General features: G+C 45.0%; 2 protein-coding genes across 5 annotated transcripts; both read right to left on the bottom strand.

Annotated features, from left to right (window-relative positions):
- Positions 1-53,698: 53,698 nt before the first annotated feature.
- LOC109909102 (periostin) lies at positions 53,699-88,351 on the bottom strand. 4 transcript variants are annotated; one of them, XM_020508017.2, is made up of 23 exons: positions 88,016-88,215; positions 87,081-87,179; positions 72,634-72,698; positions 72,028-72,185; positions 71,637-71,801; positions 71,187-71,345; positions 70,831-70,972; positions 67,769-67,981; positions 67,308-67,442; positions 63,725-63,873; positions 63,007-63,143; positions 62,197-62,327; positions 61,806-61,936; positions 58,791-58,893; positions 57,527-57,594; positions 57,245-57,290; positions 57,093-57,125; positions 55,920-56,014; positions 55,706-55,802; positions 55,320-55,382; positions 54,939-55,025; positions 54,662-54,700; positions 53,699-54,466 (listed from the first exon to the last, which is right to left on the bottom strand). In XM_020508017.2, the coding sequence occupies exons 1-23, from the start codon at positions 88,132-88,134 to the stop codon at positions 54,423-54,425; spliced, it is 2,478 nt and encodes an 825-aa protein (XP_020363606.2). In that variant the 5' UTR covers positions 88,135-88,215; the 3' UTR covers positions 53,699-54,422. The 4 variants fall into 4 exon arrangements, with proteins under 4 accessions (XP_020363606.2, XP_020363607.2, XP_020363609.2 ...); XM_020508018.2 differs by having other exon boundaries at positions 53,979-54,466; positions 71,187-71,333; positions 88,016-88,351; XM_020508020.2 differs by having other exon boundaries at positions 53,979-54,466; positions 55,959-56,014; positions 88,016-88,219.
- A 4,352-nt stretch (positions 88,352-92,703) lies between these two features.
- On the bottom strand, positions 92,704-143,634 carry LOC109909415 (short transient receptor potential channel 4-like). The gene is made up of 16 exons (XM_031795229.1): positions 143,175-143,634; positions 140,040-140,227; positions 138,643-138,861; positions 106,290-106,430; positions 105,893-106,069; positions 105,413-105,613; positions 102,249-102,434; positions 101,947-102,097; positions 99,841-99,980; positions 98,929-99,072; positions 98,436-98,608; positions 97,757-97,952; positions 97,344-97,538; positions 96,495-96,536; positions 94,650-94,739; positions 92,704-94,459 (listed from the first exon to the last, which is right to left on the bottom strand). Exons 2-16 carry the CDS (start codon positions 140,196-140,198, stop codon positions 93,875-93,877), a joined length of 2,799 nt encoding a protein of 932 aa, XP_031651089.1. The 5' UTR covers positions 140,199-140,227; positions 143,175-143,634; the 3' UTR covers positions 92,704-93,874.
- Between the last annotated feature and the right edge of the window lie 545 nt (positions 143,635-144,179).

Genomic DNA, 144,179 nt, shown 5'->3' with positions numbered 1-144,179 from the left:
AATCCTGCTATGCCCTGCAACGAACCATCAAACAGGCAAAGCATCAATACAGGGCTAAGATTGAATCATTCTACACCGGCTCCGACGCTCGTCTTATGTGGCAGGGCTTGCAAACTATTACAGACTACAAAGGGAAGCACAGTCGCGAGATGCCCAATGACACGAGCCTACCAGACGAGCTAAATTACTTCTATGCTCGCTTCCAGGCAAGCAACACTGAGGCATCAGCTGTTCCGGACGACTGTGGGATCACACTCTCCATAGCAGATGTGAGTAAGACATTTAAAAAGATCAACATACATAAGGCCGCAGGGCCAGACGGATTACCAGAACGTGTACTCCGAACATGCGCTGACCAACTGGCAGGTGTCTTCACTGACATTTTCAACATTGTCCCTGTTTAAGTCTGTAATACCAACATGTTTCAAGCAGACCACCATAGTCCCTGTGCCCAAGAACACAAAGGCAACCTGCCTAAATGACTACAGACCCGTAGCACTCACGTCCGTATCCATGAAGTGCTTTGAAAGGTTTGTAATGGCTCACATCAACACCATTATCCCAGAAACCCTAGACCCACTCCAATTTGCATACCGCCCAAACAGATCCACAGATGATGCAATCTCTATTGCACTCCACACTGCCCTTTCCCACCTGGATAAAAGGAACACTTATGTGAGAATGCTATTCATTTACTACAGCTCAGCGTTCAACACCATAGTACCCTCAAAGCTCATCACTAAGCTAAGGATCCTGGGACTAAACACCTCCCTCTGCAACTGGATCCTGAACTTCCTGACGGGCCGCCCCCAGGTGGTGAGGGTAGATAGCAACACATCTGCCACGCTGATCCGCAACACTGGAGCTCCCCAGGGGTGCGTGCTCATTCCCCTCCTGTACTCCCTGTTCACCCATGACTGCATGGCCAGATGACTCCAACACCATCATTAAGTTTGCAGACAACACAACAGTGGTAGGCCTGATCACCGACAACGACAAGACAGCCTATAGGGAGGAAGTCAAAGACCTGGCCAGGTGATGCCAGAATAACTACCTATCCCTCAACTTAACTCTCTGTTTATCATATATGCATAGTCATAGTTATCATATATGCATAGTCACTTTAACTATACATTCATGTACATACTACCTCAATTGGACCGACCAACCAGTGCTCCCGCACATTGGCTAACTGGGCTATCTGCATTGTGTCCCACCCACCACCCGCCAATCCCTCTTTTACGCTACTGCTACTCTCTGTTCATCATTTATGCATAGTCACTTTAACCATATTTACATGTACATACTACCTCAATCAGCCTGACTAACCGGTGTATGTATGTAGCCTCACTACTGTATATAGCCTGTCTTTTTACTGTTGTTTTATTTATTTACCTACCTATTGTTCACCTAATACCTTTTTTTGCACTATTGGTTAGAGCCTGTAAGTAAGCATTTCACTGTAAGGTCTACACCTGTTGTATTCAGCGCATGTGACAAATGAACTTTGATTTGATTTGAAGACTGTTGGAAAAATATTCCAGGTGACTACCTCATGAAGCTGAATACATAGCTGTCGTCAACTTGTTTAACACTTTTTTGGTTATTTCATGATTCTATGTGTGTTATTTCATAGTTTTGATGTCTTCATTATTATTCTACAATGTAGAAAATGGTAAAAATAAAGACAAACCTTTGAATGAGTAGGTGTGTCCAAGTTTTCGACTGGTACTGTACAATTGGTGTACTAGAAGCTATTTTTGGTACCATGATTGTCTTGGATAATTTTTCTATTTTCCACTGAAGGGCTTGTTTTATTGAAGTAGACACTCTCAAACACTTACACTTGCAACAGTTTCAAAGATTTTACTGAGTTACAGTTCATATAAGGAAATTAGTCATTAGGCCCTAATCTATGGATTTCACATAAGTGGGAATACAGATATACATCTGTTGGTCACAGATACCTGTAGGGGCGTGGAAAAGCAGAAAACCAGTCTGTATCTGGTGTGACCACCATTTGCCTCATGCAGGGTGTTAGAGTTGAGAGTTGATCAAGCTGTTGATTGTGGCCTATGCGATGTTGTCCCACTCCTCTTCAATTGTTGTGCGAAGTTTCTGGATATTGGTGGGAACTGGAACATGCGGTCGTACACTTCGATTGTGAGCACTCCAAACATGCTCAATGGATGACATTTCTGGTGAGTATGCAGGCCGAGGAAGAACTGGGACATTTTCAGCTTCCAGGAATTGTGTACAGATCCTTGTGAAATGGGGCCATGCATTATCATGCTGAAACATGAGGTGATGGCGGTGGATGAATGATACAACAATGGGCCTCAGGATCTCGTCACGGTATCTCTGTGCATTGAAATTGCCATCGATAAAATGCAATTGTGTCCATAGCATATGTCTGCCTATACCATAACCCCACCATGACCATGGGGCACTCTGTTCACAACGTTGACATCAGCAGACTGCTCACCCACGCGACGTGTCATACATGCTTTCTGCCATTTGCCATCTGCCCGGTACAGTTGAAACCAGGATTCATCAGTGAAAAGTATACTCCCCAGCTTGCCAGTGGCCATCGAAGGTGAGCATTTTCCCACTGAAGTCAGTTACGACACCAAACTGCAGTCAGCTCAAGACCTGGTGAGGACGACGAGCACACAGATGAGCTTCGCTGAGACGGTTTCTGACAGTTTGTGCAGAAATCCTTCGGTTGTGCAATCCCACTGTTTCATCAGCTGTCTGGGTGGCTAGTCTCAGACGATCCCATAGGTGAAGAAGCCAGATGTGGAGGTTCTGGGCTGGCTGAGTTACAAGTGGTCTGCAGTTGTGAGGCCGGTTGGACGTACTGCCAAATTCTCTAAAACGACATTGGAGGAGGGTTATGGTAGAGAAATTAATATTCAATTCTCTGGCAACAGCTCTGGTGGACATTCCGGCAGTCAGCATGCACCTGTGTAATGATCATGCTGTTAAATCAGCTGCTTGATATGCCACACCTGTCAGGAGGATGGATTATATTGGCAAAGGAGAAATGCTCACCAACAGGGATGTAAACACATTTGTATACAAAATGTTAGTGAAATGAGTTTTTTGTGCATTTTGAACATTTCTGGAATCTTTTATTTCAGCTCTTGAAACATGCGACCAACACCTTACATGTTCCATTTATATTGTTCAGTATATATCTGAAATGCACACATTTAGGCTACAGTACAAAGTGATACAAATATTGTCCAGATCGTATGGCTTTTCAACTTACGTCTAAGTATGACAGTCATCGAAATAAACTTTATTGGGGATGACCTTTTAAACTGTGGCAGGGTTGGATGCCTGTAACATCCCCCAGATGTTATGGCAGTATTGAAGCTAAGTGCAGCCCAGTTTCAATATGCTGGCTGCAAGATACTGTAAACCAATATCATTGGGCTGTAATGGGCTTGAGCATCAATCAAACTTTATGAGAAATTGCTCTGTTCAAAAGATGTCAGAGATGGTTCAGCTCTTATCTTAGTAGTAGTAGTAGTAGTAGTATATAGACCTCTGACCTCTGTCATTCTACTTGACCTTACTTGACCCTTTTTTCATGTGATGTTTCCATTCTCCTTTTCACCTCAATTATCACCTGATTTCTTGAACAAAGGGCAGTAGGTGGTCCTGACATTACATGGCACATTCAACCATGACATAGCACTCACCAACAGATAATAATCTACTTCTAACACTTACAGCATGTTGCGAGTTCACAAAGTAGACCTAAGCAGATACTTGACGCTATGTGTTGTTGATCAGTTTCTAATAACACTTCTAACACTTACAGTGCCTTCGGAATGTATTCAGACCCCTTGACTTTTTCAAAATTGTGTTACGTTACAGCCTTATTCTAAAATATATATATTTTTTAAATCCTCAGCAGTCTACACACATTACCCCATAATTGCAACCATCTCTGCAGTACTCCACCAATCAGGCCTTTATGGTAGAGTGGCCAGACGGAATCCACTCCTCATTAAAAAGCACATGACAGCCTGCTTGGAGTTTGCCAAAAGGCACCTAAAGACTCTCAGACCATGAGAAACAAGATTCTCTGGTCTGATGAAACCAAGATTGAAATCTTTGGCCTGAATGCCAAGCGTCACTTCTGGAGGAAACCTGGCACCATCCCTACGGTGAAGCATGGTGGTGGCAGCGTCATGCTGTGGGGATGTTTTTCAGCGGCAGGGACTGGGAGACTAGTCAGGATCGAGGCAAAGATGAATGGAGCAAAGGACAGAGATATCCTTGATGAAAACCTGCTCCAGAGCACTCAGGACCTCAGACTGGGAAGAAGGTTCACCTTCCAACAGAGTGTACAGGTGTGGCAAGCTTGTAGCGTCATATCCAATAAGTCTGGCTGTAGTCGCTGCCAAAGGTGCTTCAACAAAGTACTGAGTATAGGGTCTGAATACTTATGTAAAGTTGATATTTCCAGATTTAAAAAAATATAAATTAGCAACAATTTCTAAAAACCTGTTTTTGCTTTGTCATTATGGGGTATTGCTTGAGTAGATTGATGAGGGGAAAAAACTATTGAATCTATTTTAGAATAAGGCTCTAACATAACAAAATGTGGAAAAAGTCAATGTGTCCCAATTTTCCCAATGCACTGTATATAGAACCAAAACAGGCTGCGGAGGCCACTTGCTCAAGCATGACAGTTGCAAGTAGGCCTATAAGCAAAGACTGAATCAAGGGCTCTTGAGTGGCGTAGCGGTCTAAAGCACTGCTTCGCAGTGCTAGAGGTGTCACTACAGATCCTTAGTTCGATCACGGGCTGTATCACAACATCCCGTGATCACGAGTCCCATAGGGCTGCGCACGATTGGTCCAGCGTCATCCGGGTTAGTGGAGGGTTCGGGCGGGGTAGGCCATCAATGTAAACAAGAATTTGTCTTTTACTGACTTGCCTCGTTAATTTTCAATCTATCCTTGTCCCAATATGTAATTCCAACATGTCTTAAGATGACCAACATTGTCCCAGTTCCCAAGAACTCCAAGTTAAATAAAGGTTAAAAAAAATGTGTGGTCATAATTATATTAAGCATTCTATCAGCCAGGGAACAAGAGGCTTGGCTATTTATGTGTTCAGTCCTGTATTTCTAACTACTTTACCTGTCTTTAGGTTTCGAGAGGAAGACATGATCAAAGCCATTTGAAGACTAGTTCATCTATACCGTACAACTTTTCCATATGTTCATTACACATATGAATCCATGAATTCCTGACAGAACAATGGCTACCATGGCTAGAAGAAGAGATCTCAGGGATTTGGAAAGAGGGGGTCTCAAAGGAGCATAGGGTGTGTGTGTGTATGAATGTGTGAGTTCGTGTGTGTGTCTCAGTCACCAGATCTCAACCCAATTGAACCCTTATAGTGTTTTCCACCACCATCAACAATGGAATTTCTCATGGAATAATGGTGTTGCATCCCTCCAATAGAGTTCCAGACTCTTAGAACAAGTAGATCTATGCCAAGGAGAAATTGAAGCTGTTCTGACTCGTGGTGGCCCAACACGCTATTAAGACACTATGTTGGTGTTTCCTTTATTTTGGCAGTTACCTGTATGCGTGTGAGTACAGTATGTGTGTGTGTGCATGTCAAATTTTATTTGTCACATACACATGGTTAGCAGATGTTAATGCGAGTGTGCGTGTGTGTGTGTGTGTGTGTGTGTGTGTGTGTGTGTGTGTGTGTGAGAACTGAGCAGCAGCAGCAGCAGTCTTGTAAAGCTATCTCTCTGTGAGAGATGATTAATAGTCTGTTCTGTTGTTTTCTCTTCTTCCTCCAGGAAACTGACACAGTGTAAAGGATCAGAACAGAGCAGCAGAGTGGAGGTGAAACCAGGCCCCTGTCGAAAGTATTGCACTACGTAAAGGAATAGGGTGCCATTTGGGACGCAGCCCATGATCTGCTGCTCTCTTATTAACAACTGAGGCTGGGTAGAAATATGTGGTAAATATGTACAAGGGAACAGCTAATGGGGAACAGGGCGCTCAACGATAGGGACTGGAATCCAATGATAGAGTGTACCCAGGACACACTTCAAAATAGTCTACTTTTGTGTTGTTGGAACACTCAAAACAGAGAGAGATGTCTATAATAAAGCTCAGGATTTATACCATGATGAGCAAGAGATTGAGCGTGAGAAGATATTTATCTGCTGGGGTTTTTTGTGTTCCAACACCTGTTAACCATCAGTTGGTCCTTATGGGAGTTTTCCTGCATAAGCCCTATCATTGGATTCTAGTTTAAGTTAGTCCACTGACCACAGTTACACCTAACAGTGCATATGAAGTTCCTCCTTCTTTGTTGTCACTGCCCTGACCCTTTTCATTTGGGGTGGATGTCAACATGTTGAACTGATGTTTCTGTGTGAACTGACATTTTTCTCTCTCTCCATCTCTCTGACGTTTCTGTGAACATCTGGAGTGAAGAATATGGCACAGTCCTCCATTCTTCCCCTTCTTCTCCCCAGTCTTCAAGAACACGTATTTCTCCTTCAGAGGGCACAAGTGGGCCATAAAAAGCCAGTCATTACATTTGCAACACTTTTGCCATAAATCAAACACATGCATTTATGGAGAAATGGAGAAAGGTCATGGCCAGAGTCAGACAACTTCACTGTCTGGAGAAAAAATCACTTGATGGATTTGAATGTAATGCATAAGGTACAACATCATCATCAGTGAGAAGAAAATATCTGCGTCCCAAATGGCACCCTAGTCACTATTAAAGTACACTACTTTTGACAAGAGCACATAGGGGCATGGCCCCCTCTTCCCTGTAAACTACACTACGTATGACCAGAGTCCAAGGGTCCTGGTCAAAATAAGTGCCCTATATAGGAAAAACGTCAAGGGTCAAATCAGAGGTTATGCTCTGTTATTGGTCCAGCGCTGCCATAACAAACTCTGAGTTTGTTAAACCTCTCTTCATAAGGACAATTGTGTCTGTGGTAAAAGCAGTTGGACACTGAGGAATTAACATTAATCATGCCTCTACTGTCCTTATCACGACTCAGGCTAAGACCCCGATGCAGACACAGGAGGCGGATAGTACGAGACTCAGAGTTTATTACAGTACAAGGGGCAGACAAAAGGTAAGTCAAGGCAGGCAAAATGTCATAATCCAAATAAGAGTCAGGCAGGTACAGAACGGCAGGCAGGATCAGGGTCAGGACAGGCAGAAAGGTCAGAACTAGGAAGACTAGGAAAAACAAAAACAGAAGACAAAGGGCTGTGAGACAGGGGTTTAACTCTAGATGCATGGAAAGTGGGATGTATACCGGAGAGTGCAGGGCAACAGAAGGCGAACAGAAGAGGGGCTCAGGACCATAGAGATGGGAAAGGGTTGATAAAATGGGGGGGGAAGTTTGCGGGACTCCAGCTGGAGGGGCAGATCCCGAGTTGAAAGCCCTTTGCCCAAGACTGTAGCGTGGAGCAGGGTCCGGTGGCTGTCTGCCTGTCGTCGATACCTGGAGGTGGTCTTGAGAAGAGCGGCCCGGGCTCTCTTCCAGGTACGGTGACAGCGACAGAGGAAGGTATGCTGACCTCTTCCTCTTGCTCTGAGAAGAGTGGGGGCTGATTTCCCAGGGAACACTTGAAAGGCGAGAGACCCGTAGCAGACCAGGGAAGGGTGTTGCGGGAATATTCTACCCACATGAGTTGCTGGCGCCAGGTGGTGGGATTGGTGGAGACGAGGCAACAAAGTGTCATCTCCAAGTCCTGACTGGCTCGCTCCGACTGGCCGTTAGACTGGGGATGAAAACCAGAGGACAGGCCGGTTGACGATCCAATGAGGGTGCAGAACGCCTTCCAGAACCGGGATGAGAACTTAGGACCACGATCAGAGACCATGTCGACTGGAAGTCCATGGATCTGGAAGACGTGCTGCACCAGCTGGGCCGTCTCTTTAGCTGAGGGCAACTTAGGAAGGGGGATAAAATGGGCGGCTTTGGAAAACCTCTCCACCGCCGTAAGGATGGTTTTGCCATCTAATGGAGGGAGACCCGTGACGAAGTCTAAGGATATATGGGACCAGGGCGGTGAGGAACAGAGAGTGGTTGAAGGAAGGGTGGAAATCAAGTACGAGCGAGGGAGACAGGGAACAGACTCCCTCTCCCTCCTATGTTACCGTTACTGCCCATCGACACAGGAGATCATGGGGACAAATGGGAGACATCTGGTGGGGGGTGGAGACAAGCACAAGACAGGTGAAACAGATCAGGGTGTGAGAGTACTAGTCACAGATGACTGCCATTTGTCAACACCATGGTGGAAATAGCTGGAGAAGCCTGCCCAGAACAGAGAGTGATGGAGTTAAGTAAGTTTTTCAACACTGTATCACATCCTACAGGCTCAAATTAGGCGATCCTTCAAGAACTTACAACCTACATCTACAGTGGGTATCATAAGTATCCACACCTTTGGATTTCTTCACATTTTATTATGTTTCAAAGTGGGATTTAAAGGGATTTAATTGACATTTAAACAAATAAATTGAACATTTCTTAAAAAATTCTTAAAAATTACACATCAATATACTTTGATTAGATAAGTATTCCCCCCCTGATCCAATACATGTTAGAAACACCTTTGGCTGCGATTACGTCTGTGAGGCTTCTTGGGTGAGTCTCTAAGAGCTTTGCACACCTGGATTGCGCAATATTTTCCAATGATTCTTTTCAAAATTCTACAAGCTCTGCCAAGGTGTTGGGGTGATTGCTAGACAGCAATTTCCATGTCTTGCCATAGATGTTCAATCATATTTAGATCCATCTGTAACTTGGCCTCTCAGGAACATTGAATGTCTTCTTTGTAAGCAACTCCAGTGTAGATATGGCCTGCGCGCGCGCGCGCGCGCATGTGTGTGTGTGTGTGTGTGTGTGTGTGTGTGTGTGTGTGTGTGTGTGTGTGTGTGTGTGTGTGTGTGTGTGTGTGTGTGTGTGTGTGTGTGTGTGTGTGTGTGTGTGTGTGTGTGAGAACCTGCCTGAGAGCAGCACGTGTATGGGGCCCCTGCCAGACAGAGTGGGAAATGCACAAAACAAATGGTAGGAATCCACAGTGGCCAAATATCTGTCCCTCCTCCTCTTCCTCCATCTCCTGCCACCCTCCTCCTGCTCCTGCTCCTCCTCCACCCTAACCAGAGGCTTAAACCACATCATAAACCCTGTTTCCTCTTGGGAAATCTAAATAGTGTTGTGATAATAGTGGGGATTGTTTTGTTACATTATTAATCACATCCCTCCTGTGATGTTGTGTAGCAGCCATTTCCACCCGATAAAGCAGGCTAGTGACTGAGACAGTGCCCCAAATGGCACCCTATTACCTACATAGTGCACTACTTTTCCCCCGAGCTATATGGGCCCTGGTAAAAAGTGGTGCATTCTTTAGGGAATAGTTTGCCATTTAGGACGGAAGTTGATTCAGAACACTGGATTGACAAGCTCTGAGCTTTTCAATGTTGTGTGAGTGTTCTTATTCATCAAACAGTGCGGCTCTAGTTCCTGTCCGGGGTGATGGTCGTAGCTGGACAATACATCACAGAACTAGAATAGAACAGAGAAGACGGGCCACATGTGGTTGTGTAACCCGCAGGATATGCACCTGGGTCTCCCACAGGAGCAACACACATCTTTGACCATGAGGAAAATCCCCTTTTGGGCCAAGAGCAGATGGGCCGAGGGCAGACACTAGTTTTGAAGTTTGCAGGCGGGGAAACCTCATCACATGACCATGACCGACTCATGTCCGCTACATTCAGCCCCCTTTGACCCACAGGGCTCTGGTTTCAAAGAAGTTCACTATATATGGAATAGGGTGCCATTTAGGATGCAGACAAAGACTGTTTGAAAGTACACCAATATGCAGGTGTCATTATCAAGGGCCCCAAGGTATCCTAATATCAGGGTACATTGGTTGGAATGGAGGCTAGAAACATGAACACAGGGTTGGGTATCTCATTCTCATAGTTTAGTGGTAGTTATACAGTGCATAAGGAAAGTATTCAGACCCCTTTCCTTTTTCCACATTGTGTTACATTACAGCCTTATTCTTTTTTTGCAAAAAAACAGAAATACCTCATTTACATAAGTATTCAGACCCTTTGATTTGGAAAGGCACATACCTGTCTATACAAGAACCCGATGGTCGCTCTGACAGAGCTCCAGAGTTCCTCTGTGGAGATGGGAGAACCTTCCAGAAGGACAACCATCTCTGCAGCACCACCAATCAGGCCTTTATGGTAGAGTGGCCAGACGGAAGCCACTCCTCAGTAAAAGGCACATGACAGCCTACTTGAGGTTTGCCAAAAGGCACCTAAAGGACTCTCAAGATTCTCTGGTCTGATGAAACCAAGAATGAACTCTTTGGCCTGTATGCCAAGCGTTACGTTTGGAGGAAACCTGGAATCATCCTTACGGTGAAGCATGGTGGTGGCAGCATCATGCTGTGGGGATGTTTTTCAGCGGCAGGGACTGAGACTAGTCAGGATCGAGGGAAAAATGAACGGAGCAAAGTACAGAGAGATCCTTGATGAAAATATGCTCCAGAGTGCCCAGGACCTCAGACTGTTCACTTTCCAACAGGACAACGACCCTAAGCACACAACCAATGTAGTGTGTTCTTTTTAAGAACATCCTCAGGCAAACAGATGGTTTGGAAATCATAACAGTCCTATCAAATCTAACCCAGGCTATCTTCAGACCTGACAAATCTAACCCAGGCTCTCTTCAGACCTGACAAATCTAACCCAGACTCTCTTCAGACCTGACAAATCTAACCCAGGCTCTCTTCAGACCTGACAAATCTAACCCAGGCTCTCTTCAGACCTGACAAATCTAACCCAGACTCTCTTCAGACCTGACAAATCTAACCCAGGCTCTCTTCAGACCTGACAAATCTAACCCAGGCTCTCTTCAGACCTGACGAATCTAACCCAGGCTCTCTTCAGACCTGACAAATCTAACCCAGGCTCTCTTCAGACCTGACAAATCTAACCCAGACTCTCTTCAGACCTGACAAATCTAACCCAGACTCTCTCCAGACCTGACAAATCTAACCCTCCTAAAACACTTCACAACCAGGAAGCATATCACCTTACATGTACAATAAAATTGACCGACCAGGTAAATCCAGCTGAAAGCTATGATCCTTTATTGATGTCACTTGTTAAATTCACTTCAATCAGTGTAGATGAAGGGGAGGAGACAGGTTAAAGAAGTATTTTTAAGCCTTGAGACAATTCAGACATGGATTGTGTATGTATGCCATTCAGAGGGTGAATGGGTAAGACAAAATATTTAAGTGCCTTTGAACAGGGTATGACAATAGTTGCCAGGTGCACCGGTTTGTGTCAAGAAATGCAACGCTGCTGGGTTTTTCACGCTCAACAGTTTCCCATGTGTATCAAGAATGGTCCGCACCCAAGAGACATCCAGCCAACTTGACCGAACTGTGGGAAGCATTGGAGTCAACATAATCCAGCATCCTTGTGCAACGCTATCAGCGGAGCCTTGTCTGGCAGCGCAACAGTTAATTCAGCCTCATTTACTGCCTTTTAAAAACATAGCTGATATGGCTGACTGTGGTTTCTACTGACAATTGATATGCACAAGCTATGGCATAAGGGGACGATGAGTGGATAAGCGGCAATCCGTAATTACGATTAAGACATTAATGAGCGAGCTAGGAAGGACATAGTCAATGTAACCATTTGTTCAGCACTTTTGAAATGTACAGTGACAGAATTCAGAACATGGGCCGTTCTAACATTATTCTCCCTGTACACCAACTCAGAACCGTAGGATAAATAAAGGGGGCATATAAGCAAACAATGGAAGCTCTTACAATATTCGATGATGACATTTCTCTAAAACAGGCTATAGGCTACATGTGCACCACCAAGTCAGAACAGTAGGCTAAGTTATGAGTGGAAAAGAGACCAAATAATTAAGGTGAGGCACATGGGCTACTAACAGTTTACTACAAAACATACACTTAGAATTGCTTTCTTAGCTACAGTGTACATATTTCCCTGGCATATGACATCATTTATGCAGCATCATACAATACATTTTTGGCCTCACCTTGTTGTGCTGTGCTCCCTTGAACAGGAAGGTGGCGTGGCGATCCTTCTTGGGCAAATTTTGTCATCATACTTTGTCATCAAAGTCTGGCATTCTCTGGATTTATTGTGCTTTTAAGACAACTGGGAACTCTGAAAACACCTGCCCTCCCGTCCAGCATCACTACTCTGGACGGTTCTGACTTAGAATATGTGGACAACTATAAATACCTAGGTGTCTGGTTAGACTGTAAACTCTCCTTCCAGACTCACATTAAGCATATTCAATCCAAAATGAAATCTAGAATTGGCTTCCTATTTTGCAACAAAGCATCCTTCACTCATGCTGCCAAACATACACTCGTAAAACTGACTATCCTACCGATCCTCGACTTCGGCAATGTCATTTACAAAATAGCCTCCAACACTCTACTCAGCAAATTGGATGCAGTCTATTACAGTGTCATCCATTTTGTCACCAAAGCCCCATATACTACCCACCACTGCGACCTGTATGCCCTCGTTGGCTGGCTCTCGCTTTATATTCGTCGCCAAATCCACTGGCTCCAGGTCATCTATAAGTCTTTGCTAGATAAAGCCCCGCCTTATCTCAGCTCACTGGTCACCATAGCAGCACCCACCCGTAGCACGCGCTCCAGCAGGTATATTTCACTGGTCACCCTCAAAGCCAATTCCTTCTTTGGCCGCCTTTCCTTCCAGTTCTCTGCTGCCAATGACTGGAACGAACTGCAAAATTCACTGAAGCTGGAGACTCATATCTCCCTCACTAACTTTAAGCACCAGCTGTCAGAGCACCTCACAGATCACTGCACCTGTATATAGCCCATCTGTAAATTGCCCATCCAACTACCTCATCCCTGTACTGTTATTTTTATTTTTTATTTTGCTCCTTTGCACCCCAGTATCTCTACTTGCACACTCATCTTCTGCACCTCTATCACTCCAGTGTTTAATTGCTATATTGTAATTATTTCACCACTACGGCCTATTTATTGCCTAACCTCCCTTATCCTACCTCATTTGCACACATTGAATATAAACGTTTTCTATTGTATTATTGACTGTATGTTTGTTTATTCCATGTGTAACTCTGTGTTGTTGTTTATGTTGCACTGCTTTGCTTAATCTTGGCCAGGTCGCAGTTGTAAATGAGAACTTGTTCTCAACTAGCCTACCTGGTTACATAAAAGTGAAATAAAAAAATTAATAAAAATATACCACGGCAGTCAGCCAATCAGCATTCAGGGTTCGAACCACCCAGTTTATAATGTGCTAACCTAAACCAGGTGGAAACTGCATTCCTCCCTAAAGTTCATATAATATTTTATTATTTGAGGAAATCTTAATCCATTAAATAAGTGATTGGCAACTTATCTACAATCACCTTAGGGCCTACCTCTCTCTTATCCTGTTGCTTATGCTAAGGTGTGTCTACGTGTCCACTAAATAAGTCAAGTAAGCCTTGTCCAAGCAAGAATGTTCCATAGGGTAGGAGCCTATCTCCTGTTTCTGTAGCATGAGGCAGATTGAAGAACACCCCCTGGAAAGAACACTAGTCAGTCGCAAAACCAGGGACTGAACCCCTATCTATCTCCTTGAATAACTAAATAAATATTTTCATCAAATTCACTACAGAGTAATGTTGTCTCTTGTGAAATGTCAAGTGTGAGTTGAGGAGCTCAGATATGCCATGTCTATCTCTGTCTACGTTCCCTTTCAACCTTTCAACGCAGTAGAACCGTAGGATAAATAAAGGGGGCATATAAGCAGACAATGGAAGCTCTTACAATATTCGATGATGACATTTCTCTAAAACAGGCTATAGGCTACATGTGCACCACCAAGTCAGAACAGTAGGCTAAGTTATGAGTGGAAAAGAGACCAAATAATTAAGGTGACAGTTTACTACAAAACATACTACAAACATACTACAAAAAAGCTACTAACAGTTTACTACAAAACATACACTTAGAATTGCTTTCTTAGCTACAGTGTAAAAACGAATTAGAAAACGAATTAGCCACCACTCTGTGATGCAGCTAATCTCGGGGACTGTCCCATATGGCACCCTATTACCTATACAGTGCAGTACTTTTGACCAGAACCCTATGGGCCCTGGTCAAAGTACTGCACTACAGGGATAGAGCAACATTTGGGATGCAGCCTCATTGTCAAAGCTCATTTATCCACGTATAAACACTTACTGAGAGCTAAGCGTTCATTGTTTACAGCACAGTTTTCATGAGAAAGGTCGAGGGAAAGACATACCAGCAATTATTACTAACTTTAAAAGCAGTGTTTTAGTTGTCATATACAGTATTGGGACTGAAGAGTTACATGTCAACATAAGCAGACACTCATTAGCCCTGGACCTCACAGGTAATTTACTTCCAGGTGCTGAGTGTTGTTACACACACACACACACACACACACACACACACACACACACACACACACACACACACACACACACACACACACACACACACACACACACACACACTATGATTAAAATACATTTTCAAAGTGAATAATAAATTTTTCAGTCATATGTCTCCATCCCTTGTGTTCTGAATGAAACATGTTTAAGCCTGGCTATAACATTCATATGTGGAGAGGAGAAAGAAAAAGCTTTTTTTTGTGGCGGTTTTATCCTGTACAGACAACAACCGCCAGTAGTTGAGTATACTGTGTGGCTTGGAGGCTTCCACATACTTTAACAAAGACACTCCTATCCACACTTGATCTGGATAGTAAACCTGATTTATTATATTATTGCACTACACTTAAAACACCTAGAATGTCAAGCACACTCCCATATATCTATCCATTTTTATCTATCATACATCTATAATGTTATTTTATCTGTTATGTTGCTGGCTTGTCACAAAGGCAGCAACAGTACGTGGTGGTGGAGGAGTAGTTTGAACTAAGGTAGGATGATTCATTTGTCCTCCGTTGTTTAAAAACCGTTCACTCATATTGACACAAAGTATCAAATAACCTCTCAAGGCCTGGTATCAAGACACTGTGGTTGTGTTCCAAATATAAATATATAGTGCACTACTTTTGACCAGGGCCCAGTGCACTAGTCAGGGAATAGGGTGCCATTTGGGACACAGATATGCCATAATACACTCTTAGAATAAAGTGTTCCAAAAGAGGTCTTTGGGTGTCCCCATAGAATAACACTTTTTGGTTCCATGTTGAACCCTGTGGGGAAAGAGTTCTAAATAGAACCCAATAGGGTTCTACCTGGAACCAAAAGGGTTCTACCTCCAACAAAAAAGGGTTCTTCAATGGGTTCTCAGATGGGGACAGCCAGAGAACCCTTTTAGGATCTAGATAGCACCTTTTTTTCTAAGAGTGTAAAGTACAAGTACTAAATCCACACTGTACTGAACCTGTCGAGGAAGAGGGACAGAAAAAGCCCTCTTGCTTGTACCAGAACCAACAATTACCTCAACACATCACTATGTTACAGCATCTCCGCTGGACCCTGGCCCCTACACACAGACAGGCAGTGGGAGAAAACTTGGCATCTGAGGAGGTAAAAATGTACTGTATATGCAGCTACAGACAGAACATGTGCCCAAATGGTATCCTATTCCCTATATAGTGCCCTACTTTTTACCAAGGCTAATAGGGCTCTGGTTAAAAGTAGTGCACTATATAAGGAATAGGGCGTCAATTGGGACGCAGCCGGAGGACTTGGCACCTAAAGATAGAGATTTACTGTATCTACAATGTGCCTGCCTGTCTGCGCACATGGTGTAATTCCTTCTCCCAAGTTAGGTGTGGCTGTGTTAGTGTGAGGGACTTCTCAGTGTTGTAGGTAGGTTAGTGTCAGCGTTGCAGGTAAGTAGACAACCCAGGGTACAAAGTATTGAGTCAGTAAGGACAAACATCCATGTGAGATGACAATAGGTGAGGTGGAACAGAGCCACACTCAAACACAACATCCCCCTCACACCACACACACACCTCTCTATCTTTACGATGAGAGAGGAGAAAGCATAGACACGTCCACGGATGCACCAGACGTTCTAGCCTACTACATGGATTGGATTTTTAGAAACTTTGTAAATGGGGATTGAAGCAATATTTTACTCAATAGTTGAATTTTGATAACTTATCTCTGCAATTGTCGTTGTGGTACAGAAAGTCATTATTTCCATGTCATGAGTTGTATTTTATAGACATAAAACATTACATTATAATTGTTAGTCATTTATTTTAAAGGTGGCCACAGGGAATGGAAACAGAGGGACAATAGAACTCTTATCCACAACTCTGTTTCTCCTATTATGTTTCTTTCCTATGTAGAGGCCAACTATGTGTAGACTAAACCACTGCTGGCTGTTTAAACAAAATGCCTATGAGTGCTCTTGCCACTAGAAATACTCTGGATTTACTATTATAGTTGTACAGCAGTAGTCCAACGCACCAATTAAGTCCCTCACTACTACTACTTAAACATATCTGCTCAGAGCAATTCACAACTAAACACAACTCCACTGTAGGGGTTCGTATGTATATTGAGATGAGGGTTGCATCCTAAATAGCACCCTATTTACCTTAAAAAGTTAAACTTTTCACCAGGGCCATAGCCACCATTGAGCTCTGGACAAATGTAGTGCACTATATAGGGAATAAAGTGCCATTTGTGACACAGGTGGGAATTACTTCAGAGAACACTGAACAGTTGCACATGGTCTTCTGTGACTTGGCATACTGAGATATTATACGGTGTCTTTCTATGTTGGTGTGAGTCACGTATCTTCATTAAGTTAAAATCAGATGCAGTTTTCAGTATTTGTGTCTACAGCTGTAAGAATCTGTTTTCAAGAAAGAAAAACAATGAGACCCTCTTGTCTATCTATGTTTATGACATAGGTTGCGTTTTTGCGTCCCAAATATGTGACAAAGCCACAGTCTAATGCAGACTCTGGGAAGCTAATTCAACCAGTTGGCTACTATAGAGTCTTTTGTCAAGGTTCTCTCAGACAGAGACAGACAGTATCTTCCACCACAAAGTGTATGTATGGTTCTGGACCACACCAGAGTTGAAATGGTATTCAGAATAATAAAATAAAAAAAGTCATACTTTATCTGTGCTTGATTGAGTTGGCCTGGTTTAACGGACCAATAGAATAATCCCCAAACTGTAAAACTCACCATCTGGCGCAAAGTATTTGAAAGACTTAAAAATATATATATTTTAACCCAGATATGTTCTGGTCCTAGCTGTAGCCATAGCCTGGGTCTGTTAACACGGAAATGTCAGGGGCCAGAAGAAACAGAAGGGCCTTGGAACAACACTGGAGAGAGATGGAAGGAGGGAGGGAGGGAGGGAGAGAGACAGAGAGAGTGGAAGAGAGAGACAGTGGGGGTTAGAAATAGAGAGTGGGAGAGAGAAAGAGAAGGGGGAGGGTCCAGGCCTTCAAACAATACTCCACTGGAAAGAGAGTGAGACATTGAGAGAGAAAAAGAGAGAGACAGATATGTATCTTAAGCCCCACCTTAAACATATATATCAACGAACTGGCAAGGGCAAAAGAACAGTCTGCAGCCCCCGGCCTCACCCTACAGAAGTCAAATGTCTACTGTTTGCTGATGATCTGGTGCTTCTGTACCCCACCAAGGAGGACCTACAGCAGCACCTAAACTTTCTGCACAGATTATGTCAGACATGGGCACTGACAGTAAATCTCAGTAAGACGAATATAATGGTGTTCCAAAAAAGGTTCAGTTTCCAGGATCACAATTACAAATTCCATTTCGACAGTTGCCCTAGAGCACACAAAAAAACATACATACAGGAAATTGTTCAGACCCCTTCCCTTATTCCACATTTTGTTATGTTACAGCCTTATTCTAAAATGGATTAAATACATTTCCTCATCAATCTACACACAATACCCCAGCATACCCCAAACATGTTTTTAGAAATACCTTATTTACATAAGTATTCAGACCCTTTGCTATGAGATTCGAAATCGATCATCCTTGAGATGTTTCTAACACTTGATCGGAGTCCACCTGTTGTAAATTCAATTGATTGGGCATGTTTATAAAAGCACACACCTACCTATATAAGGTCTCAGAGTTGTCAGAGGAAAAACCAAGCCATGAGGTTGAAGGAATTGTCCGTAGAGCTCCAAGAAAGGATTGTGTCGAGGCACATATCTGGGGAAGGGTAACAACACATTTCTGAAGAATTGAAGGTTCCCAAGAATACAGTGGCCTCCATCAGTCTTAAATGGAAGAAGTTTGGAACCACCAAGACACTTCCTAGAGATGGTAGAACCTTCCAGAAGGACAACCATCTCTGCAGCACTCTACCAATCAGGCCTTTATGGTAGAGTGGCCAGACGGAAGCCACTCCTCAGTTAAAGGCACGACAGCCCGCTTGGAGCCAAAAGGCACCTAAAGAACTCTCAGACCATGAGAAACAAGATTCTCTTGCGTAATGAAACCAAGATCTAACTCTTTGGCCTGAATGCCAAGCGGAGGAAACCCGGAGGAAACCTGGCACCATCCCTATGGTGAAGAGGCGGAGACAGGAGGGGTCAGGAGACACTTTGGCCCCATCCGATGACACCCCCGGACAGGGCCAAACAGGAAGGATATCACCCCACCCACTTTGCCAAAGCACAGCCCCCACACCACTAGAGGGATATCTTCAACCACCAACTTACCATCCTGAGACAAGGCCGAGTATAGCCCACAAAGATCTCCGCCACGGCACAACCCAAGGGGGGGCGCCAACCCAGACAGGAAGATCACATCAGTGACTCAACCCACTCAAGTGACGCACCCCTCCTAGGGACGGTATGAAAGAGCCCCAGTAAGCCAGTGACTCAGCACCTGTAATAGGGTTAGAGGCAGAGAATCCCAGTGGAAAGAGGGGAACCGGCCAGGCAGAGACAGCAAGGGCGGTTAGTTTCTCCAGAGCCTTTCCGTTCACCTTCCCACTCCTGGGCCAGACTACACTCAATCATATGACCCACTGAAGAGATGAGTCTTCAGTAAAGACTTAAAGGTTGAGTTTGCGTCTCTTACATGGGTAGGCAGACCATTCCATAACAATGGAGCTCTATAGGAGAAAGCCCTGCCTCCAGCTGTTTGCTTAGAAATTCTAGGGACAATTAGGAGGCCTGCGTCTTGTGACCGTAGCGTACGTGTAGGTATGTACGGCAGGACCAAATCAGAGAGATAGGTAGGAGCAAGCCCATGTAATGCTTTGTAGGTTAGCAGTAAAACCTTGAAATCAGCCCTTGCCTTGACAGTGTAGGGAGGCTAGCACTGGAGTAATATGATCAAATTGTTTTGTTCTAGTCAGGATTCTAGCAGCCGTATTTAGCACTAACTGAAGTGTATTTAGTGCTTTATCCGGGTAGCCGGAAAGTAGAGCATTGCAGTAGTCTAACCTAGAAGTGACAAAAGCATGGATTAATTTTTCTGGCAATGTTTTTCAGTAGCAGGGACTGCTGTAGAGCGCTCAGGACCGCAGACTGGGGCGATGGTTCACTTTCCAACTGGATAACGACCCTAAGAACACAGCCAAGACAACACAGGAGTGGCTTCGGGACAAGTCTCTGAATGTCCTTGAGTGGCCCAGCCAGAGGCCGGACTTGAACCGGATCGAACATCTCTGGAAAGACCTGAAAATAGCTGTGCAGCGACACTCCCCATCCAAACTGACAGAGCTTGAAAAGATCTGCAGAGAAGAATGGGAGAAACTCCCCAAATACAGGTGTGCCAGGCTGTAATTGCTGGCAAAGGTGCTTTAACAAAGTACTGATTCAAGTCTGAATACTTATGTAAATGTGCTATTTCAGTTAGAATTTTTTATTACATTTGCAAAAAAAATCTAAAAACCATTTTTTGCTTTGTCATTATGGGGTATTGTGTGTAGATTGATGAGGGGGACAAACTATTCGATCAATTTTAGAATAAAGCTGTAGTGTTACAAAATGTGGAAAAGTCAAGGGGTCTGCATCACGTTTCAAGGTGAGACCCAGTGACAACGTCGAATTAATAACAGTTTATTAATCCAACAGGGGCAGGCAAAAGACAGATCCAGAGCAGGCAGGGGTCAGTAATCCAGGTAGGTGGGGTAAAGGCACAGGACGGCAGGCAGGCTTAAGTTCAGGGTAGGCCGAGATTAGTAATCCAGATAGGTGGGCCAAAGGTACAGGACGGCAGGAAGGCTCAGGGTCAGAGCAGGCAGAAAAGGTCAAAACCGGAAAAACTAGAAAACAGGAACAATCGAGAGACAGGAACAGAGGGAAAAACGCTGGCAACAGAAGATGAACAGCAGAGGGGCTAATCATTTTAGAGATGTGAAACGGGCCGATAAACCGGGGGGAGAGTTTGCGGGATTCCACCCGGAGGGGCAGATCCCGGGTGGATAGCCATACCTTCTGCCCGAAACGATACCAGGGTTCCGGGGTTCGATGGCGATCCGCTTGTCATCGATACCTGGAGGTGGCCTTGAGGAGGGCCGACCGGGCTCTCCTCCAGGTACGCTGACATCTGGGCAGAAGGTATGCCGACCTCTTCTTCCTGCTCAGGGAAGAGTGGGGGCTGATACCCAAGGGAACACTCAAATGGCGATAGGCCCGTGGCAGAGCAGGCAAGGGTGTTGCGGGTGTTTTCCACCCACAAAAATGCTGGCTCCAGTTGGTGGGGTTGGTGGAGACCAGGCAGCGTAGAGGAGTCTCAAGGTCCTAGTTGGCTTGCTCCGACTGGCCATTGGACTGGGGGTGGAACCCAGAGGACAGGCTGGCCGACGACCCAATGAGGGTAAAAAATGCCTTCCAGAACCGGAATTAGAACTGAGGCCCCCAGGCGGAGACCATGTCCACAGGCAGTCCATGGATCCAGAAGATGTGCTGCACCATGAGCTGGGCCGTCTCCTTGGCCGAGGGTAGCTTGGGGAGAGAAATGAAGTGAGCGGCTTTGGAAAACCGGTCGACCACAGTCAGGATGGCAGTGTTGCCCTCAGACGGGGGAGACCCGTTACGAAATCCAGAGATATGTGGGACCAGGGATGGTGAGGGACAGGTCGGCTGGTATTCTGGTTGCAGAAGACCAGCCGGAGGTTGTAGAGGAGTCTTGTTCTGAGCACAGACCGTGCAGGCGGCGACAAACACGGCGGTTTCCGGAACCATAGTAGGCCACTAAAAGCGTTGTCGCATGAAGGCCAGGGTCCGACGGGAGCCCGGGGGCAGGCAAGCCTGGAGGAATGGGTCCACTCCAGGACCGCAGACCGGACAGTGTCAGGCACAAACATCTGATTATTAGGGCCCCCCCAGGGTTCGGCTAGGACCATTGCACCTCCCGGACCTGTTTCCCTATACCCCAGCTGAGTGCCATCACCAGGCATGAGGTGGGAAGGATGGTCTCGGGCTCCAGGGTGGTAACCATGGGGTTATAGCGGCAAGACAGGGCATCCAGCTTGACGTTCTTGGAACCTGGCCAGTAAGAGAGGGAAAAGCTGAACCGGGTAAACAACAGGGTCCATCTCGCTTGCCTGGAGTTGAGGAGCTTGGCGGTGCGGAGATACTCCAGATTTTTGTGGTCGATCCACACAGTGAAAGGATGTTCCGTCCCTTCCAGCCAGTGCCTTCGTTCCTCCAACACCATCTTACGGCGAGAAGCTATTGATTCCCCACATAGTAGTTCCTCTCCGTGGCTTTGAGGCAGTGGGAGAAGAAGGCGCAGGGATGCAGATGAAGGTCCAGTGAAAAACATTGGGAGAGGATAGCCCCCACACCGACATCCGAAGCATCGGCCTCCACCACGAACTGACGGGAAGGGTCAGGATGAACCAAGATGTTTGAGGTCCCGGAATGCCCGGTCAGTGGCAGAGGACCACGTGAACAGAAAATGGGTAGAGGTGAGTGCAGACAGAGGGGAAGCCAGGGTGCTGTAATCCCGGATAAAGTGGGGATAAAAGTTGAAATACCCCAGAAAACGTTGCAGCTGCACCCTGGACATAGGCTGAGGCCAATCCATCATCGCTCTCACCTTTCCGGGATCCATCTGGACACTCCCAGCAGAGATGATGTAACCCAGAAAGGGGATGGTGGAGCGATGGAACTCGCACTTTTCCGCCTTCACAAACAGCTGATTCTCAGCAGAATGCGTTGAAGAACAGGCCGGACGTGGAACACGTGTTCCTGGGGGGAGCGGGAGAAGACGAGGATGTCATCAATGTAGATGAAGACGAACCAGTTCAACATGTTGCGGAGAACATCATTTACCAGAGCCTGGAACATCGCAGGGGAGTTGGTGAGGCCAAAAGGCATGACCAGATACTCGTAGTGGCCGCTGGTCGTGTTGAAGGTGGTCTTCCACTCGTCCCCCTCTCGTATCTGCACAAGGTGGTACGCGTTCCGTAGATCCAGCTTGGAAAACACAGTGGCCCCCTGGAGCGTCTCGAAGGCAGAGGAAATGAGTGGTAGCGTGTAACGATTCTTAACAGTAAATGTCATTGAATCCCCGATAGTCAATGCACGGGCACAGGGTCTTGTCCTTTTTCTCCATGAAGAAGAACCCTGTACCGGTGGGAGAGGAAGAGGGATGGGTAAATCCTGCAGGTAGGGAGTCCCCAATGTAGGTCTTCATAGCCTTGGTCTCCGGTCCTGACAGAGAGTACAGACGTCCCCGGGGTGGCATGGTGCTAGAGAGAAGGTCAATTCCGCAGTCATAGGGTCGGTGCGGCAGAAGCGATGTGGCCCGGACCTTGCTGAACACCTCCCGGAATTCCTGGTACTCCGCGGGGATGGCGGAGAGGTCCGGGGTACCTTCCGAGCCCCCAGGAAGACGCCCCGGGGAAGGTTGCACTGACTTCAAACAATGGGTGTGGCACAACGGACTCCAGCCCAGGATGGCACCCGTAGAACAGTTGATGAGGGGATTGTGTTGCTGGAGACAGGAGAATCCCAAAACCACGGGAATCTGAGGAGACTTGATGAGCAGAAATTGAATAGTCTCGTTGTAATTCCCTGACACCCGTAGGTTGATGGGAGTGGTATTATAAGTGACCTGGCCTGTAGAGCGCCCGTCCAGCACTCTAACATCTATGGGAATGGAGAAGGGCTGAGTGGGGATGTTCAGCTCGGAAGCCAGAGTAGCGTCCAAAAAGCTCCCATTGGCCCCAGAGTCAATGAGGACCCAGAGAGATTTAGACTTAGGTTTAGGTTTCCCCACAGCAGAATGGCATGAAAAGGGGTGCGAGCAAGGGAAGCAGAAAAGTTCTCCATATGGCCCACCAGAGTACTCGCTCCTACCGGTGAGCCTGGTCTTTTTAAAGGACAAGAGGACACAAAATGACCAAGAGTCTCACAATACAGACAACTCTTTGTGTTGATTCTGTATTGCCATTCCGCTGGCGACAGCCCAGCTCTGCCTAGTTGCATAGGCTCGGGAAGCGGTGATTCGGCCGTCTTCGGCGAATCTTGGGGGAGGTCAACGGGACCATGGAGGACTTCCGGGATAACTCGGAGGACAGGTGGAATCCTTGGAGGTGTGAGTGAAATTGAACTTCCTCTCCTTCCGTCATTCCCGTAATCGCCCATCGATGCGGATGGTCAACGTGATGAGGAAGTCAAGATCCGTAGGTAACCCCTGAGCAGCTAGCTCGTCCTTGACCTCCTCCGAGACACCGTGAGAGACAAGGCAAGAGACAAGGCAAGAAGCGCCTTCTTCTTTGTGAGGGCTGGGGTCCGCTCACCAACCAAGAATTCACAAAAAGGGACAAACACCAAATTGAGACTCTGCATGCAGAAGTCTGCATGTATACAATGTAAAACACCAAATAATGCATGTAGAACAGAATTAGGCCGATACCTGCTAATTATCATAATCCAGAAAAGAGACATTAAATTCTTCATCCACCTTAAAGGAAGGGATTCCCAAATCTTCCATAACAAAGCCATCACCTACAGAGAGATGGAGAAGAGTCCCCTAAGCAAGCTGGTCTTGGGGCTCTGTTCACAAACACAAACAGACCCCACAGGGTCGGCAACAAAATTAGACCCAACCAAATCATGAGAAAACAAAAAGCTAATTACTTGACACATTGGAAAGAATGAACAAAACAACAGAGCATACTAGAATGCTATTTGGTCCTAAACAGAGAGTATACAGTGGCAGAATACTTGACAACTGTGACTGACCCAAAATTAAAGAAAGCTTTGACTATGTACAGACTCAGTGAGCATAGCAAAGGCCGCCGTAGGCAGACCTGGCTCTCAAGAGAAGGCGGGCTATGTGCACACTGCCCACAAAATTAGGTGGAAACTGAGCTGCACTTCCTAACCTCCTGCCAAATTTATGACCATATTAGAGACACACATTTCCCTCAGATTACAAAGACTCTAAAATAATTTGAAAACAAATACAATTTTGATAAACTCCCATATCTATTGGGTGAAATGCCTCAGTGTGCAATCACAGCAGCAAGATTTGTGACCTGTTGCAACAAGAAAAGAGAAACAAGTGAACAAACAAGATTGTAAATACAATCAAAATGTATGTTTATTTATTTTCCCTTTTGTACTATTTGCACATCGTTACAAAACTGTATATAGACATAATGACATTTGAAATTTCTTTATTCTTTTATAACTTATGTGAGTGTAATGTTTACTGTTCATATTTTATTGTTAGTTTCACTTTTGTTTATTATCTACTTCACTTGCTATGGCATGTGTTTCCCATTCCAATAAACTGAGAGAGAGCGAGAGAGAGAGCGAGAGATAGAGAGAGAGAGAGAGAGAGAGAGAGAGAGAGAGAGAGAGAGAGGGAGGGAGGGAGGGAGGACCAGGTCTTGGAACAACACTCCACTAGAGCAGATGGGATGTCATCCTCATTATCCTCCTACCCAGTGGAAACCTGGCATCAGGAAGCACAGGGAACCCCATCTACGTGGCACAGGAGCCACTTGTCCGCTTCCCAGAACCCAAGGAACAGCCAGTAGGGAGTGGACTTGGAACCCTCGGCAGGTAGTGGCGGATGAGAAAGAGGCCAAGGAGAGTCTGCTCTGATGTGGCCCTGCAATACTGTACTCTTTTGTTAGACTTCTGTGCAGCTTTTGACATTATCGATCATAGTCTGCTTCTGGAAAAACATATGTATTATGGCTTTACACCCCATGCTATATTATGGAAAAAGAGTTGCCTGTCTAAAAGGACAGAGAGGGTGTTCTTTAATGCAAGCCTCTCCAACATAATCCAGGTAGAATCTGGAAATCCCCAGGGCAGCTGTTTAGTTCCCTTAGTCTTTTCAATCTTTACTAACAACATGCCACTGGTTTTGAGTAAGGCCAGTGTGTCTATGTCTACAGATGACTCAACACGATACATGTGAGCTACTACAGCGACTGAAATGACTGCATCACTCAACAAAGAGCTGGAGTTAGTTTCAGAATGGTTGGAATACGTTAGTCCTAAATATTTCCAAAACTAAAAGCATTGTATTTGGGACAAATCATTCACTAAACCCTAAACCTCAACTAAATATTTTTATGAATAATGTGGAAATGAATAATGCAGTAACCCTGGATTGTAAATTGTCATGGTCAAAACATATTGATACAACAGTAGCTAAAATGGGGATAAGTCTGTCCATAATAAAGCGCTGCTCTGCCTTCTAACAACACTGTCAACAAAGCAGGTCCTACAGGCCCTAGTTTTGTCGCACCTGGACTACTGTTCAGTAGTGTGATCAGGTGCCATAAAGAGGGACTTAGGAAAATTAAAATTGGCTCTGAACAGGGCAGCACTGCTGGCCCTTAAACGTACACAGGGTGCTAACATTAATGATACGCACAGAAGCGCTAGCACACGCACTCTACACACACGTACATTGTAATATTGTTGTATGATGGTATTGTACATTTTGTATTGTAGATATGTAGTGGTGTAAAAATGTTATGATGTACTGCTTTATCTTTTGTTTTATATGTAATGTAATGTGTTTGGACCCCATGAAGAATAGTTGCTGCCTTGGCAGAATCTAATAGGTGTCACATCTGCTCTTGCAACGCTCTCTACTGCTCATCCTGTGACTCCTTGACCTGCTACCACTCCCCCAGTACTCTCTCCCTCTCCCTCTCTCTCTGTGTGTGTGTGATTGTGTGGGCAGAGACAGGTGTGCTGGAGTCAGAGCAGATCCCCACCAGCTGCAACCTGTTCCATAATCAAGAACTCTACAAATACTCAGCCCTGCCACTTCTACGCTGCCAGATCGTAATCTCTGCTCAGTCAGTCTCCGTTTCTGGCCGTTTGTTACTATTCAGATCCTGTCATCCTGTTGTGCCTGTTTTCCTTGCCTGATGCTGTTTTCTTCTCCGCTACAGTTCTGCCTGCTCTGACTCTGGTCCCTGTCTCCAGTCCCACGTCTCATCATCCTGCTACTCTGTCCTGGATTCCCCACTCCACTACTCCCTTGGATTCCCCTCCAGACCTACTTACCCTGTCTCCAACCCCTCTCGCTTCAGCCTCTGCACCTGGTTTCCAGCAACCCGCCCGAGTGTCCCCTGATCTGCACTCCATCTTCCCCCTGTGTCAATAAATACCTTGGTTACCTCATCCCAGTCTCCTCGTCGGAGCCTGCTCCCCTGTTCCACTCCGCATAACAATAAGGATCCCTAATAAATACAAAAAATAAAGACACAACTCAACCAACTCATCTTTTACTTGGCTGGCTCATCCTTGGTCTGGCTCATCCTTGGTCTATCTGGCAGAGCTAAGGCATCAACATCATGAAGCAATGGGGTTTGTTTTGTTTGTGGCTAAGCTGATTTAAGTGTTAACTCTGAGGAAATTAGCTGTTTGGATTTTCAATCCCTATTAGATTCCCATCACAATCATAACTCAGTATGTTGAGACATAGAAGACATGGGCTCTGTAGGAATCTCTTAAGCCTGAGGTTACATCCCAAATGGCACCCTATTCCCTAGGGCCCTGGTCAAAAGTAGTGCACTATAATGGGAATAGTGCCATTTGGGACGCATTCTAAGTGGTATGCTGTCCACTAGAGTATTTATTTGGGTCAGTGTTTTTCTTATGCTCTGGGAGAGTTCAGTGCTCTGTAGGACAGGGGGACGTCTCTTTGTAATCAGAACGATGATGTTGTAAAACAGGACTCACTTGACTTGTAATAAAAGTCAGTGACCCTCTTCTTGAAGAGGTACGATGTTGCAAATATCAAGTGTTCCTTACAGCTGGGTGCTAAATGCAAATCTCAAGCACAGTCATGAAAAAGCACAGTTGGGTTAACACTGGACATGCAACCTTCATAGTGTGTGGGGTTTAATTTTCCGCATACAAATGTGTGTTACCAGTGCAGTAAAGTACTTAAGTAAAAATACTTTAAAGAATTATTTAAGTTGTATCTGTACCTTACTTTACTATTTATTTTTTTGACAACTTTTACTTCACCACATTATTAGATAAAATAATGTATTTTTACTCCATACATTTTCTCTGACACCCAAAAGTTACATTCTAAATGCTTAGCAGGACAGGAAAATGGTCTAATTCACACACTTATCAAGAGAACATCCTGGGTCATCTCTACTGCCTCTGTTCTGGTGCTCACTAAACACAAGTGCTTTTAAAAAAAATCTGTCTGTGTTGGAGTGTGATCCTTACTATCCATTAATACAAAAAACTAGAACATTTTGTTGTCTGGTTTGCTTAGTATAAGCAATTAGAAAGTATTTATATTTTTACTTTTGATACTTAAGTTTCTTTTAGCAATTACATTTACTTTTGATATTTAAAACTTATCTGGGATATGTGGGACGGTAGCGTCCCACCTCGCCAACAGCCAGTGAAATTGCATGACGCCAAATTCAAAACAACAGAAATGCCATAATTAAAATTCCTCAAACAAACAAGTATTTTACACCATTTTAAAGATAACCTTCTTGTAAATCCAGCCACAGTGTCCGATTTCAAATAGGCTTTACGGCGAAAGCACACCAAGTGATTATGTTAGGTCAGCACCCAGTCACAGAAAACCATACAGCCATTTTCCAGCCAAGGAGAGGGCTCACAAAAAAAAAAAAAAAAAAATTAATCACTAACCTTCGATGATCTTCATCAGGTGGCACTCACAGGACTTCATGTTACACAATAAATGTGTGTTTTGTTCGATAAAGTTAATCTTTATGTCCAAAAACCTCATTTGAAATTGGTGTGTTATGATCAGAAATGCATTGTCTCAAACGAACATCCGGTGAAAGTGCAGAGAGCCACATCAAATTACAGAAATACTCATAATAAACATTGATAAAAGATACAAGTGTTATGCATGGAAATATACATGATGACTCCTTGCTGTCCCCAGTCTACCTGGCCATGCTGCTACTCCAGTTTCAACTTCCACCTGACTGTGCTGCTGCTCTAGTTTCAACTGTTCTGCCTTATTATTATTCGACCATGCTGGTCATTTATGAACATTGAACATCTTGACCATGTTCTGTTATAATCTCCACCCGGCACAGCCAGAAGAGGACTGGCCACCCCACATAGCCTGGTTCCTCTCTAGGTTTCTTCCTAGGTATTGGCCTTTCTAGGGAGTTTTTCCTAGCCACCGTGCTTCTCCACCTGCATTGCTTGCTGTTTGGGGTTTTAGGCTGGGTTTCTGTACAGCACTTTGAGATATCAGCTGATGTACGAAGGGCTATATAAATAAATTTGATTTGATTTGATTTGATTTGAAATATAGATAAACTTCTCCTTAATGCAACCGCTGTGTCAGATTTCAAAAATAATGCTACCGCTGTGTCAGATTTCAAAAATACTTTACGGTGAAAGCACACCTTGCGATTAGTATTTTGTTCAGTAGGTTTCCACTAGGAGAAAGCCCCCACTGCTATGTAAAAGATAATAGAACGGAAACACCATAGCAAATATTACAGTAATGTCTGCAAAAACACTACAGTAATACTACTGTTTTTTTAATACAGTATTTATACAATAGTAAACTGTAAATACTACAGTATACTACAGTCATGTCCACAACACAACAGTGAATACTACAGTCATGTCAGCAAAAACACTACAGCTAATACGAAACATCCTCTCACTGTCAACTGCGTTTATTTTCAGCAAACTTAATATGTGTAAATATTTGTATGAACATGACAAGATTCAACAACTGAGACATAAACTGAACAAGTTCCACAGACATGTGACTAACAGAAATTGAATATAGTGTCCCTGAACAAAGGGGGGGTCAAAATCAAAGTAACAGTCAGTATCTGGTGTGGCCACCAGCTGCATTAAGTACTGCAGTGCATCTCCTCCTCATGGACTGCACCAGATTTGCCAGTTCTTGCTGTGAGATCTTACCCCACTCTTTCACCAAGGCACCTGCAAGTTCCCGGACATTTCTGGGAGGAATGGCCCTAGCCCTCACCCTCTGATCCTACAGGTCCCAAACATGCTCAATGGGATTGAGATCCGGGCTCTTTGCTGGCCATGGGAGAACACTGACATTCCTGTCTTGCAGGAAATCACGCACAGAACAAGCAATATGGCTGGTGGCATTGTCATGCTGGAGGGTCATGTCAGGATGGGCCTGCAGGAAGGGTACCACATGAGGGAGGAGGATGTCTTCCCTGTAACACACAGCGTTGAGATTGCCAGCAATGACAACAAGCATAGTCCGATGATGCTGTGACACACCGCCCCAGACCATGACGGACCCTCCATCTCCAAATCGATCCCACTCCAGAGTACAAGCCTCGGTGTAATGCTCATTCCTTCAACGATAAACGCGAATCCGACCATCACCCCTGGTGAGACAAAACCGCTACTCCTCAGTGAAGAGCACTTTTTGCCAGTCCTGTCTGGTCCAGTGATGGTGGGTTTGTGCCCATAGGCAACGTTGTTGCCGATGATGTCTGGTGAGGACCTGCCTTACAACAGGCCTACAAGCCCTCAGTCCAGCCTGTCTCAGCCTACTGCAGACAGTCTGAGCACTGATGGAGGGATTGTGCATTCCTGGTGTAACTCGGGCAGTTGTTGTTGCCATCCTGTACCTGTCACGCAGGTGTGATGTTTGGATGTACCGATCCTGTGCAGGTGTTGTTACACGTGGTTTGCCACTGTGAAGATGATCAGCTGTCCGTCCTGTCTCCCTGTAGCGCTGTCTTAGACGTCTCACAGTACGGACATAGCAATTTATTGCCCTGGCCACATCTGCAGTCCTCATACCTCCTTGCAGCATGCCTAAGGCATGTTCACGCAGATGAGCAGGGACCCTGGGCATCTTTTTTTGGTTTTTCAGAGTCAGTAGAAAGGCCTCTTTAGTGTTCTAAGTTTTCATAACTGTGACCTTAATTGCCTACCGTCTGTAAGCTGTTAGTGTCTTAACTACCGTTCCATAGGTGGATGTTCATTAATTGTTTATGGTTCATTGGACAAGCATGGGAAACAGTGTTTAAACCTTTTACAATGAAGATCTGTGAAGTTATTTGGATTTTTACGAATTATCTTTGAAAAACAGTGTCCTGAAAAAGGGACGTTTCATTTTTTGCTGAGTTTATAGTGTTTTTGCCATAGTATACTATAGTATTTTTCATGTCAGAATCCCCTCAAGCCTGTATACAACAGACACAGACAGAACTGGGCCTCTTGGTCTGATATGAGGTCTTACTGCACAGGGGATGATATCTTTGAAACCTGCTCTGTCTACATCAGACACTCAGGTTCTCAGAGAATACATTTATCTCAGCTCTACACAGGCCAGGAAATCCTTACCGTCTCCAGAGGCACTCAAGGAAGAGGAGGAATCCCAGAGTTCCTCTGAGAGGAGAGGCAGGAGTAGAGGGGAAGGAGGAGGAGAGGAGATACTCTGGAGAAGCTCTAAGAGGACAGGGGGAGTAGGAGATGGAAAAAAATTATGTAACAGGATAAAGGGGAAACAGCACTAATGATTTGTGCAATCTGTTGGATCCACTTCAGGGAAGACATATCTTTGAAAAAGTTGGTTTCCTCTCTAAGGTGCAAAATAGTACAATTCTCAGTGGGTGGTTACTGAACATATGTCATATACAGTATGAATATCACTTGCTGTAGGTGCAGACTTTCCGAACAGCACATTTCAAAATATTGCTGGCCCTTAGGCTATATAGTGTATATATGGGCCCTATTCAGTCACAATCTATTATCAGGTTTCCAGGGTAAGATAAAAGCCACATTTTAGTAATGCAAGAGAACATATTTAAATTCTAAATATTTGTCTTCCCAGAGACAAACCGAAGTACAGTGTTTCACCTGTGAGAAGTTGTGGTTGAATATGCCCTGTGTTGTCTCTACTGTTACTGCAGCCAGACCTCCTTTCATCGTCTAATATTCTACTGTCTTTCTTCTAAATTCTCTGTATACGCCCCAGATGGTCTAAATACACTGGAATACTGAATGAACCCCTTTAAACGAAAGGCCATATAATAAATATAACTATTGTCTTTCCTTTGTTTAGGTCTCTGGTCAAAAGTAATGCATTATACAGTATAAGGAATACATACCATATCTGTGTCAAGATGACAAAGTGTGTTTTAGCCTAAACATGACAGAGGGATACTTTTATGACCTGACCTGGGAAACAAGAGATGATGACCTACATAGAACCATCCCTATTCAAAGGACAGTGCAATAAACAACACATTTGACTTTCTTATTCTCACACTCCTCCACGTGCCTCGATTGGGCTCGATTTTGTATCAACATGTTTCCCTTTCTTAGTGCTTAACAGAAGAATGTATGTCCGCATCACAGTGCGGCTCCATAGTACGCAAAGTTTAGATTTACTACAGCTTCAATGAGTCTATTTTTGGAGAAGGTATGATATACATTACAACTCCACCAACTCCAGCCAGCTATATGGCACAGCCACAAGTATCATGACACAAGGTGAGACCCAGATGCAGACACAGGAGGTAAGTGTTTGGAGTCCTACAATGTTTATTAATCCAAAAGGAATAGGCAAGAGAATGGTCATGGACAGGCAAAAGGTAAAAACCAGATCAGAGTCCAGGAGGTACAGAGTGGCAGACAGGCTCTTGGTCAAGGCAGGCAGAGTGGTCAGGCAGGCGGGTACAAAGTCCAGAAACAGGCAAGGGTCAAAACCGGGAGAAAGCAGGAGAACGGGAAAAACGCTGGTTGACTTGGAAACAGACAAGACGAACTGGCACAGAGAGACAGGAAACACAGGGATAAGAACACTGGGAAAAATCAGCGACACCTGGAGGGGATGGAGACAATCACAGGGACAGGTGAAACATATCAGGGCGTGACAACAGGCAGCCATGGACTCCATGTTAGCTTCCTGGGGACTTGCCTGCTGAGCTGAAGCCTATATATAATATACATTACAACGCTACCAGGAGGAATCACTTCCCCTCAGACTCATTGTCGTTCCTACTATAGCAAGCTATATGACACAGCGAGAGCTAGTCACGGAGTCTACAAGTGCGTCCCAAATGGCACTGCTTTTCACCCGAGCCCTATCAGCCCTGGCCAAAAGTAGTGCACTAAATAGGGGAATAGGGTGCCATTTGGGACAAACCCATCACTAACGTCTTGGGGGCTCGTCCTGCTGAGCCGAGATCTGGTTTGAGGTATGTGAGGAAGGCTTGGGTCAGAGCTGAGGGCCCTGGTCTCCTCTACTCATCTAGGCTGAATATCAAATGACACCATATTCACTGCATAGTGCACTACATTTGACTAGAGCCCTGGTCAAAAATAGTACACAATATAGGGAATAGGGTGCCATTTGGGATGCAGACCTACAGTCTTAATTACATTACTATCCTCTTCATCACCACCTGTCATCGCCTGGATCGCCATGGAAACATTTCACTCAGAGCCCCCTGACATCATGCTGTTATTATAATATAATGTCATAACTTTACATTTACCAAATCTTTAAGGGAACACTTGTTTCTATTGAGTCACTTCATCAGCATTACCCCAAATGAGAAACAATAATACAACATGTAAAATCCTCCCTCCCACCCCCTATTAGCCTGGTCCCAGATCTGTTTGTGCTTTTTCTTACTCCATTGTCATTCACAAGCCAAACATGTTTGGCACAACACTTTCATAATAAGAATTTGGTAAGGAAGCTAACACCCCACTTTGATTGACCTGAAGTTGAATTCTAGTTTAAGTTTGGTTTACACTGTAATGTGTTATGTAGGCTGCAAGTATGTACAGGTAAGGGTTTGGACAGGATGGATGAGAGCCTGGTGAGATTCTCCTGATAAAGCATAATTTTCTTGACTGATCTATTGTCAAGTCCTATCAACAATATTTTATTGCAAAAGGATTAAGCCATACCATTGTTGAAATAGTTTCTGTTAAAGACTAAATGCCACACACACAATCAAAGAAGTTTGTTTGACACTTGTCAATACATAACAATATTTATGGTGCAGTCTTCAGGGAGTAAAATTACCAGACCGATTCAACCCAGATAATTGGATCACTGCATGGGCTTCAAACATAAGATCATGATGAAAATGAATGTAATGTTCCTTGTATGACTTATCAAAACAATTTCCATGTATTGCTAATCATCCACATACTGCTATAAAGCACAATAATACATGATTTATTTCATAGCACATTACAGACTCCTTTGAAACACAACAGCTGGATCGAGATTGGATCGAGATTTTGGATTGAGGCTAATATCCAACACAATGTAAAGGGAAATCAGAAAACCCATTGTGAACAGAGATGTGTACAAGAAGCCAACTAGTTTCTAAAAAAGGAACAATAATTTTTTTACACCACTGTTTTTAAGAATCTAAGTTTTATAGAAATTGATATCATCTGTTATTTACATAAAAACATCCATGTACGATTGCAAAACTACAAGTAATTTACCAAAGTTCCCGGAATCTTCAGTAATTTTGGTAATTAACAGGTAATCTATGGCAATCTATGGTAACTTTGGTCATTTATACTTGAATTACTTACAAAAATAATGGATTCATATAGTCTTATTTTTATATCATATTGTCCATGAGTTTCTAGTGGATAGACCATATGGTTAAGGAGAAAATTGCCTAATTAATGAAAAAAGCATCTAATCAACAATGGCATTATTTCAATTAAATCTGAAACTATTTACTTTTTCACAACTTCGTGCCAAAACATTTACAACAAAGACATATTGACATAGTAAAATAAATAATATTGTAAAAAAAAAAAAGTCGATTTCATTCTGAAACCCTCATATTAAACACCAATGGTATTCACTAAGTTGATGGTTTATATTTAGGATAATGTTTTACTGCTTTGTCATTCTAATTTTATTTAATAATCAACCTATTTGATTATGTTCTATGCAGTATTTAACGTGTTATAAGGCCACACAGAGGGCCAGAGATGATTACAGACACCTGTGATAATCTGAAGTCCCCAAAAAAGGCCATATAACATTTTGAAAGTAATTAGTAATATACCCTCCTTTTGCAATCCTACATCCATGATAACTTAAGAAATATTCCAACATGATCTACAATAGTGTTTTATGAAATACAGCATGGATAGGAATATTGCATCTTCAGTAAGAACAATGATGCGTGTTGGACACATGGGATGGATCAATTCATTCAACTACCCAAGAGGATGAACATCACTCCAATAAGGTTTCAAAATAACAAATTCACAAGCTTTGTTAGAGTTTTGTAGAATTATGATATTATGTTAAACAACCAAAAAGTACTTTGACTCAAATCATTGATTTATACAAACAGTTATGCCATTTTTGGGGGAAATAAATAACATTAGAAAAGACATTATGATTATTCAGTGCCAGTCTACAGTACATCTCTGGAGGCACCTCATGCATACAGTGGTAGGCATACAGGTCTACAGCAGGGAGCTGATGATTGAACCCCAGTGAGTCTAGTCCCTATAGGCTATAGTCGTTGGAACCTCCACTGAGCTCTTTTCTTCTGAGAGGAAATCTGAGTTGGATCTGTCTTCAACTCTACATCCATCAAAGCATTTGAACAGCCGTAAAAAAAATAAAAAAAACATTGCAACACACACTTTCCAGAGTTAAAAACTATTTCCAGACCAACGTTACATAACTCTTTGGTCTCCATTATTATTGGAGCGTCACCTGGATTTAAATCAATCATGTGTCCATGCACGCTGGCTGACATTGAAATAAGATGAATGTGTCTGTGATATCATACTGTAGGATTATTGCATCTCTGAACTTCACTTTCAACCACTGCCGGTTGCTTTGGACAAGATACTGACAACAGTACTGTCTCCATGTGGATACAAGTTACATACTGTTAACAGATTCCCATAGGGGCAGTATTGCAAATCAACGACAGTACAACTAAAAAGTGGCGCTTTCAAATATTTTGTTTGATCCAATAATTTTCGTGTGACTTTAATTAAGACTTAACAATGTTTAAAGTTAAAAACATATGAATCAGTAACCTATCCAGAAGCCGAAACGTATCTTGATAAGTAAACAGAAAGAGATATGTCTCAAATACTTTGAGAAACATGAACATTGGTCTAACAGGAAAAAATGAAGAAAAACACACGGCCTATAGTAAACCACATTTTAAGCCACGTAGCATAAGTCAAATTTTAAAAAACATTTCTGGCACCGGCTTACCTATTAAAGGGCCGCAGCTGAGCTGAGGAGGATTATTTATTGGGTTCCATTTATGTTGCACTTGCGATGCCTTTTGGCTTCCTGTCAGTGCACGAAAGATTGTGCAACTGTTGAATCAGTTCCTCTGTGTGACACCATGCACCAATGGAATGGTAATGGAAAACTCTCTCTGTCTTAACAGATGATAAGTTGGGGCTGGGAGAGTACTATAGCAGCTGGGAGAGACTAGGAGAGTACTGACTCTGAGGGAGTCCATTCAGTTATGTCAGGCTTGAGAACAACTGTTATTCCAATTACCTAATGATACACATGCTCTGTGCCATGTCTCTTATAGGAAGATACTCTCTGAACAAATACAATGCTATTTCTCTGTAAAAAAAATATCAACATACGTTGTGCAACTGTTGAATCAGTTCCTCTGTGTGACACCATGCACCATGGTTATAGAGAAGGGCACTCAACATGTACTGCCCTGACACAAATGACTGATGATTGGTTTAAAGAAATTGATAAGACGATTGTGGGAGCTGTACTGTTAGATTTCAGTATATCCTTTGATATTCATTTCAAATTTTTTACCCCTTTTCTTGGTATCCAATTGGTAGTTACAGTCTTGTCCCATCGCTGCAACTCCCGTATGGACTTGGGAGAGGCGAAGGTCGAGAGCTGTGTGTCCTACGAAACACAACCCAGCCAGGCTGCACTGCTTCTTGACACACTGCTCGCATAATCCGGAAACCAGCCACACCAATGTGTTGGAGGAAACACCGTACACCTGGCGACCATGTCAGTGTGCATTGCGCCCGGCATGCTTCAGGAGTCGCTAGTACACGATGGGACAAGAACATCCCTGCCAACCAAACCCTCCACTAAACCGGACGACGCTGGGCCAATTATGTGCCGCCCCATGGATCTCCTGGTCGTGGCCGGCTGCACCAGAGCCTGGACTCGAACCAGGATCTCTAGTGGCACAGCTAGCACTGTGATGCACTGCCTTAGACTACTGTGCCACTCGGGGGGCCGCCTTTGATATTTTTGACCATAACCTGTTGTTGAGAAAACGTATGTGTTGTGGCTACCTATCTAATAGAACTCAAATGGTTTTCTTTCATGGAAGCTCCTCTAATGTCAAATATGTCAAGTGTGGTGTACCGCAGGGCAGCTCTCTAGGCCCTCTACTCTTTTCTATTTTTACCAATGACCTGCCACTGGAATTAAACAAAGCATGTGTGTTCATGTATGCTGATGATCCAACCATATACGCATCAGTGTCCACAGCTAATGAAGTCACTGAAACCCTTAACAAAGAGTTGCAGTCTGTTTTGGAATGGGTGGCCAGTAATAAATTGGTCCTGAACATCTCTAAAACTAAGAGCATGGTACAAATTATTCCCTAAGTTCTAGACCTCAGCTGAATCTGGTACTTGAATAATGTGGCTGTTGAAAAGTTGAGGAGACTAAATTACTTGGTGTTAACTTAGAGAGTAAACTGTCATGGTCAAAACATATACATTACGAGTCAAAAGTTTGGACACACCTACTCATTCCAGGGTTTTTCTTAATTTTTTATTAATTTACACATTTCTACATTGCAGATTAAAAATATGAAATAACACATGGAATCAAGTAGTAACCAAAAAAGTTTTCAACAAATCAAAATATATGTTATATCTAGTAAAAACCATAGAATTCACAAGAGTACAAAATCAAAAACAGCAAATTAAAAACATTGACAGGTCAGGGAATCAGTCTCAAGATCATTCATCAGTGATTTAAAAATACCAATCGGGACAAGTTCTTCCAGTTTAAAAGTATTTTGTAAGGCGTTCCAAGACAATGGCGCAGAGTACATAAAAGCTATTTTACCAAATGCAGTTCGGACATTTTAGAGATGTTTTAGAGATGCACAATGCAGAAAGTAGTAAAAATCACGAAAAACTCTTGAATGAGTAGGTGTGTCCAAACGTTTGACTGGTACTGTAGATTTAATGGTTGTAAAGATGGGGAGAGGGCTGTCCGTAATAAAGATACAGTATGCTCTGCTTTTTTGACACCACATTCCCAAAAACAAGTCCTGTAGGTTCTAGTTTTGTCTTATCTTGATTATTGTCCAGTCTTGTGGTCGAGTGCTGCAAAGAAAGACCTAGTTAAGCTGCAGATGGACTAGAACAGAGCGGCACATCTTGCTCTTCATTGTAATCAGAGGGCTGATATAAATACTATGCATGCCAGTCTCTCTTGGCTAAGAGTTGAGGAGAGACTGACTGCATTACTTCTTATTTTTATAAGAAATATTAATGTGTTGAAAATCCAAAAATGTTTGCATAATCAATTTACACACAGCTCTGACACACACACTTACCCCACCAGACACGTCACTAGGGGTCTTTTCACAGTCCCCAAATCCAGAACAAATTCAAGAAAGCGTACAGTATTATATAGAGCCATTACATCTCATATTGCTCAAATGAACAGCAAACCTGGTTTAAAAAAACAGATAAAGTAACACCTGTATGTACTTCTGTCCTTGACCTGTTCTTGTCTATTTGTGGAACCCAGGAATCCTAATAAAATGCCAAACATGACTACATGGGTTCTCTCTGCATCTAACAGGCATGTTACACTGGATGTGTAACTTTTGCAGAGCCTTACACTTGAGAACACCTGACGAAGTGGCTCGAGCTCTGCTCACGGCAGAAAAAGCTATACGTGTCCAGTGAAAGCACCCAAAAACCTACGGTGTTTGGGACACCCCAGTGTAGTTCCTCTGTAGTACTACTACATGGGTTGAGTCGTTGTGCTATAGGTAAGACTCATAAATGGCCGTACCTACCTCAGCAAAAGCCCACAGTCAGTAAAACCCTGCTCAGATTCCAGAACTGTAATGTTGCAACCAGCTGTCTAATCACATTCACACTGAGGATGCAAAGCCAAGGCATCCAACGAGGCAGGCAGCGCACCCGTAACATCTTTATAAACTGATACACACTCTGGGTCGTAAAACAGCAAAGCTGGTATTTGGGAAGCTGCACGAGCCTTTCTCTGTGATGAGCTGACACAGGGGATGTGGGAGTAGGAAAAAGCAGGCTCAGTGGACAGCAGGTTACAATGCAACATATTGATTTCTTATATATATATATATATATATATATATATATATCATATATTTGTTGCACTAAGAATTTCTGCCAGCATTTTTTCTCTTACAGACATTACTCTGGATTTATGTGAAGGCAGGAACAGCTGTGGTGACACAAACTATTCCTTGTTGAAGGAATACCATCCAAACTAGGAACTCTGACTGAGGTGATGGTTTAGATAAGGAACAAAAACTGTATAGATTACATTGTATCGTGAACGCATATGATAGAGAGGTTTAGGAGGAAAACTGAGTCCCAGGATGATTGTTGCTTACTCAGAGTCACCCATTCTTGTTTTCTGTTGTTCCTTCGAACTGGATGTGAGGGTTTGGCACAATCTTGTCTAAGAGCTCAAACATCACTGAATCTGGACCGCAGATGCCCCATTGAGGAAGACCCTGATGAGAAAGTGTGTGCTTGTTGATAAGAACAAAACATGCCGGCTGCCCTACTCAAAGACAGACCATAAACCTCACCGAATTGTGACAGAGCTATAGACTCGCAGCAGGAATCATTCCAAGTCTAGAAAGGCAGCAAACACTGCAGACTTCAGGTCCAAAATACAGACACTTCATAGTGAAAAACTGGCATTGAGTTGCGACACAATGGAGGTTTTATGAGTTACAGTCTCTTTACAAAGACCTATACGTATAAAAGTCAGTTCAGTCCTGAAAACATCTTTCTGTATGACAACTAATATCCCATACAGTACTAAACACACATTTTCCCTTCCCATATCTCCAAGGCTTTATTCAACCACGCCTATAAAAGCCTTTTTAGATGGTAATAATGAGACATTCCCCACTAACTGCTCATAAAGAGAATATAATGCCGGAGGGTATGTGTGTTATTGAACTCAATGAAGGGTTGCATCCCAAATGTTACTCTATTCCCTATTTAGAGCACTACTTTTGACCCAGACCCACTGTGTAGGGAATAGGGTGTAATTCGGGACACAGCTTTACTTTGCCGAAAGAGCATTTAAGGTGTATCATTGCAGTGTGGTAAGAAGGTGCATGCCTTTACAACAAGGAAAAGGTCAGGACGAAGGTTGGCATAAATGCTACATCAGACTGGCAGCATAGAACAGCATTGAGCTAGGATGCGTCACAAAGAAGTGGCACCCTATATAGTGCTGATCTTTGACCTGAGCCCTATAGCCCCCGTCAAAAGTAGTGCACTGGGAATAGGGTGCCATTCTGGATGCACTTTGAATGTAGGTAATTTCCCCCTTGAAAACCTCTGTTTGTCAGAGTTTGGTATTGTCTGTGGGTGATCTCCCCCATCTCTTCCACAGTCTCATAAAATATAAACTGAATGATAGAAAGATCAGGGCTAAGCATATTTCTGTACTTCCAAAACCACATGGAAAAGCAATAGGAATCACTTTTACATGGTTTCTAAGTACATGCACTTTATTACAATACAGAGAATGCTGTAAACACTTCTGAATAGGCTTCTGACTGGAAATGACATTTAATTGTCAGTATTGTGAAGCATGGAATTCTTTGCCAGGCTCTTTGTGGTCAGATCTCCCCAATTCCCTGATTCCCATCAGGAAAAATACAAATAATAATGTCCTTAACTTCTAGAAATCTTAATACCATAATATAGAATGATGAACAGAACACAGCAGACACAAACAGGCCGACGGCAGCCTATTGAATTGATGTTTCAAAATACTGGTCTTTCTCGGAAAGCAGTGGCTGAATTTTAGTCAAAGGGATTTCACCACGTGAAGCAGGGGTGCTGGCAGTCTATGGAGTACATGTGTGTATGTGCTAATAAATTGCTAACGGGGTGCTAGGCTTATTCTTGAGAGGGCTTCAGCACTGGCAAACCCCTCACTGGAGCTGCCAATGTAAGCTATCCATTAAGACAGTTATGGTGTCAGAGGAAGCGTCGCCCAGAGGATTCCAGCCACTTCTAGTCCCATACTTCAAACTCACTCTGGTCTGAACAAGTTATTCTAGCTATCTGCAACATGATTGGTTAAACAAACATTTATTTGCATTTATCGTGTGCAGGTTTATTTTGATTGACAAGAGCTACAATTATTTGATACAAAGCTTTCCTTTGCCACAGCATGCAGTTACCCCTTTTGATAGTGATGCCCTCTAGCCTTGAGTAGATTTGCATAAACCAGGCTCAGTTCAGAATTCTGTTCACAAACATGTCTGTAATTTCATAGGACACATTCAACATCAGTCCTTCAGACCTTCAGGATATTTACAGTGCATTCATAATGTATTCTTACCTCTTCAAATGTTTTCGTGTTACAGCCTGAACTCAAAATGGATTAAAAAAATCTTATTTTAGCAAATGTATTGAAAATTAAATACAGAAATACAGAAACCCCTGTGTCAATACTTTGTGGGTGCACCTTTGGTGGCAATTACAGCTTTGAGTCGTCTTAGGCATGTCTGTATCAGCTTTTCACATCTGGAATTGGGTTTTTTCTCCCATTCTTCCTTGCAGATTTTCTCAAAATCTGTTAAATTAGCTGGGGAGCTGCAGGGAACAGCAAGTATTCAAGTCTTTCCACAGATTTTCAATGAGAATCAAGTCTGGGCTTTGGCTGGGCCACTCAAGGACTTTCATATTCTTGTTCTGTAGACATTCCAGTGTTGCTTTGGTTGTCATTGTCCTGTTGTTAGAATGTAAATCGTTGCCCCCAGTCTAAAGGTTGTTTGCACTCTGAAGCAGGTTCTCATCATCATTGTTATCTCTATCCTTACCAGTCTCTCAGTCTCTGCCACTGAAAAAACATGCCCACAGCATGATGCTTCCACTACCATGCTTCACGGTAGGGATGATGTTATTCGGGTGATGAGCTGTGCCTGGGTTTCGCCAGACATAGCGCTTTGCATTCAAGCCAAATAATTACATTTTTGTCTCATCAGACCACAGAATATTTTAGAGTCTTTCACATGCCTTTTTGCAAATTCCAGGCATGCTGTCAAGTGGCCTCTGTCTGGCCACTCTCCCATAAAGCCCAGATTAGTGAAGTGCTGTTGCTGTAGAGACTGTTGTCCTTCTGGCCGGGTTCTCCCATCTCAGCCAAGGAACTCTGTAGTTCTGTCAAAGTGGTCATTGGGTCCTTGGTCACCTTCCTGGCCAAGGTCCTTCTTGCCCGGTTGCTCAGTTTTTACAGATAGCCAACTCTAGGCAGAGCTTGGTTAGCTCCATATTTTTTCAATTTACCAACGATGGAGACCACAGTGCTCTTGGAAACTTGAAACACTCTAGACATTGTTTTATACCCTTCCCCAGATATATGCCTCATCACAATTCTATCTCGGAGATCTACGGACAGCCCCTTCGACTTCATGGTATAGTTTATGCTCTGACATGCACTGTCAACTGTGGGAACTTATATAAAGATGTGTGTTTCTTTCTAAATCATGTCCAAACAATTGATTTGGCCACAGGTGGACTCCAATCAAGTTGTAGTGACATCTCAAGGATGATCAAAGGAAACTGGATGCACCTGAGCTCAATTTGGAGTGTCATAGCAAATGGGTGTGAATACGTGTGTAAATGAGATGTTTCTGTATTTCATTTTCATAAAATTTGCAAACATAAAAAAAAAATCACTTTGTGATTATGGGGTATTGTGTGTAGATGGGTGAGAATTGTTTTTTTTTAATCCATTTTGAATTCAGGATGTAACAAGAAAATGTGGAATAAGTCAAGGGATATGAATCATTTCTGAAGGCACTGTATGTTCTTGATATTAGCAACAGACTCAAACTGAATCAAACATGCAAGCGCTGAAAGCAACATAGTGGAAAATTCATTGATTTATCTCTACACCATTTGAATCATAGGCTGCATCCCAAATGCCATCCTATTCCCTTTGCTGTGCACACATTTTTGACCAGGACCCATAAGGTTTTAGTCAAAAGTAGGGTACTATATAGGGAATAGAATGTCATTTGGGATTCATCCGTGTCTCAGTGGGTGTGCATCTAAAGATCCTAGTGTCAGGGCTCTAGTCTGGCATAGCAGTACACTCTTAGTTCCAACAGAGTTCTGTGGCAGTCCTCTAGAAGAGCCATTTTTGGTTCCAAGTACAGTAGAAGCCTTTTTGATTCCATGTAGAGCTATTTTGGGTTCCATATAGAACCCTATGTGGAAAGGGTTCTACATCAGAGGAGGCTGGTGGATGGAGCTATAGGAGGACAGGCTCATTGTATTGACTGGAATGGAATTAATGGAACGGAGGCAAACAGGGTTTACAGTTGTTTGGATGCGACCCAAAAGGTTTCTACATGGAACCAAACGTTTTTTTTTCAAGGCTTCTCCTATGGGGACAGCCGAAGAACCCTTTTTGGTTCTAGATAGTACCTTTTTTTCTAAGAGTGTATGAAGAGTGTTAGGGCTCTTTTTAAACCCTGCAGTAATGACTATTACTGACTTCCTCCTCATGTGTTGTGTCCTGCTAGCACACTAAATCAGAGGCCTATGGAAAGCCTGGATGGACTAGGGACAGGCGACTGGGGCAGGGGCGTAGAGGATGGGGAGAGGAGAGGAGAGGAGAGGAGAGGAGAGGAGAGGAGAGGAGAGGAGAGGAGAGGAGAGGAGAGGAGAGGAGAGGAGAGGAGAGGAGAGGAGAGGAGAGGAGAGGAGAGGAGAGGAGAGGAGAGGAGAGGAGAGGAGAGGAGAGGAGAGGAGAGGAGAGGAGAGGAGAGGAGAGGATGGACGGGGGTGGAGAGGGGTGGAGAGGGATGGGGGAAAGAGGGGAAAAGTCCCGTCAGTGGAATAAGAAGTACTGTAATACAACGGAAAAAGGCCTTTACTGCAGTACATATTATGTCATGTGGTGGTTGCTGATGGTCTCCATTAAGACAACAAAGACTGAGACATTGAAATGATGGAAAAGATCCTGCCAATGATAGCTCTTCCAGTTGACTCTGAGGTTAGAATACAACACTTCAGTGGTACTGTAGTCCTCAGCTGCAGGGAGATGTAATCACGGAACTTGCCTCTGCAAGTGTGCATGTCAATCAGTTGTTAACTTGAACTGAACTGAAACTCTTTTCAGGTTGATAAAAAAAATACTGTCTTAGAGTCAACATGAGAACCTGAAGAAGCTGTACAAGAAACGCACTGTTCGTTGAAAAATGAAAGATAAATATACCTAAAGTAAACTCTTTTCAGGTTGAGAAATAAACAACTGCTGTACAGTAAACAAATGAACCTGAAGAAGTGAAGCGGGTTGTTCATTGATGTACTGCAAATGAAAAATAAATAGAATAAAGAATAATAGATGGTCGGTTGCCTGTCTTGTGTGAAGTTTTTACACTTGTTTTTGGATGGGAGATTGTGTCTCTCTCAGTAATAACAGAGAGTAGCAGCAGCCTAAAAGAGGGGAGGAGGGTGGGGGGCGCAATGCAAATAGTTTGGGTAGCCATTTCATTAGATATTCAGGAGTCTTATGGCTTGGGGGTAGAAGCTGTTTAGAAGCCTCTTGGACCTAGACTTGGTGCTCCGGTATCGCTTGCTGTGCGGTAGCAGAGAGAACAGTCTATGACTTGGGTGGCTGGAGTCAATGACCATTTTTAGGGCTTTCCTCTGATACAGCCTGGTATAGAGGTCCTGGATGGCAGGAAGCTTGGCCCCAAAGATGTACTGGGCCATACGCACTACCCTCTGTAGTGCCTTGCGGTCGGAGGCCGAGCAATTGCCATACCAGGCAGTGATGCAACCAGTCAGGATGCTCTCGATGGTGCAGCTGTAGAACCTTTTGAGGATCTGAGGACCCATGCCAAATCTTTTCAGTCTCCTGAGGGGGAATAGGTGTTGTCGTGCTCTCTTCACGACTGTTTTGTTGTGCTTGAACCATGTTAGTTTAATGGTGATGTGGACACCAAGGAACTTGAAGCTCTCAACCTGCTCCACTACAGCTCCATCGATGACAATAGGGGCGTGCTCTGTTCTCCTTTTCCTGTAGTCCACAACCATCTCCTTTGTCTTGATCACGTTGAGGGAGAGGTTGTTGTCCTTGCATCACACAGCCAGGTCTCTGACCTCCTCCCTATAGAATGTCTTGTCATTGTCGGTGATCAGGCCTACCATTGTTGTGTCATCGGCAAACTTAATGATGGTGTTAGAGTCATGCCTGGCCGTTCAGTCATGAGTGAACAGGGAGTACAGGAGGGGACTGAGCACGCACCCCTGAGGTGCCCCTGTGTTGAGGATGAGTGTGTTGGATGTGTTGTTACCTACCCTTACCACCTGGGGGCGGCCCATCAGGAAATCCAGGATCCAGTTGCAGAGGGAGGTGTTTAGTCCCAGGGTCCTGATGATGAGCTTTGAGGGCACTATGGTGTTGACTGCTGAGCTGTAGTCAATTACAGTTTTTTCCAACTGCTTACACAAGTTTTCAAAACTGTCTCCTTTTTTTCAAAACTCTACACACAATTCCCAAAACTGCACACACAAAATGCAAAATGCCTCACATCTTCTTCAAAATGTAACACTGCATTCAAAATGCCATAAACACATGTCAGAATTAAGGATTTGCATCAAATGGCAAACATAATAGTAGTATAGTATAGTAGTATAGTACATTTTTGGATATACCATGTAAACACTGTTGTTCTAAATCTAAAGCTCTTTGGTCTTTCATAGGCTTATATCTATATTTCAATACAATGTTCTACAGTGAAAGTAATCTTCTGAGCAGGGTAACAAGTACACTGTAAACACCAATGCAATGTAGAAACAGAACATATTTATTAGGCCTAGCATGGCATATCCAACCTTGGACAGAGGCAACCTCAGTCCAGCCTCTCTCATGGTCAAACCGTGGTTGATCACATGATCAACAAGTTTTGCCCTAATCTCATCAGAGATGGCTCTCCTCCTTCTCTTCTTTGCCCTTGTCCTCTTCCTCTCCCTCCTACTCCTCTTGCTCTCTGTCCATTGTTGGCATCCATTGTTCAAAACAGGTAATCTGACCATTGACCTATTTATAGGCCTATACTACAGTAAAGCAGTGATTGGTTAGTGATCAGTTAAGCTATTAGTGTTTGCACATGTGAGGAGTGTGTGTGTGACCTGGTGAATAAGTGTAGCATTTTGATTGGTTGTGTTTGGAAAAGGAAAGCAAGTCACTTCCTGTTCGAGTTTTGTGTTTTAGGTAGAGAATTGTGTGTAGTGTTTTGAAAAAAGTGTTTTATGCAATTGACAACCGAGTCAAACGCTGAGAAATAGCTTATGGTTTTGGATATTTGGTGTGTAGTTTTGCACTTTGAGTGAGAGGTTTCAAAAATCGTGTGACATAAAAAGATTTTGTGTGTAAGCAGTTGGAAAAAACTGTAATAGCATTCTCATAGGTGTGAAATGGCAATGTGGAGTGCAATAGAGATAGCATCATCTGTGGATCTGTTAGGGCAGTATGCAAATTGGAGTGGGTCTAGGGTTTCTGGGATAATGGTGTTGATGTGAGCCATGACCAGCCTTTCAAAGCACTTCATGGCTAAAGACGTGAGTGCTACATGTCGGTAGTCATTTAGGCAGGTTACCTTAGTGTTCTTGGGCACAGGGACTATGGTGGTCTGCTTAAAACATGTTGGTATTACAGCCTCGGACAGGGAGAGGTTGAAAATATCAGTGAAGACACTTGCCAGTTGGTCAGCGCATGCTTGCAGTACACGTCCTGTTAATCTGTCTGGTCCCTGCGGCCTTGTGAATGTTGACCAGTTTAAAGGTCTTACTCACATCGGCTGCGGAGAGCGTGATCATACAGTTGTCCGGAACAGCTGGTGCTCTCATGCATGTTTCAGTGTTATTTGCCTCGAAGCGAGCATTGAAGTTGTTTCATCTGTTAGACTCGTGTCACTGGGCAGCTCTCGGCTCTGCTTCCGATACCAGTCTCTGTGCATCACCACCGTCCTACAGCATAACTTTAAATATAAATGGTATCTTTTCAGCCCCAGTATGCAACAGCAGGCCCAGACTTACCTTCTTCACTGACAGTTGAACAGTCTCTAAGATGGATGTTATTATTTTCTGCAGTTGGAAATGAGGTGCTGCATCATATTTCCTTGGTATGGGTTTAATTCAGAATGAGAACCAGCACAAAGAAAAACAGATGACAGTTGGAAAGCAACCACTGTAAACAGAAATATGAAAATTGCAAGTTTTTTTTCAAAGATGCGCTTTGCAGAAATCGCTCAGTCATTTCCTGATTGCAAAAATTCAGTTTATGCATCGTGTTGAGAATAATTGTACCATCCAAACCGTTCTAAAATATATTTTCCATAACCAAAAAGATTGTTTTATCAGCTCTTTGAAGCTGGTGTACAAAACCGAAAGTAAAAGATGCAAAAACTAAACTTAAGAATGGGAAGCATAGAAATAGCGCACATAGAACAGCTCTACCGCTTCTTAGACTTGCTTTCAATGAGAATGACAGGGGGTGTCACGACTTCTACCGAAGTCGGTTCCTCTCCTTTGTTCGGGCTGTGATCGGCGGTCGACGTCACCGGTCTTCTAGCCATCGCTGATCCACCTTTCATTTTCCATTTGTTTTGTCTTGTCTTCCTGCACACCTGGTTTACATCTCCTACTAATTAACATGTGTATTTAGCCCTCTGTTCCCTCCATGTCTGTGTGGGGTATTGTTTATTGTCAAGGTTGGCACGCTTCCGTCTGGTTTCCGTTAGGTTTTGTTTTATACCCGTGCATTGTGGCAGCCGGTACTTTGTACTTGGATTTTGTACTTTGTGCTGCCTCACTTGTTCTTTGGGGATTTGTGTTGTGACGTGGTTGCGTTCTGTATTATGATGCCTAGGTAAAGTGCGTTGTCCATTCATCTCTGCTCTCCTGAGTCTGACTTCCATGCACCAGCTACACCCACCATTGACAGGGGGTGTGATATGGAATATGTAATTGCATTACACTCGTAGAAAAAAACACTTTATCTAGGACTTGTGGGTACAGATGGAAAACCCTTTTTGAACCCCTTTTTATAAAAGAGTGTAGGATCCAGTAAAATGAACTATTGGTGTGACCGTTGAACTTTACAGCCATAAACACTGTTTTATGGGGTTGTACACTATCACTGCAGCCAGATAAGAATATAATACCTCCTGATTCTGACAGATCAATGCATCTCCTTTTCTGGGATCACCTGGTTGTAGTTATAGTCTGGATGAAAGCAGATAGTTGACGTACCAATCATAAAGCAAGTACACTATGACCCTTCAAACACTCACAAGGTGAATTTAATTCTGGACCTCGAGGCCAGTTCTACTTCTGATTTTCATCCTTCCCCTCTAATCAATGACGGATTTAGAACTGGGACAGCAGGTGAGTGTAATTAATTATCATGTAGAACAGAAAACCCGCAGTAATCTGGACCTCCAGGCTTGGATTTAAATATCCCTGCTCTAAACCATACATTTCCCATCATTGTCTTATAATACCTTAAACCCACATCATACCATCATACGTGTTTGTATAGTGTAATAACATCGAACTAATGTTGTATCGTAGTATTTTAACTCCTGAGTGGACTTCACTAGCTAAAGCTCTGGCCCTGTGTGTCTAGCTGTCGTGTAACACTGTATTTAAACATGTACGTCATCGGATAATCCTGTGCATCCCAAATGGCACCCTATTCCCTACATAGTGCACTACTTTTGACCAGAGCCATTTGGGCTTTGGTCAAAAGTAGTGCACTATATAGGGAATATTGTGCCATTTGGAATATAGATTTCTTCTCACTGTAGTGATTCCCAACATTTTGGTTTTGATTATCTAAGAACATATGGAGATACTTCCCATTCAGAGAATTGGAACATTCAGCAGAGTGTAAATTAGGGGGGAGGCTGAATGAGTCATGAGTCCGCCTAAATGCAACAAAGTCAACATTTTGGGGGGTCTCTAAATAATGTTAATTTAACCACTCTCCTATTTGTTTAAAATGCAATTTGTACTGCTACAGTGGTAAATATGAAAATAAACGTTTCTTCCAAATTAAACTAGCCCCGTCCCGTCTACTCCCCCTCCTCCCCTCCGACGTTCGACGTTGCTGCTATACTAACCACCGGTCCTGGGATCCATCATTATACGCAAACCTGGCATTACTCATTACGCGCACCTGGACTCCATTACCTCATATATTATCTCCCTTATGTCTGGCACTCCCTTAGGTTCTTTCCCCAGTCAGTATTGTTTATGTGTTTCATGTCTATACGCTACTCGTGTTTGTTATATTGTTTGATGTTGTGTTTATTATTAAACTCACCACCTGCACTTGCTTTCCAGACTCCCAGTGTATACGTTACAGAATACTGACTCAAACAATGGAAGCAGCAGGAACACAGGATGTCTCCCAGACTGTCAACGAGCAGGGATTCCTTCTGCGTCAATATAATGACCAGTTGGCACAACTGGGGACGGCTATGGAAGAGGTTCTTCAAGGTGTGCAACGTCTCGAACATACCCAGAAGGCATGGCCGTCAACTAGCGGAGGATACTCTACAACCAGTCGACCCAGCGAGTCAGCACAACAGCCCATTCAGCAACCCGATCTGGTCAGCTATGGCCGTTTGTCCCTCCCGGATAAATATGATGGTACCCCATATAAATGCCGTGGCTTCCTACTTCAGTGCTCCCTCTATTTACACACCAGATGGGAGCCCCCAACACCAATAAGTCCAAGGTTGCCACGGTTAATTCTCTGCTGACTGGGCGGGCGTTGGAATGGTCCACGGCCGTCTGGGAGCGAGGAGAGGAGCTAGATTCATATGAGGGGTTCATGGCTCTGTTCAAATGCATCTTAGATTATCCCCCAGAGGGTAGAGACGGAGGTGAGAGCTTACTTAATTACGGCAGGGGGACCAGACGGCTGCCAAGTACACGTTCACCTGCTGGATAGTAGCAGCAGCCAGTGGATGGAATGAACCGGTGCTTCGTACGCTATTCAGAAGGGTCTGCGCAAGGAGGTTCAGACAGAGTTGGCCTGTCGAGACGACAATCTCTCCTTGGACGCACTCATTGCGATGGCCATCTGTCTGGATAACCTACTTCGGGAGTGTCGGTACTCTCATCGCTTCTCTCCCTCAGTGAACACTCTGGCTCAGAGCCTGAACCCATGGAAGTAGGGGTCACACGCCCCGTGCCCCGCGGCGGAGCGACACAGATGGTGACAGCTGGGGCTCTGTCTGTATTGTGGTCAAGGAGGGCTCCAGCGGTGTCAAGCACTTCCCAATCTGGGATTCACAAGAGCAGAGGGACAGTCATGTGTTTTTCCACCTCCTGGGGTGTCCATCACACTAGTTGACTGTCCCTCATGTCCTGTGTCTACAGCGTTAGTGGATTCCATTGCTAAGGGGAACTTTATTGACCAGACACTTGCCTCCTCTCTTAACATCATCTCATACCCGCTCTCTTCTCCTTTCCCAGTTCAACTCCTCGATTGTCGGCCATTAGGATCCGGAAACATCACACACATCACTCAACCCCTCACCCTCACCGTGAAATCCATTCATCAGGAGAACATACCCTTCATCACCAGTTCACAAGATCATCCTCAGCCTCCCTAAGCTGCAACGTCATAATTCCACCATTTTATGGTCGAGGATGAGAATCACAGACTGGTCACATGAATAACGGAGGACCTGCTTCCCCGTCCCCTGTGCTTCCAAGTCCGTTGAGAGTCCTATGGTTGCCCTTCAGCCCAATATCCCGGAGGTATACCAGGACCTGTACCTTGTCAGCTCGGGGGTTTGAACTTGCAACCTTCCGGTTACTAGTCCAATGCTCTAACCACTAGGCTACCCTGCCGCACCTCATTGCCCCTGGGACTGTGCCATCGACCTGCTGGTAGGGTCTGCGCAGATGAATCTACCCTCTGTCGGTGGCTGAGACCCAGGCCATGGAGGATTACATCCAAGAGGCGCTCCAACAAGGTTTCATCCGCACGTCCACTTCGCCTGCATCGGCAGGAGGGATGGAGGGTTACGCCCATGTATTGATTAGAGGACTCAATGAAATCGCCACAAAATACCGTTACCCTCTCCCGTTGGGGCAGCAGCCATAGAACAACTCTGCAGGGCCCATTTCTTTACCAAACGGGACCTGCGGAGTGCATACAATCTCATTCGCATCCAGAAGGGGGATGAATGGAAGACAGCTTTTAGCACAATGTCTGGTAACTACGAGCACTTGGTGATGTCGTTTGGTTTAGCCAATGCTCCGTCAGTGTTCCAGGCATTCGTTAACGCGGTGTTCAGTTACAGGGTCGGACGCCAGGTGGTTGTGTATATCGATGACATCCTGGTCTACTCGGCTACCTTGGAGGATCACGTCACTCACGTTCGAGCAGTCCTGGAACGCTTCCTGGCTAGCCACCTGTTTGTCAAGGCTGAAAAGTGTACATTTCATCAGAAGGCCGTCTCCTTCTTAGGCTACCAAATTAGCCCGTAGGGAGTGAGGATAGACGACAAGAAGGTAGATGCGGTCACCCTAAAGGGGTTACAATGATTTTTGTGGTTTGCCAACTTCTATCGCGGTTTCATCAGGAACTTCAGCTCCGTCGCCGCCCCTCTCACCTCTCTCAAGGTTAGTGTGGAGCCCAGCAGCTGACTGGGTCTTCTGTCTACTCAAGGGGCATTTCACTGTCCCCTGCAGAGAAGAATTACGACGTCAGTGATCATGAGCTCCTGGCGGTGAAGTTGGCGTTAGCGGAGTGGAGACACTGGCTGGAGGGCGCCAAGTAACCATTCGTCATCCTCACTGACCATCGGAACATGAGGTACATACTGACAGCGAGGAGGCTGAATCCGTGCCAAGCAAGGTGGGCCAGGTGGGCCCTTTTCTTCACAAAAAAACACCAAGGCCGATGCCCTGTCCCGTCTCTACGATTAGGGTGATGGTCCTGTCCAGCATGCACCCATAATCCCATAGCTTCTGTGGTCTGGGACGTTGATGTGGACATTTGTCAGGCTCTGGAGAGGGAGTCCTCCCGTGTGCATCTACGTTCCTATGAGGATAAGGGATCGGCTGCTGACCTGGACACACACAGCTGTCATCTCTGGACATCCAGCTATTTCTCACACTACCCAATCCATCTCTGAGAAGTACTGGTGGCCCACCGTGGCACAGGATGTCACTAACTATGTCAACTCCTCTTCCGTCTGTGCCCAAACCAAATCCCCCCGGAACGCTCCAGCAGGGAATCTCCTTCCCCTTCCCGTGCCTCAGCATCCCTGGTCCCATCTATACAAGAGGTTCCTGGTCCCTTAACTGATGCTGTCCCCCACAACACGCCTCCACCCCCCAGGACATCGAGGGGGTCCGGCCTAAGCCGTCAGATCTATACTGGACTCCCGAAGTCGTGGTGGTCGGATCCAGTACCTGGTGGACTGGGAGGGTTATGGCCCAGAGTAGCAGTGTTGGGTTCCAATGGAGCACATTCTGGATCCCAACATCATCCGCGATTTCCACTTTCGCCACCCGGACCGGCCCGCTCCTCGTCCTGGGGGGTTTTCGACGTCGCCGGTTTACTAATCACTGGTCCTGGGATCCATCATTATGCACAACTGGCATGAATTATTAAACGCACCTGCACGTCATCATCAGGCACACCTGGACTCCATTACCTCCCCTATATCTGGCAGTCCCCAGTCAATATTGTTTGTGTTTCATGTCTATACGCTACTCGTGTTTGTTATTTTGTCCGATGTTCCAATTATTATTAAACTCACCACCTGCACTTTCTTTCTGACTCCCAGCGTATACGTTACAATAGTCCCCTTTTGTACAAAAAAGGTCCTTTGTCAGTAAGCAAGATACATCAATTAATTTAAGTCTTGAGGAGTATAATGTCATTACACTTTTTGGTGTTTAGTAACCATGTATATTTCCATTCATCAAATGGTGTGGAAAAAGTCTGACATTCTGGGATTTTTTTTGACTGGACCTCCTATGCGTGCACGAACTTGCATGGCATTTTTTATGGACTTAAGGGTTAAAATGTAATTTAACGGTATTTTTTATTTATTACCTTTTAATTTGGGCATGAACACAACCAGTCATGATGTTTTCATCTTATTGTCAAACAAATCGCTTCAGGTAGTCTACCTGTGCATGTTTGTCCACTCCAAAAACATCACAGCACCTAAACACGGTGACTTGTTTGACAATAAGATGGTTGTGTTCACGACAAATTAAAAGGTCATAAAAAATGTATTACATGTCTTTACTATTAGGCCCATAAGAAATGTCATGTACTTATACACGTGCTTCTACACCTGCATTGCTTGCTGTTTGGGGTTTTAGGCTGGGTTTCTGTACAGCACTTTGAGATATCAGCTGATGTACGAAGGGCTATATAAATACATTTGATTTGATTTGATTTGATGTAAGCGCGGGCACACATAGGAGGTCAAGTCCCCTCATGGTATAATTCGCACTCTGACCTTTTAAAGGACACAGATTGACATTTGTAGCATTGTTAGACTCTTTTATAGATTTTAGGAGAACTAAAAAACTTTTTTTATACCCCCCCCAAACAACTAGCGTTATACAAAAAATGGAATTCATTGAGTAGGCAGGGCCCAGTAGACACGTGCCACAAATTAGATTGCGATCATACATCTTCTCCTCAAATTGGGTAAATGTGATTCTAAAATGTAACTTGAATTGAATTCTTATAACGATGAACTACTAACAAGTTTTTCAAATAAAGTTTTTCTCCTGGAGAATTATGCACTTCATATCCAAGAATATACTTTATTGAAAAAGGTTTGAAAACTGCAGAAAAACAAAGCTATTGAGAATATGTGAAAAGTTAAGTTTGTTAAGAGTGTTGCACATTTGAAACTTCTAAAAGCAAAGACAAGCTCAATATCTTTATGGTTAGCTAGGTAGACAGTCAGACAGAAAGGCAGAAAGAGAGAGCAAACACACTACTGTGAAACTCAGATCAGAGCTGAAATTACATCTAGTAGAAAAATATAAACATTTGCAGAAATGAAGTCACTGTCAGAAAACAGCAATCACATTTGATTTTTTATTATTTTTATTTTTATGTGAGCACCACAAACTCGATATCATGCAGAGGTAAATGACAAAATCTTCCTAAAAATCCTGTTGTATCACCTCAACCAATGGTCAAGGCTTCCAATAGATTGGTTTCAAATATTATTTTGCTACCCCTGGCTAGCTTCTAATCTTTCATCTCTAATATACACCGAAAACCCACAAATATGCGTACGCTATTTACATATCTTGATGGCTTTTAGTTATCTTTACATACATGCATCAATGATTTTTGTTTTGTTTAGCAAATGGCTTTACTGGTCTCACTAAGTTCAAGTTCTGTATGTCTACACACACGTCATTTGGAGTGTAGAGCTTTTATGGGAGACCATTCATTGACATTATCTCTGTTGTTCCTCTCTGGTTGCTGGTGCATCTTTAGTCACCTGGTCTGTCCATGTTTATGCTCTTTGTTCCTCTGGTCTGACTCTCCTCCTGGCACCAGCTAGGGATAGAGACAACAGAAAGATCATCATACACTCAAATAATAGAAATAAAGTTCAAGTCAATGTTCAATGATAGGTGGTCATTCTCTTTCAATGGTCGCAATTAAAGATCCTCATAGGATGACATTACCCATCATTTGAATCCCCCAACACGGTCAAACAGTATGTTATGTTATCAAGGAATCATGTTTTACCTGGAATTTTCCTGCCAGTTACTCGTCTCGGGTTTCCCTCTGTGAAGACAAATTTAAACCTCAGTCATTATAGAACCTTATAGAACCCAAATGTTGGTCACTACAGAATCTTAAAGAACCTAAACCATAGTCTTTATAGAACCCTACAGAACCAAACCTCTGCCACAATTGAACCCTACAGAATCCAAACTCCAGTCATAACAGAAACCATATCTTAATCACCTCAGATCCTTATAGAACCAGGTGGGGATGAGTAGAGTTTAGATGTGTCTCTTACCTTGGATGAACTTGGTGATTTTTTCAGAGTCCATGTCGAGCATTGAGGGGTTTCCCTCGATGGTGGTGATACGGGAGAAGTCAGCACCTACAGGAACGAGACAGGGATGTTACTGTATATGTCACAGATGGGACTATTATATATTCTAACGAAACAAGCAATTATGTTGGACAATTGACTAATTCTGCCGACAATGCCAAATATCACAGGGTGGAAATGTAACAGTTAGATTGAATCTTGTTTGTCACTCAACCCAGATTCTAACAGAACCTGTCACATGTCTACCCAGTGACATGCATATATGTGATTTTCAATTTAACATTGCATTATTTCCTCTATATTAAGTTATCTATCTACAACCAAAGGGGTGATGTTACTGACCTTCCAGCTCAATGTTGGAGATACCACTGCTGGAGCCACTGCTGCTGGCCGAGTACTGAGGACCTGTGGATGACAACATATTGAAACATTACATCAGTCTTCACATAGAAACATACTGTTTTCACAGAGTGGCAGATGTAAGAGTCATGATCCAGGGGTGACGTAGAGTCAAGGGAATTCAGTACGACACATTAACATCTGTAGACCTGTGTCTCACCTCAGCAACCCAAACGTTCACTTCTTTGTTTCATATAGTGCAGCAATACACCGTATAGCAACTATAGACCAAAACAGGTTCATTTTACTACATGTTAATATGTACCCAGAGTTCTTCAGACCTCATGGACAGGAGTCAAGAAAGACCTGTGTGTCTGTGAGGTACGTACCTGAGACCACTCTGGTAACTTTGGTGACCTTGGGCTCTCCCTCGATGACTCTAGTGACCTTGGTGAACTTTGGCTCGCCTTCAATGACTCTAGTCACCTAATAATCATAATCATGTATTAGATTTATATAACGCTTTTCCCGATGCTCAATGTGATTTGGTGGTTACATGGGTGGATACAATGGTTGAAACATGGTTTGTTACATTGGTGTTACCTTGGTGATGGTAGGCTGTCCCTCAATCACCCTGGTCACCTTGGTGATGGTAGGTTCCCTTTCGATAACCCTAGTCACATGGGTCACATCAGGCGCTTTAGAAAGAGAGAGAGGAGAACAAGTTTAACAACTGAAATAAATAACATCAAAAGCATGAAGAACATGACGTTTAAACAGCAAACTAGTAAGATCTGAAGGTCCGAATGAACTTAAAAACTCCAGACTCCATGAACTACAGACATGTAGTGTGTCATTGGTTCCTCTACTCCTTGATTCAAATATTGTCTGTACCTTCCATTGGCTTTAAAATAATTCATATGACAGGAATATATTGCATAATCAAAGGACACGTGGATATGTGCTTTGCAGATACGTTCAGAGTGAAGGCTTTCTCCAAGACATTAGTTTTCCCCTCAGAATCTTGACTGGAGATAATTGCATAAACAGTAACTTGAACTTGAACGTGCATATTTCTCTTTCACATCAAGAATTAACCTTAAAAGTCAAATCCCAATAAAGAACGGTAATTTTATCCAGAACAGATAAAACTTTACCAGGTGTCTGCTGCTATGGCAAGTCTTCTCTTGTTGCTGTCTGTACTGTAATTATCTGAACAACCACAATGGTTTTTCCTCTTGAACGTGGGTCATGAATCTCATGGAAGACAGAGATTGTCCTTATCTGAACTGTGCCAACCAGTCTATCAACTCTTGTAGCACAATGTCTTCAAGTCTTTCCAAGACTACCCATGATATATCATATAAAATGATTTTACACTGAGTGTACAAAAACTGCCAAGAACTGCAACGCACTGGGTTTTTCACACTCAACAGTTTCCCATGTGTATCAAAAATGGTCCACCACCCAAAAGACATCCAGCCAAATTGACATAACTGTGGGAGTCAGCCATGCGTCCTCCAAAACACAACCCAACCAAGCCACACAATGCAGATCCAACCCGGAAGCCATTCATCCCGGTAGAGATATTCCTACTGGCCTAACCCGGACGACGCTTGGCCAATTGTGCATCGCCCCACAGACCTCCTGGTTGCGACAGAGCCTGGGTGCGAACCCAGGGTCTCTGGTGGCATAGCTAGCGCTGCGATGCAGTGCCCCAGACCACTGCGCCACCCGGGAGGCCCTCACTGTTTCGATCCTTTAACTGTAACTTACCTGACTCAATGACGCGTGTGACGATCGTCCTCTCTGAAGGAAACAGAAAACACACAGAGGTTAATCACAGGACAACAGCAAAGTTACAAATAGATGCAACGCAAAAAGGTACAGCAGACATCTAAGACTTGGACTGATACAGTTGTACTCACTCATGAATGTAAGAGGGATTTCCTTATATCTGTATCCTGACACAAACTGTGAATGAATAGAAAGAAGGATTAGAGGTTGTAAACCATATTACTGTAGGTCTGTGTACACATCGTTCTGCTCAACTCCAATGTGGTAGGTACTGTACTGTACTTTGTTCAAGGCTTTACATATTGTCTTGTCATCTTATGGTCATTTTGTAACAAACACTTGGACGTTAATCTCATCTTGCTATCTCAGGGTTCTCCCTAATTCCTTTATGTGGGTGTGGCCTGGTACAGTACCTTGATCTCCATGTACTTGATGAGTCTTCTCAGCAGCCCCAGAAGGTCAGAGTTTCCAGCAGGCAGCTCTACAGGACAATTCAGTACAGAGTGTTAGACATACTGGTAACACTTTACACTAGGGTACATACAGCACAGCACAGGGTGTTAGACGTACTGGTAACACTTTACATTAGAGTACATACAACACAACACAGGGTGTTAGACGTACTGGTAACACTTCATACTAGGGTACATACAGCACAGTACAGGGTGTTAGATGTACTGGTAACACTTTACACTAGGGTACATACAGCACAGCACAGGGTGTTAGACGTACTGGTAACACTTTACACTAGGGTACAATACTGTACAGTACGGCACAGTACAGGGTGTTAAACATACTGGTAACACTTTACACTAGGGTACAATACTGTACAGTACGGCACAGTACAGGGTGTTAAACATACTGGTAACACTTTATACTAGGGTACATACAGTACAGTACAGGGTGTAAGACATACTGGTAACACTTTATACTAGGGTACATACAGTACAGGGTGTTAGACATACAGGTAACACTTCATACTAGGGTACATACAGCACAGCACAGTACAGAGTGTTAAACATACAGGTAACACTTTACACTAGGGTACAATACTGTACAGTACGGCACAGTACAGGGTGTTAGACATACTGGTAACACTTCATACTAGGGTACATATAGGTTACTGCCAAAGTAATGGAAACACTTGAGGAAATGAGGGATACAAGATATATTGAAAGAAGGTGCTTACACGCAGGTGTGGTTCCTGAGTTAATTAAGCAATTAACATACCATCATGCTTAGGTTCATGTATGAAAATGCTGGGCAGGCCATTATTTTGGCCAATATTTTTGCTACCATGGCTTTGCCCCGATAGGATGACAATGCCCCCATCCACAGGGCATTCAGTACAGAGTGTTAGACATACTGGTAACACTTTACATTAGAGTACATACAACACAACACAGGGTGTTAGACGTACTGGTAACACTTTACATTAGAGTACATACAGCACAACCCAGGGTGTTAGACGTACTGGTAACACTTTACATTAGCGTACATACAGCACAACACAGGGTGTTAGACGTACTGAACCATTTAGCACTGCTAAATATATATAATATATCAATAAATGATAACCTGCACAGTGCGTCTCTCAACACATGACAATTTAATCAGGGTATAATTTGTTTCTCCAACAGAGGAGCTGGCATTCAGAGAGGTTTGAGTCAGTCTTACCTCCGGGGTAGAGGAGGGTTTTGACAAAGTGAATGACTCCGTTAGTGGCCATGATATCATTTTCAGGGACCTCAATAGTGTTCACTCTAATTGTGTTGTTAGCCTGGAGGAGAGGAGTAGAGGTGATTAAGATACAAACACTGATGGGATGATTACAGATAAGACAGCCACAATGAGATGAGTTATGAGTACCAGCTGGTAATGTGCCATATGTCTCTCAATTAGGTTGGCATTTACTTTTTCCACATTTTGTTATGTTACAGCCTTTTTCTAAAACGGATTAAAGACATTTTGTTCCTCATCAATCTACACAAAACACCCCATAATGACAGAGCAAAAACAGGTTTTTAGAAGTTTTTGCAAATGTATTAAAAAAGAAAACAGAAATACCTTATCTACATAAGTATTCAGACCCTTTGCTATGAGACTCTAAATTGAGTTCAGGTGCATCCTGTTTCCATTGACCTTTCTTGAGATGTTTCTATAACTTGATTGGAGTCCACCTGTGGTAAATTCAATTGGCACACATCTGTCTATATAAGGTCCCACAGTTGACAATGCATGTCAGAGCAAAAACCAAGCCATGAAGTTGAAGCAATTGTCCGTAGAGCTTCAAGACAGGATGGTGTTGAGGCACAGATCTGGGGAAGGGTAGAAAAAACTGCAGCATTGAAGGTCCCCAAGAACACAGTGGCCTCCAGCATTAAATGGAAGAAGTTTGGAACCACCAAGACTCTTCCTAGAGCTGGCCGCCCGGCCAAACTGAGCAATAGGGGGAGAAGGGCCTTGGTCAGGAAGGTGACCAAGAATCTGATGGTCACTCTGACAGTGCTCCAGAGTTTCTCTGTGGAGATGGGAGAACCTTCCAGAAGGACAACCAGCACTGCAGCACTCCACCAATCAGGCCTTTATGGTAGAGTGACCAGACAGAAGCCACTCATCAGTAAAAGGCACATGATAGCCTGCTTGGAGTTTGCCAAAAAGCACCCAAAGGACTCTCAGATGATGAGAAACAAGATTCTCTGGTCTGATGAAAACAAGATTGACTCACGTCTGGAGCAAATCAGACACCGCTCATCACCTGGCCAATACCACCCCTACGGTAAAGCATGGTGGTGGCTTCAACTTCATGGCTTGGGTTTTGCTCTGACATGCGTTGTCAACTGTGGGACCTTATATAGACAGATGTGTGCCTTTTTAAATCAAATCCAATCAATTGAATTTACCACAGGTGGACTCCAATCAAGTTATAGAAACATCTCAAGAATGGTCAATGGAAACAGGATGCACCTGAACTCAATTTAGAGTCTCATAGCAAAGGGTCTAGATACTTATGTAAATAAGGTATTTGATTTGATTTGATTTGATTTTGGCAGCATCATGCGGTGGGGATGTTTTTCAGCGGCAGGGACTGGGAGACTAGTCAGGATCGAGGGAAAGATGAACGGAGCAAAGTACAGAGAGATCCTTGATGAAAGCCTACTCCAGAGCACTCAGGAAATCAGACTGGGGCGAGGGTTCACCTTCCAACAGGACAACAACCCTAAGCACACAGCCAAGACAATGCAGGAGAGGCTTTGGGACAAGTCGCTGAATGTCCTTGAGTGGCCCAGCCAGAGACCGGACTTGAACCCAATCGAACATCTCTGGAGAGACCTGAAAATAGCTGTGCAGCGATGCTCCCCATCCAACCTGACAGAGCTTGAGAGGATCGAGGCTGTAATCCGCGCCAAAGGTGCTTCAAAAAAGTACTGAGTAAAGGGTCTGAATACTTATGTAAATGTGACAATTTTTTTTAAATATACATTTGGGGTATTGTTTGTGGACTGGTGTGGAAATAAAACAATTGAATACATTTTAGAATAAGGCTTTAACGTAAGAAAATGTTGAAAAAGTGAAAGGTTCTGAATACTTTCTGAATGTAGTTAAGCTACAGAACATTTGCAACAGTCAGTGTTGGGGAGTAGTGAACTACATGTAACTACATTTTGCAGTAACTTGGTGGTAGTTAAACTAAATTGAAATCTACGTAGTGTTTTCAGTAGTCAATTACTTTTTCACCATGTAGCGGTGTAGGTAACTACTATAACTACTAACACATTACTTTTTTGGCAAAAATAAAATATGGGTGAAGTAGGCAAGAATTGACTTAATTTTTGGCATTAGACATGACTAATTCTTGCTTGAAGCGTTGTTTTTGTGTTTAATGGGCTAACTTAAACATGCTGTTAACATAAGGTCAAAGTAATGTGTTCTTGCCATTTGTAGTCTATGACATTTCAGATGTCCATATGATAATTTATCACAGAGTAGTTTGGATATAGTGCACTACTTTTTCAAGGTAACTTTAGTTCAGTAAACTATATTTTTTAAGGGTAGCTTTAGTATAGCTTAACTTCTGTAAAGTCATTGGTAACAGTGGAATGCAACTGTCTGTTTTTGGGTAAAATGTCATCTAAACTAAATCATGAATATTCTGCACAACAAACATCCAGAGACCTCACATGGCTTTCTGCTTTATTTTAAGAAAGGAAATGTTTTTATCGTCTTAGAATATGATCCTAAGGACACTGCTGTAACACAACTTAAAAGCTAAGAATAAAATGAACCCAAAATGAAAATATCCTAAGTCTTGTCAGAATGCTGAATTATGTTGGGGAAGTTGTCTCTGGGGATGTTCATCCAACAAATGCGGTTCTGGTTTCTTATTCATCAAATGAATGTTATTTTAGACGTTATCTTTTCCCAAACATGTTTAAGTGTTATATATGTGTTCCAAGAAGTCAAATTTAGCCATAACTCCTAGTTTAAACGTTTGTTGACATTGTCGATGACAAAGGATTGCGGTTGTTAGTAATACGGAGTGGATCAGGATGAGAGTCTCTTGATTCACTGTAAAAACATTGTATAATCTCTTCAGGATCTTTGTGATACATGCTTGATTTTGTTGCAGCCATTGATGCCATGATTTTTTATATTTACAGCCCTGTTGAGTGTTGAGAGGTTTGGACTCACATGCAGCACTCGGAGGTTGTTTCCCTGCAGAGACTTGAGGAGGTTGGTCACCCCAGTCTCCAAACCTCCGCCGATGAACACTCCGTTACTGAAGTGGTAGAGCAGGATGGTACGCAGGGCATTCATATTACCTGGCCAGAACAGACAGGGTTTTAGATGGAAGACGATGGATCCATAGTACATATCGTACATACATCCATTAACTCTAAGACTTATGGATGTTCTTTTGACATAGCTTGTAGCTATGGTAGCTATGGTTAAGTTCAGCAGTTTTTCCTGACCGCCACGATGTGGCCTGACAAGAAAAACCTCTGGCTCTGATATTTGTTTGAGAGACTGAGACAGACTAACAGGGACGGAGAGAGAGGGAGAGTCTGAGAGATGAACCAACCTCTGAGCAGAGCCATGTCACTGTCGCTGACACCAGCGAAGGCCTCATCACTGGGAGCGAACAGAGTGTATTCTCCTTCCTGTTTGAGCAGGTCAGTCAGACCAGCCATCTCCATCAGTGACAGGAAGATCCTACAACCAAAACATGATGAAGGAAACAGTTACCTGGCTCTCATGACAACCACTGAGGGTAGATATAACTGGTGCCAGTGTGATAGCTTAGCATATAGAACTCGTTCCTGAACTTGTCTCTGACTGGGCTTTAACCAGGGTTCTCTACCTTACCAACACATGTGACCGCCCGTACGAACCGATTGAGCTATAGAAAAGGATCCTCTTCAGTGATGAGATCCTTGGTATTATTTAGATGAAAAGATCACTTGCAAGAGTGATCTTACATGATCACTCTTATACATGACTTGGAAAGAAGTTGGCCCACTGGTCTGTATAAACTCTTAGCACATTTCCCAGCCTGCTCCCCAGTCTGTATAAATTTGATTGAACTCTGTCTGATTAGTGAACTCTCTGACTCTCTGGCTATTGGGTTGGCTAAAGAACATAATTTCTCAAGCAGGAGTAGGGGGTGAGACAGGATTGTACTCCAAATCCAACACTGTTTAATATACAATATATTCATGAGTTGGCCACAAAATCGGAACAATTTTCATCTGCCCCTTGATCCTTCAACTAGTCTGATCTCAGATCTGTATGAGCTTGAGCTAACTTATCTGACTATTTCATTGGCTGAAGCTCATACAGTTGTGGGACCAGGCTAAAGCACACACAGTCTATAAGTCCACAAGCAGCTTACTTGAATCCTCCATTGTCAGTGAGGATCTGGAACATGGTGGCCTCAGCTGGCTTCATCAGAGTCTTCATCAGGTGGAGGGCTCCGTTACTGCCCTCCTTGCTGCCACGCACCAGGCAGGAGTTCTCTATGCACACCGCCTACAGACAGACAGGACACAGGGTATACAGGTTAAAGAACCACTTAAGTGAAAACCTTTTTTATCCTAATGATGTAACTCTAGTCCTAATATCCTAATTTTAGCAAAATTATGACCTATGTGGGCATTTTGGTATGCTAGCATAAGTACCTAACTAGTTAGCTAGCCAGATAGTTAGCTAGCTAGGCTAATTGGTTCTCTAGACAGCTAACTTCTTTTTTGAGCATATTTAAAACTGAATTTTGAGTTGGAACATCTGCTGAAGTAGCCCTTAATAAGACATGGAAATGAATAGTCTACTAGCTACTGAATTAACAGACTCTTAGTCAGTCCAGTTGATGGATAGCCCAGTGAAAAGGATATGTGTTGTATGGCAGACAGCCATTGTGACCAGCTGTTCAGAGACAAGAGATGGACTTGCATGCACGCACACATGCACACACCCACACACACACACACACACATTTGTATACTCACACAAACTCTCTCTCTCACAAACACACATATACTGTATGCACACGCATACCAGCACACACACTCAAACACACACAAACACACAAACACACACACACAGAGACTCACTGTGCGGTAGATGAAGACTCTGAGGAACTTCCCGGCGATAGTCTCCAGGCGCTGTCCGTTGTACAGCTGTCCCAGAGTGATCTTCTCTTTCAGGATGTGGTTCTCCAGAATCACCTTCAGAAAGCTCTGGTCAATGGCCATCACCTCATCTGGTGGATGAGATATTTCATATAGATACATTGTAAGAGGTCAAAAGATTACATTAAATCTGTTTTTAAACAACACATTTTTCAGAAACTAGCCCCAATTCTGCAAGAATGGAGATAGAAGTTATTCCCAGGACCTTCACCTCCACTGGGTGGATGGTATAAATGATAAATATATACATGGTAAACTTCTCTATTAAAGAAAACCCAGATGTGTAGACACCTCATCTGGAAGGGTGATATACATGGAATATACAGTGGGGAGAACAAGTATTTGATACACTTCTGATTTTGCAGGTTTTCCTACTTACAAAGCATGTAGAGGTCTGTCATTTTTATCATATATACACTTCAACTGTGAGAGACGGAATCTAAAACAAAAATCCAGAAAATCACATTGTATGATTTTTAAGTAATTAATTAGCATATTATTGCATGATATAAGTATTTGATCACCTACCAACCAGTAAGATTCTGGCTCTCACAGACCTGTTTTTCTTTAAGAAGCCTTCCTGTTCTCCACTCATTACCTGTATTAACTGCACCTGTTTGAACTCGTTACCTGTATAAAAGACACCTGTCCACACACTCAGTCAAACAGACTCCAACCTCTCCACAATGGCCAAGACCAGAGAGCTGTGTAAGGACATCAGGGATCAAATTATAGACCTGCACAAGGCTGGGATGGGCTACAGGACAATAGGCAAGCAGCTTGTTGAGAAGGCAACAACTGTTGGTGCAATTATTAGAAAATGGAAGAAGTTCAAGATGACGGTCTATCACTCTCGGTCTGGGGCTCCATGCAAGATCTCACCTCGTGGGGCATCAATGATCATGAGGAATGTGAGGGATCAGCCCAGAACTACACGCAGGACCTGGTCAATGACTTGAAGAGAGCTGGGACCACAGTCTCAAAGAAAACCATTAGTAACACACTACGCCGTCATGGATTAAAATTCTGCAGCACATGCAAGGTCAAGCCAGCGCATGTCCAGGCCCATCTGAAGTTTGCCAATGACCATCTGGATGATCCAGAGGAGGAATGGGAGAAGGTCATGTGGTCTGATGAGACAAAAATATAGCTTTTTGCTCTAAACTCCACTCGCCGAGTTTGTAGGAAGAAGAAGGATGAGTACAACCCCAAGAACACCATCCCAACCGTGAAGCATGGAGGTGGAAAAATCATTCTTTGGGGATGCTTTTCTGCAAAGGGGACAGGACGACTGCACCGTATTGAGGGGAGGATAGATGGGGCCATGTATCGTGAGATCTTGGCCAACAACCCCCTTCCCTCAGTAAGAGCATTGAAGATGGGTCGTGGCTGGGTCTTCCAGCATGACAACGACCCGAAACACACAGCCAGAGCAACTAAGGAGTGGCTCCGTAAGAAGCATCTCAAGGTCCTGGAGTGGCCTAGCCAGTCTCCAGACCTGAACCCAATAGAAAATCTTTGGAGGGAGCTGAAAGTCCGTATTGCCCAGCGACAGCCCCGAAACCTGAAGGATCTGGAGAAGGTCTGTATGGAGGAGTGGACCAAAATCCCTGCTGCAGTGTGTGCAAATCTGGTCAAGAACTAAGGGAAACATATGATCTCTGTAATTGCAAACAAAGGTTTCTGTACCAAATATTAAGTTCGGCTTTTCTCATGTACCAAATACTTATGTCATGCAATAAAATGCAAATAAATTTCCTTAAAAATCATACAATGTGATTTTCTGGATTTTTGTTTTAGATTCCGTCTCTCACAGTTGAAGTGTACCTGTGATATTTTTTTTTCTCTACATGCTTTGTAAGTAGGAAAACCTGCAAAATCAGCAGTGTATCAAATACTTGTTCTCCCCACTGTATATACAGTACAGTATATACTACATGGTTAATAGCATACTTAGATAAACAAAAAGACAATAAACTACAGCCAAATGCAGGAGATCTTGCGGTATTGGGCAAAACTCAGACGTGTACAGATCAAAAGATTAAAATACATCTGTTTGTAAACAATAGGTTTTCTAGGAGCTAGCCCAAAACCAAATCAAAGGTTTTCTAGGAGCTAGCCCAAAACCAAATCAAAGGTTTTCTTAGGACGAAGACCATAAAAAAGTTCCATTGTGATTATTATCGTCATTATGAGTCATAATATAGGTTAATGATGCAGTCTGCTGGTCTAGTCAATTGTAAAACGTCAACCTTATTTTCCAGGAAATCTCCCGGGTTCTGTAGCTTCCCCACAGACAGATTGATCAGCCACATTGTAACAGTGTCTGCGTCACAAATTGCACCTTATTCCCTTATTCCCATAGGGCTCTGGTCAAAGGTAGTGCACTACTGTATATACGGAATAGGGTGCCATTTGGGACACAGGCAGTGACTGTTCCAGTCTGCATTACCCGTACGTAATATACTGATATACCCCCCCCCCCCCCCCGGGAGAAGAGCTACCTCCTCCAGAGAGGAAACTATGGCTCTAATAACAGAGGACGTTTTAACAAGTGCTGTCTGAGAAATAGAGCTGTTCTGGTCTGTACAGTACGGTACGTCGACAATGGGCCAATCATGTAGAGTCTAAATTAGAGAACAATTTAGTGGAGGAATTTATAAGCCGTAACTCAGCTATTCAAGCCTGGGACTCTTTCCTTTCCTATAGCATGCAGCAGGCTAGTGTATCATACAACTGATTAATATACTTCGGTTCAGTTTATCACACATGCGTTACAAATGTTGGATTCAGGTAGGAGATATCTCTCCCCACGCCTTGTGAGGTCTAGAATGTTCCTATGCTGTGTATGTGTGTATGTGTGTCTGTGTGTGCGCAGGGGTAATTATGTATTCTTAGGGTTTGCGCGGCATAAGGCTCCAGCTATTAATCATTCCAGCAGTCAGGAGACCAGTATGCAGTATGTATAGTATACTGCTCACTAGTGAGTCCGCTTGACACCAAGACTAATGTCATGGTTTGGAGCTCAGTGTGCATTACCCACCTGTGGAGAGGAGTGATAAAGTAGTGACAGAGGAGCTATAGAGAGGAGGAGGGGGACAGAGAGAGGAGCTAGAGAGAGGAAGAGGGGGACAGAGAGAGGAGCTAGAGAGAGGAAGAGGGGGACAGAGAGAGGAGCTAGAAAGAGGAAGAGGGGGACAGAGAGAGGAGCTAGAGAGAGGAAGAAGGGTACAGAGAGAGGAGCTAGAGAGAGGAAGAGGGGGACAGAGAGAGGAGCTAGAGAGAGGAAGAGGGGGACAGAGAGAGAAGCTAGAGAGAGGAAGAGGACCAAGAAAGGAAAGAGTTCAGGACATTCAAGAGTATTTAAGGGGAACGAGGGATGTGTTACAGACAGAATTGAGCGGGTCCATGATGTGTACTCACCAGTGAAGACAGAATTGAGCGAGGCCATCATGTGTACTCACCAGTGAAGACAGAATTGAGCAAGGCCATGATGGGTACTCACCAGTGAATACAGAATTGAGCGGAGCCAGTAGTGTGTATTCTGCCTCAGCTGCCATGGCTGCAGAAAGACCTAGCTCTGACACCATGTCACTGAAGGTGGACTCGGAAGGGGTGAGCAGCTCCATCACCTGCTTGGCTTAGAGGACACAGACAACACCATTAAAAGCTTATCTACCACTGAAAGATAACACTTCTAGACTTATTCAGTTTTCAGATTTGATCTTAGTCTTGCTGTCATTGTTTCCATCTATTTGCCTATGTGTATGGCTGACTTGTATAATAGTGTAACAGCAAAGGGAGATTTAAATAAAGGTGGTGTGCATTTTGTGAAAACAGTTCATGCACATTCCAACAAACAAATGCAAATGCAAAAAACTGTGTGTTAGGAGCACAGCTCAGAAAAGAAAGCACTATACAAATGACATGTATAATTATTAGGTGGGTCAAGATGGGGGAGCTAACCTGAGTCAGGCATGAGGACCTCGTCGATGAGGTGGATGACTCCGTTGGCGGTGACAATGTCTTTCTTCAACACCATTTTGATGCCGTTGACAGTCAGGCTGTCCCCGTCACAGCCAATCTCGATGTTGTGGCCTTCCAGGGTCTCAAAGGTCTGGCCGGACATGATGCCCTCTGAACACTGGACAGAGTTCAGCATGTGGAAGTTCAGCAGAGCTGGAGGGAGAGGAGAGAGGAGAGAGGAGAGAGGAGAGAGGAGAGAGGAGAGAGGAGAGAGGAGAGAGGAGAGAGGAGAGGAGAAAAGTGTCAATCGGTCCCACACACTCCGATACTCCTACATACAGTATATCCTCATTTGGTTGGGTTACTACATTACAGACTAGACTGGACCAGCATCCCGGGAAAAGTGATATGTGTTTGACTTCATATACTGTACTAGCCAGGCGTCATTTTAATCCTAAATAACATAAAAATCACCATCAAAACCTGTCAGTTTAAGCTAGAGATATTTTGCATTGGCTCCGTCTCAATCTACTGCATCACATTTGTCGGCCTTCCACATCAGAGGTGAAAGGTGGCCGAGCTACAGTGGTGTTTGTCAGAGCTACTCATGAGACATCCCGAAAATCGGTCTTCTCATGAATACATCCTGCTGGACACGTCTGAAGTCGGTAACGCTGATCTGCCAACTTCTGTCTGTAGCGTCCCAACCTTTTGGGCTACAAACTAGTTTGACCTCACTGTGGAAAGGGGAGACGCTAATTTTACTCTACATCCTTCACAAGTGTCACTGGGTTCTTCTGAATGTAACCAATACAAATGAATGGTAGTAGAGGTGCCTATGCATTGGATTATGTCATTTCCAGCATGGCTTCAGAATAGCAAATTAATCACAGGTTACGTCCCAAATGGCAACCTATTCTCCATTAAACAATTAAGTAACTTAGTGTGATTGTTTTCAAGCAAGAACTTTGCTAGGACTGTCTGTGAGTGGTTTGAGTGGGGAGGGAAAAACTTAAAATGAGCTGTTATTGGCAGAGAGGTTTGGAACTCTCTTTCTTGTTGGTCTATTAGCTAATTTAGCTCATGGTGATGTCAAAACTCCCTCCCACCAAATCTTGCAGAAACTTCAGGTGGTCGTTTCAAACAACTTTAAAGGGTCAAATACATCGAGAAATCTGACTGCCAATGGGTACTTTGCACCTCTGCCCAGTGTTGACAGTTAACTTTTTGTTGTTCACATAGAACAATTTTAACATCTTGGCCATGTTCTGTTATAATCTCCACCCGGCACAGCCAGAAGTGGACAGGCCATCCCTCATAGCCTGGTTCCTCTCTAGGTTTCTTCCTAGGTTCTGGCCTTTCTATGGAGTTTTTCCTCGCCACCGTGCTTCTACACCTGCATTGCTTGCTGTTTGGGATGTTAGGCTGGGTTCATGTACAGCACTTTGTGACATCAGCTGATGTAAGAAGGGCTTTATAAATAAATTTGATTGATTGATTGAGTTTACCTCGATTTGCTTCATTTAAAGGTTTGGAGACAATGGTGCAACAAACAAATGAGCAAATAACGGCGCAGTACAACAGTGATGTGCAGAACGGTACCTCGGAACGCACAACTCGGCGGTCCTTGTCACCGATTGGCTATTGCAGACCAGGTTCCACTTCTATCAGCTTAAAACAAGAAGAAGTAGCTCCAGTGGACACGCGATCATCAACACTGGATAATTGAGGAGTGGAAATGCACTGCCCGGTCCGGCAAATCCCGGTTCTTGTTGCCTCATGCTGATGGCAAAGTCAGGATTTGGCACAAGCAGCATGAGTCCATGACCCCATCCTGCCTGATGTCAATGATACAGGCAGGCTGGTGGCGGTAGTGTAATGGTGTGGGGAATGTTTTCCTGGCACACGCTATGTCCCTTGATAAGAATCGAACAACTTTTTAGACCCGGTACTAGATGGGTTTAGGTAATAAACTGGCCACTGAGTGTATATAAAACACAGGAAATATTTTTTGGGACTGCACTGGGCCTTTAGGTGCTCAACTTTAGACCAGATCCTTATGGGCCCTGGTCAAAAGTAGTGCACTAAGTAGGGAATCAAGTGCCATATGGGACGCAGACTATGAAACTCGGGAGACCTGGAGATCCCTTAGATCCCTTGGGTCCTGGTGTTGGGAGACTAGTGAGTGCAGGGAGAAAGTTTTACTTGCTGTGTTTGACTCTGTTAGACTGTGTGTGAAGTGACGGGATCTCACAGCTCAGGGACGTTAGGGATCATCACCCCACTGTCAACCATCCTAATGCTCTGAACCTTCTGAACCTTTCCAGTCCCAACCCTTTGACTGGGATGTGTCCCAAAATTACACCCTATTCTCTAAATAGTGCACTCCTTTTGACCAGAGCCGTATGAGGTAGGGAATGTAGGGAATAGGTTGCAATTTCGGACACAGGCAGAGCCAGCTGCTTTCTGCTTCCTGCCCTGTGGTGTTTAGCACCATAAGAACGACACCTTTTTGGAAATATTTTTGAACAAGTTAGAGTGTTTTATTATGGGAGTGCCACCCAGACATAAATTATAGTGTGACGGTAAATGTTTAGATTGTAAACTTGTCAAATTATCAAAAAGCTTCACCATATGAAAGTGTATGTCTCAAAAGCCATTATTTCGTAGGCCATATGTGATCCAACATCTGAAACAAGAGCTCTTTTCTTTTTCATTACTCACTCTCACAACCTGTGGTGAACGCTCAGTTTGCCAACTGCCTGAGGATTACAAATCCACAGCACAGACTGTAACTAGTTGGCGAGTATGAAAAAGTGCTTACATGGAAAACCTCTGCGGTTACTCAGCCCTGCAAACATGGCGAGCGGGAACCATTGAGTTACTTTTCCTGCACCTTCATCTTATTAAACACGGATATGGCCTGAGGGTGGAGATCTATATAAAGTCTCTATGTCTCCCCTCTGATTTAAAGTACTCTCCTGTGAGCTGCTCTCTGTATTTCTAGAAGGCAGTCCAGAGGTGATGGGAGCTCTGAAGCCTGGCCCAGCGGTTTGGTTTACCTTGGAGGACACCCTTGTCACCCATCAGTCGTTGAAGCACGTCTGAGTCCAGCTTCGCGAAGGCATCGTTGGTGGGGGCGAACAGGGTGTACTGGCCGGGTTGTCCCAGCTTGTCCAGCAGGCCTGAGGCCAGAGCCACTTCCTGTAGTGAGAAAACACATCATATCCTCCAACATATGCTCCATTTGAATCGGTAAATCGAATAAAATAGAATGAAAAAGACAAGAGGAGAAGAGAAAAGAGGTGAAAAGAAAGGAAAGGTAGGAAAGGAAAGGTAGGAAAGGAAAGGTAGAAAGGAAAGGTAGGAAAGGAAAGGTAGAAAGGAAAGGTAGGAAAGGGCAAAAGAGAAGACTTACACTGAGAGTGGTGAGGTCATCGTCAACCTCGATGACATCCTGGATGGTGTTGCCCACGGCAGTGATGACACGGTCGATGATGTGCACCACCCCGTTGGTGGCAACCTGGTTGCCATGGATAATCCTGGCACAGTTCACCGTCACGATCTTCATACATAACAACACACCACATAGGACATGCACAGCACAGTCAGTATCTGCACACAACACACAACAGCATACTGTCCTTAACTCTCCAATGTGCACTCAACACAGCCTTCAACAACTAACTACCTGCACACAATAAAGCCTTAGCTTTCCATGATGGCAACTTTCCTATCTCATGGCATGGAAACCATCGGATTTCCAATAAATTCAATGGGCGCTGGTCAAAATAGTGCACAAAAAATGGAGTAGGGTGCCATTTGGGATGCAGAAGATGATGTGGTGTAGGTCTAGTGGGATGCTCACCCCGTTGGAGTAGTGGTTGATGTAGAGTCCCAGGTCGTTGTACATGGAGTCGACCACCAGGCCGTTCTTCAGGTCTTTGGTCAGCAGGCGTTTGTTAGCCATGTGGTAGTGCAGAGCATTGTACAGCTCAATGTTCACGTTGCTCACCAACGCGCTACGCACTTCCTGAAATGCAGAATAGAAAGGCTTAAGATAACATAAATGCTAAACATAAAGTGATGACAAAGATTTACAGCAACCTACACATTCTGGTGTTTTATGTTGTAGCTCTTTTAAACGAGCACAGAATGGTTTTGGCACTGAAAAAACCTAAAACTATCGCTGTTGGATTCAACTGACTGTCTGACTTGGAATTTTCCAGCTGTAAGAGATGATACTTATCCTGACTTACCTCATCTAACAAGTCCCAGGCATCGTTGCTGGGAGCGAAGAAGGTGTATGACCCAGATCCCTCTATCTCCTCCCGCAGCTTGGAGATGTGAGAGTATTCCTGGGTGGAGATGGCCTTGACCAGGCCCAAGGTACCATACACATTGTCTATAGGGGCCACTGTGGAACAGGGAATAGAAGGTACCATGATGATTGCATCTCCCTACATACCGGGGGTAATCCCAAATGGTATCCTATAACCTATACAATGCACTACTTTTGACCAGAGCCCTAAAGTAGTGCAGTACATAGGGAATAGGGGGGCATTTGGGGTGCACACAAGTCTCATTGAAACAACTCTAACAACCCTAAAGAACCCCAAAACCAGACGGATGAAGCTAAAAGGAAACATGCAGGGGTAGGACGATGTGCCAGCGGAATCTTTATGTTGGTGTGGCATTGTGACTCGTGAATTGAATGAGAAAACGTAATACCCCTTGGTATGTCTTCGTTGAACCTCTTGTTTAACCTTTGAAGTACACTATAACATTAAGTGCACTGCAAAAATACACTGCGTATCTTGTACCCTATAACATTACATATACTGTAACCGACTGTAGCTACATACCTGCAGGACATCCTTTCATTCCGTCCAGCTTCATGTACCCTGGACAGCACTCATACAGCACCGTCCTATAGACAGAGAGACACAGATCGACTAAGTTCAGAGACATAGACAATGTACCACAGACAGATCACGTATAAACAGATCATTCTTACAGCACCAGCACCATCCTACAGATAGAGAGACACAGATAGACCAAGTTCAGAGACATAGACAATGTACCACAGACAGATCACGCATAAACTCATACAGCACCGTCCTACAGACATAGAGACACAGACACGTCATGTTTAGGGACAGATCACTCATACAGCACCGTCCTACAGACATAGAGACACAGACACGTCATGTTTAGGGACAGATCACTCAAACAGCACCGTCCTACAGACATAGAGACACAGACACGTCATGTTTAGGGACAGATCACTCATACAGCACCGTCCTACAGACATAGAGACACAGACACACCATGTTTAGGGACAGATCACTCATACAGCACCGTCCTACAGACATAGAGACACAGGCACACCATGTTTAGGGACAGATCACTCATACAGCACCGTCCTACAGACATAGAGACACAGACACGTCATGTTTAGGGACAGATCACTCATACAGCACCGTCCTACAGACATAGAGACACAGACACGTCATGTTTAGGGACAGATCACTCAAACAGCACCGTCCTACAGACATAGAGACACAGACACGTCATGTTTAGGGACAGATCACTCATACAGCACCGTCCTACAGACATAGAGACACAGACACGTCATGTTTAGGGACAGATCACTCATACAGCACCGTCCTACAGACATAGAGACACAGACACGTCATGTTTAGGGACAGATCACTCATACAGCACCGTCCTACAGACATAGAGACACAGACACGTCATGTTTAGGGACAGATCACTCATACAGCACCGTCCTACAGACATAGAGACACAGACACACCATGTTTAGGGACAGATCACTCATACAGCACCGTCCTACAGACATAGAGACACAGACACGTCATGTTTAGGGACAGATCACTCATACAGCACCGTCCTACAGACAAGACAGGGACACACACGTTAGAGACAGAAAGGAGGGAGAGATGGAGACATCCCACACAGATCACACTTTAGAGACAGAGACGACACACAGACACAGACAGATAGACAGGTCACAAGCTAGATACAGAGACATACCCTATCCTCTGTTTGAATATTCAGAGTTGGGGTACATAAACAGTGATCCCCACATCCCATGTAATTACAGTGTTCTAGAAGGTCTTTCAGTTCAACAGAGCACATCGTATATTTATCCTGGAGTTCATCCTAGTATATTTCAGCTGAATCATCACTAATGTCTTTATAGAAAGGCTGTTTCATGCTCCTGTGTGTGTGTGTGTATGTGTGTGTGTGTTCAGATGTTTCCACATGGTCCTCATTATCTGTTTTACTACCCATAAGGCCATGTGGTCCCAGGGCCCAGGCCAGCACGCCTCCAGTGTAACGCTACCACATTGTATGCATAAACAATGTCTGCCTCCAGAATGGCACCCTATTCCATATATAATGCACTTTGTAGGGAATAGGGTACCATTTACCAAGGACCCTGCCCCTTTGCAACTAAACTATTAGTCTCACCTTCTAGTCCATGAATCAGCCTTGGTTAAGCTCTAAGACATTATGTTTTGGGTCTTGAAGTAGCGCGTTGCAATCAAATCCATAAGCAGTCGGAAACCTTGGTTATGGAATTTAACCTTTCAACTCCCTCATTTACCACAAACTATTGAATGGGCTGTGTGGAAACTGTAACAGACTAGCTCATTAGAAATGACTTGGGGGGGAAATGATGGGAGGAAATGGCACTGTAAACAGCTTTTAAAAGCCATCGTAATCACAGAGACACAAACACAGAACAGGCCTCATTAGGTTTTCAGAGGCTCTTTAATTAAACTCCATGACATTACAACCCAGCTAACAACAAACATTAACCCTCTAGAGCAGCGTTCTCCAAACTCGGTCCTCAGAATCCCAAAGGGAGCACGTTTTGGTTTTTGCCCTAACAGTATACAGCTGATTCAAATGATCAAAGCCTGATGATTAGTTGATTATTTGAATCAGCTGTATAGTGCTAGGACAAAAACCTAAATGTGCACCCCTTGGGGTCCCAACGAGAGAGTTTGTTCTGAAATGTTTGTCCTATATCTGAGCGATACAGTACAATAAAGATCAGGAAACTATATATATATTTTTGACATGTATTCAACCCCTTATTTTAGGCACTGAACTATCTCCATATATATACTGAACACAAATATAAAACCATTCCAAAGGTTTTACTGTCACAGTTCATATAAAGAAATCAGTCAATTGAAATAAATTCATTAGGCCCTAATCTATGGACTGATTACACATGACTGGGAATATAGATATGCATCTGTTGGTCACAGATACAGTAAAAACAAAAGGTAGGGGCATGGATCAGAGCATCCCAAACAAGCTCAATGGGTGACATGTCTGGTGAGTATGCAGGCCATGGAAGAACTGGGACATTTTCAACTACCAGGAATAGTGTACAGATCCTTGCGACATAGGGCCGTGTATTATCGTGCTAATACATGAGGTGATGTCGGCAGATGAATGGCATGACAACGTTAACATCAGCAAACCGCTCGCCCTCACGTTGCCATACACATGGTCTGCGGTTGTGAAGCCGGTTGGACGTACTGCCCGAATTCTCTAAAACACAGTTGGAGGCAGCTTATGGTAGAGAAATGAACATTACATTCTCTGGCAACAGCTCTGGTGGACATTCCTGCAGTCAGCATGCCAATTGCACACTCCCTCAAAACTTGAGACATCTGTAGCATTGTTTTGTGTGACAAAACCGCATGTTTTAGAGTGGCCTTTTATTGTCCCCAGCACAAGGTGCACCTGTGTAATAATCGTGCTGTTTCATCAGCTCCTTGATATGGCACACCTGTCAGGTGGATGGATTACCTTGGCAAAGGAGAAATGCTCATTAACAGTGATGTAAACAAATGTGTGCACAACATTTGAGAGAAATAAGATTTTTCTGCATATGGGAAATTTCTGGGATCTTTTATTTCAGCTTATGAAACATGGGACCAACACGTTACATGTTGCGTTATATTTTTGTTCAGTGTATTTCCATTCATTTTTTAAACTGGTACTGGGGACCTTCAGATGAGTCTTGTGAGGCTTGTGGGCATCCTAGAGCAAAACAACCGATATGTGCAGTAGTGTGTCTGTGAGAGACATATATTAGTTTGTAGCCCAAACTGTTCGGACGCTACAGACAGAAGCTGTCAGAAAAGGCTGTATCGAGTTCAGACAAGTTCGTTGATGCTTGTGGGGGTCGAAGAGCAAAACAGAGGGAAGCGTGGTGAGAGTCTCTTCTTACCACAGAGGGGTAGGCCAAAACATTCAGACGCTTTAGATGTTTTCGCGAGAAGACTTACTTTCGGCATGTCTTATGGTTTGACAAACATTGCTTTAACTTTGCCAGAGAGATATGGTGGATTGAGATGCAGCCCATGCAAAAAAACGATGTCTCTACCTTCTTAAAAAAAAGGTTCCAAACGGGTTATCCCCATAGGAGAACCCTTTGAAGATCCCTTTTTGGTTCCAGGTAGAACCCTTTTAGGTTACATGTAGAGACCTCTGTGGAAAGGGTTCTCCTATGGGGACAGCCAAATAACCTCTTTGGGTTCTAGATAGCACTTTTCTTTTCTAAGAGTGTAGCTTAAACAGGCGGATTTTGATGAGGATTTTAAAATTATGTTAATTCGTTTTCCGCTGGGCCACAGAAATTGTAGGAAAAGGGTTCTTGTCAAATAGAACTTGGTATGTTTGGAGGAACTTTTGGGGCGGAAGTTGATGGAATATTCTCCTAACCCACAGAAAACTGGACACATTAATGTTCTTGCAGCGCCCCATGACTCGTGTCATTATAGTACATTCTGAGAACATGGTAACCCACGTTATTGCTATTTTCTTTTTGACATTAAGGGAATGTTCTCCTAACTCTAACACCAAACCGTGCAACAAAAAAAAATGATCCGAAGGTTTTTGCTAACATAGATAGAATGTTCCACTAACTAATGGAAAATTGGAAACAAACATTATGGGAACATTACAAATCCCTTTTCGCTCCCTAGAATTGTTAGCTGAGAAACTGTTTGATATCATCATCTATCTGTATGACACCTCTGCAGTACACATGAACTGTATCGAAGACGGATGCTTTCAGACGATAGCTAACAGCTGCAGGTTGGATTTCCACCTCTTTATATCTTAATAACTCTTTGTAGTAACGGTGTCCTGTCCTGTTCACATTTAATTAGAATAACAGAACTTCTCTTCACATGTTGATACAAGTCTCAAAACATCTAACAGCTGTCTGGGTGGACAAGATTACAAAAGGTACCCTATTCCTTTCATAGAGCATAACTTTTGACCTGAGCCCTATTGGCCCTGGTCAAAAGTAGCGCACTATAAAGGGAATAGGGTGCCAAATGGGACATATCCCATGTATTCATATGACACCTCTGCACATGGACTGTCTCAAATTCTGATGTTTTGTAATCTCGTCCACCCAGGCAGCTGTTAGATGTTTTGAGAGTTTCAAGTTCCTTGGTGTCCACATCACCAACAAACTATCATGGTCCAAACATACCAAGACAGTCGTGAAGAGAGCACGTCAAAACCTTTCCCCCTCAGGAGACTGAAAAGATTTGGCATGGGTCCCCAAATCCTCAAAATGTTCTACAGCTGCACCACCAAGAGCATCCTGACCGATTGCATCATCGCCTGGTAAGGCAACTGCTCGGCGTCTGACCATAAGGCACTACAGAGGGTAGTGCGAACGGCCTAGTACATCACTGGGGCAAAGCTTCCTGCCATCCAGGACCTATATAATCGGTGGTGTCAGAGGAAAGCCCATAAAATTCTCAGAGACTCCAGTCACCCAAGTTATAGACTGTTTCCTCTGCAACTGCATGGCAAGTGGTACAGGAGCGCCAAGTCTAGGACTAAGAGGCTCCTCAACAGCTTTTACCCCCAAGCCATAAGACAATTCATAAAATCGCCACCGGACAATTTACATTGACCACCCCCCTCTCTTTTGTACACTGCTGCTACTCGCAGTTTGTTTGTTATCTATGCATAGTCACTTCGCCCCCACCTACATGTACAGATTACCTCAACTAGCCTGTACCCCTGCACACTGACTCGGTACCGATGCCCCCTGTATATTGCCTCTTTATTGTTATTCTTATTGTGTTACTTTTTATTATTACTTTTTATTTTAGTCTACTTGGTAAATATTTTCTTCTTCTTGAACTGCACTGTTGGTTAAGGGCTTGTAAGTAAAGCATTTCACAGTAAAGTCTACACTTGTATTCGGCGCATTTGTATTTGTGTGACAAATACAGTTTGATTTGATTTGAAGTGAAGTTCTGTTATTCTAATTGAATGGGAACAGGACAGGACACAGTAGCTATAAATTACTGCGAAGAATTATTAAGTTATAAAGAGGCGGAAATCCAACCTGCAGCTGTTAACTATATAAAGGGCCTTAACCTGTAGATCAGCATGTCTGAGCGTGTGTGTTCATGGGTGTGTGTGCGTGAGAGCGAGTGTATCTGTGTGTGTGTGTGTGTTTGTGCACACTTTGACTGTGAGTGAGAGTTACAGTACAGTGAATGTCTGATTTATCCACTCTGAGAAACCCCAGAGGCCCCGTAACTACTCTCCATCTCTCTCTTTAGTGGTAATCAGCTCCTATAAAGGTATTCAAACTGTAAACAGTACCACATGGGCACCAAGTTGGCATCAAAGTTAAATCAATTTATTATAAGCAGAGCCCTTCCTTGTTTTAATAGACAAAAACCCCAGAAGGACACTATCTGGGTCCTAAATGGCACCCTACTCTATATATTGTGCACTACTTTTTATAAAGGGGAAAGGGTGCCATTTGGGACATACTCTAGAACCACCTAGCTAGTCCATTTCATAATCCCACACCTCATAAACCATGACATGACTCATTAAAGCAGAACAAGTATGCTTCAATTTGTGCAGAGCCAGAGGTATTGTTGAGAGAGGAGAACTCACAGACCTTGCTTTATGATATTCCAGTAAATGCCACAGGGTGTATTCCACTGATTAAGAAGAAGAACTGACTAAAATGTCAAATGTAAGTAAGCCTTTTCTGAGCCAGAGGCAGACGTGAGGCAGCGTGATTTACAAGTACACCACTGGACAGCATGCTATTCCACTGTTTTCAGCTGCAGAAATTCTAAACAGTACCACAAACCAGCAAATGCTGAATATACAAATACAATGATACATGAAGTAGGCTATAGTACGAGATGGGTGTCCAGTTTGAAGTGGACCAGACCTTACATGGTTGTGAAACTGAAATATCAATTGTGGGTTACAGATCTCTGTAAAAAGCATTATGCTGTATGAACACTCCAGCTGGGCACACACTGGTTGAATCAATGTTGTTCCCAAGATATTTTAACAAAATTAGATGTGGAATTTACATCTGTGCCCAGTGAGCTGACCCTGCATGATGCTGATCCTAGATAACTCACTAACTCATGTCTGGATGATGGTAGTTGGGGGTTTAGTTTCTTTTTTCCCAGAGTAGTGGTTTTTGAATAATGGTTGCTTGTTGCTCAGTCTTTGGTGGCTTGGAACTTAAGTCCAGCTGTGCTTCTTCATCAGCGGTCCCCCTGCAAACCAGAAAAACATTTCCACATGATCTCCAGTGTTCCAGTGGTAGCTGGGTCCATAATAGGACAAGAGAGCCTTGTCTAAATCAACAGTTTGACGGGAGAGAGAGGGGGGTCGAGGGCAGGATGGAGTGAGGTTTACAGTGGCTTGTTTCCTTCAGAGCGACAGACGATGAGGCTACAGTGTGTTGCACGCAAGCGTGTATGCACACACAGAGCTATCATCCCTCAGTAAGAGTCAGCAGAGAGAAACAGAGCATATCAAGGCCTGCCGTACGAGGAGAGGGGCTATGTCCCAAATGGCACCCTATTTTCTATATAATGCACCTCTTTGACCAGGACCCATAGGGACCCATAGGGCTCTGGTCAAAAGTATTGCACTATATAGGACAGATGTATTCAACTCTTACCCTAAGAGGTCCGGAGCCTTCTGGTTTTCTGTTCTACCGGATCATTAATTGCATCCACCTGGTGTCCCAGGTCTAAATCAGTCTCTGGTTAGAGGGAAACTATGAAAAAACGCAGTGGAACTGCCTTCGAGGTCCAGATTTGAGTTTGAGGGAATTGGCTATGGTGCCAGATGAGGAGAGTTCATGGCTCATGGCTGACTGCCATAATTTCTTTTGAACTTAGCCCCTGGAAACACAGAGAAGGGGAAGAGTGGGGGGGGGCGAGCCAGGCATGAGATCACACATGCCCTGATGAGGCACAGTCAGCAAAACCATCTCCACTCTCCCACGCACATACAGGAGAACCAAGACTCCCTCTGGCCAAGGGGTTGGAAACTTCCCTCTGTCTGGTGAGCAGCTCTACTTTAGACTGGAGATCTCTGTATGTCAGCTAGCCAAACCAATACTACTGTAGTACTGACATCTGGTCAATGGAGAAAACGGTGCTGTTCCCAATAAACAGATCATTACTAATGATGTGGCCTATTATTATGAGCAGGGCCAGTTGTTTGGTTGTTTTTGTGTGTGTGTGTGTGGGGGGGGGGGGGGTTCTATCCAGCACTATCCATTAGGCTTGCTGCAGGTAAAAAATGCTAGGAACTGTTCCGCACCTCACTTTGCTCAAACTAATCCTCTCCAACAGACTCGGAAGTTGTAGCTTAAAATGGGTCAATTATGGGCAGGTAAGGGGACAGTCAATGAAACCAACTATGGAAGAATGTTGTAGCGAATTCGGAAGGTAGCCCTGACCGGGACCCGAATCCTGATCCAGCGAATGTCAGGCCAACACATTAACCGTTAAGCCAAGAGGTTTGAACCTGTTGGTGTAACAGTTAAGGTGTTGGCTTGACAGTCGCTGGACCCAGGTTCCACAAATATTATTATTTGTCAGGGAATACTATACTTTGTAGATCAGTGATACTACACATCATTTTGCTTAAGCTGATCCTCTCCAAAAGACTCAGAAGTTGTTAAGGGCAGTTTAAGGTGAGAGTCAACAAAACCGACTATGAAAGTATGTTATAGCGAACACCACTCAGCCTCCAGGAGCATAGAACACTACACAGTACCCAGGAGCATAGAACACTACACAGTATCCAGGAGCATAGAACACTACACAGTATCCAGGAGCATAGAACACTACTCAGTATCCAGGAGCATAGAACACTACTCAGTACCCATGAGCATAGAACGCTACACAGTATCCAGGAGCATATGACACTACTCAGCATCCAGGAGCATAGAACACTACTCAGCATCCAGGATCATAGAATACTACTCAGCATCCAGGATCATAGAACACTACTCAGTACCCAGGAGCATAGAACACTACACAGTATCCAGGAGCATAGAACACTACACAGTATCCAGGAGCATAGAACACTACTCAGTATCCAGGAGGATAGAACACTACACAGTATCCAGGAGCATAGAACACTACTCAGCATCCAGGAGCATATGACACTACTCAGCATCCAGGAGCATAGAACACTACTCAGCATCCAGGATCATAGAATACTACTCAGCATCCAGGATCATAGAACACTACACAGTACCCAGGAGCATAGAACACTACACAGTATCCAGGAGCATAGAACACTACACAGTATCCAGGAGCATAGAACACTACTCAGTACCCATGAGCATAGAACGCTACACAGTATCCAGGAGCATAGAACACTACTCAGTACCCAGGAGCATAGAACACTACACAGTATCCAGGAGCATAGAACACTACTCAGCATCCAGGAGCATAGAACTCTACTCAGTACCCATGAGCATAGAACGCTACACAGTATCCAGGAGCATAGAACACTACACAGTATCCAGGAGCATAGAACACTACACAGTATTCAGGAGCATAGAACACTACACAGTATTCAGGAGCATAGAACACTACTCAGTACCCATGAGCATAGAACGCTACACAGTATCCAGGAGCATAGAACACTACACAGTATCCAGGAGCATAGAACACTACACAGTATCCAGGAGTATAGAACACTACTCAGTACCCATGAGCATAGAACGCTACACAGTATCCAGGAGCATAGAACACTACACAGTATCCAGGAGCATAGAACACTACACAGTATCCAGGAGGATAGAACACTACACAGTATCCAGGAGCATAGAACACTACTCAGCATCCAGGAGCATATGACACTACTCAGCATCCAGGAGCATAGAACACTACTCAGCATCCAGGATCATAGAATACTACTCAGCATCCAGGATCATAGAACACTACACAGTACCCAGGAGCATAGAACACTACACAGTATCCAGGAGCATAGAACACTACACAGTATCCAGGAGCATAGAACACTACTCAGTACCCATGAGCATAGAACGCTACACAGTATCCAGGAGCATAGAACACTACTCAGTACCCAGGAGCATAGAACACTACACAGTATCCAGGAGCATAGAACACTACTCAGCATCCAGGAGCATAGAACTCTACTCAGTACCCATGAGCATAGAACGCTACACAGTATCCAGGAGCATAGAACACTACACAGTATCCAGGAGCATAGAACACTACACAGTATTCAGGAGCATAGAACACTACACAGTATTCAGGAGCATAGAACACTACTCAGTACCCATGAGCATAGAACACTACACAGTATCCAGGAGCATAGAACACTACACAGTATCCAGGAGCATAGAACACTACTCAGTACCCATGAGCATAGAACGCTACACAGTATCCAGGAGCATAGAACACTACTCAGTACCCAGGAGCATAGAACACTACACAGTATCCAGGAGCATAGAACACTACTCAGCATCCAGGAGCATAGAACTCTACTCAGTACCCATGAGCATAGAACGCTACACAGTATCCAGGAGCATAGAACACTACACAGTATCCAGGAGCATAGAACACTACACAGTATTCAGGAGCATAGAACACTACACAGTATTCAGGAGCATAGAACACTACTCAGTACCCATGAGCATAGAACGCTACACATTACCCATGAGCATAGAACGCTACACAGTATCCAGGAGCATAGAACACTACACAGTATCCAGGAGCATAGAACACTACACAGTATCCAGGAGTATAGAACACTACTCAGTACCCATGAGCATAGAACGCTACACAGTATCCAGGAGCATAGAACACTACACAGTATCCAGGAGCATAGAACACTACACAGTATCCAGGAGCATAGAACACTACTCAGCATCCAGGAGCATATGACACTACTCAGCATCCAGGAGCATAGAACACTACTCAGCATCCAGGAGTATAGAACACTACTCAGCATCCAGGAGTATAGAACACTACTCAGCATCCAGGATCATAGAACACTACTCAGCATCCAGGATCATAGAACACTACTCAGTATCCAGGAGGATAGAACACTACTCAGTATCCAGGAGGATAGAACACTACTCAGTATCCAGGAGCATAGCTAGCATAGAACACTACTCAGTATCCAGGAGGATAGAACACTACTCAGTATCCAGGAGCATGGAACATTACTCCGTATCCAGGAGGATAGAACACTACTCAGTATCCAGGAGGATAGAACACTACTCAGTATCCAGGATCATAGAGCACTACTCATCATACAGGAGAATAGAACACTACTCAGTATCCAGGAGGATAGCTAGCATAGAACGCCTCTCAGCATCCAGGATCATAGATCACTACTCAGCATCCAGGATCATAGAACACTACTCAGCATCCAGGAGCATAGAACACTACTCAGCATCCAGGAGCATAGAACACTACTCAGCATTCAGGAGCATAGAACACTACTCAGCATCCAGGATCATAGAACACACTAGTATCCAGGAGGATAGAACACTACTCAGTATCCAGGAGCATAGCTAGCAAAGAACACTACTCAGTATCCAGGAGGATAGAACACTACTCAGTATCCAGGAGCATAGAACACTACTCAGTATCCAGGAGGATAGAACACTACTCAGTATCCAGATCATAGAGCACTACTCATCATAGAGGAGCATAGAACACTACTCAGTATCCAGGAGGATAGCTAGCATAGAACGCTACTCAGCATCCAGGATCATAGAACACTACTCAGCATCCAGGAGCATAGCTAGCATAGAACACGACTCAACATCCAGGAGCATAGCTAGCATAGAACACTAACAATAATAGATTTCACATGAAAGTACTTTGCAATATACTTTTTTCCAATGTGATCCTTGAAATACTATGTGGTTGTTATAATATGTGGTTATACTGTGTCTGTTTCGTGTGTGCAGCACTATGTGGAAACCTCTCTGCCCTATGTGGGCTCTGTCCTTTCTGTCTGTGCTCACAGAGTTTCCACTGTTTCAACCTCCAACCAGTAAATATGGCTGACACATTACTGCCCTATCAGAGCCAGGAACCAGCGGTGCACCACTGTGGCGTCCCTACGGCGACCACGCTCACCATACAATAATACCATCATAACCATAGTAACCAGGACCTTTATAATGCTTGGGATTGTGCATTGATGTAGGAATTGAAGGCTTGCTTGGGTATAATCTTAAATCTTGTTCCTTTGACGTTCATTACTAAACCCTCTGAACTCTCTTCAGAGTAGTCTTTGTTTCCCAACATACACTAGATGAAGAGATGGTATTTGATGGTCCGCCATCCTCCTAGATTATTCTTTACTGCTGTTCGTGTTTATGTTAATTAAACCTATCCTTCACAACTACTCTCCCTCTCAAGTTCAAGTTCAGTCATAGTACCATTAAAGGTCTCTTTGTTTCTCAACATGGATGAAGATGATGAGAGGGCATTTGATGGCAGGTCATGTTAGTGGCAAAATTAGTCAAAGATAACACAGACCTTTTGTTATCTTTCCAAAAACTCCCCCTGCGTCCCAAATGGCACCCTATCCTCTATATAGGGGACTACTTTTGGCTCTGGTCAAAAGTAGTGCACTATATAGGGAACTCCCTGACTGGTTCTAAAGGGTGATCGTAAATCTACACATATTTGTTTTTTTTACCCCCTTTTTCTCCCCAATTTCGTAGTATCCAATAGTTAGTAGTTACTGCCTTGTCTCATCACTACAACTCCCGTACGGGCTTGGGAGAGACGAAGGTCGAGAGCCATGCGTCCTCCGAAACACAACCCAACCAAGCAGCACTGCTTCTTAACACAGCACGCATCCAACCTGGAAGCCGGCCTAGCGTCCTGGTCAGCACGCACTGCGCCCGGCCCACACTATGCCCGGCCTGCTACAGGAGTCGCTAGTGCGAGATGAGACAAGGATATCCCTACCGGCCAAACCCTCCCTAACCCAGAAGACGCTAGGCCGATTGTGCGTCGCCCCATGGACCTCCCGGTCGCGGCCGGCTGCGACAGAACCTGGGCTCGAATCCAGAGTCTCTACTCAGTATCCAGGACGATAGCTAGCATAGAAAACTGCTCAGAATCCAGGAGCATAGAACACAGCTCAGAATCCAGGAGCATAGAACACTACTCAGCATCCAGGAGCATAGAACACTACTCAGCATCCAGGAGCATAGAACACTGCTCAGAATCCAGGAGCATAGAACACTACTCAGCATCCAGGAGCATGGAACACTACTCAGCATCCAGGAACATAGAACACTACTCAGCATCCAGGAGCATAGAACAGTACTCAGCATCCAGGAGCATGGAACACTACTCAGCATCCAGGAGCATAGAACACTGCTCAGCATCCAGGAGCATAGAACACCACTCAGCATCCAGGAGCATAGAACACTACTCAGCATCCAGGAGCATAGAACACTACTCAGCATCCAGGAGCATAGAACACTACTCAGCATCCAGGAGCATAGAACACTACTCAGCATCCAGGAGCATAGAACACTGCTCAGCATCCAGGAGGATAGAACACTACTTAGCATCCAGTGCCTTAGACCACTGAGCCACCCGGGAGTACTACACATACTTGTTTAACCCATACCTTAACACATATCCCGTATTAGCCGTACCACCACACATATCCCGTATTAGCCGTACCACCACACATACCCCGTATAATCCGTACCATAACACATACCCCGTATAATCCATACCATAGCACATACCCCGTATAATCCGTACCATAACACATACACCGTATTAGCCGTACCATAGCACATACACCGTATTATCCGTACCATAGCACATACCCCGTATAATCCATACCATAGCACATACACAGTATTATCCGTACCATAACACATACCCCGTATAATCCATACCATAACACATACCCCGTATAATCCGTACCATAGCACATACCCCGTATTATCCGTACCATAACACATACCCCGTATAATCCATACCATAGCACATACACCGTATAATCCGTACCATAGCACATACACTATATAATCCGTACCATAGCACATACACCGTATAATCCATACCATAGCACATACACCGTATAATCCGTACCATAGCACATACATCGTATAAGCCGTACCATAGCACATACACCGTATAATCCGTACCATAGCACATACACCGTATAATCCGTACCATAGCACATACACCGTATAATCCGTACCATAGCACATACACCGTATAATCCGTACCATAGCACATACACCGTATAATCCATACCATAGCACATACACCGTATAAACCGTACCATAGCACATACCCCATATAATCCATACCATAGCACATACACCGTATAATCTGTGCCTCACGAAAGGCACATAAATCTGTTACACTGACTTCCAAGTGAGGGAATGTTACACTTGGCTGTGAACCCACTCTCTGAGGGTGTCTCAGGGGGAGTTGGGATATGAAAAAAATAATAAACATTACCAATTCACATGTGTATTAATACACACCTGTACATGTGCGAAAAAGGACAAATATAAGCACCCACCAAATGATGATGATTATTATTGTTATTATTAAGCTCTGCTCTGACGTTATGTGGTCCATAGGAGTTTCCATGGCACTAGGGATCACCCTGTGTCCATTTGGACATTTCTGTGTGGCACATGAGACTTCATCATTCCTGGGTCCATGTCTGTGTCCTTAATGGCACACTATTCCTTGTACAGTGCACTACTTTTGACCAGAGCCCTATGACCCCCTATGGGCCAAAAGTAGTGCACTAATATTGATAATACGGAGCAATTTGGGACACATCCTCTGTGGTCCATACAGAGGACCCTAACCTGGCAGTGTCATATTATTCATATTTGAACACAAAGGAAAGAATGTGTCCTGGAGGAACCCCCAAAAAACGAAACTTCACTTACGCTTTCTTTCCACAGATGGCCCCTTGATACCAGTTACGACACGTGCTGAAGTACTTCTTCTTGGTCCCCATGGCCTGCTGCAGAGCGCACACGTTGGGTCTAACGGTCGCCAGGGAAACAGAGGAGACAGATGGTTAAATGAACACATTTGGAATATCTAAAGTGTTCCGCACTCAGCATACCATGTAATAAATACTGTATGCCTGTTTGATTTCTTATCCTTATTTCATATTCACAGTATATTTCACTTTTGTTATTTAAAATGTGTTATTATTTTTGCTTTCATAAAAATGTATCTGACATAGCAATTTATTTACATTAGCTCTTAAAATGTTGTAAAGTGAACTTTAAAGCATGATTAACTTAGAAATTATGAAATAATCATATTCCGAATGAAAGTCTGTGATATCATTTGTTTCCGTAAATGATCATAAAAGCAGAAAAAGAGTAGTGTTTCAACTAAGTAAAAGTTTGGACTTAAAACAACTTTTGCATGACACATTTGTAGAGAATGTGTAGCATCAGCATAAATCAGTAAATACAGATCAAGTCCTTCAGATAATAATAACAATAATAATAATACAGATAATAATACCAATAATAATAACAGTAATAATACCAATAATAATAATACCAATAATAATAATAATAACAGTAATAATACCAATAATAATAATACCAATAATAATAATACCAATAATAATAACAGTAACAATACCAATAATAATAATACCAATAATAATAATACCAATAATAATAACAGTAATAATACCAATAATAATAATACCAATAATAATAATACCAATAATAATAACAGTAATAATACCAATAATAATAATACAAATAATAATAACAATAATAACAATAACAATTATACTACTACTACTACTAATGATAATAATAATAACAATATTAATTTAAAATAATAAACTTACCCCTCTTTTCTTGCTCTGACTTTACTGTGGTAGACTATCTTATCATAAGAAGAGGAGTCCGCCATGTCAAAGTTAGACAGGACAAACACAGCGAAGAGAGCTGCAAACAGGATCTTCATGATGATATCCCAGGAAGCTCCTCCAGGTACACAGAAACACTGAGAAATGGGATCTGGCTGGGGAAAGGGAACTTATATAGTAGGAGAGACTCACTAGGCTGGCTGGTCGAGGAAATAAGAGGGAGGACTGGAACACACCAAAGCCAGACTCACGCCTGGACCACCCAGCACCCCTCCAAGACCATGTTACGCACTCTACACTAATACTGTGTAGTGTGACACGCTACTATACGGGGAAGTAGTTGTAAGATTAATGGAAGGTATTGTCATCATTGAGATTTTTGATTTAGTAATAATTTTGATACTGATATAATTTGCTCCCACTTCAGATTTTGTACTTCAGATTCTGTTGAGATTCCGTTTAAATTGAAGGAAAAACCACACAAAAAATCACAATGGTATTTATTTATGCCATGGAAAACACCTGTAGAAACCACACTGGCAATGTAGAAGACAGAACATACATCCACCGTTCCTTTCTGAAAACAAGTAGCTAGACAGAGAGTTATCTTGTTCTAGACAGACAAGGTCCAGACAGACATGGTACCATATTGCACTATTAGTCACCTCTGTGAACAGGCAGGCACCACTGGAGGCTGTAAGTCATTTTATTCAGAACAAAGCTGGCCTCCAGATTTAGAAAGCCACAAACACACTCCAGATGGACCTACAGAAGTTGAGTCCTGCAATGCCAGTCACTAATCTGTGTATCAACTCCTAATTATTAAACCACATAAACAAAACTCACACACAAGAGGTAGGAGTGAGAAGTAATCTGTCAAAAGTAGCAGTTTGTGTTTAGCCCCACCTAGTGGACTGAGGGGAGTGTGACATAGAGAAATCTATGACTATTGGAGAGGAGAGGAGAGGGTTCAGAGTGTGGTTGTAAATACCAGAGCCAGATGAACTCTTTAATACACTAAAGATGTTATGAAAGAAAGCCTCGCTCAGCCTCTCTCCCTAAACGTCAGAGGAACAAACAATGCCACGCCTATGTTTCATATGTCCATAGAAAATAAAATAAAAGAAAGCCGCGCACTCTTGGAGCTCAGATGCAAAAATGTAATACCAACGTTTCGACAGCCAAGCTGTCTTCATCAGGGTATAATCACAAACACTGCGGGATGACTTGTTTATATAGTGTCAAAAGACACAGGTGTCTGTAATCATGGCCAGGAGTGGCCTAATATCATTGGTTAATAATCAAATATTAAAATGTCATACAAATAACAGCATACAAACAAATGGATAGCATACGATCATAGATTAATTTGACTATACAAGTTTACACACAATTACAATGGCAAAGTCACAATAATCACAAGAATGGCTTCAGATCAAAGTCTACGTTGAGACCGAAGGGCGCAAGGGTCTTTAAATGAAAGATCCAGGCAGCCTCTCGTTTTAACAATAAATTATCAAGGTCACCCCCTCTCCTAGGGAGGGTTGAGCTCCTAGAGTGTGCGGCTCTCTTTTATTTTATTTTCAAGTTTCTACTCCGCTAGCCAGCACCTCGTCTTAATAGGTGTGCCTTTCTTTTTCTTCTAGTTCATATGTCCATAGAGCCTTTAAAAAATAGAATTCATAATTTAACTAACTCAATTGTTGTGGGAGGCAAATTGGAGAAAATCCCAGTGATGTGTTATGGGCATAAAAAACCCAGAAAAACACAACACCATTCTAAAATGTTTTTGAGGAAGAAAACCCTCTAGACAATCATACCAGTGTGTGTGGGTGATAAGGGTCAGTTATCATCTAACTTCTAACAGAAGGGAATAAGATAATATATTTCTATGATCTGTTGATTGTTCGCATGTGTTTGAAATGTCATTTTTCAAGTGTGTGAGCTGTGCAACTTTACTGTACCTTTGGAAATGGAGCAATCAAATCAAATTGCTTCTCTGAGCTATTTGAAGAGATGTGTCTGCACCACACAAACCAACTAACAAGTCAATCACTGTTTTGCTGCTCCACATGTGCTATGTGAGGTCGGCAGGATCATAGAGATAACCCTACCATCAGGGAGGGCAGTGTGCTTCTGTCTCTGGTTAGAGGAACAGAACACTCCTACTGTTCACTAGATTCTGCACAAACACCAGAAACTACACAGTACACAGTACACTCACAAGAAACTACACAGTACATGTCCCCTGAACTCTAACCCTTACAGTTTATGACACATACTGGAGAATGCAGAAAGTTATTTTCAGCCCATCATCCAAAGCCAAGGTTTCCCAACTCCAATCGCTGTCATTGTCAAGCCAAGCATAACAATGAGTGAAAAATCATTTGCATGAGAGCACCACAGTCTGGCAGTCAGGCTCAGGGTCCCACCACATCTATGGTGAATTGTTACAGTTTCTAATCCTATTAAACAATCTACAATCAATTCACTCTGCAATCCATAATGAAGTATTTCCATTAGCCAGAGGAACCAGGAAATCTCCCGGAGCAGCATGTCCCTGTTAGATGAGAGAGTAATGACAGTGTTTTAACACCCAGGCTGGTTAACTCATTTAACACATGCAGTGTGACTTTTCCCTGTAAAGGCCAGCAGACTGCTGGAACACTGAGTGACTGGGGAGATGAGCAGCAGACACATGGGCTATGTCTGACTCTGAAATGGTACCCTATAAAGTGCACTAGTTCTGCTCAGCCGTCTGTCTGTGCCCTTAAAACCTTTATGTCTGTCTCACAAACTATTCCTATCTGTCCTAACATAAAAACGATTACAGAAATATATATAAGAGGATCGGGATTATTTTATTTTTTTACAAAAAAATGTTTAGTTTACGACTTTCAACAGGTTTCTCAGCCAAGCGAATGTTCCTCTGTGTGACCTTAACCAGTCTGAAGTAGCAGTGAAGTACCTTCATATTAGAAAAGGATTCTTCCAATTCATGTTACCATGGAGACAGATATCTAATGAGTAGATGAGACACTCCAGCAGATCTGTAGGTGTGAAGCTGAGAATATCCATGGAAGTGCAAAAAGATGAATGAGGAACGTGTGATATATGGTGATATACATGTGAGAAAACGCTCACTGTCTGTCTAAAGGATGGTGATACTGACTTCAAATCATCTATGTTAAAAACATATTATGTTTATTGATTCATGTTGTATAGCCCTCTGGAGCCTGAATGAATGGCAGAAATAAAACACAACATTAGCACTCCCTCAGAAAGTATACATATCTAATTAATTTGCATAATCAGAATAGCAGAATACAATGCAATACTTCACATGTGAATGCAGTAGTATGTCTTTAAGGTTAACAATGGGATGCTGAGTCCCAGTATCTTACCTTGAAGGGCAAATCTAGGATTCGAAAAACAACTGTCACACCCTGATCTGTTTCACCTTGTCTTGTGTCTCCCACCAGGTGTCTCCCATACATCCCCTGTGAATTTATACCTGTGCTTTCTGTTTTGACTGTTGCCAGTTTGCCTTGTCCCGTTCCTCTTTCTTGTTTTTGTTCCAGTCTCCCCGGTTACGACCTGTTTTGCCTGTCTTGACCCTGAGCCTGCCTACCATCTACGTCTGCCAACTATTACAGGATAACGAACCCATGCCTGTCCTCGACCTGCCTTTTGCCTGCCCCTCTATAGTCAATAAATCTCTGAGACTTGAACCATCTGCCTCACATCCTGACATGATAACAACAAAGTGGTAACTCCACCACTTGTTTTGGTAAACGGCTGAGGGATGGGCCTAAAGAAGAAAACACTCAAATAAACAGCTATAAACAGCCCCCAAAAATATGCACAAATGGCTGTACCACTCTCGGATTGCCCCTTTAAGGTTAACAATGGGATGCTGGGAGCTGAGTTAGTGTGCAGTGTTACTGTCAGTACTGAGTATAGCATCATATGGAAAGAACGTGGGGAATTCCTCACAAAAAAAGCTAATGAATGGTATTTCACAAGCTAAGCTATGTCAACATTCAGTTGTAGGGGAGAGTTGGGTAAGTTAAGACATTTTTTCCATTCTGTATCACTCCGTAAAGGGAAATATAGTATTATTTCTAACATGGAAATAATCCGAATTCATGTAAACATTACAGTTCTGAAAACATAGCTTGTCCAAAAGAAGTAGTCTCTTGGCACAACACACCGGGTATAGGGTGATATGAACTGTGGGACAGGGTAAGTTAAGCCGCCTTCAAATGTCTGTACTGAATTAAATATTACCACTACCTTTTTAAACAATGTCTATCTTTAACACAATTACAATCACTTTTTTGTCTTTAAATGATTTTAAACATATTTTAACACAGGCTTAACACCTAATAAACACTGTACTTTTTAAAACACTTTTAAAATAGGACAGTCCCTGTTGTTACCTCCTATCCCAGTGATAATGCCTTGGATTACGCCTGGGAAGAAAACATTTACATTTGCTCAACTTGCCATTGGCTCAACATACCCCATGGTCATTGGCTCAACATACCCTGTGGTAATTGGCTCAACATACCCCATGGTCATTGGCTCAACATACCCTGTGGTCATTGGCTCAACATACCCCATGGTCATTGGCTCAACATACCCTGTGGTAATTGGCTCAACATACCCCATGGTCATTGGCTCAACATACCCTGTGGTCATTGGCTCAACATACCCCATGGTCATTGGCTCAACATACCCCATGGTCATTGGCTCAACATACCCTGTGGTAATTGGCTCAACATACCCTGTGGTAATTGGCTCAACATACCCCATGGTCATTGGCTCAACATACCCCATGGTCATTGGCTCAACATACCCCATGGTCATTGGCTCAACATACCCCGTGGTCATTGGCTCAACATACCCCATGGTCATTGGCTCAACATACCCCGTGGTAATTGGCTCAACATACCCCATGGTCATTGGCTCAACATACCCCGTGGTAATTGGCTCAAATTACCCCACCCTATGTCCCCTGGTTCTAGAACCCTATGTCCCCTGGTTCCAGAGCCCTATGTCCCCTGGTTCCAGAACCCTATGTCCCCTGGTTCTAGAACCCTATGTCCCCTGGTTCCAGAACCCTATGTCCCCTGGTTCCAGAGCCCTATGTCCCCTGGTTCCAGAACCCTATGTCCCCTGGTTCCAGAGCCCTATGTCCCCTGGTTCCAGAGCCCTATGTCCCCTGGTTCCAGAACCCTATGTCCCCTGGTTCTAGAACCCTATGTCCCCTGGTTCCAGAGCCCTATGTCCCCTGGTTCCAGAACCCTATGTCCCCTGGTTCCAGAACCCTATGTCACCTGGTTCTAGAACCCTATGTCCCCTGGTTCCAGAGCCCTATGTCCCCTGGTTCCAGAGCCCTGTGTCCCCTGGTTCCAGAGCCCTATGTCCCCTGGTTCCAGAGCCCTATGTCCTCTGGTTCCAGAGCCCTGTCCCCTGGTTCCAGAGCCCTATGTCGTCTGGTTCCAGAGCCCTATGTCGTCTGGTTCCAGAGCCCTGTCCCCTGGTAAAATGTAGTACACTATATAGAGAATAGAGTGCTATTTGGTACACAAACCAAGAAACAGACTTCTAGTCTCCAGGTTTCCGGCTTATACTTCTAGACCAGAATATATTAGTCTGAGAGCTGAATTGGTTCTGGAGTCGCAAGACAAGTTACTACACAGGTCTCCATGAAGACGTATCATAATGATACATTCAAATCGCTTGTGTTCTTTTGAACAGTATTCACTCTATAGTCATTCTACGTAGCAGTCTCATCCTCAACAGTCTGTTCTAACATGAACCCTTCTCTCTTCACTCTCCCCTCTCTTCGTTTTCTTCCTTCTCTGTACACGTCCTCTCCCTCGCTCCACCCTGCTCCTCCTTCTCTCCATCACAGTCCAGCTCCTCCAGGTCAGCCTCCCCCATCTCCTCAGACACAGAGTAGAGCCCAAAGTCACAGATATCTTTCCTGGCCAGTCCGTCTTTGATGGAGGGAGTGGAGGAGGGAGAGGAGATGGAAGTGGAGGAGGTGGGGATGGAGGAGGTGTCATTGGAGGTCCAAGAGGGTACCACAGAGCCGTTGACCAGTCGGTTCAAGCCCTGAGAGGTGGAAGGGGATGTGGACGAGGAGGTGGAGGTGGAGGTGGAGGAGGGGGCTGCCCTCTGCTGGAGCATGGATGTGGTGACGTGAAACATGTTGGTCTTAAGCGTGGCCGGGGGGAACTTGGGGGAGTACTTGAAGGAGTGGTCAGGGTAGACCAGACTGGAGGCCCCTGCCACTTCACTGGGTTTACTTCCTGCTATAGCCACGCCCACGCCCCCACCCCCAGGCCCCACCTTCCCCTTCATCATCCCCAGGACCTCATACCTAAAGCTGGAGATGTCCTGCTTCAGCTCCTGGGGAAAGAAACATGCACACATACAACTTTTTATCTATTTATGACATTTACAGTGGACAGTGCAGGTCAATTATCATTCATTGCCGGAGACAGAAACAATGCTTATTTTTAGTTTGTAGTCCCTGTCTGGTGCTGAATTCAGATTGTTTTTAAAGAAATGTGGAATGTCAGAGGAAACCAAACCTTACCTTAAAGTTCTCCTCAGTCAGTCCTTCCTCTGTCTTGGCATCTCTGATCATGGCTGCTACATATCTCTTCACCAGGTTCCTCAAAACCTCCTGAAAACAACACAGTTCACAGGTTGGTAGAATCATACCAAACACATCCACTCCTGGGTTACTAACAACTTCTGTAGATAAAATGGAAAACATAATCCTTAGAATGGACAGGTACAGGAATGTGTCCCAAATGGCATCCTATTTGCTATATGCAGTAGTGATCTACTTTTGACCGTGGCCATAGAGCTCTACTTTTGACCGTGGCCATAGAGCTCTACTTTTGACTGGGCCATAGAGCTCTACTTTTGACCGTGGCCATAGAGCTCTACTTTTGACTGGGCCATAGAGCTCTACTTTTGACCGTGGCCATAGAGCTCTACTTTTGACTGGGACATAGAGCTCTACTTTTGACCGGGGCCATAGAGCTCTACTTTGACCGTGGCCATAGAGCTTTACTTTTGACCGTGGCCATAGAGCTCTACTTTTGACCGTGGCCATAGAGCTCTACTTTTGACTGGGCCATAGAGCTCTACTTTTGACTGGGCCATAGAGCTCTACTTTTGACTGGGCCATAGAGCTCTACTTTTTGATCGAGCCATAGAGCTCTACTTTTGACCGTGGCCATAGAGCTCTACTTTTGACTGGGGCCATAGAGCTCTACTTTTGACTGGGTCATAGAGCTCTACTTTTGACCGGGGCCATAGAGCTCTACTTTTGACTGGGCCATAGAGCCCTACTTTTGACTGGGCCATAGAGCTCTACTTTTGACTGTGGCCATAGAGCCCTACTTTTGACTGGGTCATAGAGCTCTACTTTTGACTGGGCCATAGAGCTCTACTTTTGACCGGGGCCATAGAGCTCTACTTTTGACCGGGGCCATAGAGCCCTACTTTTGACTGGGTCATAGAGCTCTACTTTTGACTGGGCCATAGAGCTCTACTTTTGACCGTGGCCATAGAGCTCAACTTTTGACTGGGTCATAGAGCTCTACTTTTGACTGGGTCATAGAGCTCTACTTTTGACCGGGGCCATAGAGCTCTACTTTTGACTGGGCCATAGAGCCCTACCTTTGACTGGGCCATAGAGCTCTACTTTTGACTGTGGCCATAGAGCCCTACTTTTGACTGGGTCATAGAGCTCTACTTTTGACTGGGCCATAGAGCTCTACTTTTGACCGGGGCCATAGAGCTCTACTTTTGACCGGGGCCATAGAGCCCTACTTTTGACTGGGTCATAGAGCTCTACTTTTGACTGGGCCATAGAGCTCTACTTTTGACCGTGGCCATAGAGCCCTACTTTTAATCGAACCATAGAGCTCTACTTTTGACTGGGCAATAGAGCTCTACTTTTAATCGAGCCATAGAGCTCTACTTATTCACCGGGGCCATAGAGCTCTACTTTTGACTGAGCCATAGAGCTCTACTTTTGACCGTGGCCATAGAGCCCTACTTTTGACTGGGCCATAGAGCCCTACTTTTGACTGGGCCATAGAGCTCTACTTTTGAGCGTGGCCATAGAGCCCTACTTTTGACCGGGGCCATAGAGCTCTACTTTTGACTGGGTCAGAGAGCTCTACTTTTGACTGGGCAATAGAGCTCTACTTTTAATCGAGCCATAGAGCTCTACCTTTTCACTGGGGCCATAGAGCTCTACTTTTTCACCGGGACTCTGGTCAAAAGTAGTGCAATAATAGAGAGAATAGGGTGCCATTTGGGAAAAATCTAGTTCAAAATATGTGCATCAGCAGAATAAAAAACATTGAAAACTGACACATAATGAATGAGAAATAATCAATTTAAATATAAATATAAATACCTGATACTGGTGGTTTATTCTTACATTTATAGCAGCCCGTCTCTACAAAAGAGGAACATGAACTTACTCCAAAAGCACAACAGGCAGCATGACTAATCAGTTCATGTGATTTCCATCTTGGTGGAGAGTTAGGCCAGCTAGCTCTGTCATCACCTGCCCATTCTCTGTTAAAGGGATAGTTTGGGAGTTGGGCAATGAAACCCTTTATCTTCTTCTCCAGAGTCAGATGAACTCGTGGATACCATTTTAATGTCTCTGGATCCAGTATGAAGGAAGGTAGAGGTTGTTTTGTGAGCCAATGCTAACTAACATTAAGTGAAGACTTCCAGTCTTTGGACTATTCTTTGTTGCTAAACTAGCGCATATACGAGTTAGCATTGGCATGCGAAAGTACCACTAACTCCCTTTATACTGGATGCAGAGACATAAAAATTGTTAATTGCCCAAATCCCGAACTATCCCTTTAGTTCCCGAACGATCCCTCTATCCCTTTAACTTCTAACTGCTGATGCTATCAGAACAGTTATGTCTCATGACACACGTCTAACCATTCTGGGAAGAACAGATTTCATTCATGATAATTTGTTGAGAACAACTTTCTGAGAATAGAGTAGAAGAGAAGAAGTAGAAGATTCAACTGTGAACTATTCAGTGGAGTTACAGAATGGCCAGGTCTTCCAGAAATCCCAGTTGGAGGATTCCCAGAATCAGAGTGGAATAAACAAGAAATACAGGAAATCCAACCAGGATTTCGGGAAAACCTGGGAATTTGGGGAAAATTACTGACATTTTACAACCCTACTGTTCAGTACAATTATTGTTGATGTAGACTAGAGACCACATCCTCACCCCTATGGTTCCAAATGTTTCTGTTTTCTTGGGCCTGGTGATCTTGAAGATGTGTTTCCTGATCCAGCAGATGAAGTACCAGATTGACTTGGGGCTCGGGATGATGTTGAATGGAGAAGGCAGAGTCCCTCCCTCTTCAAAGTAACTCATCCACAACTTGGTTCTTGCAAACTTCCACTCAATGTCTGCATGATCCTGAACAGAAACAACACATGCTAAGCATCTGAACAAGTGATATGAACAAAACTGTGTGATATAAAATGACCGCAGACAGGTTGTTGGGCTCACAAACAAGTGAATGAATGAATGATTTTGCTTTCCAGTGATAGCATAAGACTCACAGCGGTGTGTTGGTAGCAGTTGTCTATCATGGCTAGGGTTAGTGTTAGGGTTAAGGATAGGGTTTCACTCACAGCGATGTGTTGGTATGAGTTGTTCATCATGGCGATCAGCATGTTGAGTAGAACCACCAGAGAGATGACATTATAGGTTCCGAACATGGTGGCCCCTACAAACTCTGTGAACTGGTGGTCTGCCTCCACGTTGGTCACATACAAACTGATCAACCCAAAGACAGACCAGAACAAAGACTGGAGTGTCTCAAACAACCTAGAGGAGAAAGAGAGAGAGAGAGAGAGAGAGAGAGAGAGAGACAGATGAAAGAGAGAGAAAGGGATGAAAGAGAGAGAGACAGATGAAAGAGAGAGAGACAGATGAAAGAGAGAGAGACAGATGAAAGAGAGAGAGAGAGAGAGAGAGAGAGAGAGAGAGAGAGAGGGATGCAAGAGAGAGGGGGTTATATTTCTAAATTTACAAGGTAAGCTGAATCTACATGAATAGTCAAGATATCATAAAAGGCTGCCATTCCAGTTTTGCCATAATCCAGCCAATTGGCAAAACATACATATCCATCTAAATAAATAAAATGTAAGGTTGCAAAATTCCAGTAACTTTCCCCAAATTCCCCAAATTACTGGTTTTCCTGCTAATTGCCTCCTGATTCCGGGCATTTTGGGAAAGTTAACAGAATTTGTTAACCCTCCCAAAAGTTAAACATGTTACAGAGGAACACATTATCAGGTCTTTACTAACGTTGAGAAAGCGTTGTTCTGTGTTTCGCAGCGGATGCCCTTACATCCCTTCAGTCCCTCGTCTGTCTCGTAGTAGAAGTAGAGCTGGTTGAGCCCGTTAGCGAAGGCCAGGAGCACCAGGCAGTAGATAAACAGGAACTTAAGGATGTCCAGCAGCATCCTGCCCAGAGAGATCTGGAATCATGAGGATTATCGTCAAATTCATCATCAGAATCATCATCATAAACGAGAACCTTTCATACAATAAATTGCAGCTCAGTGCTTTACAGATCAGGGGCCATACTGTATGTATCAATCTTCTCAGAGTAGGAATACTGATCTAGGATCAGGTCCCCCCCGACCATATAATATTATTCATTGTGAATTAAAAGGAAAAACTGATCCTAAATCAGCAGTCCTACTCTAAGATGCTTAATACATACTGCTCCTGGACATAATGACAGAAACATATTATTAAATGACAAATCATGTAAATCTAGTATGATAATCCTGACCTGTAGAGGTCCCAGGTGGGAGTTAGCTGTAAACAGAGAGATGAGGCGGAGGGAGCTGAAGATGTTAGCGATGGCAAACACAGCCTCTGCTACCAGGGTAGGATGCCACATCTGCCATTCGTTCCTGGCCCTGAAGCCACTGTACTGTGGGAGAGAGGGAGAGACAGAGAGGGGAGAGGTCAGACTCTACTGTGGGAGAGAGGGAGAGACAGAGAGGGGAGAGGTCAAACTCTACTGTGGAAGAAAGGGAGAGACAGAGGGGACAGATCAGAGTCTACTGTGGAAGAGAGGGAGAGAGAGGGGACAGATCAGAGTCTACTGTGGAAGAGAGGGAGAGACAGAGAGGGGAGAGGTCAAACTCTACTGCGGGAGAAGGGGGTGAGAGGCGGCATTACATAGTAAGTCCAATAGGCCTTCTCCACCGGACAACTTTTTTGTGTGTTTTTTTAAACATTTTACCCATTTTTCTCCCCAATTTCGTGGTATCCAATTGTTAGTAACTACTATCTTGTCTCATCGCTACAAATCACGTACGGGAGAGACGAAGGCTGAAAGTCATGCGTCCTCCGATACACAACCCAACCAAGCCGCACTGCTTCTTAACACAGCGTGCATCCAACCCGGAAGCCATGTGAGTCGCCCCACGGATCTCCCGGTCACGGCCGGTTACGACAGAGCCTGGGCGCGAACCCAGAGTCTCTGGTGGCACAGCTGGCGCTGCAGTACAGCGCCCTTAACCACTGCGCCACCCGGGAGGCTCACAACTTTTGGGACAACTTTTGACGAGCGTGAGGCGCTCCTACTCATTTAAATTAAGCCTGAGTGTAAGGTGGTTGTATTTTCAAGAATTCGTCGACAATTTATTCAAGCGTATTTCATATTATCTAGTACACAACAACCATCATACAGTACCTTGACATAGGCAACGATCTTCAGAGAAATGGTAGCCAGGTACAGAGAGTTCATAACAAAGTCCATGAGGTTCCACCAGTCATGGATGTAGTCCTGGAACCCTCCATCCCACATCTGTTTAATCTCTGTCCAGATGAAGCCTACAGGACGGAGAACAGACCAGCAGGGTTAATTATGTCCCAAATGGCATCCTATCCATTGCAAAGTGCATTACTTTTGACCAGAGCCCTATGTAAACTCACCCTATTCCCTATATAGTGCACTACTTTTGACGAGGGCCTATCGAGGCCTGGTCTAAAGTAGTGATCTAAACAGGGAATATGGTGCTATTTGGGATGCAGTCCTAGAGTTAGGGTTCAGGTTGTCATGTCTGTCTGATGCTGGGCAGAACTAATCTATAATGTCTCTCTCACTACTCTGATCTATGTCCACGTTCCCCAGGTGAAGAGGGGGTGTTAAAATCAAATCAGATCAAATGGTATTTGTCACATGCGCCGAATACAACAGGTGTAGACTTAACCATGAAATCCTTGCTTACAAGCCCTTCCCAACAATGCAGAGTTAAAGAATTATAATAAAAAGATAATACAAAATAATGGAGCTACTGTATATACAGAGTACCAGTACCAGATCAATGTGCAGGGGGATGAGATATTTCAGGTAGATATGTACATGAAGGCCAGCTAAAGTGACTCTGTATGCATGTGTGTGTGTGTACATGTAGGATCTTAATTTGATCACTTTTATGTTGGTGAGAATTTTCCTACATAGCAGGAAATGCAAACTTGTAGTGTATTTGAGTTTTAAAAAGGCTTCTAAAGTTTGTAACTTTCCTGTTGCTGCAGGATTATTTTCCTGCTGTACTAAATGGCTCAAATTAAGATCCTACATCTGTGTGTGTGTGTGTGTGTGTGTGTGTGTGTGTGTGTGTGTGTGTGTGTGTGTGTGTGTGTGTGTGTGTGTGTGTGTGTCTGTGTGTGTGTGTGTGTGTGTGCGTGCATGTGTGTGTGTGTGTGCGTGTGTATGTAGAGTATCTGAATGTGTATGGGTTTTGTGTGAGAGCGTTGTTCTAGTTTGTGTGAGAGCATTGTTCTAGTTTGTGTGTGAGCGTTGTTCTAGTTTGTGTGTGAGCGTTGTTCTAGTTTGTGTGAGAGCGTTGTTCTAGTTTGTGTGAGAGCGTTGTTCTAGTTTGTGTGTGAGTGTTGTTCTAGTTTGTGTGTGAGCGTTGTTCTAGTTTGTGTGTGAGTGTTGTACTAGTTTGTGTGTGAGTGTTGTACTAGTTTGTGTGTGAGCGTTGTTCTAGTTTGTGTGTGAGCGTTGTTCTAGTTTGTGTGTGAGCGTGCATAGAGTCAGTGCAAGATAGGGTCCGTGTAAGTACTCCAGGTAACCATTAATGAACTAATTAGCACTCTTATGGCTTGGGTTAGAAGCTGTCTCGGAGCCTGTTAGTCCAAGAGACGACGTTCCGGTACAATTTGCCGGACGGTAGCAGAGTGAACTATAGCCAGGGTGGCTGCAGTCTTTGGGAATTATTCGGGCCTACCTCTACCACCGCCTAATAGAGGTCCTGGATCTTGGCCTCAGTGATGTACTGGGCTGACCACACCACCCTCTGTAGCGCTTTGCAATTGAGGGTGGCACATTTGCCATATCAAGCGGTGATACAGGACAGGTAGACAGGTATGAACAGGTAGACAGGTATGAACAGGTAGCCTGGTTGCAAGCCCATGCATCCTGCCATGCGGTTGCACTGAACATAACACCGTAATGGGAGTTAAATAGGAAACACATGGGCTGGGTTGTCTTACAATACAGTGTGCGTACAATGCATGAAAACCAGCTGTAAAAGGTAGATAGGGTATTTGGCTGAAACACAAGCTTGGTTTCTACCATTTCCTGTCAGAATTGTCATCATTATCAATAGTATCATTAACACCAATAGCAGTCTACGTGGTATGTCTCGAATGACGCTCTATCATCAGCTGACCTTCTGTGGAGTTGACATCTTGTTATGTATCACTTTGGAGGGAGCAGCATGTGTCCGGGTCTATCCTTTCTTGACCAATCATGTTGTGCACCTCTGCGCGCACACACACACACTCTTACCCAGTACCCAGGGCAGTATCATCCATTCCACCACAGTAGGAGTCGGCCCCTGTCTGTTGGGGTCTGTAGAGACGATGTGCTGGGAGGCCAGCAGCAGGAGGAACAGGAAGGTGAGATACGACGTTGTGTGGCAGATAAACTTGATGAAGGGCTTCCTAATGATGTAGAAGAAGATTACTTTATTGTCCATTAGGTCTAACATAAATTCAACTTCAGCTTCCTGGCAGATTTTTCCCATCAGACCAGGGATTCAAAATGGCAACCCTCCAGTTACTGGCCTGCCTCTCTAATGTCTAGGATACTTGCCTGATGAAGTGTCCATAGCGGCTCGTAGGAGAGACCAGGTAGCAGAGGGAGAAGAGGGGGAAGAGGAGGCCGATGAAGACACAGGTTAGGAACTTCCCTGCCCAGTGACGACGCCTCCACCCAGGGAACTCATCGTACCAACGAGACGCAAGCAGCTGCTGACAGTTAGGCTGGGCTACAAACTGGAGGAGGGAGATTGAGAGAGGGAGGAGGGGAGGAAAAGAGAGAGGGGAGGAGAAAGAGGAGTGAGAGAGGGGGTATGAAGGGGGAGGGAGGGAGGGAGGGAGGGATGGAGGGAGGGAGGGAGGGAGGGAGGGAGGGAGGGAGGGAGGGAGGGAGGGAGGGAGGGAGGGAGGGAGGGAGGGAGGGAGGGAGGGAGGGAGGGAGGGAGGGAGGGAGGGAGGGAGGGAGGGAGGGAGGGTCAGCCTTTATGATACATTACTGATTAGCTGTTATTGGAGACCTGTGTGTCTAATGAAACTTCACAATTTTTAATATTCTTTCTCACTTGCTTTCCACTCCACATTGACAAACAACTGACACGAAAACAGGCACATCTTAAGCAAGTCTTGGCAGTTGGGTACAGCATACAGCATACTGACAGCAGTAAACATACTCAGCTAATGGAGGAGGTCAATTGACGTCCCAGATTACATTATGTGTGCATCCCAAATTACACCCTATGTGCTATTTGGGACGCGGTCAATGACTGTTTAGTCTGGTTTAGTCCAGCAGCACCTCCAGCTCTTAATGACCTTAATGTGCCTGATCATTCTGATGAGTGTTACCAGCTGTTCTTGGCCTGGTCCCAAGTGTCCCTCCCTGGCATCTCTGTTCCTCTCTAATATCCTCTTCACACACTGTACTGCGCTGTGTCGGATACTTTCTCTTCATATTGTCCTTGTCAGCACAGTTCCAGGAACTGTGGTGGGTATGTAACCAGAGCATTACAGTTCTCTCAGATCTGCCATCTGCTTACAAGGTTTGATAAGGAACACTCTTTCCGTCTCAGGCACTGTCTAAAACACTCTCTGTCTCAGTTGCTCTCTGACTGATGACCTCACTAATGACCTCATCCCCCACAATGCCCTGCTCTAAGTGATGGGGATCCATTTGGTTGTAATTGTTCGTAATTCCATTAGACTGAGATGAACTTTACGTCACACAGAGCAGCGCAAATGTTCAGCAGATGGTTCTATCAAATCTCACAGAGACAAAAACATAATGATGTTTAATGAGCAACAGATTTGACAGACAGGCACTCTTTCAAACAGGATCATGGAGTTCGTTAGAAATGTCTCTCTATGGAGTCTTATCTCTGTTCTATCCATAACCTTAAAGCGATATAGCATGTTGTGTATTTTCAGTAGTGTCATACTGTAAATGTCCGTCTCATGGAAAGGGTTTAAAGTATTAAGCAATGAATTTGTGTTTTCTTCTGCAGTTCTCGGTCCTCTTCACTCTGTACATGAAAACAGATGCAGCATCCCATTCTACTCAGGAGGGGGCAACATTTCATAACTGCTCATCTACAGTAAGTCTAGCAGCAACCAACCATAAACCAAAAATTCACAATACAGTGGTGTACACTTAACATGAGACAATATTCCCACAAACTACTGACGGCATACCAGCCATGATAAGGGTGCCATATGCAATGTAGCCAAGGTTGTTGTTTTCCTGTGTAACATGTTGCTTTTTGTGTAATTTAGATGTATTGTGAGTCAGTATTCCAAGGAAACATTCAGTCAGAGCATTATCGTATTTGTAGCATCATTATTTCTGTATCATTATGTTTCATTATGTTCCCATCAAGGGACTGGACAGCAGACTGAGACATACACTATACAGTGCATTCGGAAACTGTTCAGACCCCTTGACTTTTTCCACATTTTGTTACGTTACAGCCTTATTCGAAAATGTATTAAATCGCTTTTTTCCACACATCAATCTACACACAATACCCCATAATGACAATGCAAAAACAGATTTTTAGAAATGTATAAAAAAGAAAACACTGAAATACCACATTTACTTAAGTATTAAGATAATGTAGTTTGTTGAAGCACCTTTGACAGTGATTACTGTCTCCAGTCTTCTTGGGTATGACGCTACAAGCTTGGCACACCTGTTTGGGGAGTTTCTCCCATTCCTCTCTTCAGATCCTCTCAAGCTCTGTCAGGTTGGATGGGGAGTGTTGCTGCACAGCTATTTTCATGTCTCTCAGGAGATTCGGTTCAAGTCCGGGCACTCCTGCGTTGTCTTGGCTGTGTGCTTAGTGACTTTGTCCTATTGGAAGGTGAACCTTTACCTCGGCCTGCCCAAATGCAGAGTACAACTGTAAAGTTTGATGGAGGAGGAATAATGGTATGGGGCTAATTTTCCATGCTTCGGATAGGCCCCTTAGTTCCAGTGAAGAGAAATCTTAACGCTACAGCATACAATGACATTCAAGACAATTCTGTGCTTCCAACTTACTGCCAACAGTTTGGGGAAGGACCTTTACTGTTTAGCATGACAATGCCCCCGTGCACAAAGTGAGGTCCATACAGAAATGGTTTGTCGAGATTGGTGTGGAAGAACTTGACTGGCCTGCACAGAGCCCTGACCTCAACCCCATCGAATACCTTTGGGATGAATTGGAATGCATACTGCGAGCCATGTCTAATCGCCCAAAATTAGCGCCCATCCTCACTAATGCTCTTGTGGCTGAATGGACGCAAGTCCCTGCAGCAATGTTCAAACATTAGTGGAAAGCTTTCCCAAAAGAGTAGAGGCTGTTATAGCAGCAAACAGGGGACCAATTCTATATGAATGCCCATGATTTTGGAATGAGATGTTCGACGAGCACACATAGTGTCCACATACTTTTGGTCATGTTGTGTAGCTCCAGTAATGTGTTGTTTTACTAAGGAAGGATGCCATTTTCAGACACAGCCTGGTGATTATCACATAATTCCAACTCCCATAGGAAGTCTCCACCCAAATCCGGCCAGCTACTACTTCTCAATCCTATTTTAAAGATAACAGCAGTTAGCTTCATGCTTTATCCACTGCAATATAACATGCAAAACCCTCAGCTGTACATTGGGAGGGAGAGTCACCTGGCCAAGTGTCAACAAGCAGAAAAATGACAATAAACACATTGGTTATGTCTTACCTCTTTCTGTCTGTATTTGATAGCCAGTTTGAGTCTGGCCAGATCGTTGGTGTTCTCATCCAGTAGAGGGTTGATGTCATCTCTGTAGTTCAGGATCAGCTCTAGTTCTCTGGAACTTCTGGTTTGGTCCAACAGGTCCTTGGCAAACTGTTTACACTGCTGAGATAACTCTTCATACTCCGACATAAACTCATTCTCCACCTGAAACAGTCAGGAAATGTTAGCTAAAAGTCGAGCACAAATAAACACGGTCATGGAACACCGTCCATCTCCTAAAAGGCAGAAGATGGGCGTCTGTGGCACTCTATTGTGGAAGCCTTATGTTCCAAATAAGAATTAAGTATGTACATTAATAGTCCATAGACTGCTTATAAAGTACACTGCTGAGACAACTCCTCACTCTTCTTTGACTCAAACTCATCCTCCAGCTCAATTTAATTTAATTAAATAAACTTAGCAAATATCTGTTGAAACCCCCACCTTGCTGAGTTCCTGTAGTTCCCAGGAGAGCTGGAAGGCTGTGAGGAAAGGGTCTTCACTGGAGAGGGCTATGAGTGATGGGCTGGCCAGGGCCTTGTAGATGTTGAGACGTGAGCGGGAGTGTCGAAGACTATCCACATCAGAGCTGGACACGCACTCCATGCAGTTACAGCGCACCTGAAACACACACCGGTAGTGGAGAGTTAGGGGACGGAGGGCAGTATTGTAACTATCATACTGTACTCTACTATTGTATCATACTGTATAGTGTAGTGTAGCCTGCTGTGACTATTGTACTGTACTACATTACATACTATATCATACTGTAGCATGTAGTATTTTATCATTTACCATAGTACTAAACCATTGTGTAGCATATATCCTGATTCAGACCCACCTCATGTGGCTGGGGCACAGACACCCCCTTCTGCACCAGCAGTTTGATGATCTCATAGTTGTTGGTGTGAGCTGCTAGGATGATGGGTGTGATGTCAGGAGTGAAGTCAGAGAACTGCTTGTCCAATAGGATGGGAGGAACCTGGGGAGAGGGCGGGGAAGAGATAAATATGGGTCATAGTCAGATAGGGATGATGGTGAGCAAGAGACAAAAGTTGTGTTCAATCCAGAAATCGATTGAAGAAGGAAAACTGAATTAGACAAAACTGAATTCATAACAACATCGTAGTATTATCAATATCAATACTACCATAATGTCTCCTTTATGAACCAATACAATAGAGTTTAGGATTTACTTGAGAAGAAGCTGTTTGTGTGTGTGTGTGTGTGTGTGTGTGTGTGTGTGTGTGTGTGTGTGTGTGTGTGTGTGTGTGTGTGTGTGTGTGTGTGTGTGTGTGTGTGTGTGTGTGTGTGTGTTGTGTGTCTGTGTGTCTGTGTGTCGATTACAGAGGACCAGCTGATCTATTACAGAGGACCAGCTGCTCTATTACAGAGGACCAGCTGATCTATTACAGAGGACCAGCTGCTCTATTACAGAGGACCAGCTGCTCTATTACAGAGGACCAGCTGATCTATTACAGAGGACCAGCTGCTCTATTACAGAGGACCAGCTGATCTATTACAGAGGACCAGCTGCTCTATTACAGAGGACCAGCTGACCTATTACAGAGGACCAGCTGCTCTATTACAGAGGACCAGCTGATCTATTACAGAGGACCAGCTGTTCTATTACAGAGGACCAGCTGCTCTATTACAGAGGACCAGCTGATCTATTACAGAGGACCAGCTGATCTATTACAGAGGACCAGCTGCTCTATTACAGAGGACCAGCTGATCTATTACAGAGGACCAGCTGATCTATTACAGAGGACCAGCTGATCTATTACAGAGGACCAGCTGACCTATTACAGAGGACCAGCTGCTCTCTTACAGAGGACCAGCTGCTCTATTACAGAGGACCAGCTGATCTATTACAGAGGACCAGCTGATCTATTACAGAGGACCAGCTGCTCTATTACAGAGGACCAGCTGATCTATTACAGAGGACCAGCTGCTCTATTACAGAGGACCAGCTGATCTATTACAGAGGACCAGCTGATCTATTACAGAGGACCAGCTGCTCTATTACAGAGGACCAGCTGATCTATTACAGAGGACCAGCTGATCTATTACAGAGGACCAGCTGATCTATTACAGAGGACCAGCTGCTCTATTACAGAGGACCAGCTGACCTATTACAGAGGACCAGCTGCTCTATTACAGAGGACCAGCTGTTCTATTACAGAGGACCAGCTGATCTATTACAGAGGACCAGCTGACCTATTACAGAGGACCAGCTGCTCTATTACAGAGGACCAGCTGATCTATTACAGAGGACCAGCTGATCTATTACAGAGGACCAGCTGTTCTATTACAGAGGACCAGCTGCTCTATTACAGAGGACCAGCTGACCTATTACAGAGTACCAGCTGTTCTATTACAGAGGACGAGCTGATCTATTACAGAGGACCAGCTGACCTATTACAGAGGACCAGCTGATCTATTACAGAGGACCAGCTGTTCTATTACAGAGGACCAGCTGATCTATTACAGAGGACCAGCTGACCTATTACAGAGGACCAGCTGTTCTATTACAGAGGACCAGCTGCTCTATTACAGAGGACCAGCTGACCTATTACAGAGGACCAGCTGATCTATTACAGAGGACCAGCTGTTCTATTACAGAGGACCAGCTGACCTATTACAGAGGACCAGCTGTTCTATTACAGAGGACCAGCTGACCTATTACAGAGGACCAGCTGACCTATTACAGAGGACCAGCTGTTCTATTACAGAGGACCAGCTGTTCTATTACAGAGGACCAGCTGACCTATTACAGAGGACCAGCTGCTCTATTACAGAGGACCAGCTGACCTATTACAGAGGACCAGCTGATCTATTACAGAGGACCAGCTGTTCTATTACAGAGGACCAGCTGACCTATTACAGAGGACCAGCTGTTCTATTACAGAGGACCAGCTGACCTATTACAGAGGACCAGCTGACCTATTACAGAGGACCAGCTGTTCTATTACAGAGGACCAGCTGTTCTATTACAGAGGACCAGCTATGCAAGGATCTGCTTTAGGATCACTATTGTTTTCACTATATATACGCTACCTTTTGGTGATGTTATTCGGAAACATAATGTCAACAGATACACAGCTGTACATTTCGATGAAACATGGTGAAGCCCCAAAATTGCCTACCCTGGAAGACTGTGTTTCAGACCTAAGGAATTTTTTACAACTTTTAAACACGGAAAACACAGAGATGCTAGTTAAAGGTCCCACGAAACAAAGAGATCTGCTGTTTCATCTGACAGTTCATATTGATGGTTGTACAGTCATCTCAAATAAAACTGTGAAGGATCTTGGTGTTACTCTGTACCCTGATCTCTCTTTTGACCAACATATGAAAAATATTTAGAGATCAGCTTTTTTTCATCTTCACTTTTACTCCAAAAATTATGTCGAAAAGCTAATCCATGCTTTTGTCACTTTAAGATTAGACTACTGCAATACTCTACTCTCCGGCTACCCGGATAATGCACTAAATAAACTTCAGCTATTGCTAAATACGGCTGCTAAGATCTTGACTAGAACCAAAACATTTGATCATATTACTCCAGCACAAGCCTCTGGCATCCTGTTAAGGCTAGGGCTGATTCGATGTTTTACTGATAACCTATAAAGCATGACATGGACTTGCTCCTACCTATCTCTCCAATTTGGTTCTGCCATACATACCTACACATAAGCTCACAAGACGGATGTCTCCTTATTGTTTCTAGAATTTCTAAGCAAACAGCTAGAGGCAGGGCTTTCTCCTATAGAGCTCCATTTTATGGAAAGGTCTGCTGATCTATGTGAGAGACGGAGACTAGGTCTCAACCTTTAATTCTTTAATTAATGAAGACTCATCTCTTCAGTAGGTTCTATGATTGAGTAAAGTCTGGCCCAGGGGTTCGAATGTGAATGGCAAGGCACTGGAGTGACGAACCACCCTTGCTGTCTCTGCCTGGCTGGCTCCCCTCTCTCCAATGGGATTCTCTGCCTCTGAACCTATGAGTCACTCTCTTGCTAGTGCTATCCCATGCCGTCCCTAGGAAGGTGCATCACATTGAATATCGCTATACTCGACTTGAGTGGGTTGAGACACTGACATCTTCCTATCTGATTTTGCGCCCCCTCGGGCTCTTGCGGTGAGGGAGATCTTCATGGGCCATACTCCACCTTGTCTCAGGGGTAATAAGTTGGTGGGCTATTGATATCCCTCTGGTAGTGTGTGGGCTGTGCTTTGGCAAAGTGGGTAGGGTTATATCCTGCCTCGTTAGCCCTGTCCCGGGGTATCGTCGGATGTGGCCTCAGTGTTCCCCAACCCCCCCCCCCCCACCCCCATCTCAATGTCCAGTATCTACGCGGCAGTAGTGTATATGCCAGGGGCTAGCGTCAGTCTGTCTGGTGTAATTCTCCTGTGTTATCTGGTGTCCTTTTTTATCTTAAGTACTGTATGCTCCCTCTACTTGTTCCATCTCTCTTTTGCTCTCTTTCTCTCTTCCCAGAGGACCTGAGCCTTAGGACCATGCCTCAGGGCTACATGGCTTGGCGACTCCTGGCTGTCCCTGTCCCCAGTCCATCTGGTTGTGCTGCTGATCCAGTTTTTGCTGTTCTACCTGCGGCTATGGAACCCTGACCTGTTCACTGGATGTGCTACCTTGTCCCTGACCTGGTGTTTCCACATTTTTTACTCCCTCTCTCTCTCGCTCTCTCTCGCTCTCTCTCTATCATCTGCACCTTCTGTCTCAACCTCTGAATGCTCGGCTATGAAAAGCCAACTAACATTTATCCATCTATAACCACTGTGATTATTATTTGTACCTGCTGGTCATCTATGAACGTTTGAACATCTTGAAGAATGATCTGGCCCTAATTACCATACTTAATTACCATGTACTCTTATAATCTCCACTGGACACAGCCAGAATAGGACTGGCCACCCCTCAGAGCCTCGTTCCTCTCTAGGTTTATTCCTAGGTTCCTGCCTTTCTAGGGAGTTTTTTCCTAGCCACCATGCTTCTACATATCTGCATTGTTTTTTTCTATGAGGTGTTTGGCTGAGTTTCTGTAACAGCACTTCATGACATCTGCTTTATAAATCAATTTGAATGCCTGATTGACAGGGTTTAATCGTAATGTGGGTCCCAAATGGCACCATCATAGGGCTCTGGTCAAAAGTAGTGCACTATATAGGGAATAGGATGCCATTTGGGACACACTGATTTCTGATGTTCCTGATAGTGTGCGTGCATTTGTGTGTGGTCCAGATAATGTGTTTGCATAACAAAGTGATGTTGAAACAATGACTAGTATCGCTGCCAGTTAGGTCATGTTGTTGAGATGGAGTCTGACCTTACTATCATTATCTCTAAACTCCCGCAGAAGAGATGGATAAAGAGAGGTGGAGAAAGAGAGATTAAGAAATATAGGTGGAGATACAGTAGAGATGGAGAAAGAGAGGTGGAGATGGAGAAAGATAGGTGGAGAAACATTAGAGATGGAGAAAGAGAGGTGGAGATGGAGAAAGATAGGTGGAGATACAGTAGAGATGGAGAAAGAGAGGTGGAGATGGAGAAAGAGAGGTGGAGATACAGTAGAGATTGATCAAGAGAGGTGGAGATACAGTAGAGATGGAGAAGAGAGGTGGAGAAAGAGAGATGGAAAAAGAGAGGTGGAGATACAGTAGAGATGGAGAAGAGAGGTGGAGAAAGAGAGATGGAGAAAGAGAGGTGGAGATACAGTAGAGATGGAGAAGAGAGGTGGAGAAAGAGATGTGGAGATACAGTAGAAATGGAGAAGAGAGATGGAGATACAGTAGAGATGGAGAAGAGAGGTGGAGAAAGAGAGGTGGAGAAAGAGAGATGGAAAAAGAGAGGTGGAGATACAGTAGAGATGGAGAAGAGAGGTGGAGAAAGAGAGATGGAGAAAGAGAGGTGGAGATACAGTAGAGATGGAGAAGAGAGGTGGAGAAAGAGATGTGGAGATACAGTAGAAATGGAGAAGAGAGGTGGAGAAAGAGACATGGAGAAAGAGAGGTGGAGATACAGTAGAGATGGAGAAGAGAGGTGGAGAAAGAGAGGTGGAGAAAGAGAGGTGGAGAAAGATAGGTGGAGATACAGTAGAGATGGAGAAAGAGAGGTGGAGATGGAGAAAGAGAGGTGGAGATACAGTAGACAGATGCCACAATCTCCTCTGATAGAAAGATGAGAGGGATTAAATAAACTCTTCTATTACACTCCTCTCTCTCTCCATCTGATGGAGGGACAGAATCCTAACTCAGATGTAAGACAGTATGGTGTATGTAGACATTGTCTCAATAGCTAACTGCATGGGTGGCTCTATGCGTTCTTGTCCATCTAGTTAAAAGGGCCTCAGTTGAATCCTAAGTGTTTCAGAGTGTGTTTGTGTGTCAGACCTACTGTATTCTGTTCTATTTCTGTCCTTTGTTTAAAACTAGCTAAAACATAAATGTAACCTTGATAATACACACTGTAATTTGATTAAGTTGTTTGCATTTCAGGACTGTGTTTGTCTTCCAGTTACTTTTAATGTTGTATTTGGATGGATGGTTCCACCCTGGTTATCTGCACGGGATGCCAGGATGATTATGAGACAATGAGGGCTTGTTCTAAACTCTTCCAGGGAACTCGAGTGGAAACCATAAAGACAAAGCATTAGTAGAACAGAAATGTCTTACTATTAGTTAAATATGAATTGTTAACCATTAATATCAAAGAAATCAGGTAAATATGTAATTTTTCTATCACAGCAGATAGAAATACCTTGAGCTCCCTCGTAGATGGCATTGCCAGTGTTCTCTAAGTTCTGATGGGGAGAGTGTCCATATCTTTGTAGGCTGTAGGCCCATTTTGTTGCCATAGTACTTACTCACAGCCTGTTTTCTAACACCAGTAGGAAAGTTAAGTTTGATTTCATTTTAGTAGACACTCTTATCCATAGCAACTGGGCTTAAGTACTTTGCTCAGGTGCAAATCTACAGATTTTTCACATAGTCGGCTCAGGGATTTGAACCGACAACCTTTACAGTTACTGTCCCAGGGATCTTAACCAATAGGCTACCTGCCAACCCAGGAAATAAGCTTTTCACAGTTTCACATAATAAAATGTCGTCAATAGGCTACAGATGTATCACTATACACAAATCAGTAGCCTATACAGATGAAAGACAGTACATGCCTATTGACTTGTTTGCTAAAGAGGTCAACAGAAATTTAAATCAGATGATTAACATATTACTAAGAGAGTGTATAAATAAACCAACTGTAAATAGAGGAGTCACATGAGGGCTAGGAGATGTGGGGAGGACGATCTAGTCTAGTGGATCAGCTGTGATTTAAATCAAGCGACGAGCAGAGTTAAGCTTTCTCCTTCAGACCTCAGGGAGACCCTGTCTGTTTTAGCATACCTCTGTTCACCTGTTCATGGCTAAGTCTCAATGGCACCCTATTCCCTATATAGTGCACTATATTTTGATATGGGCCTATAGGGTAGTGTGCACTAAATATGGAATAGGGTTCCATTTTGGGATACACCCAATCAATCAACACAGAGATGGAAGAGAAGAGGCAATTATGTGTAGAAGAGATGCTGTGGAGAATAATATACTGTAAGAATTATGGTTCAAATATCCAGAGTGCAAGTGAATGGGGAAAATGTGTAAATCGCCCATAGTAGCGTATCTTTTTTATTTTTTATTTCACCTTTATTTAACCAGGTAGGCTAGTTGAGAACAAGTTCTCATTTGCAACTGCGACCTGGCCAAGATAAAGCATAGCAGTGTGAGCAGACAACAAAGAGTTACACATGGAGTAAACAATTAACAAGTCAATAACACAGTAGAAACCAAAGGGGGAGTCTATATACAATGTGTGCAAAAGGCATGAGGAGGTAGGCAAATAATTACAATTTTGCAGATTAACACTGGAGTGATGAATGATCAGATGGTCATGTACAGGTAGAGATATTGGTGTGCAGAAGAGCAGAAAAGTAAATAAATAAAAACAGTATGGGGATGAGGTAGGTGAAAAAGGGTGGGCTATTTACCAATAGACTATGTACAGCTGCAGCGATCGGTTAGCTGCTCAGATAGCTGATGTTTGAAGTTGGTGAGGGAGATAAAAGTCTCCAACTTCAGCGATTTTTGCAATTCGTTCCAGTCACAGGCAGCAGAGTACTGGAACGAAAGGCGGCCAAATGAGGTGTTGGCTTTAGGGATGATCAGTGAGATACACCTGCTGGAGCGCGTGCTACGGATGGGTGTTGCTATCGTGACCAGTGAGCTGAGATAAGGCGGAGCTTTACCTAGCATGGACTTGTAGATGACCTGGAGCCAGTGGGTCTGGCGACGAATATGTAGCGAGGGCCAGCCGACTAGAGCATACAAGTCGCAGTGGTGGGTGGTATAAGGTGCTTTAGTGACAAAACGGATGGCACTGTGATAAACTGCATCCAGTTTGCTGAGTAGAGTGTTGGAAGCCATTTTGTAGATGACATCGCCGAAGTCGAGGATCGGTAGGATAGTCAGTTTTACTAGGGTAAGCTTGGCGGCGTGAGTGAAGGAGGCTTTGTTGCGGAATAGAAAGCCGACTCTTGATTTGATTTTCGATTGGAGATGTTTGATATGAGTCTGGAAGGAGAGTTTGCAGTCTAGCCAGACACCTAGGTACTTTGCAGTTCTGAGAGAACCTGTTAATTAGAGTAGACCAACACATACAGAGAGAGACGTGAAAAGGGAATTATGTGCAGAAGCAAGAGGGGAGGAGGAAAAATATGTAATTCACAAACATTATATGGTTCAAATATCCAGTGTGTAATAGCATGGAGAAACACTTGTAAATTGCACATTTTCTCCTAGTAGTTCTCAGTTGAAAGTTAGACTTGAATTTGTATGTTTTCCACTGAGGGGAAAACCAGGGGAAATGGGGGTAGGGGCATTATATAGAAAAGGGGGGGGGGGGGGGTGGTATTAGTTGCAAGTAATCTCATTTGATACACTTAAATCTGCTAATTTATTAGCTGATCTATCCCCTTAAAAATAAAATAGGGTTGAAGTTGTTCTTTACCATTCGGCCATCAGATTTGCCACCAATATTCCTTATAGGACACATCACTGCACTCTATACTCCTCTGTAAACTGGTCATCTCTGTATACCTGTTGCAAGACCCACTGGTTGGTGCTTATTTATAAAACCCTCTTAGGCCTCACTCCCCCCTATCTGAGACATCTATTGCAGCCTTCATCCTCCACATACAACACCCGTTCTGCCAGTCACATTCTGTTAAAGGTCCCCAAAGCGCTTCTTTTCAGTTCACTGCAGCTAGCGACTGGAACGAGCTGTAACAAACACTCAAACTGGACAGTTTTATCTCAATTTCTTCATTCAAAGACTCATGGACACTCTTAATGACAGTTGTGGCTGCTTTGCGTGAATTATTGTTGTCTCTACCTTCTTGCCCTTTGTGCTGTTGTCTGTGCCCAATAATGTGTCATGACGTTGCCCTCTTTGGGTACAGCAAGCCCCATCCCCCTCTCTCTGCATCCTACACCTAGGCTGCTGTGGTCAGAGAGAGGTCGTAAATTCCTGGAGGAGATTATCTCCTCATGGCCACAGTATAGAGACAGAGCGAATTTTCATAGAAAACAAAGGAATTTCTTCTACCTCACAGAACTTGAGGTCCGAATAACATTTATGTTCCGGAGAAGGTATAAAAGATCAGTGAAGAATCCAGCTACGAACTGGTTCGTTTGGTGCAATTTTGTGGGGCTCATGGGAGACGGTGCGGCCACATTACCATAACGCTGTTGTCATGACGTTGCCCTCTTTGGGTACAGCGAGCACCATCCCCCTCTCTCTGCTCCTACAACCAGGCTGCAGTGGTCAGAGAGGTTGTAAATTCCTAGGGAAGACCCTGCCTCATGGCCACACAGTATAGAGACAGAGTGAAGTTTCATAGAGAACAAAGGAATTTCTTCCACCTCACAGAACTTGAGGCCCGAACAACATTTATGTTCCGGAGAAGGTATAAAAGATCGGTGAAGAATCCAGCTACGAACTGGTCAGTTTGTTACATTTTGGTGAAGCTCATGGGAGACGGTGTGGCCACATTACCATAACGCTGTTTATATAATAGCCTCAGATATGAGGTTTACATCTAATTGTTGTATAAGATGAATGAGTGAGGATGATACTGTTTGTAAAATTGTGTAATGTGATTCTGGACTGTTTAATGAAGAAAACTCCAATTCCCTTTTCTTCATTACGAGAGGACAAAGGTTGAGACGATTGCTGAATCTTTTAACCATACCACGTGGTTAAACTCTTAGACTATTGACACCGACAGAATAAGAACAAGTCTTTGATATTAATGACTAGTCTGCAGCTAGGAATTCGGTATCATTGAATGCGAAGAACGACAACCGCAGAGACATCCATTCTACAACAACATGAATGAATGTCACTCTGAACTACCCACGACAGAGAGAGAGAGAGAAGACGGAAACTCTCTAACAGAAACTAACTTATCAACAGCGATCGAGATGACACACGGAGCGTAAATATATATATTGATTGCAATTGTTCCCGAATGAGTGAGCGTTCATGTGCAAAGGATTAGCATTTCAATTGTTATAATTATCAACTCTGTAGGGACTTCTCAGTCGACCCCCACTTCCCTTTTTGTCTAACAAGCCGCCATACCGGTTTAGCCCACTAGGGCACATTCCCCTATCATTTCTTGTAACCATTTTTATTCTGTTTGTTTGTGTGTGCACTTCTGTGATTGTTTAGTTAGTTAATAAATACATTATTTGAGACTATTGATGTATGGATGACACATAGTGAAGACTGGGTTCGTGCAGATAACCAACAATTTACAACGTTTGGAATGAGACGAACGTGAGGTAAAATAAATCATTCATTCATTCAGAAGACTATTGATCAGATATGAAAATATCTGAAAAGTTATATTAGGAAAATTATAACTTTGTAATCTGATTATTTTCCTTGGTGCCCCGACTTCCTAGTTATTTACAGTTACATGATTAATCAGTTTAATCGCGTAATACTAATTACAGAGAATATTTGATAAAAACGAAGTCTCATTTAATGACAGTAAAGACACGACAAATGTTTGTACCATGTTTTGTGCTGCTACCATGTTGTGTTGCTACCATGTTGTTGTATGTTGTGTTGCTACCATGCTGTGTTGTCATGTGTTGCTGCCATGCCATGTTGTTGTCTTAGGTCTCTCTTTATGTAGTGGTGTGTTGTCTCTCTTGTCGTGATGTGTGCTTTGTCCTATATTTTTATTTAATTTATTTACATTTTGAATCACCTGTACCCGCAGGAGGCCTTTTACCTTTTTGTAGGCCGTCATTGTAAATAGGAATTTGTTCTTAAGTGATTTGCCTGGTTAAATAAAGGTTAAAAAAAAGGTTGTTAAAAAATGTATCCTTATAGGAATGAGTATGTGTCACGCCTTGGTCTTAGTATTTTGTGTTTTCTTTATTTATTTGGTCAGGCCAGGGTGTGACATGGGTTTATTTTGTGGTGTGTTTTTTGATTTGGGGTTTTAGTAGGCATTGGGATTGTGGCTGAGTAGGGTTGTCTAGTAAAGTCTATGGCTGCCTGAGGCGGTTCTCAATCAGAGTCAGGTGATTATCGTTGTCTCTGATTGGGAACCATATTTAGGTAGCCTGGGTTTCACTGTGTGTTTGTGGGTGATTGTTCCTGTCTCTGTGTTAGTTTGCACCAGATTGGCGCAGTCACTTTGGATTTTCTTTTTTCATTGTTTTGGAAGAGAAGAGAAGAGAAGAGAACGGGGCGCCATTCTCCTTGTGGAGATGGTGCTAAATACATCAACACGGTCGGTCCCTGGGATTGGGCTGGCCAACACGATTCGTTTTGCTTGGAAGGAAAAGGAGTTGGAGCCTTTAGGACGGGAAACTTTTGGAAGGATAATATTGATGGGGATTCTAAAGCTGACGGTGAAGGACGTGTTTTGTTTCCAAGGCAACTCGTTGGAGGGAGCATACGACGTGGCACTATATACAGAGGAGAAACACGATGATATCCTGAGAAGGGCAAGAGCAGTGGGAGGCGAGAGGCCGATGAGCCACTATGAAATAACAAGCCTGGCGAAGAATAACTTTAGGGTTGTAACTGTCAACATTTACAACCCATACGTTAAGGATGAAGAGGTGAGGGCCTTTCTGGGGAGATACATGGATAACGTCTCCTCAGCAAGGCACCTCAAAGACTCCCTTGGGTTTTGGAATGGGAGGAGAGGCTTCCAGGCCCTCCTCAGAGAGGACCCAAAGGGACATGGTGGCTACCTCCATCCTCCTGCTATGTTCTCCCTAGGGGCTGACAGGGGGACGTTGTTTTATACACGTCAGCCCCCATTTTGCAGGCGCTGTATGGCCTACGGCCACATATTCGCCTCGTGCAGCACAAGAAAATGCAGATTTTGTGGATCTGAGGAACACGAGGCGAAGGATTGTGACAAGCCTAAGGCGTGCCACGGGTGTGGCTCGTCAGCACACCTGTGGCGGGGGTGCCCGGCTCGTCAGAGGTCATATGCGTCTGCGGCTGGGGGGGGAGCAGGAGCGGGGGATGGGGGAAGAAGAGGGGGGGAAGGAAGCAAGCCTCATGACCAGAGTACAGGTCCAGAGGGGAAGGCCGCAAGGAAGGAGGAGGAGCAAGAAGCGGCGGATGGAAGAGAGAAGGAAACGGAAGGCACGGGAGTAGGAGAACCAGGAAAAGCGGCGGAAGAAGGCAACCGAGTGGAGGAGCATGAGAGAGAAGAAAGCGAGGGAGGAGTGTTGGAGAAGGAGACGGTGGAAGAGCAAGTGGACTGGGGGGAAAGTGCCCTGGTGGAAGAGATGAGGGGTATGGTGGAGGAGCTGGTGGGGGGGGAGGGTGGTATCTCTCCACTACCGCCATCACCAAAGAAGAGAATGAAGAGGAGGGTGCGATTGGCCGACAGTGAGAGGGAGGGGATGGCCAAGAGAGTGATGGGGGTGGGAGAAACCTCTGGGTTGCTGCTGGTTTCCCCAGGCCCTCAACTTCTGTTGGGTGGGGACACACCTAACAAGACTCAGGACTGGGTACAGGAGGAGGTGGGGAGTTTTTTGTTTGGGGACTCAGCCTCCCCGATTTTTTTCCAATCCAGCTGCAGCACTGGGGAGGGGGAGGATTGTGGGGGTAGACCCAGGGTGCAGGGCACCCCGGAGCCAAACACTATTCCTGCATCCTGGGTTGGTGAGATGGAGGAAGTGGGGGGGATGTCGGGAGTACGGATGGTGTTTTCACCGGTAGATATGGAGCAGGGGAGCATCGGGTGAGTCTCCTGTTTTTGTTTTTTTCTGTCTGGGTTTAGAATTTGAGTGTATTACATGTTTTTATTTGATTCTTTCATGGGGTCTAATTTTACTTTTGTTACTTTAAATGTAAGGGGTTTAAGGGATTTTGTTAAGAGGAGGGCGGTTTTTAGTTATTTGGAGGGTGTGGGGTTTGATTTTTGTTTTTTACAGGAGGTTCACCTGAGGGATGGAGGGGATGTTAGTAGGTTTAAGAGGGAGTGGGACAAGGGGGAGTCGGTTTGGGGTATTGGGGGGGTGCACTCATCGGGGGTAGGGATTTTGTGTGGGCACAGGGAGGTAAAAGTGGAGGATTCTTTTGTGGTAATGCAGGGGAGGGTTATAGGGGTGGATGTCACGATAAGGGATTGTAAATTTAGATTAGTGGTGGTGTATGGGCCACAGGTGGTGGCAGACAGGAGGGAGATGGTGGACTGTCTGACGCCCCTGTGTGTCACAAATAGGAAATTAGTGATAGGGGGGGATTTTAATACAGATTTAGGAATAGGGGGGGATAGCAGTGCAGGCGCCATTACCAGGCTAATGGCTTGCCATGGTCTGGTTGATGGTGGTCTGCACACTACTCCGAAAATGGCCGGTCCAATATGGCGCAACTCCAGGGGGGTTGAGCGGAGGCTCGACTATATTTTTGTACCCAGGTCTTTGGGTAAGTTGTCTGGGCGGCTGTTGCCTGTTTTCTTTTCGGATCACGACGGGGTGCTCCTGCAGGTGGGGTCTCCAGTCTGCCTCTTTGGTAGGGGGTACTGGAAGTTAGATCGGGATGTGCTGGAGGAGCAGGCTTTTGTTGACAGGTTTTATGATTTCTTTTGGAGGCTTGAAGGCCTCCGGTCCATGTGCGAGGGGGTGTTAGAGTGGTGGGAATTAGTTAAGGTGAGGATTAGGGCTTTTATAATAGGGTATTGCAAGAGGAAAAAAAGGGAGGAGAGGAGGGAGGTGGATCGTATCCAAAGGTTAATTGAACTCGAGTATGAGGCAGGCAACCTCGGCGGGTCGTTTGACTGGGAGAGATCCGCTACCCTAAAGGCGCAGCTCAGGGAGTTGCAGGAGCGGAAGGCTCGAGCTTTCCTGGAGCGTGCGCATAGTGGCTTTCTAGAACACAATGAGACTTGTTCCGCTATGTTCTTTAAGTCGGTTAGGGCCAGACAGAGTAGGAAGGTAATGCATGGCATTAGGGAAGAAAATGGTAGTATAGTTAGAGAACCAGAGGATATGGTCAGGGTGACAACTGATCATTTCCAAGGTTTATTTAAGGAAAGGGAAATAGATGTAGAGCAGGGAAATGTGTTTTTAGAACACTTGTCCAGGCGGTTGCCGGAGGACATTAGAGAAGTGATGGAGGCCCAGATTTCACTAGAAGAGGTTGAGAGCGCTCTTAGGAGGATGGGAAAAGGGAAGGTGCCTGGGATGGATGGGCTGCCGGCTGAGTTTTATCTCAAGTTTTGGGGTATACTTGGACCAGTGGTCCTCGAAGTCTTGAAGGCCATCCTTGAGACGGGGGTCCCGGGGGGATCAATGGCTGTTGGTGTGCTGTCACTTTTATATAAGAAGGGGGAAGTAACAGACCTTGGCAACTGGCGGCCATTGACCATGCTGTGCGTAGATTACAAGCTACTTGCAAAGGTTTTAGCAGACCGGTTGCGCACAGCCCTTCCCTACGTCGTTCATGAGGATCAGACGTGCGGGGTAGAGGGCCGCTCTATTAGATGGAACCTACAGTTAATCAGGGACTCTATCGCTTGGGTTGAAGATAGAGGACTGCCTTTAATGGTAGCAGCGCTAGATCAGGCGAAAGCCTTTGATCGCGTGAATAGATCCTTTTTATTCAGAGTGTTAGGTCGATTAGGATTTGGGGAGAAGTTCATAGGATGGATTCGTACATTATATGTCGGAGCGGGGTGCCGAGTTAGTGTAAATAGTCACTTGGGTGACGTTTTTGACCTCTCGTCTGGGGTCAGGCAGGGGTGCCCACTCTCGGCTCTCCTCTTCGTTCTGTACATGGAGCCTCTGGGGGCTGCCATTAGGGCAGACACAGGGGTGGAAGGCTTGTTGATCCCTGGAAGTGGTGGGCTGCGTGTTAAGATGACGCAGTACGCCGACGACACTTCCTTGCTGCTGTGCAAGGACTCGTGCCTGACAAGGTCCCTTGCCATCTTTGGGGATTTCACCCGAGCGTCGGGAGCGGTTCTGAACCATGCAAAGTCTTCCGTCAAGTTTTTCGGTAGATGGCGCGGTAGAACGGATGTGCCCGGGGGGTTATCTCTCTGTGAGGGGGCCCTGAGGATTCTCGGGGTCCATTTTGAGACCTCCGGCTCAGCGACGCTGAACTGGAACATGCGTATCGCAGTGGTACAGAGGAAGCTAGCAATGTGGAAGGCTAGGTATTTGTCTTTTATGGGCAAAGTCCTGGTCCTAAAGGTGGATGTGTTGCCGTCTCTTTTGTATTTGGCGTACATCTACCCATTGCCGGCTTGTCTGAGGAGGCCTCTAGTGAGGCTTGTGTTTCAGTTCATGTGGAGTGGCAGGTGCGAGTGGGTCGCCAGGGCGCGCATGATCTGTCCCATCGGGGAGGGAGGTAGGGGGGGTACCACATTTCCCCCTCAAGCTGGACACAATTTTTGTTTCTTTCTTGTTAACGGAGCTTGCTCATCCAGTGATACACCCATCCGGTTACCTCCTGCGGGTGTTCTTCTCATATCAGGCGAGAAGCATAATGGTGTGGTCTAACACGGGTCCTCGGGCAGAACAGCTGCCGTGGCACTTTGGTCATGCGGCCAAGTGGCTGCGTGCGCACCCTGAGGTTGAAGTTGCCCGAGTAGGTTTAGATCACAGGCACCTGTACGAGGAGGCCAGAAAGGCAGGGAGTCCGGTGCCTGTAGTGGGCATCTCGGAAGTGGTCTGGGAGGGAGTGCAGACGCGGGGTCTGGACAACAGGCTCAAGGACCTGAATTGGTTGAGCCTCCATAGGTGCTTGCCGGTACGTTCCATCATGTACCGGTATAGTTTGGTGCAATCCCCCACCTGTCCAAGATCCTCTTGTGGCAGGGAGGAGACTGTGCGCCATGTCTTTTGGGACTGTGCCTTTGCCGGAGTAGTATGGTCTAGGGCACGGGTGTTGTTAGGTTTGGTAAGGGGGGATTTTGTATTGACGTGGGCCAGGTTAGAGAGAGGTGTAGGGAGAGCGAGAGGGACGGATAGGGACAGGTTTCTGCTCTGGCTTCTCATGAGTCTCTTTAAACGGGGGCTGTGGGAAGCCAGGCAGAACATGGTGAAGACAGGGAGAGATTGGGGGGTGGAAGGGATAGTGAGGAGGGTGGAAGGAGATTTGAGGGGGAGGATGAAGAGGGAGGAGAGGAAGTGGGGGCAGCATGCTGCTCGGGAGAGGTGGAAGGGGGGTTTAGGGCTGGGTGTCATTTAGATTTGTAAGGGGATAGATTAGGGATGGGGAGATAGGGAAAGGTATTTTGTAGGGTGACGGGAGGGAAGATGCTCCCCTGAGGTTTTGTTTGGGGTTTATGTTTAGTTAAATTAGTTAAATTAAAATACCATTATTTGAGTATGTATGAAAATTATGAGTTGTAAAGAATGAATGGTATTGAAGATAATAAATTATTTTTTATTAAAAAAAAAAAAAAAATTGGCGCAGTCACTTTGGATTTTCTTTTTTCATTGTTTTGGAAGAGAAGAGAAGAGAAGAGAACGGGGCGCCATTCTCCTTGTGGAGATGGTGCTAAATACATCAACACGGTCGGTCCCTGGGATTGGGCTGGCCAACACGATTCGTTTTGCTTGGAAGGAAAAGGAGTTGGAGCCTTTAGGACGGGAAACTTTTGGAAGGATAATATTGATGGGGATTCTAAAGCTGACGGTGAAGGACGTGTTTTGTTTCCAAGGCAACTCGTTGGAGGGAGCATACGACGTGGCACTATATACAGAGGAGAAACACGATGATATCCTGAGAAGGGCAAGAGCAGTGGGAGGCGAGAGGCCGATGAGCCACTATGAAATAACAAGCCTGGCGAAGAATAACTTTAGGGTTGTAACTGTCAACATTTACAACCCATACGTTAAGGATGAAGAGGTGAGGGCCTTTCTGGGGAGATACATGGATAACGTCTCCTCAGCAAGGCACCTCAAAGACTCCCTTGGGTTTTGGAATGGGAGGAGAGGCTTCCAGGCCCTCCTCAGAGAGGACCCAAAGGGACATGGTGGCTACCTCCATCCTCCTGCTATGTTCTCCCTAGGGGCTGACAGGGGGACGTTGTTTTATACACGTCAGCCCCCATTTTGCAGGCGCTGTATGGCCTACGGCCACATATTCGCCTCGTGCAGCACAAGAAAATGCAGATTTTGTGGATCTGAGGAACACGAGGCGAAGGATTGTGACAAGCCTAAGGCGTGCCACGGGTGTGGCTCGTCAGCACACCTGTGGCGGGGGTGCCCGGCTCGTCAGAGGTCATATGCGTCTGCGGCTGGGGGGGGAGCAGGAGCGGGGGATGGGGGAAGAAGAGGGGGGGAAGGAAGCAAGCCTCATGACCAGAGTACAGGTCCAGAGGGGAAGGCCGCAAGGAAGGAGGAGGAGCAAGAAGCGGCGGATGGAAGAGAGAAGGAAACGGAAGGCACGGGAGTAGGAGAACCAGGAAAAGCGGCGGAAGAAGGCAACCGAGTGGAGGAGCATGAGAGAGAAGAAAGCGAGGGAGGAGTGTTGGAGAAGGAGACGGTGGAAGAGCAAGTGGACTGGGGGGAAAGTGCCCTGGTGGAAGAGATGAGGGGTATGGTGGAGGAGCTGGTGGGGGGGGAGGGTGGTATCTCTCCACTACCGCCATCACCAAAGAAGAGAATGAAGAGGAGGGTGCGATTGGCCGACAGTGAGAGGGAGGGGATGGCCAAGAGAGTGATGGGGGTGGGAGAAACCTCTGGGTTGCTGCTGGTTTCCCCAGGCCCTCAACTTCTGTTGGGTGGGGACACACCTAACAAGACTCAGGACTGGGTACAGGAGGAGGTGGGGAGTTTTTTGTTTGGGGACTCAGCCTCCCCGATTTTTTTCCAATCCAGCTGCAGCACTGGGGAGGGGGAGGATTGTGGGGGTAGACCCAGGGTGCAGGGCACCCCGGAGCCAAACACTATTCCTGCATCCTGGGTTGGTGAGATGGAGGAAGTGGGGGGATGTCGGGAGTACGGATGGTGTTTTCACCGGTAGATATGGAGCAGGGGAGCATCGGGTGAGTCTCCTGTTTTTGTTTTTTTCTGTCTGGGTTTAGAATTTGAGTGTATTACATGTTTTTATTTGATTCTTTCATGGAGTCTAATTTTACTTTTGTTACTTTAAATGTAAGGGGTTTAAGGGATTTTGTTAAGAGGAGGGCGGTTTTTAGTTATTTGGAGGGTGTGGGGTTTGATTTTGTTTTTTACAGGAGGTTCACCTGAGGGATGGAGGGGATGTTAGTAGGTTTAAGAGGGAGTGGGACAAGGGGGAGTCGGTTTGGGGTATTGGGGGGGTGCACTCATCGGGGGTAGGGATTTTGTGTGGGCACAGGGAGGTAAAAGTGGAGGATTCTTTTGTGGTAATGCAGGGGAGGGTTATAGGGGTGGATGTCACGATAAGGGATTGTAAATTTAGATTAGTGGTGGTGTATGGGCCACAGGTGGTGGCAGACAGGAGGGAGATGGTGGACTGTCTGACGCCCCTGTGTGTCACAAATAGGAAATTAGTGATAGGGGGGGATTTTAATACAGATTTAGGAATAGGGGGGGATAGCAGTGCAGGCGCCATTACCAGGCTAATGGCTTGCCATGGTCTGGTTGATGGTGGTCTGCACACTACTCCGAAAATGGCCGGTCCTACATGGCGCAACTCCAGGGGGGTTGAGCGGAGGCTCGACTATATTTTTGTACCCAGGTCTTTGGGTAAGTTGTCTGGGCGGCTGTTGCCTGTTTTCTTTTCGGATCACGACGGGGTGCTCCTGCAGGTGGGGTCTCCAGTCTGCCTCTTTGGTAGGGGGTACTGGAAGTTAGATCGGGATGTGCTGGAGGAGCAGGCTTTGTTGACAGGTTTTATGATTTCTTTTGGAGGCTTGAAGGCCTCCGGTCCATGTGCGAGGGGGTGTTAGAGTGGTGGGAATTAGTTAAGGTGAGGATTAGGGCTTTTATAATAGGGTATTGCAAGAGGAAAAAAAGGGAGGAGAGGAGGGAGGTGGATCGTATCCAAAGGTTAATTGAACTCGAGTATGAGGCAGGCAACCTCGGCGGGTCGTTTGACTGGGAGAGATCCGCTACCCTAAAGGCGCAGCTCAGGGAGTTGCAGGAGCGGAAGGCTCGAGCTTTCCTGGAGCGTGCGCATAGTGGCTTTCTAGAACACAATGAGACTTGTTCCGCTATGTTCTTTAAGTCGGTTAGGGCCAGACAGAGTAGGAAGGTAATGCATGGCATTAGGGAAGAAAATGGTAGTATAGTTAGAGAACCAGAGGATAAGGTCAGGGTGACAACTGATCATTTCCAAGGTTTATTTAAGGAAAGGGAAATAGATGTAGAGCAGGGAAATGTGTTTTTAGAACACTTGTCCAGGCGGTTGCCGGAGGACATTAGAGAAGTGATGGAGGCCCAGATTTCACTAGAAGAGGTTGAGAGCGCTCTTAGGAGGATGGGAAAAGGGAAGGTGCCTGGGATGGATGGGCTGCCGGCTGAGTTTTATCTCAAGTTTTGGGGTATACTTGGACCAGTGGTCCTCGAAGTCTTGAAGGCCATCCTTGAGACGGGGGTCCCGGGGGGATCAATGGCTGTTGGTGTGCTGTCACTTTTATATAAGAAGGGGGAAGTAACAGACCTTGGCAACTGGCGGCCATTGACCATGCTGTGCGTAGATTACAAGCTACTTGCAAAGGTTTTAGCAGACCGGTTGCGCACAGCCCTTCCCTACGTCGTTCATGAGGATCAGACGTGCGGGGTAGAGGGCCGCTCTATTAGATGGAACCTACAGTTAATCAGGGACTCTATCGCTTGGGTTGAAGATAGAGGACTGCCTTTAATGGTAGCAGCGCTAGATCAGGCGAAAGCCTTTGATCGCGTGAATAGATCCTTTTTATTCAGAGTGTTAGGTCGATTAGGATTTGGGGAGAAGTTCATAGGATGGATTCGTACATTATATGTCGGAGCGGGGTGCCGAGTTAGTGTAAATAGTCACTTGGGTGACGTTTTTGACCTCTCGTCTGGGGTCAGGCAGGGGTGCCCACTCTCGGCTCTCCTCTTCGTTCTGTACATGGAGCCTCTGGGGGCTGCCATTAGGGCAGACACAGGGGTGGAAGGCTTGTTGATCCCTGGAAGTGGTGGGCTGCGTGTTAAGATGACGCAGTACGCCGACGACACTTCCTTGCTGCTGTGCAAGGACTCGTGCCTGACAAGGTCCCTTGCCATCTTTGGGGATTTCACCCGAGCGTCGGGAGCGGTTCTGAACCATGCAAAGTCTTCCGTCAAGTTTTTCGGTAGATGGCGCGGTAGAACGGATGTGCCCGGGGGGTTATCTCTCTGTGAGGGGGCCCTGAGGATTCTCGGGGTCCATTTTGAGACCTCCGGCTCAGCGACGCTGAACTGGAACATGCGTATCGCAGTGGTACAGAGGAAGCTAGCAATGTGGAAGGCTAGGTATTTGTCTTTTATGGGCAAAGTCCTGGTCCTAAAGGTGGATGTGTTGCCGTCTCTTTTGTATTTGGCGTACATCTACCCATTGCCGGCTTGTCTGAGGAGGCCTCTAGTGAGGCTTGTGTTTCAGTTCATGTGGAGTGGCAGGTGCGAGTGGGTCGCCAGGGCGCGCATGATCTGTCCCATCGGGGAGGGAGGTAGGGGGGTACCACATTTCCCCCTCAAGCTGGACACAATTTTTGTTTCTTTCTTGTTAACGGAGCTTGCTCATCCAGTGATACACCCATCCGGTTACCTCCTGCGGGTGTTCTTCTCATATCAGGCGAGAAGCATAATGGTGTGGTCTAACACGGGTCCTCGGGCAGAACAGCTGCCGTGGCACTTTGGTCATGCGGCCAAGTGGCTGCGTGCGCACCCTGAGGTTGAAGTTGCCCGAGTAGGTTTAGATCACAGGCACCTGTACGAGGAGGCCAGAAAGGCAGGGAGTCCGGTGCCTGTAGTGGGCATCTCGGAAGTGGTCTGGGAGGGAGTGCAGACGCGGGGTCTGGACAACAGGCTCAAGGACCTGAATTGGTTGAGCCTCCATAGGTGCTTGCCGGTACGTTCCATCATGTACCGGTATAGTTTGGTGCAATCCCCCACCTGTCCAAGATCCTCTTGTGGCAGGGAGGAGACTGTGCGCCATGTCTTTTGGGACTGTGCCTTTGCCGGAGTAGTATGGTCTAGGGCACGGGTGTTGTTAGGTTTGGTAAGGGGGGATTTTGTATTGACGTGGGCCAGGTTAGAGAGAGGTGTAGGGAGAGCGAGAGGGACGGATAGGGACAGGTTTCTGCTCTGGCTTCTCATGAGTCTCTTTAAACGGGGGCTGTGGGAAGCCAGGCAGAACATGGTGAAGACAGGGAGAGATTGGGGGGTGGAAGGGATAGTGAGGAGGGTGGAAGGAGATTTGAGGGGGAGGATGAAGAGGGAGGAGAGGAAGTGGGGGCAGCATGCTGCTCGGGAGAGGTGGAAGGGGGGTTTAGGGCTGGGTGTCATTTAGATTTGTAAGGGGATAGATTAGGGATGGGGAGATAGGGAAAGGTATTTTGTAGGGTGACGGGAGGGAAGATGCTCCCCTGAGGTTTTGTTTGGGGTTTATGTTTAGTTAAATTAGTTAAATTAAAATACCATTATTTGAGTATGTATGAAAATTATGAGTTGTAAAGAATGAATGGTATTGAAGATAATAAATTATTTTTTATTAAAAAAAAAAAAAAATTGGCGCAGTCACTTTGGATTTTCTTTTTTCATTGTTTTGGAAGAGAAGAGAAGAGAAGAGAACGGGGCGCCATTCTCCTTGTGGAGATGGTGCTAAATACATCAACACGGTCGGTCCCTGGGATTGGGCTGGCCAACACGATTCGTTTTGCTTGGAAGGAAAAGGAGTTGGAGCCTTTAGGACGGGAAACTTTTGGAAGGATAATATTGATGGGGATTCTAAAGCTGACGGTGAAGGACGTGTTTTGTTTCCAAGGCAACTCGTTGGAGGGAGCATACGACGTGGCACTATATACAGAGGAGAAACACGATGATATCCTGAGAAGGGCAAGAGCAGTGGGAGGCGAGAGGCCGATGAGCCACTATGAAATAACAAGCCTGGCGAAGAATAACTTTAGGGTTGTAACTGTCAACATTTACAACCCATACGTTAAGGATGAAGAGGTGAGGGCCTTTCTGGGGAGATACATGGATAACGTCTCCTCAGCAAGGCACCTCAAAGACTCCCTTGGGTTTTGGAATGGGAGGAGAGGCTTCCAGGCCCTCCTCAGAGAGGACCCAAAGGGACATGGTGGCTACCTCCATCCTCCTGCTATGTTCTCCCTAGGGGCTGACAGGGGGACGTTGTTTTATACACGTCAGCCCCCATTTTGCAGGCGCTGTATGGCCTACGGCCACATATTCGCCTCGTGCAGCACAAGAAAATGCAGATTTTGTGGATCTGAGGAACACGAGGCGAAGGATTGTGACAAGCCTAAGGCGTGCCACGGGTGTGGCTCGTCAGCACACCTGTGGCGGGGGTGCCCGGCTCGTCAGAGGTCATATGCGTCTGCGGCTGGGGGGGGAGCAGGAGCGGGGGATGGGGGAAGAAGAGGGGGGGAAGGAAGCAAGCCTCATGACCAGAGTACAGGTCCAGAGGGGAAGGCCGCAAGGAAGGAGGAGGAGCAAGAAGCGGCGGATGGAAGAGAGAAGGAAACGGAAGGCACGGGAGTAGGAGAACCAGGAAAAGCGGCGGAAGAAGGCAACCGAGTGGAGGAGCATGAGAGAGAAGAAAGCGAGGGAGGAGTGTTGGAGAAGGAGACGGTGGAAGAGCAAGTGGACTGGGGGGAAAGTGCCCTGGTGGAAGAGATGAGGGGTATGGTGGAGGAGCTGGTGGGGGGGGAGGGTGGTATCTCTCCACTACCGCCATCACCAAAGAAGAGAATGAAGAGGAGGGTGCGATTGGCCGACAGTGAGAGGGAGGGGATGGCCAAGAGAGTGATGGGGGTGGGAGAAACCTCTGGGTTGCTGCTGGTTTCCCCAGGCCCTCAACTTCTGTTGGGTGGGGACACACCTAACAAGACTCAGGACTGGGTACAGGAGGAGGTGGGGAGTTTTTTGTTTGGGGACTCAGCCTCCCCGATTTTTTTCCAATCCAGCTGCAGCACTGGGGAGGGGGAGGATTGTGGGGGTAGACCCAGGGTGCAGGGCACCCCGGAGCCAAACACTATTCCTGCATCCTGGGTTGGTGAGATGGAGGAAGTGGGGGGGATGTCGGGAGTACGGATGGTGTTTTCACCGGTAGATATGGAGCAGGGGAGCATCGGGTGAGTCTCCTGTTTTTGTTTTTTTCTGTCTGGGTTTAGAATTTGAGTGTATTACATGTTTTTATTTGATTCTTTCATGGAGTCTAATTTTACTTTTGTTACTTTAAATGTAAGGGGTTTAAGGGATTTTGTTAAGAGGAGGGCGGTTTTTAGTTATTTGGAGGGTGTGGGGTTTGATTTTTGTTTTTTACAGGAGGTTCACCTGAGGGATGGAGGGGATGTTAGTAGGTTTAAGAGGGAGTGGGACAAGGGGGAGTCGGTTTGGGGTATTGGGGGGGTGCACTCATCGGGGGTAGGGATTTTGTGTGGGCACAGGGAGGTAAAAGTGGAGGATTCTTTTGTGGTAATGCAGGGGAGGGTTATAGGGGTGGATGTCACGATAAGGGATTGTAAATTTAGATTAGTGGTGGTGTATGGGCCACAGGTGGTGGCAGACAGGAGGGAGATGGTGGACTGTCTGACGCCCCTGTGTGTCACAAATAGGAAATTAGTGATAGGGGGGGATTTTAATACAGATTTAGGAATAGGGGGGGATAGCAGTGCAGGCGCCATTACCAGGCTAATGGCTTGCCATGGTCTGGTTGATGGTGGTCTGCACACTACTCCGAAAATGGCCGGTCCTACATGGCGCAACTCCAGGGGGGTTGAGCGGAGGCTCGACTATATTTTTGTACCCAGGTCTTTGGGTAAGTTGTCTGGGCGGCTGTTGCCTGTTTTCTTTTCGGATCACGACGGGGTGCTCCTGCAGGTGGGGTCTCCAGTCTGCCTCTTTGGTAGGGGGTACTGGAAGTTAGATCGGGATGTGCTGGAGGAGCAGGCTTTTGTTGACAGGTTTTATGATTTCTTTTGGAGGCTTGAAGGCCTCCGGTCCATGTGCGAGGGGGTGTTAGAGTGGTGGGAATTAGTTAAGGTGAGGATTAGGGCTTTTATAATAGGGTATTGCAAGAGGAAAAAAAGGGAGGAGAGGAGGGAGGTGGATCGTATCCAAAGGTTAATTGAACTCGAGTATGAGGCAGGCAACCTCGGCGGGTCGTTTGACTGGGAGAGATCCGCTACCCTAAAGGCGCAGCTCAGGGAGTTGCAGGAGCGGAAGGCTCGAGCTTTCCTGGAGCGTGCGCATAGTGGCTTTCTAGAACACAATGAGACTTGTTCCGCTATGTTCTTTAAGTCGGTTAGGGCCAGACAGAGTAGGAAGGTAATGCATGGCATTAGGGAAGAAAATGGTAGTATAGTTAGAGAACCAGAGGATAAGGTCAGGGTGACAACTGATCATTTCCAAGGTTTATTTAAGGAAAGGGAAATAGATGTAGAGCAGGGAAATGTGTTTTTAGAACACTTGTCCAGGCGGTTGCCGGAGGACATTAGAGAAGTGATGGAGGCCCAGATTTCACTAGAAGAGGTTGAGAGCGCTCTTAGGAGGATGGGAAAAGGGAAGGTGCCTGGGATGGATGGGCTGCCGGCTGAGTTTTATCTCAAGTTTTGGGGTATACTTGGACCAGTGGTCCTCGAAGTCTTGAAGGCCATCCTTGAGACGGGGGTCCCGGGGGGATCAATGGCTGTTGGTGTGCTGTCACTTTTATATAAGAAGGGGGAAGTAACAGACCTTGGCAACTGGCGGCCATTGACCATGCTGTGCGTAGATTACAAGCTACTTGCAAAGGTTTTAGCAGACCGGTTGCGCACAGCCCTTCCCTACGTCGTTCATGAGGATCAGACGTGCGGGGTAGAGGGCCGCTCTATTAGATGGAACCTACAGTTAATCAGGGACTCTATCGCTTGGGTTGAAGATAGAGGACTGCCTTTAATGGTAGCAGCGCTAGATCAGGCGAAAGCCTTTGATCGCGTGAATAGATCCTTTTTATTCAGAGTGTTAGGTCGATTAGGATTTGGGGAGAAGTTCATAGGATGGATTCGTACATTATATGTCGGAGCGGGGTGCCGAGTTAGTGTAAATAGTCACTTGGGTGACGTTTTTGACCTCTCGTCTGGGGTCAGGCAGGGGTGCCCACTCTCGGCTCTCCTCTTCGTTCTGTACATGGAGCCTCTGGGGGCTGCCATTAGGGCAGACACAGGGGTGGAAGGCTTGTTGATCCCTGGAAGTGGTGGGCTGCGTGTTAAGATGACGCAGTACGCCGACGACACTTCCTTGCTGCTGTGCAAGGACTCGTGCCTGACAAGGTCCCTTGCCATCTTTGGGGATTTCACCCGAGCGTCGGGAGCGGTTCTGAACCATGCAAAGTCTTCCGTCAAGTTTTTCGGTAGATGGCGCGGTAGAACGGATGTGCCCGGGGGGTTATCTCTCTGTGAGGGGGCCCTGAGGATTCTCGGGGTCCATTTTGAGACCTCCGGCTCAGCGACGCTGAACTGGAACATGCGTATCGCAGTGGTACAGAGGAAGCTAGCAATGTGGAAGGCTAGGTATTTGTCTTTTATGGGCAAAGTCCTGGTCCTAAAGGTGGATGTGTTGCCGTCTCTTTTGTATTTGGCGTACATCTACCCATTGCCGGCTTGTCTGAGGAGGCCTCTAGTGAGGCTTGTGTTTCAGTTCATGTGGAGTGGCAGGTGCGAGTGGGTCGCCAGGGCGCGCATGATCTGTCCCATCGGGGAGGGAGGTAGGGGGGTACCACATTTCCCCCTCAAGCTGGACACAATTTTTGTTTCTTTCTTGTTAACGGAGCTTGCTCATCCAGTGATACACCCATCCGGTTACCTCCTGCGGGTGTTCTTCTCATATCAGGCGAGAAGCATAATGGTGTGGTCTAACACGGGTCCTCGGGCAGAACAGCTGCCGTGGCACTTTGGTCATGCGGCCAAGTGGCTGCGTGCGCACCCTGAGGTTGAAGTTGCCCGAGTAGGTTTAGATCACAGGCACCTGTACGAGGAGGCCAGAAAGGCAGGGAGTCCGGTGCCTGTAGTGGGCATCTCGGAAGTGGTCTGGGAGGGAGTGCAGACGCGGGGTCTGGACAACAGGCTCAAGGACCTGAATTGGTTGAGCCTCCATAGGTGCTTGCCGGTACGTTCCATCATGTACCGGTATAGTTTGGTGCAATCCCCCACCTGTCCAAGATCCTCTTGTGGCAGGGAGGAGACTGTGCGCCATGTCTTTTGGGACTGTGCCTTTGCCGGAGTAGTATGGTCTAGGGCACGGGTGTTGTTAGGTTTGGTAAGGGGGGATTTTGTATTGACGTGGGCCAGGTTAGAGAGAGGTGTAGGGAGAGCGAGAGGGACGGATAGGGACAGGTTTCTGCTCTGGCTTCTCATGAGTCTCTTTAAACGGGGGCTGTGGGAAGCCAGGCAGAACATGGTGAAGACAGGGAGAGATTGGGGGGTGGAAGGGATAGTGAGGAGGGTGGAAGGAGATTTGAGGGGGAGGATGAAGAGGGAAGAGAGGAAGTGGGGGCAGCATGCTGCTCGGGAGAGGTGGAAGGGGGGTTTAGGGCTGGGTGTCATTTAGATTTGTAAGGGGATAGATTAGGGACGGGGAGATAGGGAAAGGTATTTTGTAGGGTGACGGGAGGGAAGATGCTCCCCTGAGGTTTTGTTTGGGGTTTATGTTTAGTTAAATTAGTTAAATTAAAATACCATTATTTGAGTATGTATGAAAATTATGAGTTGTAAAGAATGAATGGTATTGAAGATAATAAATTATTTTTTATAAAAAATATTTAAAAAATTGGCGCAGTCACTTTGGATTTTCTTTTTTCATTGTTTTGGAAGAGAAGAGAAGAGAAGAGAACGGGGCGCCATTCTCCTTGCGGAGATGGTGCTAAATCCATCAACACGGTCGGTCCCTGGGATTCGGTTTGCTTGGAAGGAAAAGGAGTTGGAGCCTTTAGGACGGGAAACTTTTGGAAGGATAATATTGATGGGGATTCTAAAGCTGACGGTGAAGGACGTGTTTGTTTCCAAGGCAACTCGTTGGAGGGAGCATATGACGTGGCACTATATACAGAGGAGAAACACGATGATATCCTGAGAAGGGCAAGAGCAGTGGGAGGCGAGAGGCCGATGAGCCACTATGAAATAACAAGCCTGGCGAAGAATAACTTTAGGGTTGTAACTGTCAACATTTACAACCCATACGTTAAGGATGAAAAGGTGAGGGCCTTTCTGAGGAGATACATGGATAACGTCTCCTCAGCAAGGCACCTCAAAGACTCCCTTGGGTTTTCGAATGGGAGGAGAGGCTTCCAGGCCCTCCTCAGAGAGGACCCAAAGGGACATGGTGGCTACCTCCATCCTCCTGCTATGTTCTCCCTAGGGGCTGACAGGGGGACGTTGTTTTATGCACGTCAGCCCCCATTTTGCAGGCGCTGTATGGCCTACGGCCACATATTCGCCTCGTGCAGAACAAGAAAATGCCGATTTTGTGGATCTGAGGAACACGAGGCGAAGGATTGTGACAAGCCTAAGGCGTGCCATGGGTGTGGCTCGTCAGCACACCTGTGGCGGGGGTGCCCGGCTCGTCAGAGGTCATATGCGTCTGCGGCTGGGGGGGGAGCAGGAGCGGGGGATGGGGGAAGAAGAGGAGGGGAAGGAAGCAAGCCTCATGACCAGAGTACAGGTCCAGAGGGGAAGGCCGCAAGGAAGGAGGAGGAGCAAGAAGCGGCGGATGGAAGAGAGAAGGAAACGGAAGGCACGGGAGTAGGAGAACCAGGAAAAGCGGCGGAAGAAGGCAACCGAGTGGAGGAGCAAGAGAGAGAAGAAAGCGAGGGAGGAGTGTTGGAGAAGGAGACGGTGGAAGAGCAAGTGGACTGGGGGGAAAGTGCCCTGGTGGAAGAGATGAGGGTATGGTGGAGGAGCTGGCGGCGGGGGAGGGTGGTATCTCTCCACTGCCGCCATCACCAAAGAAGAGAATGAAGAGGAGGGTGTGATTGGCCGACAGTGAGAGGGAGGGGATGGCCAAGAGAGTGATGGGGTGGGAGAAACCTCTGGGTTGCTGCTGGTTTCCCCAGGCCCTCAACTTCTGTTGGGTGGGGACACACCTAACAAGACTCAGGACTGGGTACAGGAGGAGGTGGGGAGTTTTTTGTTTGGGGACTCAGCCTCCCCAATTTTTTTCCAAACCAGCTGCAGCACTGGGGAGGGGGAGGAGTGTGGTGGTAGACCCAGGGTGCAGGGCACCCCGGAGCCAAACACTATTCCTGCATCCTGGGTTGGTGAGATGGAGGAAGAGGGGGGGATGTCGGGAGTACGGATGGTGTTTTCACCGGTAGATATGGAGCAGGGGAGCATCGGGTGAGTCTCCTGTTTTTGTTTTTTTCTGTCTGGGTTTAGAATTTGAGTGTATTACATGTTTTTATTTTATTATTTCATTTGACTTTTGTTACTTTAAATGTAAGGGGTTTAAGGGATTTTGTTAAGAGGAGGGCGGTTTTTAGTTATTTGGAAGGTGTGGGGTTTTATTTTTGTTTTTTACAGGAGGTTCACCTGAGGGATGGAGGGGATGTTAGTAGGTTTAAGAGGGAGTGGGACAAGGGGGAGTCGGTTTGGGGTATTGGGGGGGTGCACTCATCGGGGGTAGGGATTTTGTGTGGTCACAGGGAGGTAAAAGTGGAGGATTCTTTTGTGGTAATGCAGGGGAGGGTTATAGGGGTGGATGTCACGATAAGGGATTGTAAATTTAGATTAGTGGTGGTGTATGGGCCACAGGTGGTGGCAGACAGGAGGGAGATGGTGGACTGTCTGACGCCCCTGTGTGTCACAAATAGGAAATTAGTAATAGGGGGGATTTTAATACAGATTTAGGAATAGGGGGGATAGCAGTGCAGGCGCCATTACCGGGCTAATGGCTTGCCATGGTCTGGTAGATGGTGGTCTGCACACTACTCCAAAAATGGCCGGTCCTACATGGCGCAACTCCAGGGGGGTTGAGCGGAGGCTCGACTATATTTTTGTACCCAGGTCTTTGGGTAAGTCGTCTGGGCGGCTGTTGCCTGTTTTCTTTTCGGATCACGACGGGGTGCTCCTGCAGGTGGGGTCTCCAGTCTGCCTCTTTGGTAGGGGGTACTGGAAGTTAGATCGGGATGTGCTGGAGGAGCAGGCTTTTGTTGACGGGTTTTATGGTTTCTTTTGGAGGCTTGAAGGCCTCCGGTCCATGTGCGAGGGGGTGTTAGAGTGGTGGGAATTAGTTAAGGTGAGGATTAGGGCTTTTATAATAGGGTATTGGAAGAGGAAAAAAAGGGAGGAGAGGAGGGAGGTGGATCGTATCCAAAGGTTAATTGAACTCGAGTACGAGGCAGGCAACCTCGGCGGGTCGTTTGACTGGGAGAGATCCGCAACCCTAAAGGCTCAGGGAGTTGCTCAGGGAGTTGCAGGAGCGGAAGGCTCGAGCTTCCCTGGAGCGTGCGCATAGTGGCTTTCTAGAACACAATGAGACTTGTTCTGCTATGTTCTTTAAGTCGGTTAGGGCCAGACAGAGTAGGAAGGTAATGCATGGCGTTAGGGAAGAAAATGGTAGTATAGTTAGAGAACCAGAGGATATGGTCAGGGTGACAACTGATCATTTCCAAGGTTTATTTAAGGAAAGGGAAATAGATGTAGAGCAGGGAAATGTGTTTTTAGAACACTTGTCCAGGCGGTTGCCGGAGGACATTAGAGAAGTGATGGAGGCCCAGATTTCACTAGAAGAGGTTGAGAGCGCTCTTAGGAGGATGGGAAAAGGGAAGGTGCCTGGAATGGATGGGCTGCCGGCTGAGTTTTATCTCAAGTTTTGGGGTATACTTGGACCAGTGGTCCTCGAAGTCTTGAAGGCCATCCTTGAGACGGGGGTCCCGGGGGGATCAATGGCTGTTGGTGTGCTGGGGGAAGGGGGAAGTAACAGACCTTGGCAACTGGCGGCCGTTGACCATGCTGTGTGTAGATTACAAGCTACTTGCAAAGGTTTTAGCAGACCGGTTGTGCACAGCCCTTCCCTACGTCGTCCATGAGGATCAGACGTGCGGGGTAGAGGGCCGCTCTATTAGATGGAACCTACAGTTTATCAGGGACTCCATCGCTTGGGTTGAAGATAGAGGACTGCCTTTAATGGTAGCAGCGCTAGATCAGGCGAAAGACTTTGATCGCGTGAATAGATCCTTTTTATTCAGAGTGTTAGGTCGATTAGGATTTGGGGAGAAGTTCATAGGATGGATTCGTACATTATATGTCGGAGCGGGGTGCCGAGTTAGTGTAAATAGTCACTTGGGTGACGTTTTTGACCTCTCGTCTGGGGTCAGGCAGGGGTGCCCACTCTCGGCTCTCCTCTTTGTTCTGTACATGGAGCCTCTGGGGGCTGCCATTAGGGCAGACACAGGGGTGGAAGGCTTGTTGATCCCTGGAAGTGGTGGGCTGCGTGTTAAGATGACGCAGTATGCCGACAACACTTCCTTGCTGCTGTGCAAGGACTCGTGCCTGACAAGGTCCCTTGCCATCTTTGGGGATTTCACTCGAGCGTCGGGAGCAGTTCTGAACCATCCAAAGTCTTCCGTCAAGTTTTTCTGAAGATGGCGTGGTAGAACGGTGTGCCCGGGGGGTTATCTCTCTGTTAGGGGGCCCTGAGGATTCTCGGGGTCCATTTTGAGACCTCCGGCTCAGCGACGCTAAACTGGAACATGAGTATCGCAGTGGTACAGAGGAAGCTAGCAATGTGGAAGGCTAGGTATTTGTCTTTTATGGGCAAAGTCCTGGTCCTAAAGGTGGATGTGTTGCCGTCTCTTTTGTATTTGGCGTACATCTACCCATTGCCGGCTTGTCTGAGGAGGCCTCTAGTGAGGCTTGTGTTTCAGTTCATGTGGAGTGGCAGGTGCGAGTGGGTCGCCAGGGCACGCATGATCTGTCCCATCGGGGAGGGAGGTAGGGGGGTACCACATTTCCCCCTCAAGCTGGACGCAATTTTTGTTTCTTTCTTGTTAACGGAGCTTGCTCATCCAGTGATACACCCGTCCGGTTACCTCCTGCGGGTGTTCTTCTCGTATCAGGCGAGAAGCGTAATGGTGTGGTCTAACACGGGTCCTCGGGCGGAACAGCTGCCGTGGCACTTTGGTCATGCGGCCAGGTGGCTGCGTGCGCACCCTGAGGTTGAAGTTGCCCGAGTAGGTTTAGATCACAGGCACCTGTACGAGGAGGTCAGAAAGGCAGGGAGTCCCGCGCCTGTAGTGGGCATCTCGGAAGTGGTCTGGGAGGGAGTGCAGGCGCGGGGTCTGGACAACAGGCTCAAGGACCTGAATTGGTTGAGCCTCCATAAGTGCTTGCCGGTACGTTCCATCATGTACCGGTATAGTTTGGTGCAATCCCCCACCTGTCCAAGATCCTCTTGTGGCAGGGAGGAGACTGTGCGCCATGTCTTTTGGGACTGTGCCTTTGCCGGAGTAGTATGGGCTAGGGCACGGGTGTTGTTAGGTTTGGTAAGGGGGGATTTTGTATTGATGTGGGCCAGGTTAGAGAGAGGTGTAGGGAGAGCGAGAGGGACGGATAGGGACAGGTTTCTGCTCTGGCTTCTCATGAGTCTCTTTAAATGGGGGCTGTGGGAAGCCAGGCAGAACATGGTGAAGACAGGGAGAGATTGGGGGGTGGAAGGGATAGTGAGGAGGGTGGAAGGAGATTTGAGGGGGAGGATGAAGAGGGAGGAGAGGAAGTGGGGGCAGCATGCTGCTCGGGAGAGGTGGAAGGGGGGTTTAGGGCTGAGTGTCATTTAGATTTGTAAGGGGATAGATTAGGGACGGGGAGATAGGGAAAGGTATTTTGTAGGGTGACGGGGAGGGAAGATGCTCCCCTGAGGTTTTGTTTGGGGTTTATGTTTAGTTAAATTTGTTAAATTAAAATACCATTATTTGAGTATGTATGAAAATTATGAGTTGTAAAGAATGAATGGTATTGAAGATAATAAATTATTTTGTATTTAAATTTTTTTTAAAGGCTGTATAGGTTTTCACGGTCCGTTTGTTGTTTTTGTATATTTAAGTTATTTCATGTCTAGTTCATTTTTTCATTAAAGAACATGAGTAACCACCACGCTGCATTTTGGTCCGCTTCTCCTTCTACAGGCTTCTCCTTCTACAGACGAACGCCGTTACAGTATGTGCCTGGTAAGGCATGGGTTAGTGTAATGCACAGGAAAAACAAGAGGGCATATAGTAGAGACTGTTCTATGTCGACATGTCAGGTCTAAGGCCTTTCTCAAGACCAGTCTGATTGTAAAGCAGGTAGCCTATTGGTATGTGATAACACAAGGAGAGTGTGCTGTATGCAGGTTAATGTAGGCTAGTCACCCCTCCAAGTGACTATAGCCAACACTCAACAACAGGGTGCCATTTGAGAAGTACACTGTAACTATCCTACCTGTTTCTCCCCGCTGGGCTTCTTGTGGTTGAGCAGCAGTTCCACGGCCCCCACCACCTCTTTACGGATGGCGTGTAGGAGAGCATCACCGACGTACACGTTATAGGTGAGCAGCAGCTCTATAATCTCCAGGTTCTCATTCTCTATAGCGATCAGCAGAGCTGTGCGGCCCAACGGGTCTATACAGTTAATGTTGATCCGGAAGTAGATCTCTGCCTCCTACAGGCGGGGGGGGGGGGGGGGGGGGGGGGGGGGGATGACAACAGATGATTACTTAGTTTTACGGTATCAAGATAGCAAATTGTATCATGTTTATTGATATTGTACTTGAACTGAGACTTATTTATCCCTCCCTACCTCCCTCCCCTCTCCCTCCCTTCTCTTCCCTCCCTCACCTCTTACCTTTCTCCATCTCCCATCCCTCTACTCCCTCCATCCCTACCTCTAGAGCTTATTTGATGGAAGTATAGTATGCTTTCTCCTACCTCCTTAATCTCCCCCTCCCTTCCTCCCTCTCTCCACCTCTTTCTCCCTCCCTCCCGTTCCTCACTCATCCCTCCCTCTCCTCCCTTCTTCCCTACTTCCAGAGACCGTTTGACTGAGGCATAGTCTCCACCATCCCCTCCCTTCCTCCCTCCCCTTTTCCTCTCCGCCCTGCATCCCTACCTCTAGACCCTGTTTGACTGAGGCATAGTCTCCACCATCCCCTCCCTTCCTCCCTCCCCTTTTCCTCTCCTCCCTACAGCCCTACCTCTAGAGCCTGTTTGACTGAGGCATAGTCTCCACCATCCCCTCCCTTCCTCCCCTTTTCCTCTCCGCCCTGCATCCCTACCTCTAGAGCCTGTTTGACTGAGGCATAGTCTCCACCATCCCCTCCCTTCCTCCCTCCCCTTTTCCTCTCCGCCCTGCATCCCTACCTCTAGAGCCTGTTTGACTGAGGCATAGTCTCCTTTCTCCTCCATCCCCTCCCTCCCTTCCTCCCTCCCCCTTTCCTCTCCTCCCTTCATCCCTACCTCTAGAGCCTGTTTGACTGAGGCATAGTCTCCTTTCTCCTCCATCCCCTCCCTCCCTTCCTCCCTCCCCCTTTCCTCTCCTCCCTTCATCCCTACCTCTAGAGCCTGTTTGACTGAGGCATAGTCTCCTTTCTCCTCCATCCCCTCCCTCCCTTCCTCCCTCCCCCTTTCCTCTCCTCCCTTCATCCCTACCTCTAGAGCCTGTTTGACTGAGGCATAGTCTCCTTTCTCCTCCATCCCCTCCCTCCCTTCCTCCCTCCCCCTTTCCTCTCCTCCCTTCATCCCTACCTCTAGAGCCTGTTTGACTGAGGCATAGTCTCCTTTCTCCTCCATCCCCTCCCTCCCTTCCTCCCTCCCCCTTTCCTCTCCTCCCTTCATCCCTACCTCTAGAGCCTGTTTGACTGAGGCATAGTCTCCTTTCTCCACTGCTCCCAGGTAGTTCCTTTCCAGGCCAGACAGTTCAGACTCGGCCCTGACAATCCTCAGAGGGATCCGGTCCCTGTAGGAAGAGTTGTCTGTCCTCCGGTAGTACAGTTGAGACATCGCTGCTACTGCTAGGCAATCTCACTCACCTAGACAGGTTAGATTAGATAACATTGATTACCCCTTATCTACATTTTGTGGAGGCAGTGGATAGAGACAGGGACACAGATCAGTAATGGTTGGGTGAATGGTTTGGTTGCAGACTGGACTCACTGGACAGACGTTTGGTCATTTATTTACATCTTTGCACCTCCAATAAGTATAATGTGTTTTTTTTGTGTGTCAACATTTGTATTTATGTTGTAATTTTTTTCGTTAGTGAGGGGGGTGCTCATATAACTTAACTTGCATATTCAGTTCATATTGTATTTAATTGTGGACTGCCACTCCAAAATAAAAATTTTACATTTAAAAAAGTACATAAATACGAAGAATTGATCATTATGATCATATTAAATAGTTTAAAAAGTACAAAATACATTTAGTATGTAGAGGGATAGAAACAAAAAGAAGTGAGCCTCCACCCCCAACCACCCATCCATTCCCCAACCCCACTCAACCAACATGTCTCCATGTCTTTTACATAACTCCTCAGTGTCATTATTCTCCTAACCATCCAGGCTGCATCACATCCGGCAGTGATTGGGAGTACCATAGGGCAGCACACAATTGGCCCAGAGTCTTGGCCCAGAGTCTTGGCCCAGAGTCTTGGCCCAGTTTCTTGGCCCAGAGTCTTGGCCCAGAGTCTTGGCCCAGTTTCTTGGCTCAGAGTCTTGGCCCAGAGTCTTGGCCCAGAGTCTTGGCCCAGAGTCTTGGCCCAGAGTCTTGGCCCAGAGTCTTGGCCCAGAGTCTTGGCCCAGAGTCTTGGCCCAGAGGTCTGGCCGGCGTTGTAAATAAGAATGTGTTCATAACTGACTTGCCTAGTTAAATAAAGGGATAACACTTTTTTTGCTTTTTTAAAACCACCAATATAAATTCTCCCTGTAATTCTCCTTTGTTGTTAGCAGGCACAAAGCAACCTGGTCTCAGAGAAAGACATAATATAATAATAATAATAATAATATAATATAATACTAAAGTAGATACATAGTAGAATACTAAACTCAGCAAGAAAGGAAACATCCTCTCACTGTCAACTGCCTTTATTTTCAGCAAACTTAACGTGTAAATATTTGTATGAACATAACAAGATTCAACAACTGAGACATAATCTGAACAAATTCCACAGACATGTGACTAACAGAAATGAAATAATGTGTCCCTGAACAAAGGGGGGGGGGGTCAAAAGCAACAGTCAGTATCTGGCCACCACTTGCATTAAGTACTGCAGTACATCTCCTCCTCATGGACTGCACCAGATTTGCCAGTTCTTGCTGTGAGATGTTACCCCACTCTTCCACCAAGGCACCTGCAAGTTCCCGGACATTTCTGGGGGGAATGGCCCTAGCCCTCACCCTCCGATCCAATAAGTCCCAGACGTGCTCAATGGGATTGAGATCCGGGCTCTTCGCTGGCCATGGCAGAACACTGACATTCCTGTCTTGCAGGAAATCACGCACAGAACGAGCAGCTGGTGGCATTGTCATGCTGGAGGGTCATGTCAGGATGAGTCTGCAGGAAGGGTACCACATGAGGGAGGAGGATGTCTTCCCTGTAACATACAGCATTGAGATTTCCTGCAATGACAACAAGCTCAGTCCGATGATGCTGTGACACACCGCCCCAGACCATGACGGACCCTCCACCTCCACCTCCTCCCGCTCCAGAGTACAGGGCTCGGTATAACACTCATTCCTTCAACGATAAACGTGAATCCGACCATCACCCCTGGTGAGACAAAACCACGACTCGTCAGTGAAGAGCACTTTTTGCCAGTCCTGTCTGATCCTGACGGTGGGTTTGTGCCCATAGGTGACGTTGTTGTGATGCCTAGTGAGGACCTGCCTTACAATAGGCCTACAAGCCCTCAGTCCAGGCTTTCTCAGCCTATTGCGGAAATTCTGAGCACTGATGGAGTGGAGGGATTGTGCGTTCCTGGTGTAACTTGGGCAGTTGTTGTTGCCATCCTGTATGTGTCCTGCAGGTGTGATGTTCAGATGTACCGATCCTGTGCAGGTGTTGTTACACGTGGTCTGCCACTGCGAGGATCAGCTGTCCGTTCTGTCTCCCTGTAGCGCTGTCTTAGGCATCTCACAGTACGGGCATTGCAATTTGTTGCCCTGGCCACATCTGCAGTCCTCATGCCTCCTTGCAGCATGCCTAAGGCACGTTCATGCAGATGAGCAGGGATCCTGGGTATCGTTCTTTTGGTGTTTTTCAGAGTCAGTAGAAAGGCCTCTTTAGTGTCCTCAATTTTCATAACTGTGAACTTAAATGCCTACCGTCTGTAAGTTGTTAGTGTTTTAACGGCTGATCCACAGGTGCATGTTCATTAATTGTTTATGGTTCATTGAACATGCATGGGAAACAGTGTTTAAACCTTTTACAATTAAGATCTGTGAAGTTATTTTGACAAATTATCTTTGAAAGACAGGGTCCTGAAAAAGAGACATTTATTTTTTTGCTGAGTTTATATGTCCTCCAAATATGATAACTTAAGTCATCCAATGTCTACATACTATACGTCCTGTAATTCATAGGATATTATATGACTGCTATTCCATTCATTATGTAATGTGTAATACTAAATAGAGTGAGTCCGATTTACATAATAAATCTTACCCTGAGGCCAGGTTGACTTATTCTGTCGTTCATGGCAGTAAAGCAAAATATTTAGCAGAATCTAAATCGACAAAAATCCAGAGTCTAACAACAAAGTCAGCAAAGCAATTATATACATTTGATGGATAATTTTATTATGTATTATATGTATTTATTATCAAATGAATATGATATCAACTGCTGGTAATAACTGAATTTGGCTAAAGCCATTCATTTCCTCAAACGTTCAATGTGGTTGTTCGCAGGGTATCCCATCGATGCCAATATACTATACAAATGCATTATACACGCAAGCAAAAACACAGCTGAACTTACCCTCTCGGTCCTGTACGTTTTGACTATGACATTTGATTGTCAAAAAATGAAACACCTCTCTTCCATTACTTGAAACACATAGGCCTACAACAGCAGGTCTTCTGTGGGTTGCAGAACAGAAATAGGACGAAGAAAAACTATTCCACCTTGTTCCTTTGTGTATTCCAGTTGACAGTAGTAGCGTATACTGAATAAGGAGCCTAAAGTAACAACGTTATAATTAGAGCAAGCTAATAGTGTCTTCCTCTCTGGTCGCGATCAAAGATATTTGCAAAATAAATTATATTACAGAATTGTCAACATAATTCCATCAGAATTATCGGGACTCGTAAGCATTCAATTCAGTAGAAGGTGTGATCTTGGATGTTTTAAAGTGTAAGAAATCCACCCTCGTTCAAAACATTCGCAAACACGCAATCAAGCCCGTTTGAAGAGACGCACACATCCTCTTCGCTGCCTCCAGCTTCGCGCGCTCTTCGGTTGATAGACTACAGGAGGGTCTCGTGACTCAGTAGGAGTGTGTTTGTTCGCAAATTAAAAGCATGCAGGGGTAACACAGACGCACAATCCACTATCATCCTTTGAGATGCATGTCCATGTGAATTGATTGATTGGTAAAAAAATATTTGATAATTCCAAGTAAAAGCTTGTTCCAGCCAGAGACAACATTACATATGGCAACATTGCAGGGAATATCCAAACCACTGCGAATTTAACTGAGTGACCCTTTTCTAATTTAAGCAACACTTTTTCCAATAAATGTAGTTGAGAAAAACATGACGTTGAACTATTTCATGAGGTGTAACAGGTGGCATTGCATTTGTCATGGGATGTTGATGCAGCTGATGAAGTGAACAACGTTATTATGCTCCTCCAGACACTTCAATAACTTCATTTGGCTCCTTCTGAATAAAGTAGAACTAAGAGAATTGTGATGGCTTTCAATTTGGAGCCACTGGATAGGGTTAGGAAGACTGAACAGAGGGGATGGAGAAGGCAGAACTA

Source organism: Oncorhynchus kisutch, linkage group LG18 (genome assembly GCF_002021735.2).
Source record: "Oncorhynchus kisutch isolate 150728-3 linkage group LG18, Okis_V2, whole genome shotgun sequence".
NCBI lineage: Eukaryota > Metazoa > Chordata > Actinopteri > Salmoniformes > Salmonidae > Oncorhynchus > Oncorhynchus kisutch.
This window is presented reverse-complemented; position numbering and strand designations above follow the sequence as displayed.

Bases quoted from the DNA above. Each gene is read 5' to 3' on its own strand.
- LOC109909415 (XM_031795229.1), bottom strand. From the start codon at position 140,198: ATGTCTCAACTGTACTACCGGAGGACAGACAACTCTTCCTACAGGGAC. The intron at 106,431-138,642 runs GTAGGATAGTTA...CCCTCTCCCCAG, and splicing joins AGCCCAGCGGGGAGAAACAG to GTTCCTCCCATCCTATTGGA. The intron at 97,539-97,756 runs GTGAGTGAAACC...GTTTCTGTTCAG, and splicing joins ACTCATACCAACACATCGCT to GATCATGCAGACATTGAGTG.
- LOC109909102 (XM_020508017.2), bottom strand. From the start codon at position 88,134: ATGAAGATCCTGTTTGCAGCTCTCTTCGCTGTGTTTGTCCTGTCTAAC. The intron at 56,015-57,092 runs GTAAGTTACAGT...CTCTTTCTAAAG, and splicing joins CACACGCGTCATTGAGTCAG to CGCCTGATGTGACCCATGTG. The intron at 55,026-55,319 runs GTCAGTAACATC...TCGTTCCTGTAG, and splicing joins CTCCAACATTGAGCTGGAAG to GTGCTGACTTCTCCCGTATC.